The sequence below is a fragment of the Corylus avellana genome, chromosome 6, assembly GCF_965113065.1.
Source record: "Corylus avellana chromosome 6, dhCorAvel1.hap1.2, whole genome shotgun sequence".
Classification (NCBI taxonomy): domain Eukaryota; kingdom Viridiplantae; phylum Streptophyta; class Magnoliopsida; order Fagales; family Betulaceae; genus Corylus; species Corylus avellana.
In genome coordinates, this window is record NC_142495.1 from 12,953,102 (window position 1) to 13,097,280 (window position 144,179).

Sequence of the window (144,179 nt, forward strand, 5' to 3'; positions counted from 1 at the left end):
GATTTTTTTTTTTTTTTTTTTGCACAACTCTTTTGTGAATAAACAAATTTTTTTTTTTTTTGACAAGCGACATTTACTCAAACTAATAAGAAAATATATGGGTACTTAAAAAAATAAAAAAATAAAAAAAAATAAATAGGAGATATTAATGCCCGATAAGACTATGGGCTTGTTTATGTGTTTGAGGGGCCTAAAAGTGTGTTTAACACACAAAAAATTCGTTTGAAGAAAAAAAGTACCCGTTTAGTGAAAAAAAATTAAAAGCGATTTTAAGGGTCTAAAAAATTTAAAAATTAGGGCTTTAGGGCTGCCAAAAAATATTGGAAAACCGAGGAACCGGTTTTGAAACCGGTTGGAAAAAAGGGTAACCGGGTACCCCGGTTCTGGTTTTTGGCACCCAGTTCAGTTATATATATATATATATATATATATATATATATATATATATATATATATATATATATACACGGTGGCAGTAACTTTTTCACTTAATTCTTTGATACACCTCTATTTCAAACAAAACCCACCAAAAAATTTGTCAAAAACCCATACAAAACCCACAAGAAAAATTAAGCATAGAAATAAACATTACAAAAAAAAAAAAAAAAATCAAATTTTTTTTTTTTTTTTTTTTTTTTTTTTTTTATATGAATCCACTACAAAAAATTGCATTTTTCTTGACTATCCATTTTTGACGTCACTTTTAACAGTTTAGTGACGTGTCAGTATTGACCTGTGTCAAAGGTTGAAAATCGGAGTGTCAAAACTGGAAATTTTTTGACGTCCCAATGTACGTTTTACACGTCAGAAATTGGTGACATGGCAAACAGTGGCACGTCAAAAATTATTTTTGACGTGTACTTGTTACCACGCCACCAATTTCTGACGTGTCAAAACTGCCACGTCAAATACGACATTGACGTGGCAATATTGCCATGTCGCCTTTTTATTGATGTGGTAATATTGTCACGTCAATAAATTTTTGACGTGTCAAATAGTACCACATCAAAAAAGAAGGTGACGTTGCAATATCGCCACGTCAAGAAAGTTTTTGATGTTGCAATTTCGGCATGTCACTAAAGTTTTAAAAAAAATTTAAAAAAATAATAATAATTTTTTAAAATTTTTATTTTTATTTTTTTTTCTGGAATTTCTCAAAGCCGTGCTTGGTTGCCAAGAAAACATCTGAACTAAAACTAATAATTTTATTTTTTTTAATAATTTTCCACGGTTAAGGATGGAAAATTGCAACTAAAACTAATAAATTTGAATTCTACATGCTTTAAACTTAAATCAACAGAAAAAATGGAACTAAAAAATTGTCTTCTTTTACTTTGCGGCATTTTCTCGGAGATCAAACAGACCAAACATGAAAAATGCAAAAAATTGTCTTCTTTTACCAATTGTGAAATTGCAGTGCCAGAGAGAAGCAAGAAGCAGAAAATGCAAGCAGAAAATCAACTTGAAAAATCAAACCAAACCAACCAGAAAATTAGTCTCAGAAAAATTTCAAAAACACAAACCCATCAGCAAATAAAAAATCAAAATCCCAAACCCAGCCAAAAAAAAAAAAAAAAAAAAAAAGAAGCAGATCTTCTATTCTCTTTTTCTTCTTATCTTCTCATTTTCTTTTTCTTCTTCCATCTGAGAGAAGAGGGAGCTGGGGAAAATTTATAATTTCTGAATTTGAGAATTTATAATTTGGGGAAAATACACTTTTAACCCAAAATATTTAAAAAGTGATACTTTACCCCCCAAGCTTCCAAATTGTTACAATTCGACCATTCTAACTTTTTTTTTTTCCAAAATGCCCCCATCCTAAGTTAAAAAAAAATAAAATAAAAAATAAAATAAAAAAATAAAAAAACAAAAATTAAGGGGTGGCCAGTCTGGGGTGGCCAAAGCCACCCCCAAACCCAACTGGAGTGGCCGGCTACCTCTTAATTTTTTTTTTTTTTTTTTTTAAATTTAAATTTAAATTTTAATTAATTTATTTTATTTTATTTTTTATTACTTGGGATGGAGGCATTTTGGAAAAAAAAAAAAAAAAAAAAATCAGAATGATCGAATTGCAACAATTTGAAAGTTTAGAGGGGAGGGGGGGAGGGGGGTAAAGTGTCATTTTTTAAACATTGAGATTAAAAGTGCAAATTTGTGAATAGTTCAGGGGTAAAATATATTTTCCCCTTATAATTTTCTTAAAATTGTAGGGAGGTGGTAGGAGGTGTGAGGGGAGGCGTTGATATCCAAGGATCAGGTTGGTACAACTACAAATCATAAAGACTAAATAAGTATATTTTCTTTTATTTAAAATATGAAAATGAACATCAAGGATTAGCAAATAAATAAAATGAACGCTTTGAATTAGCCATAGATCTTGGTCATAAACAGTAACCTACTTATAATAATTAGGGAAATCAAGTAACCTTCTCCATGTGTTTTTTTGTTATTTTGACTTTAAGACTTGAGTTTTCAATTTGATATATTTAGAATCAGAGTAGGCTCATTCTAAATTCGAGACATCTTAAAGTTTTTAACAAATAGATAATAGAAATAGGTACAAAATTACTATTATGCCCGGTGAGGTGGCTCATGGTTGCCCCCAAACTCGGGGTGGGCTCGCATCCATCCCCTAGTTGAGGGGTTGGCTTACAACTATACCCATCGGAAATGAATCCTTTCTAGTTGAATTCAACTGGAGAGGAGCCGGTCCCTTCTAAATGAATGGCAGAATTATCAAAAAAATTATAAAATAACAATTCTACCCTTCTAAATGAAGGGACCGGCTTCTCTCCAGTTGAATTCAACTGAAGAGGATCCTTCTCCATACCCATCGACCTCTGTGCTGATTTTTTTTGTTTTAAATGTTTTATTAAAAACGATATAATTGTATTTTTCACATCTATTTATGTTACTTATTTGATAGATAACCTAACAGAACTTTCAAATTTAGAATGTAACTGTACTCAAGTCTTAAATCTATCAAATTAAAAATTGAGGTTTTAAATCCAAAATGGGGAAAAACACACATGATGGTGACCTAATTTCTCTAATCAAGATGATTGTTAACCTTTTGAAGAGGAAGGGTAGGGAAGAAGGCGATGCCACAATCATATATGATATATCCCACATGAAGCCACAAAAAAGTATGAATTGTCTACTCCTATTTGTTAAGTTACAGTTTTGGATGATTAAGGCAAGCTTAATCAGCCACCAATTGCGCTGAACTTCTAGATTCTCAGACCTATAAATTATAGATTAATGATTCAGGTTAGGGGTGTCAACTTGGTTCGATTTTCCGGTTTTTGGCTAAAACTGGGGACCGGAACCGGGGTACCTCGGTTCTTGGTTTTGGGAAACCGAAACCGGGGTCCCGGTTATCGGCCAGTTCTGGTTACCGGCCAGTTATCTGGACCGGGTTGATAATGCTGGTGCCAACGATTTCTTCCCTCTCCTTTTCTATTTCTTTCCCTCAAGAATTGCATCCCCTTCAAATCGTTCTAGAATACCCAGAAAATTAAACACCCATTTAATTACAACCCACTTTCCCAGCAACCAAACATAGAACACCACTAAAAATCGACCATGCACCCCAAAGATTTGCTTTTGATTCCTTCTTGGCACTTCTGACTGGAACACAAAGTCGCTCAAGTACTTGGAGGCTGCGAGGGGATCAGAGGCCATAATGAGGTTGGGATCCAGCAGGTACATTCTCGTGGCCAGCCATGGGTGGCGTGAGGAGAGAAAATGTGAGGCCACTGTGAGGAGGATTAAACCAAAGAGAAAGCTTCAAGAGAATTGGGGGAAAGAAAAAGCAATGTGAGGAAGAGAAGAGTAGCTGCGAAAATATCTGAGGAATAAGGACACGTGTAGACAAAGGCATGGTGAAGTGAGATAGCTGGCAAGCATTATCAAAGTGTTGCTTGACAGCTATATAATACAGCATCGTTTTGGGTTGAAATGTGGCTCATTTGGGTGGTGTTTTATATATAAAAAAATTAAAAAATATTATTATATACATATAAACCCAATTCCGATATTCTCGGTAAAAACTGAATACCAAAAACCGGGTACTGGAACCGGGGCACCCGGTTTTTTGTTTTTATCACCCGGTATTCCCGGTTCTGGTTCCGGTTCCCCAGTTTTTTTTGACAGCCCTAGTTCAGGTTATGACTATTCAACAAAGTTACTATAAATGAAGACAAAGAAATCCTAGAAAGTCATGTAGACTTTTATCGTATCCGTTAAATTACTACTTGTTTCAAATAGATTAGAAAGTAACAAATTTAATCATTTAATTTATATTTTAACACTCATTTTGACATGTAAGTTTAAACCCACTAGATTTAATATGTAAAATATTTAATTGAAATATAGAGATGAATAACAGAAATAAGGTTCAAACTCAGAACCTCTGTTTCTATTGGCTTCTCTGACAATTTTTTTTTTTTTTTCAAACTACCACTACAAAAAAATAAATTTTTGCTAACTTACATTTTCTAACATGTCAGGTGGTTTGACACGTCAAAAAATTTTCTTGACGGGTCGGTTTTGACGTGTCTTAGGCGTTAAGATTATAGATGTCAGAAATGGAAAATTTCTGTCGTATTAAATTTAACACGTCAGAATTTTTTGACGTGTGAAAATTGGCACGTTAGGAAAATTTTCTGACGTGTCACTTTCTGACACGTCAAAAATTTACTGACGTGTCAAATATTGACACGTTAGTAAATATATTTGACATGCCAGTAAATCCTGACATGTCATATTCAACACTTTTGGCACGTCAAAAAAAAATTTATTGACGTTCCAAAAAGGGTACTATTTGCCACGTCACAAAATTGCCTTTTTTTTGTAGTGTACAAATTTCAACGGAGTGACGTATCAGGAGAAAATGGCCTTCAAGTTCCTCAATTGTCTTGCCTCTATATAAGGTACTAGCTCTTTATATTTTGAAAACCAAGTGTTTAGTTATTTCCTTTCCTCCCCTCCATGGCTTCATTATCTGCAATGAAGAAGAAACCTTTTGTGGCTGCTATTTTGCTATTTCTTGGGCTGTTACGTAGCCTAGAACAAATAGGTTTCTCTCTCTGTCTCTGTCTATATATATAGATATATATACTACAAGAATTGTGAGAATATATATATATATATGGAAAAAGTACACTTTACTCCTCCAAAGTTTGAAGCGATTTTCAATTCGATCTCTAATGTTTCAATTTTTACAATACACCCCTCAAACTTTCAAATTTTTGCAAGTCGACGAATTTTATCCCAAAATTCCTATATTGCCCTTATTTTTTTATTTTATTTTTTATAAAAAAAAATTGGGGGTACAAAAATGGACAGATGGCCATAGCCACCCCGAATATATATATATTAGTTTTTTATAAAAAAAATAAAAAATTAGGGGCAATATTAGAATTTTGGGATAAAATTGATCGAATTGCAAAAATTTAAAAGTTTGGGAGGTGCATTGCAAAAATTGAAACATTGAAGGTTGAATTGAAAATCACTTCAAACTTTGGGGACTAAAGTGTAATTTTTCCCATATATATATATATATAGCTAGCCTCTCTTGGCTCAACAATGAAAATGGAGTATATTTCAATCATATTTTGATTTAGAAAGAAGTTGTAATATGTTATATTGCTTTCTTTGAATTACCCATTAAGTCTTTGCTCAATACGTCCCCAAGAGGTAGTTCAATCGGCTAGAACCATGCCTAATGAAGCAGAGGTCACTAGTTCGAATCCCCCTTCCCCTTCTTGCGCGGACATATCAAAAAAAAAAAAAAAAAAAATCTTTGCTCAATACAATGCATGCAGGTGCACAATCATTGGGTGTTTGCTATGGAGGAAATGGCAATGCGAACAATTTACCACCTGAGTCAGAAGCTGTGAGTCTCTGCAAAACATACGGCATTGGAAGGATGCGCATTTACTCTCCATACCCAGAAATTATCCAGGCTCTTAGAGACTCCAACTTAGAAATCATGGTTGGCGTCCCTAATGATTGCCTTCAAGCCCTTTTTGAGCATTCAGCTACAGCTGATTGGGTCCAGAGAATATAAAAGACTATTCTTCTAATGTAATGTTCAAATACATTTATGTTGGAAACGAAGTAAATCCAAGCAGCCCAACAGCCCAGTTTGTTCTTCCTGCCATGCAAAACATTTACAAAGCAATTGCAGATGCTGGTCTACAAAACCAAATCAAGGCCTCAACTGCTGTGGACACAAATTTGTTGGGTGTTTTTGATCCTCCATCAGCAGGTGATTTCAGTGAGAATGCAAGACAATTCATGGAACCAATCATTGGTTTCTTGGTTAGTAATGGAGCACCACTCCTTGCCAACATTTACCCTTATTTCAGAGTTAAATACAACAACCAATCAGTCCCTTATGCCTTATTTACTGCACCAGGGACTGTAGTACATGATGGTCAATTGGAGGACCAAAATCTGTTTGATGCCTTGATGGATGCTTTGTATTCTGCTCTTGAGAAAAAATGGAGGAAGTTTGGCAATTGTTGTGTCAGAGAGTGGCTGGCCATCTGGTGGTGGTGCTGTGGAAACTGTTGAGAATGCTGGCACCTATTATAGGAATTTGATTAATCATGTGAAGAAAGGAGGGACTCCAAAAAGGCCTGGAAATGCTATAGAAACTTATTTGTTTGGCTTGTTTGATGAGAACCTGAAGACTGAGGATATTGAGCAACATTTTGGCCTATTCTACCCTAATAAACAGCTCAAGTATAATATTAGTTTCACTTGAAAGTGATGCAATGTATTAGAAGCCTCTTGTATTTACTGTTTTAAATAAGAGTGGCTTTTGCAAATCTGCCCTAGCTGGCATTGTATTAAAGTCATATTCTTCTAATAAATAAAGTAACTTACTCAACTGATTGTGGTTGGATTGTAAACTGGAAATTCGATTGAGATGATGGAATTGTAAAAATTGGAAATGAATTGGAAGAAAATAGGACTCCACTTTGGGTAGGAGTTGACGACCTACAATTTGTTTGATGAAATTACTGACCGACTCCCCCTAGCTCTTTTCACTTGTTTTTATAGAAGATGATCACCTGATCCCTTATTCGACTAAGAGCTTGTTTGAAATTGCGTTAAAAAGTACTTTTAGTTCCTAAAAAACTGTGCTAAACAGAAGTTGGCATATTTGGTAAAAAAATTCAAAAGTACTTCTTTGAACTTTTTACTCGATTCCTTATTCGACTAAGAGCTTGTTTGTGATTATGTTTGAGAAAAAGAGTTTTTAAGTCAAAAATCGTTTTTTGGCAATTTTTTTTTTACTTTTTGAATATTTAAAAGCACTTTTAATTTTAATTTTTTTTTATCAAATAGATGCTTTACTTCAAACGGATTTTTTAAGAATTAAACGCACTTTTAGACCACTCAAACGCTCACCCAAACTAGCCCTAATATTCAACCAACCCAAATGATAATGACACTAACCAACACTTATCAAAACAAACTTAACAAAAGCAAGCAATACACATAACAACACCACATAAGAACGTAGCCAAGCACTAACACTGACCCTTATCCCTATCCTTCGATTCCTTTCGTAAACCAATGGCATTCTCCCGAACAATGTTTTTGGCCCTCCTCGGTGGTGGTGAAGTGAAAAATAAATGATTTTTTTTTTTTTTGAAGTTAGAAAAAAGGAAAAAAAAAAAAAAATTAGATGTTGAGGTGAAGGAAAATTGTGTTAAATCACTGCTTATATTAAAAGTTTAAACCGATAAAAAAAATGTTATCTTTAATAATTTAATTAATATATTTTAACACCCTTTTTACATGTGGAATAAGATAATACATGAACTATTATAATTGAAAATGAAAATAAAATTTGAACTCAGGATTTCACCTCTAGTTGGCGGACATTTAATTACTGTCATAAACTGAAAGATCAGTTTACTTCTTCCTGTCATAGTTAATTTGCAGTGTGGACTAGTTTAATAGTTAGGCCATAACTCTGACTTCCTTTTGAGTGTCTTTTTTTAGCCATTAAAATTTAAAACTGTTGAAATCTAGCCCATTTTGAGTGTGTTTGACAATGGCCAAACCAAACCCATTAACTATTCATCATATATATAATTAAACTCTTAACGTTCTTACTTTTTATATCACATCAATTACGTTTTACTACTATTCAAATAAAAAAAAATTACTATAAAATAAAAAATGTTCATTTTTTTATATCAAATATTCTTATTTTTTCTCACATCTATCACTTCTAACTATAGTAACATGCCATGCTTATGATTTTCTCAGAACTTTTGTTCTGTGATGTAAGAGCTTTATGTTTGTGATCCTTCATCAATTAATGAGACTGGAATGATTTTTCCTTAAAATAAATAAATAAATTAAAAAAAAAAGATAAAGTCCACTTAACCTTCTCAAACTACCATCCAAATGGCAATTTACCCTTCTAACTATCAATAGCGAGAATTTACCCCCAAAACTACCAAAACAATGACAATGTACCCTCAATTTAAACAAAATAACGAAATTATTATTACTAAAATAAAAACAAAAATACTAAAAATTTAATTTTTTTTCAAATTTTTAAGGATATTTTTGTCTTAATGAAAATTTTATAGAGGTAATTTCGTCATTTTACTAGCATTGGAGGGTATATTGTCATTGTTTTGATAGTTTGAGGAGTAAATTGTCTTAATTGATAGTTTTGGGGATAGATTGTCATTGAGGTGAGGGTTAAGTGGACTTTACCAAAAAAAAAAAAAAAAAAAAAACTACATTAACAGGCCATGGCTACAATAATAGGCCATTGCCAAACATAGCCTTTTAGATCGATCTGGATGGACAAAATGCAAACTATGCTTACTTTTGATCCACACGGAATTCCCACTACATTTATTTCTTTCTTTGCAACTGCTTCCATCATTGACTTCTGGACACTGCGTTATTTCATTTTCATTGTTCTTCTGCGATGAAAATGGCAATTTTATTTTATAGTCCAATTGATAGGATTCCACGTAGCACTTGTCATAAACATCAGCTGAACTCACATTATTTGGTCATGGAGATGGATAAGGAGAACCAACATGAAGATCATGAGTAGTAGTGGTGTTTGCCATGCGCCATGATGTGCAACGTGGCTTGGGTAATGGGTTAGTGTTAGTGTTATCTTATAATAGGAGTTAGTGGGAAGTTTACTTACTAGGAAGATTTGGTGTAGAGTTCTAATCTTGTTGTGGTTCAACTCCCACCCTAAGCGGAGTATTATCTTGTTTTGACTAGGACCCACTAAGGTATCAGAACGTATTATCTTATTTATGTGTTTGTATTGTGGTAGAACTCCAGCCATAAGTGAAGATTTGTAACGTGTATTATCAATATATTATATATTATATATTATATTAATTGTGTTTCTATTATCTATTTGGGACCTATCAATTTGTATCAGAGCATGGAATGTGAAAAGATGCAGAGCATGGAAGATTCTTTGAACGAGATCAAGAACTTACTGGCTGGAGTTAACCAATTCTCTGAGAAGAGCACCAACAACACAAAGGAAAAAAGATCAACAATATCTCATGGCTTGCCCATCGGAGACAAGTCACAGCAGGCAACACCCTCATTGAAGCACCTTAAGATGGATTTCCCATGTTATCAACATCTCACTGGAGGGCAGTTACAAATCGTCAACGTCAATTTCACACATTCCAGGTTCTCTTAAGGGGGGGCGAATGATAGGATTTTACGTAGGACTCGTCATACACATCAGCCGAACCCACATTATTTGGTCATGGAGATGGATAAGGAGAACCAACATGAAGATCATGGGTAGTAGTGGTGTTTGCCATGGGCCATGATGTGCAACGTGGCTTGGGTAATGGGGTTAGTGTTAGTGTTATCGTATAATAGGAGTTAGTGGGAAGTTTACTTACTAGGAGGATTTGGTGTAGAGTTCTAATTCTGTTGTGGTTCAACTCCCACCTTAAGTGGAGTATTATCTTGTTCTGACTGGGACCCACTAGGGTATCAGAACATATTATCTTATTTATGTGTTTGTATTGTGGTAGAACTACAGCCATAAGTGGAGATTTGTAATATGTATTATCAATATATTATATTAAATCTGTGAAACTCTAAGGCCCCCCTCTAGAGCGCCGCCGCCTCAGGGGAGGAGGGATGCCCGTTGCCTGTATCTCTCCTCCTCTCGACCTCTCCGCTTCGGGTGCTAGTATTTTACTTGATGTCTCTAGTCCCGATGCCCCCTCTCTTCCCCCTCCCCGTCTCTCCTTTCCCCCTCTGCTTTTTCTCTGTTTTTGCCTCTAGTCTTGCCGTTCCCCTGGCCGCTCTTTCCCCCACCATCTCCATCTGCAGCGCTCCCTGTTTGGGTTGAAACGGGTTGGGTGTTGGATCGGCTTGCCTTCACCCGATCCTCCGTCCTCCGCTTGGCTTCCCCCGATGCCTGACCACCTCCTTGCTTTCCGGTTCCGCTGTGCCCATCCCACCTTTTGCACGGGTTTCGTCGATTCGGCTGGGTTTGTTTTTCGTTTCTCCCTGATTGTGCTTCTTTGCTTTCATTCTTTGATTTTGTTTCTTTGCTTCCCGGTTTTGTTTTTAGGCTTGTTTCTATCTTTGGTGGTTTCTGTTCTGTTGTGATTGTGTTCCCTCTTGGTGGGTACTGCCATTGGGGGTTTTCACTCAAACTCTCTCCCTCCCTGTTTGTTTGTGTGTGCCGCCGATTTCCTTCGTACCCGCTTTGCTGCTCACTGCTCGCTGTCGGGTCTTTTCACGCAACCCTCTCGCGCCAAGCTTTTTGTGCCACCTTCCGCAGTGGTTTCTGGCCAGCTCGCGATCGGCCTCCTCCGGCTGCCGTGACTCGCTTTGTGTGTTTTTTCGTGTTTATTTCCCTACATTGTTGTTTTTTTGTTCTGTATTTCCTTTGAGTTTCCTTGTATTTTGTTTTCTTTGCTGTAATTTCTTTTCCTGGATTTGTTTTGTTGTTCCCTTTATTTCCCTGTATGGTTTTTTCTTTTTGCTTGTAATAAGGCTCTCCCCTCCTGTTTTGTTGCGCCCTATTGCTGCCCGTTATTACTGGTCCAAACCCTTGGGTTGTGGATGTGAACTTTATCCTGACATTTGGATAGAGGAGGATGAGTATCGGCTTGGGGGTTTTGCTCTCAAGGTCGAGGAATAAACGCTACCTATGCATTAGATAGTGTCTGTTTGATGCAGATCTGATTTTTAAAGCTGATGATTAGTCATAGGTTAGCGGATGCTTTGTTATAGTTAATTTGGTCTGTTGTTGATGATTGTATCTTTAGTTTCGGTTATGATTTACTTCAGAGCTTTTTGCTCTATTTGTAAGAGCTTTATGCTCACGACTTTTTATCAATGAATGAGTATGGTATACTTCAAATATATATATATATATATATATATATATTAATTGTGTTTTTGGGACCTATCACCAATATTGCATGTCCAAATTCTACGAATTTCAGAAAGCACTCAATCAGAAAACCAATGCTCTCCAATTCTTATTATCCCAGGAAACCTTGTACTTAAAAAATTGTACTCACAAGATCGAATGTTTATCTTCCTCTGTTTATTTGTTTCCTGCATTTCTTTCTTCCCAGATTGATGTGAGCATTTTTGTGGTTCTTAAGAAGATTTTAGCCAAATACAACCACATTTAAGTCTACGTACCATTTCTCATAAGCTTAAGCTTTCAGAACAATTCGTAATTTAATAATCCTAAGTTTAAATCTTGTCTTTGTAATTCACCTCCTATTTTAATTAAACATTTCCTGTGCTGGGCTTCGCTCATTGGTGGAGAGTATTAGAATATTAATTTCCATGAATAAGTTTATGCTTGAGGCTGCTCTTTAATGCTTAATCTATTTGCTGACTTGCAAGCAGTGGCGCTTCAAAGGCTAGGCAATTAAGGCGGCCACCTTAGGCCCCAAAAAATATAAGACTTCCTTAAGAAATAAAAACTCTTAAAAATGGTATTTAAAAAACCCCTTGAGAAATAAAAACCCCCTAATTAATTTTTAATTTTTTTATTAAGGATAATAACAACATTAATCACCTCATAAAGTCAAACTTTAATATAACTTAAATGTTTTTTTGCTACTTTTCTTTTCAAGACATACAAATAAAGAAAGATGAACAATAATTCATAGTGTAATTTAAATAAATAAAAAAAAGTATATTATAAAATAACACCCCACTTAAATTCGTCGCCTTAGTCCTTACGCCTTAAAATTCATCTGGACCAGCGTATATAAAGGTTTTGGAAGTCAGACAACAGTCATTTAATTTGAATAGGATCCAATTTATTGGCTGTAAGAATATTCTTCTAGTTGGACTTGACCAGAACAGAAACTTCCCTGTAAACTTATCAACCACGGCTGAAAGAGTAATGCAAATCTTTACGCCCATTTGATATATACATTTCACACCACTTAACAGGATGTATTTTAAGTATTTTTTTCTTTTTAAATTTATAAAGAAAATAGTTGATATGAAAAGGTACTTACTGGGGCTAACAATTTTTAACATAACTTACAAACACGACATGAAATTAAAAGGGTAGAGTTAATAAGTCTGACTCGTTTAATTAAATGAGTCAAGTTAGAATTTACCAATATAATCTTATATACATGCTTTGATACGATCTAAATCCGATACACGAATAGGAGTTATCATTCTTATGTCACACCAACAGTCAACAGACATAAAACGAGTGTAGAGAGTAATATTGCTCGGTCGAAAACTAAGCCGATAATATGTCTTCATTCCAATATATGTGTACGAGTACGTGAGCTTGACCTTGTCAAAATGGATATCTTAATTACAACAGGTGTCAGTTTTGGTGATTTTTTAAGAGAGTTCAAGTCAGAAGTCAGTCTTGTCAATTGACCATAATTCTGGACCGTTAATCAAGCTGAGACATTTATATCACATTGCTAGACTTCAAAGGCAGGGGAGGAGAATGGATGGATCACCTCCAAAATCCTGGACTAAGTTTTGGTGCATCTGAAATGCCAAACTTGTGAAGAAGAAAAGTATATAAGTGAATGTGGATGCAGACAAATATATATAGATGTAGCAGAGACTTTATGGTTTATGTTATACGTGTGTAATTAAGTTTCTTAAAATTTTGGTGTTTTTTTCCTGCAATAGATGGAGTGATTGACGGGACAACATTGTCTAGAACTCTACAATTCTAAGCACTCCCCCTCTATATAAATGGAGGGGTACTAAGTGGTAGGTGGTATAAATTAGAGTTGGTCTCTGATCATTTCCTTCAATTTTCATATCCATGGCTTTATTCAATGCAAATAATTGCAAAGCCTTTCTGGCTCCCATATTTCTATTTGGTTTCTTCATATTTGGCCTCGAATTAGCAGGTTTCTTTCTCTCTATAGTTCATTTCAATTAAATATTTCACGTGTTAGTAATTAGCAGCTCAATCATTCTTGTAAGCTTAAGTTTTTAGAATAAATAGTGATTTAAAGGTCTTATATATATTTTTTTGTAGTGTAATATATATATTATTTTCATTTTGAATAAATAGTTAGGACCTGCATGGGACAAAGTCACAAAAGAAGTGCTAGAGAGCCAACCAAATGAACCCAAAAAAAATCTCCAAACTGACATGGTAAGGGTTTTTTAATTAAAAAAAAAAAAAAATGCAATTCTCTCTCTATTGTCTGTCACGTCAATTTGAAAATTTTTTTTGATGCATATGTTTGGCTTCCTAGCACTTCTCAAGTCACAAAAGGGTTTAATGGTCCAAAACTTTAAACATTCTTTAAAAATCTATGATTTTTATAAAGTCATGAACCCCACAATTTTTTTTTCCCCTTCAAAAAGATATTTTTATAGTTTTTGCGGCATCAAGATTTCTGGTTCTGCCCCTCTAGGTGTAATGGTGTGATCTTGGCCTAATCAAATCTTGGCCTTATAATTAATTTGGATGCAGGTGCACAATCCGTTGGTGTATGCAATGGAAAAAATGGCAACGATCTACCATCTGATGGAGAAGTAATAGATTTATACAAAAGCAATGGCATCGGAAGGATGCGTATATATGAACCATATTCAACAACTCTCGACGCCCTTAGAGGATCAAACATAGAACTCATCATCGGCATCCTTAACAAGGATCTTCAGGGCCTCACTGACGCTGCAGCAGCAACAACATGGGTCCAGAACAACATAAGAAACTACTGGCCGGATGTCAAGTTCAAATACATTGCTGTCGGGAATGAAGTGCATCCTGGCGATGCTGAAGCCCAGTATGTTCTACCCGCCATACAAAACATTCATAACGCTATTGCAGCTGCCAGTTTACAGGACCAAATAAAGGTGTGGTACTTGAAATTATTTCATGAAAATTAATTTCAAATTTTCAACTTTCTCTCCATTTGTGTCTTACACTTTATCTCACATTAAAAATATAGAAGAATTTTTGTGCTTTATAACTTTTGGATAGACACATGCTAGTACTCAAGGACGGGGGAATGGGGAGCCTGTATAGGCCACCGCCCCCCACCCCAATTCACAAGGAATTTATATATATATATATATATCCCCCCAAAATAAGGAAAAAAAAAATTCTAAGTTAAAAAAAAGAAAGAAAGTAAAATAGGTCCAAATTGGGCCAAAGAGGACCAAATTTGGCCCTATTTTTAAATTATTTGGCCTTATCCAATAAAAGTTTTTGGCTCTATTCTTAATTTTTTTGGGCCATACCCATTAAGTTTTTTTATTTTTTATTTTTGGCCATTGCTTTCAAATGCCTACTTTTTTGGCCCTTATGGTAGTCTTCGGTTCATAAAAAACAACCAAAATATATTTTTTTAATAAAAAAATTGTAAAGAATCGAAAAAAAAAATAAAAAAATAAAATTGCCTGGCCTCCTCCTATAGAATTTCCTTGTTCCATCCATGGTCACAAGCTTATTATTTTCGTGTGCATTTTTTTCGCATACAACTACTATGCTAACATTCATATTTTTTGTTTGAATTTTACAAAAATAACCGTTGTTTCAACAATCATAAACTGCTATTTCAAAGGTTATAAACTGCTCTTATAGTTTTATAAAAGACTGGTTTCAGAAATTCTGAAATTCACACATCTTTATTTTCTAACAGGTGTCAACATCTATAGACACAACATTGTTGGGCAACTCCTATCCTCCATCGGCTGGCTCATTCAGCGACAGTGCAAATTCATACATAACAGCAATTGTCAACTTCCTTGTCAGCAATGGAGCACCCCTTCTAGTTAATGTGTATCCCTACTTCAGCTATACCGGCAACCCTTCACAGATCTCCCTTCCATATGCCTTATTTACTTCACCTGGTGTGGTGGTAAATGATGGCAATCTTGGATACCAGAATCTTTTTGATGCAATGGTGGATGCTCACTACTCTGCTCTTGAGAAAGCCGGTGCGCCAAACTTGCAAATCGTGGTGTCGGAGAGCGGCTGGCCATCCGAGGGCGGTGATGCGGCTAGCGCAGATAACGCAGGCACCTACTACAAGAATTTAATTAATCATGTGAAGGGCGGGACTCCGAAGAAGCAGGGACAAGCAATAGAAACTTATTTATTTGCCATGTTTGATGAAAACCTAAAAGGACCGGAGGAAATTGAGAAACATTTTGGTCTCTTCCGCCCTAACAAACAAAACAAGTACCAAATCACCAGCTTTGGTTAATTAGAGATGTGATAGACATGCATGCATGTATGTTGGTTTAAATAAGAGTGCCTTAGAGCCCATGTATCCATCAATATCCATGCACCTACAATATTATTCTTCTTCTAATAAACATGTGACATGACTGAAGGTATTTTTGTTTTTCTATCCTTTTGCTTGAAGTTGCTTGAAATAATTTGTTATTCATGTTTTTATTTTTTATTTTTTCTTAAAATAACTGTAAACGGATTTACAGACAAAGAAAAAGTAAGAACTCTTCTAAATTATAAAAGAGAAATAAATATGGCAGCCATAAACTTGTCTCAAAGTTTATTAACATTGAATAATTTAGAGGCCCTGCACAATTGATCATTAATGTTTGATTAAGTACTAATTGGCATTTATATCCAATATTCCTTACACTTCATATTTTAAATTATAATTGATAAATTTGACTTTTTTTTTTTCAAGAAAATCTGATCTCATTCAAAAGAACATCAGAGCCGCAGCTTTACATAACAAGAGTTAAACGCTCTAAATTGACTAAATCAAAAATACAATTAGGAGTTTCCTTAAGCCAAACCATGTTAGAAAAAAAATTTTGCTGCCTCCTTTGCTAGCCCGTGCGCCACCATATTTGATTCTCTCTTTACATGACACACCTCCCAGCTCCCTAAACCCTTTAAAACTACTTTGGCATCATCAATGACTTGCCCATAACTATAGCTCCTTGACTCCGTCTCTAAAAGGGCCCGAGCCACGTGTTGTGAGTCCCCTTCAAAAATCACTTGTCTCAAACCAGTGTTGCGACTGAATTCCACCACATGGAGAGCCGCTATTGCCTCAGCTGTAGTTGGGTCAAAAACTGCTTGTAGTATCTTACTAATTAAGAGCCTCAAAAACCCGTCCCTGATCGTCCCTGATGATCACCTCAATTCCAATCATCTTCTCTTTTGTGTTAATGGCCGCGTCCCAATTAGCTTTGTTGCTGTCATTGGGGGGATTTGACCAACATAGCTAAATGGACGAACTTTGTACTTCCCCATGGTTAACCCCTATCTGATTTGCTCTTAAGAATGGAGTTTGATAATCCTCTGCATCTTGAACTAACCTCTTCGGGTGTAAGAATTCTCCTCCATGTAGAGCATTATTTCGGCGCTTCCAAATTTTATGGGCAATGATCCCCGCCAACTCAAGGTCCTCTAGCTTGCATTTCCCCATTAAATATTCCATCACCTCCATAAAATTCTCTCCAGTACAGCAGCTCTTTTGAAAAATCTGCTTGCTTCCACCCCATACATCTTAGGTAGAAGGGCAATCCCACAAAATATGTCTTACTGTCTCCACTCTTCCTGTGCATATGAAGCAGTTCCCATCCTGAATAACATTCCTCCGCTTAAGATTATTCTCTTGTTGGGAGAATATTGCAACACACCTTCCACACAAACACTTCATATTTTATGGCACAATGTGGTGCATGTGAATATCGAACAATATCCATATATATACTTAAATTATATCTACAATTTAACTATAATTAGATTATATTTATTATTTAACTAATATATTTTAAATGAATCCATATCAATATCTTATATAATTAAGTTCATATATTACAAAGGAGAGAGTAACGATGTTGACTTATTTAAGTATATATATAATTCCTTAATTAGGAGATTCTAGTAGCCTTAGTTATATGGGACAAATTCATAGTATGAGATTGGTCGGCATGTCACATTGGGATTTTATTTAGTGCATTAATGTTATATAATTATTGATTTTATTCATTAGGGTGTATGATAGATAAGAATCCCCAGCCAAAAAACGCAAAAGAAAAAGATAGATGGATAAGAATCATTAACCAATTAATGATGGATATGGATAACTACTCATTCTTATTGGGTGAGACTCCAACCTATTTTGGGTGCCTTGCTTGCTCCAATTAAATTAATTGATTAAATTTATACTCTCATTCTTTTTTCTTTTTATTTTTCATTTTTTGGTGTAAAGTAACATAATTCTCCAACAACATACGTCAATTTAGTAAATTCAATTTATGGCAATAGCTAATATGGGTGAGGGGAGTTGGGGTAAATAGAGAGGATCCTATTATGGGCTGGGGGTTTAAGAAGTTCAGGAAGATTGTAAAATCATTTAATTTTCAAGGCAATAGCTAATAAATCTATGGACGTGCTACTTGTCATACCCCGTTCTACTAGGCAAGCATGGTAGTACCCATTTTTCCTACCACGCCAACCTTTGTTCTAAAAAGATCGAAGAAAATGATAATGAGCACTTTCACATTAGCCTAATAAATAAGAATATGATGAGATATGACAAAAAGATTTATCATAGATCTATTATGGTCATAATGATCTGCTTGATTTCAATGACATCACCTGCCATACAAAGTTATAACACAATTAAGGCCTTATATCATTGGGATTTTTAGCTTTAATCCATACTTGCCTCTCTCTAGAGGTAATGATGAAAATGACAAAAACACATTTAGATTTGATTCAAGGACCACCCCTGTATAAATAGAGTCTAAAGACTACATTTTTATTCCACAAGTATATCGCCATATTGATGTAGCAGTCCCAATGAATCATTGGATTAGTCCCTGTTAAAAAAATAAAAAAATAAAAATTTTGAACTCTTTTTTTTTTTTTTTTGAAATGAGTCATTCGTATAAAAATCAACCCGAAAAAATCCTTGCTCAACAAGTACAATATTCTGAATACACATGGGTATCCTCCATCCATATATATATGCTCAATTAAGATCAAAGAAAATATCACAAAATAAATATGAATTAAGCATAATGATTGGTTATGAATGTCAATTAGTAATCATGCATGAATTAATGATCGGACATTGTTAAATTATCAGTTATCCCAGAAGTTTAAGTTGATAGGAAGAAGTAAATTTAATCACTTAACCATTACTTTAACATTCCCCCTCATGTGTAGGCTCAAATTCCCTTTTAATAAATGAGACTCAACACATGAAATATTTAATTTAAATGGGAGGTGATTTGACGAAGTCAAGGTTCAATGCCATGACCTTTGACTTTGATACCATGTTAAATATTGTGTAGGGCCTCTATATATAGAGTCATCTGGCCTCTATATATAGACTTATCTACATTGCAAATTTACTCTCAATAGTTTTCCCTTTCCTCTTTTTCATGGCCTCAATCTTTGAGACAAGAAAGAAACCTTCTATGGTTGCCATATTGCTACTTCTAGGGCTATTGATATCCAGCCCAGGAGAATCAGGTATGCTTGAGGTTTGTTAAAATATTTGATTCAATTAAAAAATCCTATCTGGCCAGAGACCCACGATTTTGACCCGCCTCAAATTCCCTGTGACTCTCTTCAAACCCGTCATGACCTGCCTCAAAACCCATTTCAAATGCTCCAAAATTCGTTTATAATGCCTGAAAACTCGATTTTGGATTCAAAACTACGACCTAAAAGTGGAAGGTCAACCCTTTAGGAATTTTATCACCCTAAAGGCAAGAAAATGAGACTCACGGCACCGAAGAAGGTGACTCACGACGCCATGGATGGCTGGTCTGGCCAGCCGAGGGTCACCAGCGCCATTTTAGCAGACCCACGGCCACAAGTCTCTTTTCTTCTTTCTCTTCTTTCTCTTCTTTCTCTTCTTTCTTCTTTCTCCTTCTTTCTCTCTTTTCTTCCTCCTCTTTCCTTCATCCAGTGTATTGGGTTGTAGGTTAATTTTGTGAGGTTATTGTGCTTTAGCTTATGTGTCAGCTTATGAATGGATGCTATAAAGGAGGGCTTTTACGCCTTATCCATTAAAGTTTAACTCTCTCTCTCTCTCTCTCTCTCTCTCTATATATATATATATATATATATATATATATATACACACAAACATTCTTACTATAGTACTACTTTACATATGGCTTGAAGTACTATTTAATAAGTTGATGTTCAAAAACAATACTATAGCATGGTTGAAGTAATTTGAACATCTCATATAGAAAATGTGTTCTACTATTTGTGATGAAGTTCTGTGATTGAGGTTGTTTGTTATTTGGGTTTACTTTGATGCAGCTGCACGATCGGTGGGCGTATGTTATGGACAGATTGCCAATGATTTGCCACCTCGAGCTGAAGTTATAAATCTATATAAAGCAAATGGTATCGAGAGGATGAGAATTTATAATCCAAATTCAGAAACCCTTCAGGCCCTCAGAGGATCCAACATAGAACTTATTATTGGCGTTTATAATGATGATGCTGAAAACCTTGCCAACAACGCTGCCGCTGCAAATGATTGGGTCCAGACAAACATAAAGGCCTACTTGCCTGATGTCAAAATTCGATACATTACTGTCAGGAATGAAATAAAGCCTAATGATCCAATGGCCCCATATGTTCTACCAGCCATGCAGAACATTCGCGCTTCTCTTGCTTCCGAAGAAATTAAGGTTTCAACAGTAATGTTAAATCCCCACTTATCCTAAAATTTGAAGATTATTTTCTTGATCGATATTATAACAGGTGAATTGTGGAGTCAAGACTCGAAGTGATGACCTTATTTACTTTATATTCTAACAGGTAATAGACATGTCTTTGTTGGGAAGTTCATACCCTCCATCAACGGGCTCATTTAGTGACGTTGCTACTTCATACATAAATCCAATCGTTGCCTTCTTAGCCACAACTGGAGCACCACTTCTTGCCAATGTGTACCCATATTTTAGCTACATAAGTAACACACAAGCCATCAACCTTATAGATTTTAGATTTATGTTTTTAATTTTTGTGTTTAGATTTTAGATTAATTGCTGGAATTGTTTTTGTAAATGTTTGTAAATATTTCTGATTTTAGTTTTTGTGTATAGATTTTAGATTAACTTGTGTTTGTAATTTAGAAATTAATTGTTGGAATTTCCATTATTATAATTTTGTTTAGGTTATTTAACTTTAGACTATATTATATATCTTTAATATAAGTTAGATTATATTATATAACTTATAACTTTAGATTATATGTTATAATTTTGTTTAGGTATTTAATTTAGAAAAAAATACCTAGATTATTTTTTAAGATTTTACAAATTTAGCTCACCTAATTAGGGTTAACTTTACACAAGTTATAAAAGGTAATATTTGTAGGGGATGTAACAGTAGAAATTGAGGACGAAGATGTAGCTCATCCTGTAAGCGAACCCGTACGCCAGGCTTCACTACTGTCTTGTGGATCCCCACATCTTTCCCGTGGTTCAACATATTTGTATGTATATATAGATCACCTCTATGTGCACCACTATATTTATGTAATCATATAACTATAACTGAAAAACTAGACTATGAAAAGCACTTGTACATTTTTTAATGTGTCATGTTTGGTATGGTTACAATTTTTGAATTATATGTTATGTTTGGTATGGTTACTTGTTATGACATTGACATTGATAATGTAGATAAGTTAACGTTGTTGTTTAGCCGTTTATGAACCTGAAGTTGTTGTTACGAACAAAGATCTTATACTTTAAAGTTGCTCATCGCTTAGTGACTTAGATTTAAAAAGATGTTATCTCATGTTTACTCTCTTTATTTTTTATTTAAAGAAAAAACAGGTAGGCTTGTGATTTTATAATTTTATATGCACATATGTTGAGATTATCTTTTTTTTTTTTGATGGAATGTGAATTTTGTTATTTTAAAGCTTGATTCATTGTAATTTATCTTCTGTTTTTAAAGCTTGGTTTAACATATCTTATACATGTTGAGATTATTTTTTGTCTAATTGATTTGCTCCCTCCATGGAATCCAATCTGCAATCCAATGTGAATACATGTTTAATATTTACATTTACACAAATTTTATAGGAGATGTATTTGGTACATGCCATCGTTTACATGAGTTGTTTCTTGCCTCCCATGTGTGTATTCGAACTCTTAATAAATTATGTAATATTAAAGACATTTTTCATGTTAAATGTTCATTTATGTAAACTTGGAAGATTTAAATGTTCACTTCACTCAAAATTTTGAGTACATCTGTTAATCCTTTAGATGTGTCTTAATCTGACATTTCGTGTTAGTTTTGGTATTTTAGTGTTTTGCAGGTTGATAAGGAAAAATTGCGGCTTTAAGGTGAAAAATGCAGATTTTGAAAGAAGGTTGGAAAAATAGCCATTTGAGAAAGTAAGATTGAGCACAAACTCCTAAGCTCGAGCGTATATGCCCTCGATCACAGAAGTCTTACGCTCGAGCGCATATATGCCCACAAGCAATCCATCAGTCTGCAAGTGTTGCGCTGCAAGAGAAGTCAAGCATGCTCAAGTGCGATTGAGCACACCTAGTGGGCGATCGAGCGCACTCGTTCGACCTAGAAGTGCTAAAACCCTAAATTAGGGTGATAAATACCATATTTTTTCTAGGGATACGTACGGAGGCGCGCCAGAGGGCGCAGTTCTTTGTCATTTTCATATTTTCTTGGTTTTTGTAGCTTTGAACATGATGTAGACTACAATGCTAGGGAGTATATGCAGAAGACCCGAATGGATGATTGTGTGAAGACGCCCCGAAAGATGGTGACACGATCCCAAACTCGCACAGCAAAAGAGGTAGTCCCTGGAACTGCAATCGATCGCACCTTGACTGCGATCGAACGCAGTGCACCTGATATGGAGAAGGTAGTCCCTGGAATTGCAACCGATACCCCCTTGTGTTTGCGATCGAGCGCTTGATCGAGCATACAAGCCCCTGGAACTGCGACTGAGCCTACGAACAAGCGTACAAGTTCCTGGTAGTGCGATCGAGCGCACTATACCTGCAATCGAGCGCACTCGGGGAAGTCTATGTTATTTTTCCGCTGTTATTTGTTTTAAACTGACTTAGTTTACTTATTTTGCTAGGATTAGGGTTGTGGGAGCCCTAATTCCGTTCTTTACTAGTACTAGGGGTCTTGGGGCTATAAATATATGATTATAGCCGCTTGAAAAGAGAGTTTATGTGATCAGTTTTCTTTCCATAAGAATTACTCAGAGGAGTTTTCTTTGTATTTTTCCTTAAAACCTTAGATAGAGTCCATAGTTTTGAGTAATCACAACTTCACTCCACTCAACGCCAACATTTCCGAGGTCCTGATGGAAATCAAGAAGGATCCAGAATATCGAAGACTCCCGAGGCCCCATAGAATCAGAACTCAGATCGGTATTGCGAGTTCCATGAGGTCAACCAGCATTACACAGAGGGCTGAATCGCCTTGCGGCACCTCATTGAAAAGTTTATACAAAATGGTAAACTTGTGCGATTCTTGGGAGAACAACGGAGAGCAGCTCCACCTTGAGAAAACTTCGTCCGAGAAATACACTACCATCCTCCCAGGAATCAAAACAGTTGCAAGAACAGTACCGAAGCAGAAGCTCTAATCGCCAAAACCAGGACAAGTGTCCTCAGGAAGAGAGAGTAAGGCAAGCAAAGCACCGAGGAAGGCCAGCGCGCCCAACCCGTGAGCCCCAACATCAAGGTAACCTCCCGAAAATCTGCACCATAATTGGAGGATTCGCCGGGGGAGGAGAATCAGGGAGAGCGAGGAAGGCCTATGCCCGACAACTTGAAGGCTCTCACGAAGTCTATACTGTCGGGAGGCTCGTGAAGCAGTCCCGAAGAAGCGAGATGGTGACCGGATTCTCAGATGTGGACTACCTGGGTATCTCACACCCACTCATGGACGCTTTGGTTATCACCCTAACGGTGGCAAATCATAACGTCCATCGCATCCTGGTAGACAATGGGAGCTCGGCAAACATCCTATATTGGTCTGCATTCAAGAACTTAAATCTGGGACAGGAGAAAATTGTCCCAACCAACTGCCCCTTAATGGGATTCATGGGGGAACAAGTACAGCCAATCGGATCAATTGAGCTACTGGTCACAGCCGGGTTATATCCAAGGCAGGCAACTATAATGGTACGTTTCATGTTGGTCGACCGACCTTCTGCTTACAATGCAATTATCGGGACAATGGCTCTCAATGAACTAAGAGCCATCACATCAATCCCACACCTCAAGGTGAAATTCTTGACGGATCACGGAGTCGGGGAAACTAGGGGTGATCAATGGGCAGCCCAACAATGTTACAATATTTCTATAAAATAATGCCCAAAAATCCCAGCCACGGGGAACGCCAACAAGGAGGAAAGATAGCAATTAAAGGGCGGTGAACCAGTTGAAGATCTTAAGGAATTCCCGGTCTGCAAACCCAACAAAGTTATCAAAATTGAGTCCCAACTAAACCCAATCACCAAGAAAGAGCTCAAGTCCTTCCTCCACAGTAACTGAGATGTATTCGCCTGGAGTCATGATGACATGCTCGGAATAGCACCTTTAGTCATGGCGCACAAGCTAAATGCCGACCCTAATTTCAAACCAGTACAACAGAAGTGAAGGGATACTCGGCTGAAAAAAGTAGAGCTGCCACTGAAAAAGTCGAGAAATTACGTGAAGCCGAATTCATCAAGGAAGTCCAGTACACCACTTGGTTGGCGAATGTGGTGCTGGTAAAGAAGTCAAATGGGAAATTTTTATGTAAGCATCTATGACTTGTAACCTTGTAACTTTGGTTATGATTTTCTCAGAGGTTTTACTATGTAATGTAAGAGCATTTTTGCTTGTGATCCTTCTTTAATGAGACTGGAATGATTTACCTTTAAGAAAAAAAAAAAAAAAAAAAAAACTTTGTAATGTTAATTCTTCCATCCAAATTTCATTGTTAAATTTCTAATGAGGGAAATGAAATTTTCAAAATATCTTGTCCAAATTCAAGGTAGTTTTTTTTTTTTTTTTGTAATTTATAAATATTTTAATGGTTTTTTTGGGGATTTCACTTATTGATTTAATACTGAATTTTGACAAAATGATTAACATTTCAAATTAGTAAAAGATAATAACTCTAAATTGACATTTTTTTTTTAAAAAAAAAGATAAGGGTTAATAACTTTTTTGATACTTGGGTTTTAATGTTTTTATTTTTTTCCCCTAAGTTTTACAACCAAACAAATCTCGTACCTCACATATGGAAAAAGATGATCAATTATCATATCTCTTAAATCACCCAATCAAAATAAAATCTCTCATATCAAATCAAATGTCAAATCAATATTTATTCCTATAATATTCATATGATCTAATCAATTTCTCAAGAATAAATATCATTACTTAATATGAATAATATATCATCAAATAAATATTTCTAAAATAAGACTTTGAAAAATCTAGGACGCTACATCCTTTCTTTCTCTTCTCCCTCACTTTCTTCTCTTCTCTTCCTTACCAACACACATACACGCACATGAGAGAGAGCTCTAGAGATTGAGAGAGAGAGAGAGAGAGAACAAGATAGAGTGAGAGCTGCTGGCCGTGAAGGAAGAGAAGAAGAAAGAAAGAAAAGAGGAAGAAGAAGAAGAAGAAGGATTCTGGCCATAGGTAAAATCCTTACCATTTTCTTGTAAATTTCGTTATACTTGTGGGTTTAGAAACTAGAATGTGTGAGGATTTGTGAGATGTTGGGCTCGGTTCGAAAATTAGGGTTCGTATACAAAAATTATGGTTCGAATAAGCCCAAAATACAAAAAAAAAAAAAAAAAAAAAAAAAAAAAAATAGTCCGGATAACTGGGTACCAACCAGAACCGGCCGATTATTGTATAATTAGTTAACCTGGAACCAGTTTTCCAAAATTATTAACCGAGGTACACCAATTCCGGTTCCTGATTTAGGCCAATAACTGGGAATCGGGATCAGGTTGACACCTCTATTAATCAGTCTCCGAGCGGTGGGATTTTCTCCCCTATTATTCCTGCTTTTGTTTACTCAATATTTTTGCACTCTTAATTTCTTAATATAATTCCCTTTGGAATAACAAAGAATAAGTATCTGCAAATGAAATATCCTTTTATGGATGACAGTTTGAAAGATCTAGATATTGCCCAGGTTCAACCAACAAATCTCGGCCCAACAGTCTACGGAAAAAATGGGTTGTCTCTACTCCAGTCCAGGACTTGAAGTGTGAGAGGGAGATTGTTGGGGTTATCACACATTGGTTGTGGAAGGGGTTGGTGGTCAGTTTATAAGTGTGAGGGATATCATCACCTCTTCAGCTAGCTTTTAGGATTGAGAGAGGCCCAAGACCACCCAACATATAAGAACTCTCACTTATTCTTTTTTTCTTTTTCCCTCGCCTCTCTTGGAAGAGAGCTATTGAAATTTTTTATGTTGTAACCTTGCCCATAACATCAAAAGTCAAAACCCTTCGTATATATGTCTATTGTATTGCCACCCGAACATGTTGTTGTCAATGTGCAGCCAACAAAGAGAGAGGTACATGTTTCCAAGATTTTTTTTTTTTTCGATAGATATAAACCTAGAACTGAAATAAGGTCATGACTTTTCATAGGGGCGAGAAGAAAGGAAATAATATATATATATATATATATATATATATATATATATATATATATATATATATATATATATATATATATATATATATATAAAATAATAAAATAAAAAACCCAACCCCACCAGCAATTTCTCTTAAGGGTGTAGGTTGGAAATTTTTATGTTTCAAAACAGAGATTAAATACACCCATGATGTAATGGTAGTACACTTAAGAATTTTAGAAAACAGAGCATGCAAATGTAGAAGAAGACTTGCGGAGACTTTCAACATTTGCATTAATGAACAATATTACATGAGTTCAATATTTATATTGAAATCTTCCATTAAAAAATAGATTAACTAATTATCAACTAATGTACTAAGCAGAATAGCCAATTTAACAACTGAATAACAGGCTTAACAAGCACTTCCAGCTCATTTTCTTATTTCACACGTGATAAACACTTGTAAATCCAGCACATCTTTCTAACTGTTAAATTTTAACTATAATATCCCCCTTAAATAAGAAGCGTATATGTTGAGGAGATTCATCTTGGATGTGATAGCAGTAAAAGGCGCATAACCAAGTGGCTTAGTAAAAATGTCTGCGAATTGATGTTCAAACTTGATATATAATGTTCGAACAACACCCTTCTAAATCAATTCTTGAACCAAATGACAATCTATATCAATGTGTTTTGTGCGATCATGAAAGACTGGATTAGCAGCAATGTTAATGGCAGCCTGGGAATCACAAAATAATAAAGCAGTCTGTGAAAGGTTGACTTGTAAATCCTTGAGCAAAGAAGAGTGCCATATGATTTCACAACATGCTACTACCATTGCTCGATATTCAGCCTTTTTCGATGATCGAGATATGGTCTGTTGTTTCTTGGATTTCCAAGAAATTAACAAATCACCAAGAAACAAACAGAAACTTGTAACAGATTTCCTTGTGTCAGGGCAGCCAACCCAATCTACATCACAAAAAGCTTTCAACTTGAAATTAGAGGAAGCAAGGAAGAAAAGTCCTTAACTAGGAGCTGATTTGATGTAGCAAAGAAGTCTATGAGCTGCATCCAAGTGAGGTTGCGATGGCACAGTACATGATTTGTTGTGCATCACCTTTTCTTAAGTGATTGATTGATTTTTTTTTTTTTTTTTTTTTTGTGATTGCACAGTGTTGTGTCTTTGTATGCTTCTAGTTTTGTTTAACCTTCTGCATGCTTGTTTTTCTATTGATGACTTTGTTGAAATTTGGATAAATCTATGGTTATTCTCTTTCAAATATTTGGGATCTTTATCTTGTGTGTTTGAATGATTGTGCATCTTCCATACCTTAACATGTTGGGTTGTTTTGAGTTGCATTTATACATGCAAAGTATCTTGATAACATGTTAATTTGATTCTTGTTTCTCCCATTACATATTCCCGTAATATGTGAAATTGATGAAAATTGCCTTTTGATTGTGTGTTGAGATATTGCAATTGTTCAATCACATGTTGGGATTGTGAGTTTATGGCCTATTGATGAAATGTGCTTGAGATTTGCAAATGTCATGTTGGTTGTGGTCATTTTTTTTTTTCATGCATCTCAACCTTGTTTGGATGACATGAATTGGGCATTTGAATACTTTGTCTTCTTCCCCTTCACCCCCTCCCTTTCCCCACCTTATAATCTTCTTTCCTTGCATGGATACCTTATTTTTGGATCTGGATACTCTTATCTCCCAAACTGATGCCCTCTCATGGGAACACCCATCTTCTCAACTTGAGTTTCTCCCCTCTGACCTTCTTCTTTAGGAATGATTACCATTGGTAGGGTATCTTATATCACAAAAAACCCACAACCAATAAGTAAATGCTGCTCTCATCAAGTCATGGGAATTTGTTGTTCCCATCTCTTTTGCAGTTCTGGGCCCAAACAAATTTCTTCTCAAATTCACCAAACAGGAGCATATAGCCAAAATCTTCAAGCAAGTCACGTGGAATGTAAATGGTTCTCTGTTGGTCCTTCAAAAATGGTCTCCTACTGCCACAAAGGGAGAACTAACTCTAAAAAATTCTTCCATTTGAGTGCAAGTTCATGGCCTTCCTTTGATCAACATGACACTCAAAAATGCCATAGCCATTGGAAAAGGTCTTGGAAACTTCCTAAACATGGAAAATTTTGGAGAATCTAGAGCCACTTTTTGGAGTTATCTCAGGCTTTTCGTGGAGATTGATGTAAGCAAACCTCTTAAGCCAGGTTTTCCTTTTCATCGTGAAGGTGGAGAAGCCATTTGGATTTTCTTGAAGTATGAAAGACTGGGAGACTACTGTACAGAATGTGGTCTGTTAGGCCATAAGAAACAGAGATGCCATTCCCCACCTAAGATCATCACTACAGAAAAACATAATATTTCTCTTAAAGTCACGATATTCTCAAACCTGCTACCAAAACCCTCAAGTGTTTTAGAACTTACTGCAGGTGAGTCTTCTCAATCTTCCTCTTCTTCATCCCATTTACATGGTGGTGAGTTAACTCAGTCCCATGGTGTAAACATCAATCCCAAGATGCTTGTCCCATTTTCCCAAGTCCCCTTGTCTTGCGTGTAACCGGCCAACAATCCCACTCTTTTTCTTGAACCCCTCAAAAACCAGACACACCAACCTCTATTTCTCAAACTTCAGTCATCCTTGTTAGGACACCTCTCTGATAATACACCTCACTCCACCATAAATGCGACTAGCATTCTCTCACCTACTACCGCACAAGAAGACGCCTCCTTTCATACCCTCCCTTACCTCAATCAAACTTTCAATCACTGCACTCATTCATCCAACTCAAATTTAAATGTTAATTTTTCCAAATTCTGCCGGGCATCTTTCCTTCGGCCCCCATAAATCACTCTTTCGGGCCCATCTCTAAAATAGACTTTAACAGCCCAACTCAGCAACTTTCATCCCCATCTAACTGTTGATAATGGCTCAAATTGTCAACAAATGTGAAGATAATTGCTGGAAAATATTAATATTCAAGTTGGTGGGCTCAAGTCCTATTTATCTATAAGAAGATAATGTTAGTTTTAAAAGGAGTCCAAGAACAACTGAAATTGGATTTTTTGGAGAAAACGTGTGTGGATAAACATGTGAGCTGCAATGCTTATCTTTATCATGGAAAAGACTTTGTATTCATGATAGTTTCGTTTTCCCAGCGGCAATTGGATTAGAATTATTTCTCCTCTTTTTTTCGTGATTAAGGCTCTATAAAAGGACATGCAGTCCTTGGTTAAGTGGGGGATCCGGAAAATCCAAATTGGTGAGAGCACTATGTGGCATTTACAAAGTGTAGAGAGTTTTTCTTTACTAGGTATTTGAGAGGGACAGTTGAGTGGGGTGTACAAGGGGTTAAGGGCTTGGGTTTGAGATATTAAACTTGAGCGGTTCAGGCTTATACTATTGTACTCAATATTTCTCAATAGTAAAGAAGGAGACCGGATCATGCCCCGTTGACGTAGGCATATTGCCAAATCACATAAACTCTTTGTGTACGTGTGTGATTGGTGTGTGTTCTCGTGTGCTTTCTTTTCAAACTTGTCTTTCACATAAAGGACGGGTGGAAATTTGGTTGCCAATTAATTATCAATTTTCTCAACAATTGGTATCAGAGCTTGGTTGCGGATTTCTACTCATTAAGAAGAAATGCAGTCCTTGAAGTTTGGGATTGAAAGGTTCGATGGGAGAATGAACTTTGGCTTATGGCAAATACAAGTCAATGACATCCAATCTGGGCTACACAAAACGTTGAGAGGAGCACGTTTGGCAGATTGCTCCAAAAGCGCTAATAGTGTTTCTCTCGCTGCAGTGAGAGATGATTATGATGATGCTCTTTGAGAAGGGCTTGTACATCCTCTAGCATGACCGCTAAAAATGTCAAGATAATGGATGTGTTCTATTAGCGGGTCCATATTTGCATACGAGACATTGGTTTGGTTTTTTTGATGTCAGGTATGTGGTGGAAAAGGGTGTCGATGGCTGATGAACTTCCGGGGGAACCAAACATGGAAGTTGCACCATATTTTTCAGCAGGATTTTTTCGACATGTGCCAAAAATGAAAATTCTTGAAATGGTTTAATTCTAAGTGCATATGCTCTATATGGTGGAGCATGATAATTCTTGTAGAATTATTACTGTTGGTGTAGACAGTGTTTTGTACGACATCCCAAGGCGTGGGGATAGGCATCGGTCAAGATGCGGACCTGAGGTCTTAGGTGGAGGTTGCCAAATTTTTGCCAAGGTGGAGATTGTTGATAATGGCTCAAATTGTCAACAAGTGTGAACATAATTGCTGGAAAATATCAATATTCAAGTTGGTGGGCTTAAGTCCTATTTATCTATAAGAAGATAATGCTAGTCTCAAAAGGAGTCCAAGAACAACTGGAATTGAATTTTTTGGAGAAAACGTGTGCAGATAAACATGTGGGCTGCAATGCTTATCTTCATAATGGAAAAAACTTTGTATTCATGATGGTTTTGTTTTCCTAGCAGCAATTGGATTAGAATTGTTTCTCCCATTTTTTTCGTGATTAAGCCTCTATAAAAGGACATGCAGTCCTTGGTTAAGTGGGGGATCCGGAAAATCCAAATTGGTGAGAGCACTTTGTGGCATTTACAAAGTGTAGAGAGTTTTTCTTTACTAGGTATTTGAGAGGGACAGTTGAGTGGAGTGTACAAGGGGTTAAGGGCTTGGGTTTGAGATATTAAACTTGAGCGGTTCAGGCTTGTACTATTGTACTCAATATTTCTCAATAGTAAAGAAGGAGACCGGATCACACCCCGTGAACGTAGGCATATTACCGAACCACGTAAACTCTTTGTGTACATGTGTGATTGGTGTGTGTTCTCGTGTACTTTCTTTTCAAACTTGTCTTTTGCATAAAGGACTGGCAGAAAATTGGTTGCCAATTAATTATCAATTTTCCCAACACTAACAGCCCAGCTCTCACTTGGTCATCCAATCCCAGTTCTGGTGTACCAGCCTTTTCTTTTTATTCCATTCGTCCACCCAAAAAACCTTTCTCAAATAGTTCCCCTACTATATCCCTCTCAGAAGATGACCCCTCTTTCCCCTCAAAATCCCTCTCATCCAATAAAAGAAATTGTCAACATGAGAATCACACACCTTCCAAAAGAGGTCTTGGAGCCTCTCTCCAGATTATGGACTCTCTTCATCCTATGGAAGTAACCACTGAAGCAACATCTATTCAGAATCGTTTTAAACATCTTGCAAGAGCTATTTTCAAGGCTACCAAAAAAGGGAAAAAAGCTATAATTTCTACTCTAGATGAGGAGCAAAATGAAGTTGACTACTGTTATTCAGATAACCATTCAATTGAGGAGGCGGGCTTTGCCATGCCCCCACCAAACACATGAAAATCCTTTCATGGAATGTAGGGGGCTTACCCATCCTGCTGCTACAGGTGCTGATATGAAATTTGAATCCTGATGTGTTGTTCTTGTCTAAAACTAAATCTTCTCCCCCTCAAGTCTCCTTCATTTTTAACAGGCTTGGTTTTTTCTTGATGTCTCATGTGGCTTTTTCTGGCTCCAACAGTGGTCTTGTGTTAGTTTGGAGACCAGGCGTTGAGCTAGAATGTTTTGTTTTGAATAAAAATAACATCACCGCATGGTATTACTCGGATCCTCCTAACTCCCCTTGGATTCTCTATTGTGTGTATGGTCCTCCAGTTAGGAATGATATGTTTGCTTTATGGGATTCGTTTTCTGCTATTAGTGATAATTTTGCTTGCTCTTGGCTCTGTATTGGGGACTTTAATCATGTTTTAGATCAATATGAAAGAAAAAAAAAAAAAAAAAAAAAAAAGGTGGAAGACCTGTGGCAAGCTCTTCTAGTTGTCCCTTCAAAAATTTCATTGATTATTTTGGCATGATTGATTTGGGGTTTGCTGGTAACCCATTCACTTGGAGTAATAACATGCAAGGTTTTAACTCCATAAAGGAAAGACTGGACATAGGTTTGGCCTCCAATCAATAGGTTCATCTTCATCAATAATTTTCTTTGATCCACATCCCTACTTTCTCTTTGATCATAATCCCATTTTTCTCATCATAGCCAGCTCCTCTCTTTTCCTCCTAGACATTTTAGGTTTGAAGAATTTTGGACAAAGGACCCTTCATGTGGTCTTGTTATTGATGCTGCCTGGAAACTAGTTGTCTCTGGAAGTCTAGCTTTTTGATTGTTTCAAAAACTCAAACATACTCAAGCTGCTCTAAAAAGGTGGAATTCTCTCCATTTTGGTAACATTCAAATAAAGATCAAATCCACAATGGCTAGGATTGATCAGGTTCAATGTACTCCTCAAAGCTCTAACTCTTTTGTTTTGGAAGTTAAGCTAAATGGTGAGCTTGAAGATCTGCTTGTTAAGGAAGAGATTCTATGGTGTTCCAAATCAAGAGAAACTTGGTTGACCTGTAAAGACCTAAACACAAAATATATTCACACTTCTACTCTCATCAAAAGAAGGTCCAATGCAGTAGATTTTCTGAAGACTGAATCTGGAGCTTGGCTCTCGGATAGGCCAGCAATTGGAGGTAAATTTGTCTCTCATTTCTCAAATATTTTTTCCTCTTCATCTCCCCCCATAGAGGATGAGATGCTGGATTTGTTTACCCCTATAATCACTAAGGAGGAAAATTTTAGCTTATGCTCAATTCCATCTGAATCTGAAGTGACTCAAGCTCTCTTTAGTCTTGATTCAACCAAGGCTCCTGGTCTAGATGGTTTCACAGCCCCCTTCTACAAAAAATATTGGTCTTTAGTTAAAGATGATGTTTTAAACTATGTCTAGAATTTCTTTAAGAACAACAAGATTTTGAGGGAGTAGAACCACACGTTCATTGCTCTAGTTCCAGAGCAAAGTGATTCTCACACTGTCCATCATTTTCGGCCAATCAGTCTGTGCAATATTGTTGACAAGATCATTACAAAAATTTTGGCAAATAGGCTGAAGCTTCTTCTCCCCAAGATCATCTCTCCCTTTCAAACAACTTTTGTGCCTAATAGAAACATCCAAGATAACATCATCTTAGCTCATGAGCTCCTGCAATCCTTCAAAAACAAAAAGGGAAGGGTGGTTTTATGTCTCTTAAATTTGAAATGGAAAAGGCCTTTGATAATGTAACGCCTCGATATTTGATCTAGCAAATATCGAAGTCGTGACGCTACAACTTTAGAAATACAATCTTACAGCGGAGTATGTATATTTTTTCTTCTTTTTCTATGACCTAGGAATAACTTGCACAACACAATTGAGCTGACTAAAATACCCCGAGGTGATATATTATTTAACAAAATAGAAATTTGGTTTTTATTACAACATATGTACAGTAATATTTGTCAAGTTCACACACATCACCATACGTAATAAAAGTGATTAACATAAATGAGACTTGCTCTCTAGAGTAAGCATCAGTCCTACAGCAGATGGTCTATCAACCATCAAAACCAGTAAAGGGACCATCATCCTCACTTTCTATTCCAGCATCAAGGTCTATGTAAAGATGACGTTATCATGTTTAGATAGACAAACAAGTGAGTAATCTATTTTCCTAGAGATAGAGACTAGAAAGGCTGTTTTGAAAAAAAGTAAGATTTAGGACTAAAATATATATATATATATATAATGAATGAGTTGCGAATGCAGCATAATGACATATTAGTTTATGTTTTATAATAATCTTTCTTCAAACCTCTCGTCATGAGCTCTCAGCCCATTCACGTCCGTTATGTCCCTCACACTTTAGAGGTTTACCTGTTTGGTGCTCGCAACTACACTGCCCCAGCTTAGCTATATATTAGGCATGTTGGACAGTTATGTACCCCCATCCACTAAGATACCGACAATTCCTCGCGGCAATCAACCCAGCTTATTCTTAAGGTGGCTATCTTATCAGCCCATTTTATTAGACACATTATGCAGCAGTTGTATTGCAAAATTATATTAATAAGACCAAATAAGAATTCATATAACAATAAAACAAAGCTAATACTCAGTAAGTATATCCATACTTACTCTCCTTAGTGTAGAATTCTGCTCTACTTCTGCTTATAAATACATACATACAAACAATATATACATATTAGTTCATTATCAAATAATATCATTATTTAAAGACCTTCATCTTTTTATATTTATGTATTATCCGTCACTTCATCTTTACTCACTCATTTTATTATATTAATCTAAGATAGTCACTTATAAATAGCTTTATACCTGAATTTGTTCTTATTTTTGGTGACGAGACTAATGGCCAGTACCACTAAATACAAACCAGTATTATTATATAAATAATATATATATAAAGCATGACTCATACTTTGGAGGTGAGACCAATGGTCCATACCTACCAAAGTATGAATCAAAATTTAAATGACAATAAAAGAAATGACTGAATGTAAATACTGAATTCATATTTTGGGGATGAGACCAATGGTCCGTTACCACCAAAAATATGAACTAGAATTTAAGTGGCAATAAAATAAATAACTAAAATATAAATACTGTAAAGCAAATACTATATGTAATATATATATATAATATCTGATGTACAAATTTAATTGTACTCGCAAGCGCACGACTTATGTACAGTACCGCGTGTGCAAGTGCGAGGTCGAATCACAAGGAATTTTGTCGTGAAAACTAATTCTTATCTAAACTAATCCTATTTGAACCTAGTTCCGAAGTTTGTCGTGCATTTGAAATTGAAAACAAAAACTGAAACAAAATGAAATAATTAAAAGATAAAAAGGGCACTAAGGTTTTCAGAATCCACCTCACCAAATTAAAGCATACATTCTCATGTGTTTGTTTATACATCGGACAAACAATTAAAACCTATGCATGTTCTATTGTTCCTAATGAAAAATTCAATGACTCCATCTATTTTACAAATAACAATGCATATCCAATTTAGTTCAAAAGATCCAATGTATCCATGCTTTGCACAAATGACAATTGATATCCAAAGTAAATCAAAAGATGCACAGTATCCGTTGGATGAAACACAATGAATATCCAACTTTGGCACAATCAAACACAATTTTGTCACATAATTGAATTGAAACGAACATACATTACATTAAGGTCGGAATTGTACAAAGAAAACATGAAAACATAAAACTAATCAATGGTAAGGCTTCATCTTCAACCTTAGTAGAAGAATTAGCCTCTTATGACAAAAGGAATCATATAGAAACTAATTAACTTCATTAAAAATCAAATACTTATAAAAGAATTGGAGTTCAAAGTGACAAAATGCCCAGAAAACACGAAAACAACAAAGAACGGCGCCCTTGGCGCCTCCATCCGTTTACAATGGAAAGTAATGATATTTATAAGCTAATTTTAGGGTTTTAGCGCTGCCAGGTTGGCCGAGTGTGCTCGATCACACTCGTGCAATATGTCTCCTGCTGCGTAGGGCGCGAGTGCGCTCAATCGCACTAAACGTGCACTCAAGCGTACTTCCAGTCGGAATTAGCCTACTCTTATGAACATGACTTTGCAGATCTTTGAGTTAGCTTTCCAATGACACAAAGATTGCTTCAATCTAAGCTATACAACTCTAGATATGGTCTTTTTAGTGGGACTCATCGGGTGCGAATCATCGCTCGATCCCAATTTACTGCCAATGCTCCCTGAAGCGTCTTAAGCCCCATAATTAATGGAATGAGTTGCAAATTTCACCTTAAAGCCGCATTTTTCTCTTAACAACCTGTAAATCACTAGAACACCAAAACTAACCAAAACATTAGAACATACTAAAGTTAAAGGCTTAGCAAATGCAGATTAAGGGGTCCAAATATGTAATATTTGGTGCTCATCAAATATCTCCAAACTTACATTTTGCTAATCTCTTTGCAAAACAAAATGAAAGCAAAAAACATAAGTCCACTGTCAAGGGAGAGACGATTGCATTTTGCATATGCAACAAGCTTTTTAAACCTCTAGGCATCCCTAGTGGACGAGTGAAGTCTCGTGAGGGTTTAACAGAAATGATACCCACAAACATTTTTAGCACTATGTCATTGACAAACACAATTTCTACACAAACACATGGTTCTCACATCATGAGCAAGTTTAACAAAGTAAACACCACAATCAAATCATCAAGCCAACCACAAATCATTCAACTCAAAGGTGAAAATTTGAGACAACACAAGCTCCAATAGGTGCAAAGTGAGGCTAACACAAAGTTCAGAGACTTCAATTTTTCTCAAAGTTTGGTGTACCTCAAAATTCATAGGAATTCACACAGATGAAAACACCAAAGGCTTAGATCAAGACATGCATATATATATATATATATATATATATATATATATATATATATATATATATATATATATATATATATACACACACACACATATTCTTTGTATTATTATTATTTTTTTTTATTTTTTTGTGTAGGCTGTGCAATTTTCGGTTCCCTTAAGCTTTCTAATTGACCTATGTAACGAGTGTTGGGCAGTGACTCCCAAACCAAATGGTTTTAGGGCACTAGATGTAAAACATCCCTAAGGCTTAATTACTCAAGTAAAAAAGGCTACAAAGCCAAACTAGCCATACAATCAACCAAATTGAATTTCTCATCTTTTCACGCGAACACTCAATGCTTAGTGAGGAATGAGGTCCAGTTACTCAATGAAAAGCTCAAACTGATGATGACACATTTTTTTTTTTTTTTATATATATATTTTTTTCTATTCTCAAGCCAAGGTTTCATCAACACTTCATCCTACAAATCACAAGGCACACCCTAATCAATCCAAATCTCATACCTCACAGACTTTATGCTAGTGTGCTTGTGATAATCAACTTAGACATGTGAAGTCTCTCTAATCCACCAAATGAGTCAAAAGACTCAGATTTTTAATGACATGCAGTGTTTAAAAAGTTAAACACACTAATGACATGCAAACAATAGTTATGATGTAACTCATGCCCACTGAACAATATAGCACAATTTTTTTTTTTTTAACAAAACAAACAGATAAAATCATAAAAACAAACAAAAAGACACAAACAAACAAAAAGACAATGTGTTTTTCCACACCCCTAAACTTAAATGACACATTTTTCCCAATGTGAGAAGAGATACAATACCATGGGATGAGGAAACTCCAGTGTGAAAAGGCCAGGGTTTCCCCCAAACTTGAATACCAGAACACCTGTCAAATGTTACGGCAATATTTTCTCATAGAAACAAATATCAAAAGATTAATTGCTGATAGAAACAAAAAGAAAATGAAACAAAATAAAATAAAAATAAGAAAGAAAGAAAATGTGCATAAATTAAAATGGGGAAGAAATTTTATAGTGCTTTCCCCAATCATTTAGATGTTCGACCAATCCCTTCCACTCTTTCTTCTTAAGAATTTGATATCCCCCTGGAATGATGTTTCGCCATCTTATGTAGCCAACTTGTTTGCTCCAAAGGATCTTATTGGGAAGATGGTTCCTAGGTTTGCTCACTTGTTTTCAAAGATCCTTGAGAGTCTTGCCATAAAATGGCTCTTTAAGACATTGAATAAGTGGAGCTTGGGGTTCATTAAGTGTCTCAAGAGGGATTGTGATGAAGGAATAAGCTTCAGTATTCACTTCCTTGTCATTGGACAGACTTGGAGTTGGCAGGGGATCAATATGCTCAACTTGCTCATCTTTTTCTTTCTCCTCATGGTTACCCACAATGGAAGGCTCATCTGCTAATGAGGGTGAGTTAGGGAATGATACCTCAGTGGTTTTCCCATTCTCAGTTCGCATCTTGGGAGTGGAACCCAATAAAGCATCAGCTTGATCAAGTAACTTGTCATGGTCTAGGTCACATCCAAATTGAGCAAAGCACTTTCCCACTAGGTCATCCAGACTTTGGCTCATCAACAGTCTCCTCAACAATTTTCTCTCTCCCAATTGGAGTGGTGGCTTGGACCTGCTCATGATAAGGATTGCTAGAATCATCCTCATCAATCATGTAGTGCCTTTCAGCCATCAACTAACTTTGAAGCTCTTCTTCCTCTATTCTAGTGAGTTCAACAACTAAATGACCAAGTTGTCTGTCCAACTTTTCAACTGCTTGAGTGTTGGCCATGGCTGCATTCTTCACTTCATTTATGGCTTGGGAGTTGACCATGGTGGCATTTTTAAGCTCTTGTAAGGTTTAGCCATTAGACTGTATGAACGCTTTGAGGGTGTTTTCCAATGATAAATCTTGTGGAGGATAATTGCAAGGTGAAGGGGTAGAGGATTTGTTGTCGAACTGCGGATATTCAAGATGGTGCAATTCAACAAATTGGGGAGCATAATTTTCTGTAGCATTAGCTTGCCACGAGAAATTAAAATGGTTGCTCCAGTCTGGGTGTAGCAATTGAAGTTTGATTCAGACCCCGAACTGGAGAAGTTGATGTTAATTTGTTCATGTGGAACATTAGAAAATTGTCCCCATGATGGACAATTACCTGAACTATGATAAGGGTTAGAGCAATATGAACATGGTCCATGTGGGTGAAAATCGTGAGGATAGTTGGTAGGAGTGGGTGTCCTACAACTAGGGGTAGCATTAAAATTACCTAAAGGAAAATTCATGCTTATCCTCACGTGATAAGTGCCAAATATTGCATATTTGGATCCCTTTATTTACATTAGTTAATCCTTTAGCTATGTCGTTATTTAATATTTTGTGTTAGTTTTGTGTTTTTAGTATTTTGTAGGTCATTGAAGTAAAACTACAGCTTTAAAGGGAAAAATGCAAAGTTTTGAAGAAAGAATACTTTGAGAAGACCTAGATGATGTGGTTAAGTCTAACAAAATCCAAGAAAAAGGTTAAATCAGATTAAATTGGATAAAAGATCAGATTGGATAAGATTTCGGATCGAATTCAAATTCAGATTCTACACATGTCTCAAACGGCATTGGAAAGCTAACTCAAAATACTACAATTTGTTATGAAATAGGATTTTCCTAATTCTGACGGTTTCTATGCCAAAATCGCCCCGCAATTAAAGGACACAAATCTGGGCGAATTCTATTTCGATTTCAGACTTCTATTTTGACTGTGAGACAGAACTCCGAATTATCTAGGTTTACTTGGGCTTCTAGGACTTCCCTAAGCCTATAAATAGACTTCTTTGCATTCAAGAAAAGACACACAATCCAAGAGAGCAAAATTCTTTTGTTTAGTTTTTCTTTAGGTTTAGGTTTAGGTTTAGTTTAGATTTTATTTTTATGTGGAGCTAAATTTTCAACTAAGGTTAGGGATGAAGCCTCATCGATGAAGAACAACATCACTTTTATGTAAGTTTTTATTATTATGATTTTATTGGGTTTTATATTCCAATTGTTTTACTTCTAATCAATTGTATGGAGTGATTCTTGGATATCTCTTGTGATTCAAGGATACATGTGATGATTTGAGATAATTTCATATGATTGATTGCTTGGCTTTTAACTCATAAAAATTGGATATCCCTTGTGATTTGTTCTACAGATACATATGGTGTTTCAATTGAATTTGGATTCCTTTTGTGATTTGGTCAATGAATGGATACATGAGATGGTTTTGATTAATTCTTTGAAGCATAGTAAAACATATCTATGATTTAATTTGTGAGAACTTCGGATTAATATTGATGAACATAAAGTATGTTGTTATGATTTGGTGAGTGTGAATTTCCAAACCTTAGTACCTTTATCCTTAGATTTACTTATTTTATTTAGTTTATATTTATCCTTTAATTTTCAAAACTCAAAAATTAAAACCCTTTTGGAACTAGATTATGATTTAATTAGTTTAGATATAAATTGCTCCTTCAAAAATACAATTCTCTGTGGGATCGACCTCGCACTTGCAATCCATTAAATTACAATTGATTCATGCACTTGCGAGTTAAATAAATTTGCACAACATCACGCTTTAAACAAAACACACTTCCATATGAAACATTAACCAAAATTTTTTTTGTTTTGTTTTGTTTTTTTTTTTTTTTTTTTTTATGGTTAGATAACAAAAAAAAAAACATGGACAGAGAAAAATAAAAATAAACAAAAATTGCAAAAAGAAAATGAAACAAAAATCTACCTAAACTAGTAGAAAAATAAAATCAATTTAAACAAAAATCAATTTTCACAAAAACAAACAACTCCCCGGCAATGGCGCCAAAATTTGATGTACAAATTTAATTGTACTCGCAAGCGCACGAGTCGTGTGCAAGTGCGAGGTCGATCCACAAGGAATTGTGTCGTGAAAACTAATTCTTATCTAAACTAATCTTATTTTAATTTAGTTCCGAAGTTTGTCGTGCATTTGAAATTGAAAACAAAAATTGAAACAAAATAAAATAATTAAAAAGATAAAAAGGGCACTAAGGTTTTCAGATTCCACCTCACCAAATTAAAGCATACATTCTCATGTGTTTGTTCATACATCGGACAAACAATTAAAACCTATGCATGTTCTATTGTTCCTATTGAAAGATTCAATGAATCCATCCATTTTACAAATAACAATGCATATCCAATTTAGTTCAAAAGATCTAATGTATCTATGCTTTGCACAAAAGACAATGGATATCCAAAGTAAATCAACAGATGCACAGTATCCGTCGGATGAAACACAATGAATATCCAACTTCGGCACAATCAAACACAATTTTATCATATAATTGAATTGAAACGAACATACATTACATTAAGGTCGGAATTGTACAAACAAAACATGAAAACATAAAACTAATCAATGGTGAGGCTTCATCTTCAACCTTAGTTGAAGAATTAGCCTCTCATGACAAAACGAATCATATAGAAACTAATTAACTTCATTAAAAATCAAATACTTACAAAAGAATTGGAGTTCAAAGTGACAAAATGCCCAGAAAACACGAAAACGACAAAGAATAGCGCCCTTGGCGCACCTCCGTACGTTTACAATGGAAAAGAATGATATTTATAAGCTAATTTTAGAGTTTTAGTGCTGCTAGGTCGGCCGAGTGCGCTCGATTGCACTCGTACAACATGTCTCTTGCTGCGTAGGGCGCAAATGCGCTCAATCGCACTAAACGTGCACTTAAGCGCACTTCCAGTTGGAATTAGCCTACTCTTATCAAATATGACTTTTTAGATCTTTGAGTTAGCTTTCCAATGACATAAAGATCGCTTCAATCCGAGCTATACAACTCTAGATATGGCCTTTTTAGTGGGACTTTTTGGGTGCGAATCATCGCTCGATCCTAATTTGATACCAATGCTCTGAAGCGTCTTAAGCCCCAGAATTAATGGAATGAGTTACAAATTTCACCTTAAAGCCGCATTTTTCTCTTAACAACCTTCAAATCACTAGAACACCAAAACTAACCAAAACATCAGAATATACTAAAGCTAAAGGCTTACTAAATGCAGATTAAGGGGTCCAAATCGATTTGGTACTCATCAATATCATAAGCCCTTAATCGATTTTGTCCACTAACTCATTATTATTAATTCACTTGTATCAATTACTCTAGTTTACATCATAAGCTTATTAGGTCTTTAAATAATTAGATGAGAACAAATGATACAAACAATAAATCATGATATTTATACAAGAAACTCTTACCCGATAATCTTTTAGAAGTAGCACTCCACCAAATCTTCTCTAGGTAGCTAGTTTAGAAAAATAAGAACACTTGAACACTACAAAAAAGATCTTTAGGCCAAATGGTTTTTGGTTTAGAACTAAGAATAGAATGAAAGGAGGAGCAAACAATTTTACTTATTCTAAGATTGTAAGTGAAAAGCTCAAGTGAAAGTGACTTAGCTTAGGCTCTATTTATAAGAGAATGAATGGCTATGATTCATTTTCACACTTTTGATCCAAGGGTTGAGATGTATTTAACCAAAAGAATGAACCTAGTCCATATTTCATAATCTATACCAATTAGCATTTTCGTCCAAAATGGGGGCAGTATACCCTAATCCATTTTTTCGATGTCCAAACTTACTCCAATTGACATGAAATTTTGAGTGTAGATAGAGGACCCTCAGATGAACATTTTATATTTTTGGTTCAACTCCATCTGAGTTCGTTTGAGTCTATTTTTGGCATGTACAAAGTTTCCGATTCAATTTAGACTTTAACTACTTGCATTCCCACTTGGCCACTTGCCTTATTAAATTATTATTATCATGATATTTTCCATAACCCTTATTACTAGAAGACTTTAAGCTTTCAACAAAGGAGGCTAGGCTTGGTATCTTTCTTTAGCAGTTTTAATCTCATTAGACAGCATGAAAATTAAGACACTGTTTCTTAAGCTAAAAACTGAAACGCTTCAAATTAATTTCTGACTTCACTAAACACCAATATAAATAATTTATTTACTAAATTGGGTTTAATTATACCCATAAACATATTAGTGAAGCTAAATTTTAGAATTGAAGTGATATACAAAAGTGGTCAAAAATTAATGTAATATACCTTTAATACTAAATAGATATTTAATATCATTAATCCACATATCATTGTCTAATTTATTTATTATTCTTTTAATCTATTTAATATTATTTAAATAATAGTTTTAAAATCTAGGTCGTTACAGATAAAATGGAATGGGATTTTCTTCTGGCCATTATAGAAAAACTAGGTTTTCACTCTACTTGGATAAATTGGATTAGGACTTGCATCTCCTCTTCCTCTTTCCCCATTTTGATCAATGACAGTCCTTTTGGTTTGTTCTCACAAGAAAGAGGATTGAGGCAGGGAGACCCTCTATCCTCTTTCCTCATCATTTTAGGCTCAGAAGTTCTCTCTAGGCTTTTGTTCAGGGAAGAAAGGGTTGGTATCTTAAAAGGTTTGCAAATTGTTAGAAATTGTCCAGCTATTCATCATTTTCTCTTTGTGAATGATCTTTTGATCTTTGGGAAAGCTACCTTTTTTGAGGCTTGCTGTATTAAGTCTTACTTGGATAAATATTGCAAATGGTCTGGCCAATCCATCAATGCAAACAAATCTTCAATTTGTTTCAGCAGGAATACCAATCAAAGAACATCTGGCACCATCCACTGGTCCTCCCCTATGTGACTAATCCTTCAAGCTCCATCTATCTTGGTCTCCCCATCCTTTTGGAAGCTCAAAGAAAATGGCCTTTCAAGGTATCCTTGATAAGGTTAAAAAAAAGATTGAAGGATGGAGAGCAAAGACTCTTTCTTAGGCAGGGAGATTGGTTCTTATAAAGTCAGTAGCCGTTGCTTTGCCATCTTATGCAATGAGCTATTTTATTCTCCTTACAAAGCTCTGCAGCAGTTTAGACAAATCCTTCAAGAACTTCTGGTGGGGCTTTCCTCCAAACAAGACTAGCAATCTCACTCTCAAATCCTGGGATTCTATGTGTCTTCCAAAAGCCATGGGAGGCTTAGGCCTCAGAAAGATGAAAGATGTTAATCTGGTCATTATTGCAATTCTTGGATGGAAGATGCATACCAATTTTGACTGCATGTGGGTGTCCCAATTGCGAGGTAAGTATCTCAAATCTAGTTCTTTTGTCTCCCTCATTTCCAATTCTTCAGCCTCTTGGATTTAGAAAGGCATTCTTAAATCCCAAAGCCTTATTGCCCAAGGAGCATGCCATAAAATCCACTCTTCATCCCCATTGTCAATTTGGAATGCTACTTGGATTCCTTCACTTCCCTCTTTTATTCCCTCCTCAAAAAATTTCAGTCACCTCTCCCACTCCATGTTCTCTGTCCGTGATCTTTTTTCCTCAGATTCCTCTTGGAATCTTCCCCAACTGAACTCCCTTTTTGAGACCTCCAGTGTTAGGGAAATTCTGAAAATAAAAATTGGTCATTCCACTTCTTCTGATTTCCTTTGGACCCCTTCCTCGAATGGTCTTTTCTCTTCCAAATCAGCTTTTAATCTTTCAATAGCTCTAGGACAGTTTCAGCCATCTCTCCTTTAGAGCCAAAATCTTGGAAACTCTTATAGAAGTTGCAGCTTAATGATAGGCGAAATCTTTTTTTGTGGAAAATAGCTTGGGATATAGTCCCTTCAAAAGCTCGTCTAAACCTCAATATTCCTGCTTCTGACTTGCTTTGCCCTCTATGCAATTCAGATGTGGACACCCTACCTCACTTATTCTTTAGTTGCATTTTTGCTAGGGTTGCCTGGAGGTCATCTTTTTGGCCTCTTGTTTCTCAAAATTGGTCTAACCTTTCTTTATCTAGTTGGATCAAGGGCATCCTCTCCCCTCATCTCTCTTTTAGTATTCCCCCTGCTAATGCTCACATTTTCCAGATTTTTTCTAGTTTAGTAGGAATAAAGCTCATCACGATGGTATTATGTAATGCCTTGGAAATTAATTAATTGGTAATTAATTCCACCGTTCATCTCCTAGCCTTATCCCGCATGAAATAAGACTCAGGAATCTCTACTCCTCAAAAGAGAGGGTACAAAACAACGGAAACAAAAAGATTCTATAAACATTAATCATTACAATTAGAGCATCTACCAAGGATCATCAAAGTAGCTGAAATCACACTATACAAGTCATCATCTTTATAAGGGATTCATGCTATACCTTAATATGTAAACATGCATAAAAGCTCTAAGTCTACAACATAACGCGACGTACTAATTATCATGAGCACCCGCCTAAGCTTGCAATTAGTCTTCAAGCATTTTCGGGGTCGAATCCTCCTTAATAATTGGATGCTTCGCGGTGTCCTTCTGCTAAACTATCTATAATAGCAAAGTTGTACATATGGAGAAAAAATGGAAATAATACAAGGGTAAGTCCGACGACTTAGTGAGTAAAAATGCATATGATGTAGCCATCATTGAATGGTGAACTCAGTTGCACATGCAACATTATGAGATGACAATTTATCATGGATGTGATATAGATATAATATATGCTTATAATTATGAGTAATAGTAATAGTTCAATCATATGGTCTACCCGAAATATTACCCATTCTCAGCAGGGTTGGCGCTGTCTTGAGGGACCTATAATACAACACTGGTGCTCCAGATATTGTACACTATCGTCCATCCCATTAATGGCACGACCGAGTCCGACCTCGGGTGGCCCACACCACTAATGATGTCCGTCCTTTAGTGACCATCAATTAGGGAATGGTTATGCCTTGGTCACAAAACCATTGGATCCAAAGTTCCCCCAACACACACACGTTTGACTATAAAGTTAACCTGTATGGAAAGCCCATGGTTGTTATCCCGCACGTATCGGTGTACCATGTCATACGATGCAATTAATCTTATCAGTCTTTTTATATGCATAGTTTTACAAGCCTCATTGTTATTTTATTAATCAACACACGTTTTCACAAAAGAGAGTTCATAGTAGTTCAAAAATGTATTTCATGAGAGTTGCAAAATATGCATGTTTGATATATATAAAATAGACATGCAATGCGGGAAAAGTAACAACATGCATTCATGTGAGTTTGTACTCACCCGGGTCATAAGGCTCCTCCATAAAATTTCCTTGAGGCTCCATAACCTCGAATACTGAGAAAAGACCTATCATTAGTTCTAAATCCAACTAAAACGAACCTAAAACATCAAAACAGAGGCTATCGGAAGACTGGCCAAAGTGGCGTTCCCTGGAACACTTCTAACCATACGTCTGGGTTCGTGGCCATATGTCTGGTCTCATGGCCGTACATCTGCCCAGAAGGTTCAGGTAGAACCTCATTTCGTTCAACCATTCTCCTATCCTCCCAAACTGGTTCTAAAGCTAGCAAAAGGATTCCTAAGACCTTCTATCTCAAAACAATACCTCAATGCAAAAGGAAATATGCCCAACAAGAATTAAATGCTAACCCATGCTTAAACCAAAATTAAGGTATAACCTAGCTTGAAACTCAAAACACCAACTAAGCTAGTCTAATCAAGTGTTTAAAGAGCATAACGACATAGAAAGAAAAGTTAAATGTAGAGGGTTACCTCCTAGAAGCAACTTTCAAGAACCTCCTCTCCTTATTCACAAAAACTCACAAAACTCACAATAAACATACTCACACAGGTGTTTCTAGGAGCCTGGGGCAAACATGAGCGTGAAAGGGTGAGGGGTAAGGGGTATTTATAGGTGAAAAAAGGCAGAGGGCGCTACCAACTATTATGACAAGTAGTGGACGTCCGGTACTATTGGGGCGTACGTCCATGTACTATTTGCAGAGTACAATGTACTATTGTCAGCGTACGTCAAGTGGTCCCCTAGTATAAGTCCTCACTTACAGACAAAAGCGTACGTACGGTAGTCCCGGAGCATATGTCCGGTCTGAAATTCCAAAATTTCCAAAATGCCATTCCAGCTGTTCCTAGTGACTCAAAGTCCAAATTAACCCTCTAACTAAGCTACCTAAACTCAGTTAATTATTTGAGTTACTACATATTATCCTTGATATCATGAGATTAGCAAACTCTATCAAAAAGACAGCTCTAGAGCATTTTTCAGCTTGGAAGGCCGGGTTTCAGCCAGTTAAAGAGAAATGGTCTCCTCCTCCAAGAAGATCCTTTAAGATTAATTTTTGACATAGCTATCAAAGATAGCTTCTTAGCCCAATATGTTGTTTGCCGAGACTCCAATGGGTGCATCATCAAGGCTGTCTCACAAATTAATCCTTCATGTGATCCCAACTATGGAGAGGCTCTTGCAACATGCCTTGCTTCAACTTTTGCATCCTCTCTTCAGCTCCAGCATTTCATTTTTGAAGGGGACTCCCTTGTGGTCATCTTTGCTCTTCAACATCCTGCCATTGTTCATGATTGGAAGATTGCAAATGTCATTGCAGATTCCATCTCTCTCATCTTAGCCTCCTTCACTTGGGAGGCTTTGAAAATACACAGAAGTACCAACTTCTACGCTCACCATGTAGCGTATTGGGCCGTGACCAGAGTTTATTCTGGCTACATTCTCACTTACTTTCCTCCCCCATCTTCTCTCCCCATTTGTAGGGGTAAAGATCCACCTCCCCCTTAATTTCAGTTTTCTGGTTCCTTTCTTGTTGTAGTTTCTTGGTTTGTTTGGTTTTTAATGAAAGTCCCTTTTTTTTAAAAAAAAAAAAAAAAAAAAAAATCCATTTCACATTTTTATGAACTTATATAATTAAAACCAAAAAACAAATATTTAATATATACTATATTTTAACTTAAGAATTTATATATATATATATATATATATATAAAAACTACTTTTTAATGTCCCGTTTTTTAACGGGTTGATAGTGCATGATACTTCCCAATCCGCGCTCCAACGCAATGAAGGTTCTCACGCGCTCTTCGGAGGTTTAAGGAATTAGGGTTTTAGATTTTTCAGAAATCTTGCTTGCTTGGTGTTCTCATGAGTTGAACTGAAGAAATACACTGAGTGACTGACTGTCATGTACTCCTCCAAATTCCTCTCATTTCCCACAAACCCCAGACTCCAATTCTCACAAGCCCCTCACACCCTTCTCTTCACCCCAGTTTTCCTGCCCCAAAACCCTCCTCCTTCCCACAAAATCCCATTCAAGTCCCACTCTCTTCTCCATCCCAGACCCCTTCTTGCAGCCCCACCAAGCAACCACTCTAACCCTGCCTCTGCGTCTCCATCTCCACCCAACGACCAGTCATTGGAAACCCAAGAGGCCCAAGAGGCCGTTTCCGAGTTTCTTCAAGAGCTCGGCGTCTCGGCGGCAGATTCGGATTCGATTTCTTCGAACTCGCCGCGTTATTTGGCGATGTTGGTTGATGGGGTGAAGGATTTGGACGAGCTCTCGCTCTGGGATTCGTGGAAGAGTGAAGGGAAAGAGTTTGTTACTGAAGATGTTGGGTTCAAGAAAAAGGTCGTTTATATGGCCAAGGAGAAGGGTGATAATGGCAAGGTTGCCTTCTTGGAGAGTGTGGGGTTGAGTCTTTCTTCGGCCATGAATGTTGCGCGGTATCTGTCGGCGGAGTCGCTTCCGAGTCTCATTCATAAGGTGAGACTCGAGAGAAGTCCTAAATGGTTATTTTCTTGTTTAGCGTATAAGAATGGTTGTTAGGTTCTTTATGATTTTCTTTTTAATTGGTTCTAAATAGTGGGTGTGAGCCTATTTTTGGTTGCTGAGAAAGCTGGATGGAAAATAAACAGGGCTTGTGGTGCTTTGAGAGGAATGACTTGGGGAAATTTTTTTGAGTGAAAATGGAAACCGTGAGAGCTTTTGTGTAAAAATGGAAAGAGGGAGCCATATGAAGTGGTTATGATAACAGTGCCGTGGGCACTTGGATAGAACTCAAACAGCGGATAAACTTCTTTTTAGTTATTGGTTTGAATAACTTTTCATATCCTTCTTTGATATTGTTAGCTCTGCTGTAATACGCATAGGAGATTGCCCCAGGAAATTCTTTCTTGTAAGAAACAAGATACTCTTAGAAACTATGATTCATTAGATTGTATTATGAAATCTTTGCTCAATTGCTTGCTGCCACCTTCTGGTTATGGTTTGTTAGGTGGGAAGATTAGGTGTTTGGCTCTCAATGTTGATAGGCTTTTGAACATCTCATGATGTCATCCTTGTTTTCTGCATTGAGCTAGAATAGACACCAAAGATGTGGGGGAATTAACAGGCATTGAATGTCTGCGGCCTTCTGGGGTCAAACTTCAAGGGCCTTGAGACTGTTTTTATATTTATTTTGCAACTCAATAGGATTTGGTGTGGGATCTTTTTAGATTTAGGTAGTTGGTATCCTATGCTATCATTACTACGCATTCTTTATCAATTGATGGTCCTAAGTTATGTAATATACAAGCTGTTGCAAATATCTTTCTCTTATTCTCTATTTATGCCTAATTGTGGAGATTTTTATAAAATGATAAAGAGCAGATATATTGTATTGGTTTCCTTATCTTATAATTTTCTGAAACGACATTATTGTTTTAATCTGTCTGCCATGATTGTTGCTTATTTCTGCATTTCAATTATAGGTTTTGTGTATGAAGGAAATGTTATTTTCTGGCAGTAATGAAGGGAGGCTCGTTGGTAAAAATGCTCGCCGTATGATGGTGTACTTATCGATTCCTATTGATGAAGAAGTGCAACAAACCTTGTCCTTTTTCGAAAAGGTCTAGTGCTTCTCTTTTAAATTCAGCATTTGTATCATGTTGATCCATTCATTTGCATATATGCATGTTTAGATGATTTTATATGATTGTAAGGTAAATTTTCAATTTTATGTTGTAGATTGAAGCGAGGCGTGGAGGTCTAGACATGTTGGGTTCCAATGATGCCTCTTTTCGATATCTAATCGAATCATTTCCACGGCTTCTTTTGTTATCAGTAGAATACCGTATGAAACCTTTGGTGGAATTTCTTGAGAATATTGGAGTTCCCAGTGGATTCTTGATAAATCTGATTCTATTATTTCCACCAATTATTTTTTGCAAGATTGAGGTTATTAAACAAAGACTTCTGGCTTTCAAGGAGGTACTATGAATTTCACTTATGCTCTTTGTTATTTTATTTTATTCCCAAAAAACACAACGTGGGATGATTTTGAACATAAAGTTTGGCTCTATCCACTGCAGTATGCATTGATAAAGCTGTAAAATGCATGTGCTATTTTGTTGGTTCTAGGTCTCTTCTCCCAAAGATTTCTTTTTTCTTTTTTTTTTTTTTTTCCTATTATTATTTTATAAGATTTATTGCCCTAGAAACTCATTTAAAATGCATTTATAACTTATGCACTACAAAGATTTTCTAAAGTTTAATATGAGAATGGCATTGAGATCTTCTAGTCATAATTGGTTTACATACATTTTTACTCACTTGGTAGCGTTTCTTGTTATTTTGTTATCCTGTCTGCCTATATTCATGAATTGTATTATAGGTCACTGCAGATGGAGATGTTGGCAAATTGTTGCTAAAATATCCATGGATTCTATCTACTACCATTCAAGAGAACTACAAGGATATTCTTTCTTTCTTTAATTTGGAGAAGGTACAACTATCCTATCAAGTCATGCTTGCTCGCTCAGCCTAGTTTTTCTAAAGATCACGCCTCTTTCTCTTTTTAGTTTTTCCCCGATTTTCTTTTTCCTGGGCAAACAGTACAGTTTATATTTATAAACATGCAAATTATGCTTGCGTGTGTCTTAAAGATTCATGATTTGTGGTGACTTGTAATGCTAGTTTACTTTTTGTTACTTATGGGACCAACATAGCAGAGTCTGAGTTCTTTTTCCACCCAAGGATATTATTCAAGTGTAAAACTGAGGTTTGCATTTATTGATCGATCACCATTTTCTAATGTAGAAAAGAATAAAACAAACACAATCAAATAAGATGCCAAAATGAATTAGCATAGCAGGTGTTGATTTTAAACCTTTGGATTAGCAGTATATCGTCCAAGACTACGATTGCATATCCTTTAGAGTAGTGCATTTGTTGTAGGGGACTGGGAAAAATGCCCGATAATCTGACCTGCTCAGAAACTTATTGAAATTGGTTGGTTCAAGCGCTAGTCGTGTTTGGCTTGGTTAGGAAATATTAAAAAGCCAATAGGGACAAATTGGGGGTCAGGTTTGGGTGTTGGAAAATCGCCCATACCCGACCCGACCGAATATGGTTTATAAAAGTAATTTTGAACTTTTAGGGATTGCATTTACAGATGCTAGCTATGGCACCTGCTCCCCATTCAAACTCCCCCACTCTGCTTCCATTGTCAATGTGCTCCATGGTGACAGGAATTTCGCCCTGTACAATGTTGTATTGTTTAGCAAGTTTGAGACCACCAATGAGCTCCTCTGCCTCTCCCTTGTTGCCCACCACTCGATTTGGTGCCGGTGATTGTTGACAGCGATTCAGCCCAAACCAACCAACTGACCAACAATCATTGGTGTCTGTGCAGTTTGGCAGTCATGCTTTGGCCGGGCTCTTTGGGAAGTGATTTCCAATGCCCAACACCTGTCAGTTTGGCCATCAGAAATGGCCAGCAATTGACTCAAAAGGGTTGGTGCCCAGCCCTACTTTGTTGGACGCCTTCCAGCTATTACCTCTCCAGAGCTGTTAGTTACTTTCCCCACAGCCCCTTTTCCATTGGATTTAGGCTTGGTTCTTAGATAACCATATTGGTACCTGATTTACAGTTTAATGTTCGACTGTCTTGTCTGTTTTTGCTGGTATGCAGACACGTGTTTGTGTATGTCCTTTAATTTGTATCTTTTTGTTTTTCTCTTTTGGGTGGGTGGATTGGTAGAAGGGAAGGCAGGAATGCTTTATTGACTTGACAGAAATGCTGATTAGCTGCTTTGTAATGGAATATTGGTTAATTTATCATGCTTTATGCCAGGTTCCAATATTGAGTGTTCACCGTGCGATCAAGAGCTGGCCTTTTCTATTGGGTTGTTCAACTAGCAAGCTAAAGTTAATGGTGGTAGAGTTTGGCGAATTAGGTATTCAAAACAAAAGGCTGGGTCAGGTTATTGCTAAAAGTCCCCAGCTACTATTACGAAAACCTCAAGAAGTTCTCCAGGTAGGTGTTACTTGTTTTTATTCAATTTTATGGCATGTATTTAGTGTAATATACTTCATCTTTCCTTTTCATCCAAGGGTATTACCTTATGATCTTCCGTTTCACATGTTCTAGTTTTTATCAATAAGAGAAGAACAAGTTCTCATCCAATATTTAGTGGGTTAGATTAAAGAGGAATGAAAGATGTCCGAAATGGAGGGGGATCCGTATCTCCAAATGCCACTCAATCTGTGAAAGCAGTTGGCAGTCATATATCAGGATCTAGCTCCAGTGAGCCTATGTCAAGTACATTGAGTGACCTGAAATACAATATCCTTTTCTTGGCTGTTCGAGGATTGATTCACTTTTAAGCATGTTGCAAGTGCCTACTATTCATAGATTAGGCACACTAGCATTTTAGCCATTTTATGTAATTACCTTATTTGAGAGTCCTGCAACCTAAGGGCCTGTAACATTTTGATAAATTTCTCTACGTCCAACCTTTGCCATGTTCCCTTGGTGTATACAAGCTCTCCAAGTTATTCACTAGGGATGAAGGTAAAATCATGAGATTATTTGTTGATATCTACCACGAAGAATGAGTTTATGTCAAATGCAACTGATATGCTTTTGAAGTGCACATAATTTTGTCAATAAGAGTTTATTTAGTATTTTTCTATTTGTTATGTATAGGTCATTTCATTTTTGGAAGATCTGGGACTTGATAAAGAAAGTATTCGAAGGATAATTGGTCGCTGTCCTGAAATTTTTGCTACCAGCATTGAGAAAACTCTCAAGAAAAAACTTGAATTCCTCACTGATATTGGTGTTCCAAGATCTCACCTTCCTCGTGTAATAAAAAAATATCCAGAGCTTCTTGTGTCTGACGTTGACAGAACTCTACTTCCTAGGTAATGCTCTTTTGCTTAAATAAATATATTAGCCATTGCTACATTATTTCATACTTCTAAAGGGTTTTAAATTTTACCAGTCTTCGTTTTTTAAGGATCTCTCACATGCTATGCTGTTAATACAATTGCATGTTCAGGAACTGATAATAATACTGAGTTAAAGGGCACTGCAGCGTAGTTCTTATCACTAGTCTATGCTAAAGATAGGTTGCCTACAAGCCCTAGGCCCTCAAGTTATGCCATTTGAGAGAAAAATCTGTTCTTTTTCAGAATTTAACCTGATGTTGTGGTACCTTTACCAATTTTGGTATGCCATAAGTTGAGTTGCAAGATCCTCATTTTTTCTGTTTGATATGCTCATAATTTCGAAGGAAAAACACAAGAAGATGAATCACTTCAACAGCATCAAGATCTTATTTTATTGATTACAATGCATAAATCTGGGATTGGAATGACATGAGTTTACTATTTGTTGAAAAAGTAATATTACTTTTCATATTCATTTATCACACCCATTTAATATTGGCTGACATGTATTTTAATTGATTTTCCTTTTGTTTTTTTTTGTTTTTAAGTGATTAACATGAGAATCCATTTAAAAAATGCCACAACAACTAATGTGAAATGAATGCAATAAATGAGTGTGAAGAGTAGTATTACTTTTTGTCAAAAAAATTGCTAAAAAATGCAGCATTAATCTTGATTGTGAATCGGGTGCGGTCTGCAGGATGACATACTTGATGAGACTTGGGCTATCAGGAAAGGATATTGCATCAATGGTCCGCAGATTCTCTCCTCTTCTGGGATACAGCATTGACGAGGTATTGAGACCAAAGGTAGAATTTCTGGTGAACACAATGGAGAAGCCGATAACTGATGTGGTGGACTATCCAAGGTATTTCAGCTACTCATTGGAGAAGAAGATAAAACCAAGATTCTGGGTGCTCAAAGGAAGCAAAGTTGAGAGTAGCTTGAAGGATATGCTGGGCAAAAGTGATGAAGAATTTGCTGCCGAGTATATGAGTGTTAAAAGCATGTCTGTTTCCCCTCCCCCCCCTCCCCCAGCACATCAATGAGAGAAGAGTTGCCTGTATCATAATTGGGTATTTTGTAAATAGTACCTCAGATTTAAAATAGATTTTTTTTTTGGTCATAACTCGTTTTAAAATTATAGGATAGTTAGAAATGTATTTTAAGGTCAATGGTAAAAATAAAATGTTGTATTGTAAATTAAAATATTGATTAAATTTAATTCTTTTCTACAAGCTTAAGGTTTTGAAATTAGTGGTGGCTTAACATAGTATTAAGGCAAAGGTCTTGAGTTTGAATTGTCCTTTTCAATTCACGTCTCATTTTAATTAAATATTTTACGTATTAAGTATCACTTATTAAAGCCCTTCTAAGAGCATCTCCTACAAAATATTTCAGAAACTTGTTATTCTGATCCACTTTCCTAATCCCACCAAAATACTCGGCCAACTTTCTCACAAACCATTCTCGAACAGTTTCAAACCCATTGTTGTTCTGCTACAAAAAAAAATGGCTTTGAATTGGGGAGTTTTGAACAGAGAAAGAGAGAAAAGAGGGGGAAGGGTATTTGGGTGAGATAAGCTAGAGTGAGACATAAGTTGAATAAAAAAATATTGAAAAATAATATTTAATAAAAGTAGAGAGTAAAATACATAATTTGCTAAAGTTTGTATGGAAAAATAAGTAGGCAAAATAGAAACAAGTGAGTTTTTTTTTTTTTTTGAGTAATTAGCTATTGTCGCTGGAGATGTTCGTACAAATTCCACAAGAAAGTGATCTAATTCGTTGAAATTTTTTACATTAAAGTTGGTAAACAAGATAATCTCCATTACTACTACCAATTATAACCGAAGCGTGTGCTACAAACACACACACACATATATATATTCTCAAATTAGGGACGGAAAAATAGGAAATGAAATGGGAAAGGAAAAATAAGGAGCGGGCAACCCAAACAAGAGCCTTGATTCTTGAAACAACCAGAAATTAGTACAACAATTCTAAGAACTATTAAAAATTTGTCAAATAAATGACACAACCTATAAAAAGAACTGTGACCGCTACTAAAAGCGGTAATCAAAGGAAAAATTTTGTTCGCGGAACAACTAAAGAGCCAACAAAACAAAAGATGGAGCATGCGCTAAAAGAGTTGAGTCGAAGCTGCCGTATAAAAGCCGGATTCGGATCCTCTAGAATTCCTAGGGGACTTCTAGTTTCTGAAATTTCAGATTCAAGCCATTTATTTTCATTCAAGAGCCATTATCCTGCCACGTATCTCACTACTAATAAAATAATAAAATAATGATGATTATTAATATCATTAAAAATTTATTATTATTTTATTAGTAATGGGACACGTGACAGGATAATGACTCTTGGATGAAAATGGATGATCTGAATGTAAAATTTTAGAAACTAGAATTTCCCTAAGAATTCTAGGGGATCCACATCCCGGAATCCTGAAAAGGCAATAGATTTATATTATAGATCGATATGTGTGTTATAGAATCAATCTCTGTGCTCAAGTTTGGTAACAATAGAATAAAATTACAAGTAATTAAGGAAACCTCAGATCTAAGGAGATCTGGGGCAACATCTCTGGACGCCATGCACCCTCCTCGATCTAACACAAGTGAAAGTGAAGTGTTTCAGCCAACTCCTCACGCAAATAGAGCGGAGAACAAGAAGATCAAACTAAACACCAACCAACCATGATAATAGTTCGTAGGTTGCTTTGTGCTTTACATTTCCTTCCCTGTAGGTTGTCGGAGGAGCCCCCTTCTTCGTGTTGTAAACTTTCGTATACATATATGCATATATTTTCCTTTCTTTTGGATAATGCAGATACCTTATCCCAAAAAAGAAAAAAAAGAAAAAAAAAAAAAAAAACATCCTTTCAAAGTATCTGAATATATCTATTCCTGGCCTGTAACAACACAAACAATTTAAAGGCCACCCTTACATCTCTCGCACGCACAGCTTGTCAAATTCACCCAATTGCTTTCCTTGTTTTCCATTTGTTTACTACTATCCTTAATTATCTCCATTTCCCCTTTCTGCGCCGCTATATTCACAAGAAACAAACAAACAAACAAACACAGAAACAATTAATTAAGAAAAACAAAAAGAAAAAGAAAAGGTCATCATATATGCAGTCAAACGCTTGATTCCAACTCTTTTCTGATCACCGGAGAACCATCTCCACCGGGCTGCACAAATGCTGATGGGTGCGCGCTTGGCTAGGCTTACGCGCGCACCAAGCCCTCCACCATTCTTCGCCTACGTAGGAATATACATCATGCTATCGTGTACCGCCATGTCATCATCCTTTTCTGCATCGGACGCCGAGATCCTCACCAAGTTCAAAGCGTCGTTGGCGCATTCGAAAGCGCTCAAAAACTGGGATCCTGACGTAATCCCCTGCGAAGGAAACAGGGGAAATTGGGTGGGCGTAATTTGCTTAAACGGTAATGTTCGGGGTTTGCAGCTTGAAAACATGGGGCTGATGGGCACGATAGACGTGGATTGTCTCGTTACGCTAAGTTTCTTGAGGACGCTAAGCTTGATGAACAACACTTTTACCGGTCCGATTCCGGATGTGAAGAAACTAAGCGCGTTGAAGTCGCTTTATTTGTCGTATAACCATTTCTCCGGGGAGATTCCGGATGCTGCGTTTGAGGGTATGCGTTCGTTGAAGAAAGTTTTTTTGACGAATAATGAGTTTACGGGCAGAATTCCTTTGTCCCTTGCGTCGTTGCCAAGGCTTATGTTGTTGGGGCTTGATGGGAACAAGTTTGACGGCCTCATACCTGATTTTCATCAGAAGAATTTGAAGAAGTTTAATGTGTCTAACAATGATTTGAAGGGTCCAATCCCTGCCAGCTTAAGCAAGATGGATTCCAACTCTTTTTCAGGTAACAATCTAGCCGACTCTAGCCGATTCTAGATTCTAAAATTAACGAATTCGGGTAGTTCTTTGCATTGAATGGCTTACGGATGATAATTGAGATGATAATTGAGTATATATAATTTCGTCAGGTTCTTGTTCTCTATGTAGTACAAAAGCTTTGAGCTCAAAACTGCCTTTTACTTTTATGAAAAAGTGAAGAATAAGTCTTTTACAAATGAAATCCTTTTTGCTGCCTCGCTAGCTAACATGCTGCCTTTTTAATTAATAATAGGTGGCATTTTCCACACTATTTATGCAAGGAACGTCCTGAATTCTGTAATTTGCTTATAAATATCGGAGTTTCTTTCGAGCAATACACTTATTATTTTTTGACCAAAACAATAAGGAAGCTTGTTATAAATCACACCAACATTCAAACTCAGGACTTTTATTCGGCTAATACCCTGTTGAATTACTACTTATCCCAAAAGCTTAAATGAATAAGAAGAGATGAATTTACCCATTTAGTTAATATTTTAAGAAACCTCATTTGTTTTCTAATTTTTTTGTTTGTTTGTTTGTAAAATTCAGGCAACGAAGAACTATGCGGACCACCTCTGGAATTATGCGAGTCCCCCCCACCTGTTGTGCAAACGTCGACACCACCACCACCACCAAAGAGGAAGCCACCAGCATTAAGAACCGCAATCATTGCGATGGGTGTAGCGCTCGTTATAGCACTCATCGCTATACTTTTCTTCATATTCTACTTCTACTTCAAACGTCAATCATCGTCATTACAGCGAACCTCAACGCTGAACGAGTTTGTCGCTTCCCATCCGGAACAGGTGGCGCATATGTCGGCGGAAAACAGGGGGCATACGAGGAAGGCAGAGCATGGGAAGTTGTCGTTTGTTAGAGATGACAGGGAGAGGTTTGATTTGCAGGAGTTGCTTAGAGGGTCGGCGGAAATTTTAGGAAGTGCAACGTTTGGGTCTTCGTACAAGACAAGGGTGAATGGGCAATCCATTGTTGTGAAGAGGTACAAGTACATGAACAATGTGGAAAGGGAAGAGTTTCATGAGCACATGAGAAGGCTGGGGAGGTTGAGTCATCCCAACTTGCTGCCTCTTGTGGCTTATTATTATAGGAAAGAGGAGAAGCTGCTGATTTCTGACTTTGTTGAGAATGGTAGCTTAGCTAGCCTTCTTCATGGTAAGTAATTACGTACGTTTCTTCATGCTTTCCATCTTTTTCACTATACTATTATAACTGATCTCTTCCTACTTTCATTTGAGCAAACACATGAAATATTTAATAAAAATAAGAAATAAATGATAGAAACAAATGAAAGATCTCTCATATATATATATATATATATATATATATATATATATATATATTGGATGAATGAGTAACTTTTTAATGGCACTAATAAAACTCTTTACAACTTGCTTTAGAAACAGTTAAAGACACACGACACGATACTAAGAGTGTATTTGAGATTACGATTTCATAAACAAAAAGTGCGTTTTTAAATCAAATCAGATAAAATAAATTGTTTGGGATTGCCTTTTTAAAAAATTACAGTTTAAAAACGCAAAAAATATACGTTTTCAAATCGCAGGTAAAGAGGTACTTTTAAAAAAAACACAATTTTAAAGAATAAGCTGCAGTTTTAAATGTCAAACCATGATTTTGCCAAACGCTTAGCAACGTTTTTAAAAATCAAGTTTTCAAATCGCATATTTTTAAATCGTTATTTTTAAATCACAAACACAAATGGACCCTAATACCACAACTAAACTAGAATCTCCTTATCAATACCCCATATACAACAAATTTCATTTCTTGCTGTTGAAGGAAATTTTCCTTTAACCAACAGCTTAGCTCTTACATCCCATGCAGAGGTGTCGAATTTCATTCCTGTTTCTCCACAGATTATATATATATATATATATATATATATATATATATATATATATAGTTGAACCAAACACAATCTTACAAAGATTGGCCTGTAGGGTTTTCTTCCACCATTAGTGTAATCCCAAAGAGATTACATCATCCCAACCAGTTGGAGGATTCATCACACCACACTTCTGCAGAACATAAATCCACAGGAAAAGAATAAATCACTTTACTTTTGGTTTTCTCTAACAGCAATAATTCTTTATGTGTACTTTATTGTTGTTCAGGCAATCATAATGCAGACCACCCGGCACTTGATTGGCCAACCCGCTTAAGAATCATCAAAGGCGTAGCCAGGGCCATGGCATACCTGTATGAAGCAATCCCAAGCCTAATTACACCTCACGGCCATCTAAAATCTTCCAATGTGCTTCTAGACCAGTCTTTCCAGCCCTTATTGACAGATTATGCTCTTTCCCCTGTCATCAACCTAGACCTTGCTCAACCCAACATGATGGCTTACAAGTCACCCGAATTCGCGCAACATGGCCGCATAACAAAGAAGACCGACGTGTGGAGTTTAGGAATCCTAATATTGGAGATCTTGACAGGCAGGTTCCCAGAGAACTATCTCACTCTTGTTCATGACAATGACACCGACTTAGCGGGATGGGTGAACACGATGATTAAGGAAAAGAGGACGAGCGGAGTGTTTGATTTAGACATGGGGGGAGCCAAGAACATCAAAAGTGAACTGCTAAAGCTTCTCAAGATTGCATTGAGTTGTTGTGAGGAGGATGTGGGGAGAAGGTTGGATATCAGGGAGGTTGTTGAGAAGCTTGAACAGTTGAAAGAGGGAGTGAGCGATAAGGGAGAATTTTACACCTCAAGTGTTACGAATGATAGGGATGTGCATGCTTTCAGAGGTGTGTAAAGCAATTAGTCTGAAGAGCAGGAGAAGAAATATCAACTGGTTTCTTTTTTGGGAGGGGATCTCGGAGTTGGTTTGTAATGTAGGAATTGGAACATGACTTTCTTAGCATCTTTGTGTTAAGAAAGGGCATTTGTTTATACTTTATACACACAATGTCCCTCAATTCTGCCTTAATACCTCATCATAAATGTTATTAAGTAGACTGTTATACAACGGTTATAAAACTGAGATAACGTGATAGTCAAAATTAGCTATTAATTTTCTTCTTTATTATAAGTATTTATTAATTCAAAGACTAATTTTCACTACCATGTCATCCCATTATTTATAACAATTTTCTAAATAGCAATATTACTCATATGTCATATGCCCCCACTTTCACTGAATGTTAAAACTTTTAGGAAAAAAATACATTTTACTCCTAAGGAAGTTTCACCTTTTTTTCAAGCTTGCCTCATATTGCGTACATGCATTTTTCAGTGCAAACTTTCCAAAATTGCCCCCATTTAAAGGATTTGGAGTGATTTTGCCTATCCTCATTTGGCCCCTTGGAGGTACTAGCCAAACCACCCCATGGGTTGTGGGAGTGGCTCACCACCCCCAATTTGGCCAAATGGAGGTGGCTCTCCACCATCAATTCGGCTAGATGGAGGTGGCCAAGCCACCCTAAATGGCCCATGGGGTGGCTATAGCCATGGGGCAGTTACTTCTTTTCATTAATTTCCATAAGAGAAAATAGGAATTATTAACGGAGTGAATACATTGAAAATTTTAGAAACTTGGTTAGGGTACATTGTTAATTTTTAAACATTGGAGGTAAGATTGAAAAGAGATGAAACAATGGATGGGTAAAATGTTTTTTTCCCAAACTTTTTTATTCGGATGAAATTCAAATAAAAAGCTGTTCTAAAGCATTACTCCTACTATAATATTGTAATGGGTCCTTTTTGAGGTATCGTATATGTTGGTACAGTTTCCAGTACGGTGGATTCAAGGGGAATCGAGGCCAATCCTTTCTTTTCTGGTGCGCCTGTCACACCTGCAAAACTAGAGCACACGTTAAGAGGACGCACCGGGGGTGGTGGTTGGCGATTCCTCCTCCGATGCTTAAGTTAGTATTTTTTGTAGGCTCAGTGCATAGCTTAGAGTTGTCTCTCACTGTACCTCTGGAGTGAGGTCTTTTATAGTTGATCATGCGGAGGTGGCTATGATGACCGGGCGGAGGATCCGGGATTTGGGTGTAACGGCCGGCAGAGTTAATATTTGTGTCTCCTATCATTATGGTCAGTAAAAGGCCGTTACTTGCATTGATCGGATTCCGAGGATGGCGCGTAACTGTCATGGGCTTTTATAAGCATATCGTAACCATTCCGATGATCCCGCTATGTGTGAGTTGTCTTATCACAGCCGAGTTGTATTCCGTCTATATTGGATGCACCTGGACGTTAGGTGTGGGAGATTTGCTGTGGCAGAGCAATTGATCCCCAGTCGACTAAGAGTGCTACAAATGACACTGCGCTCTATCTGTTCCATGCTACGCCGCATTCATAGGACCCATTTGGATGTATCAGGCCTTCTTGGGATGTTGGGCCTTTAGCCCACGAGTTTAGGTGAAAGGTGTAGGTGTAACAGTTACCCCCCAAATTCCTTTTGCCGAGACTTTGGGAGGAGAGAATTCAAACTTTCAATCTTCTTATCGCTCTTTTTCTTTCTCGCGGACAGTCCGTTCAGGTTCCGTACTCTACTCGGCTCCTCTTGGCAGTTGCTTTTGGCGTTTTAACCATTTATGGAGCTTGACACTTATGCGCTCTAGATATTCAGCAATGTATCGTACTTATCTTATCTTCAAAAATTTTGTCGTCATTCATGTAAATGCTCTGTTGTTTTGTCCACGCGTCACCCTGGGCGCGGTCTGTGGGTGAGAGCGAGAATCGATAAAATGAGTGTCGCTCCATGAGTGATACTGGCGTGGCATTTCCCAAAAGTAAAGACGGCTCAAGTCTCTTCGATTCATGTGTGACTGCAAGCCCATGATGTCTCCGCATTAAATGCTTAGCGCCTTGCCCTAGGTTTCCCATCTTATAAAGATTTTCCATTGACTCTTATTGCTTAAACCTTTGAAATTATGCGTTCCGATCTCTCTTGCGATTATGTCTTTTCACAAGCTTCCAGTAGATGCTAGTAAAACTGCCGATGAGCAATCGCCGAAAGTCCCTTTGATTCGCTGTTCGGGCCGTTCTTCTGCCACAGTGCATCCGGTTGGCGAAGCGTCTTCTTCATCCTTGCAACTGGATTTCCCTCGTCGACTAAGATCCTACTTCTCGGTGGAGGATGAGAGGGTGCTTCATCACAATTACGACATTCCTTTGTCAGTTTCTCTGCACTTTCCAGATGACTCCATCGGAATGGTCGGCGGTCCTAGAGACGTATGTGTTCATGAATGTATGTTCATGGTAGGGGTTCGCCTGCCTTTTTCTCCCATAGTGAGAGAAATGTTGTCTTTCTTGGGAGTGGCCCCTGTGCAATTGATCCCAAATGGTTGGCGCTACTTTCTAGCTACACTTCTGTTGTGGCCTTCTGTATTCTCGGGGAAGACTCTATTGATCCCAGAGTTCCTGAAGATATACGGTCCCCATTTTTATCCCACTTCCAAAACAATGACTTTCATGGTTCGCAGGAAGAACCAATTCATCGAGCTTGGGAGTACATACTCCAACAATAGACATTGGGCGGAGCAATTCCTCTACCTATGTGGAGCTTGGGAGGCGTCAACGTCCGAGGTTCTACCTTTACAGCACTTCATGCCCCGAGAGTGGGTGTCTCCCGAGAGAGTTGTAAGGTTTTTTTTTTTTTTTTTTGCTTAAAGCGTTCTTACTTCGTTTTTCTTGGCAGGGAAGGAATGCCCTACATTGGATTAAGAGCAGCAAGGCCAGGTTGATTACATCCTGGAGTATTCTCAACTTCCTGAGAATGTGAACTAGATGCTTTTCAGTAATATTGTTACTGACTCCACTCTACGTGAATGCTTGGGGTATCAGATCCCAGAGGGTTAGATCAAATCCTCCTGGCGACAAAGTGGTTTCGAAGTCGCCTGCTTGGCCTCTAAGCAAAAGGAATTGGGCACATAAGAATGTTTCTTCCTCGGAAAAGCCAATTGCTACCGCGGCTCCTTCTTTGAGGCATTCGGACTCGCCTTCTAAGTCTTCACATCCCTAAACTCAGGGTTCGGTTCTACCAATTCCGGTTGCCAAGATGGATGTGTCGGTGTCTAAGAGGAAAGTTGACAAGGGCAAGGCACCCCTGGAACTGCTTTCGAAGAAAGGGCGCGTGGATAAGTCTAGGGAGCTTCTAGGCATGTTGTCTTTTGTTTGGTCTAATTCCGTACCAATAACTTTCAGTCCTCCTCGCGGCTTGGATGAGGCTTCAGAACCTGCTTTTGTAGAGGAGGTTGCTCCTGTCCACATAGTTCCTTTGGACGCTTGGCCTCGGGAGTTGGGAGAGCTAGTGGCCACTCGACGTGAGACCCGCGTTTTGTCTCCTCTCGAGGATAGGCTTGTAGACCCTTCGACTGAATCATCCAACCAGGCTCTCATGTATCGAGGACAACCACTTAGGGGGCATTCCGGGAGGAATTCACCAATAATAAGGTCCTTGGCCTCGGGTTTGGGTGGGAACCCTTTGTCAGTCGTTACCAGGTTGCTTCCAGTGGATTATACTCGAGGAGAGGGTTAACTTACTCCAGAAATGTTATAATAATACTACCCATAACACATGCACACATTCCTAATTAACACAACCCACCCATGTTTCTCTCCGCATCATTGGCAGTTAGTGGCCTAACATATTTGGATTGAGATATCTAATCATTTGTTGTCTAAATGACTAGTAATTTGAAAAATATATTGTAAAAGAATTTATATGAAAGTTCTCTATCTAAATAAATATTAATTTAAATACTCAAATAGATAGATTCCCCGGAGATCCTTATCCCTAATTAATAACTGCGAACCATTCTAATGTGAGAGGAGGAACATTATTGGCGGGATACTAAATTATTGTCCAAGCCAAATATCAGGCTTTTGTTGCTCTATAATTGGCATGTCGACAATTGTTGAGGCTTAATTTCTAGAGAGAGAGAGTTAGTTGTGGGCCGGGGGTGTAATTTTGTTTACGCTTGTTGTCTCTCTCTTTGTGAGGCTCTTATTTGAAAAGCCAAAATGGGGAAGCCAACAAAGTTTTTCTGACAGAAAATAGAGATAATTGGTTCAAAGGCATCTGAATATGTTGTTTATGGATTGATCATCATCATGGGTTGTCAAGTTTGACGAAGAAGAAAAAGTTTTTTTTCTTGATATTTCGAAACCGAAATGTTTGTTGTGATCAAAGGTTGCTAATAAGATTGTCGGAGAGCTAGCTGTTTGTCATCGACAAAGAAAATGTGGCTTCCAAAAGGAAATGGGGTGAAGGTTACAGGAGCAAATGGGTTGGTTGCTCTTGCTGTTGACAAGGAGAAAGGAAGCCAACATGCTGTCAAGTGGGCTGCTGACAATCTTCTAAGCAAGGGCCAAACTGTTATTCTAATCCATGTTGTTCACAGGGCCTCTAAATCTCCTTCATGTAATTCTCTCAATCTCTCTCTCTCTCTCTCTCTCACACACACACACACACATATTAGGTTTAGGAGGTACGTACATATATTAGGTTTATTATCATGCATGCTTAGACAGGTGCACTTGGATTGCAATAACTTGAAAAATCTTCTCAGAAAACGCCACAATGAATACAGCAACCAAGGATGAAGGAGTGAAAGGTATAAAATGATTTATTTTTCAATAACGTGAAGATACCAAATAAACAAAAAAAAAATGTAGTAGAATTCGCTAGTATTTGAAACCAAACGAAGTACTAGGCTTAAACTAGAGATACGTACGATAGATACCAGTGGGAACTCGTGAATGTAGGACTCTGTGCACTATGTTGTTGGGTACTTCTAACAAGCACAAAAAATGATAGACTATTTGCAGTCCATTCTTTCTACCATATATAGTTGAAGTATTCAATTCAAAAATAAGCCTATTAAAAAATAAAAAATAAATCCTACAACCCTTCTATTGAAATTTGGCAAAGTTCTTGTTGCTCTACAAACATTTTTCTGTACCGAGTGACGGCAGAAACTAATAGAACAAGTTAAAAATGTATCTTAAGTACATCCAACAAGAAGCTTTTGGTGTTAGTCTAGTAATATTCTATACCTCTTCTCTTGTATCATTGTTGTGGCGTCCTATATTGACTGAATGTGAGAAAGAGGATGTGCTTATATAGAGCATGTTCTCTCTAAATGGTATAGTGCCTTTTGAGGTAAACCAAATAACAAAATCATGCGGACTAGTTAAGGTACAAAGCAGACAATATCATATTACGTATTTAATTGGAGCGGAGTGTTACATATGGTATCAAAGCCGAAGCTCAGCCTAAGGTGGGGGGAACGTTCACAAGCTTATGAGGGTTGCCAGCGAGAACGCTAAGTCCCAAGAGGAGGTGATTATGACGTTCTAGATTGCCTGAGTGTGAGAAAGATGATGTACTTATAGAGAGAATGCTCTTTCAAAATAATTTAAGGCATTTTAATTTAGGGTAGACCCAATAACAAAACCATTCATACTACTTGGAACGGAGTGTCACAATTGTAGTTAATATGCTCATGAATGAAAGACTACAAAGCTCTAATTACTTTTATGCAGGCCATAAGGGAAGCCATGCCATCATATGCGACAGCAACAACGCAGCTGCCTCACCACATAGACAGCAGCTTGAGAAGCAATCTAAGGATCTGTTCCTTACCTTCCACTGCTACTGTACCCGAAAAGACGTACGTTCTGAGATTCCTCGTTGTTTGTCAGACAATAAATTAAATTAAATTATTAAATTAATCATTTCTTATTAATTTCTGCCCTTCTTGCCAGGAGGAAATGTCATTAATAAGAGTTTATCTTTTACTTTTTTTCCTTTTTTGTGAGTTTCTAACTCATTTACTTGTGAAAATGTTTGCATCAGATAAAATGCCTGGATGTGTTACTGGAAGACACAGATATAATAAAAGCATTAACAGAATATGTTTCGTATGCTGCGATAACGAACTTGGTTCTTGGTGCATCACGGCATGGATTTATTAGGTAATGGCCTCCCTTTAATATACAAGTATATTTGCATGCATTTCAGCACACAATTTGGTAGCCTTGTTTCTACTAGGTGTTTGCATTTGCCATATTTGAATCAACTAAGAAATCAGAAATACATATCACTAGAAAAAGACTATCCAATTGAGCTAGCTCATGATAAATGGATTCATAAAGATTATTGATCTCTAGGAACAAAACAACATAGTCAATGACTCATCCAGCATAAAAATACAATTGACTTTTTTTTTAGAGAAAAAATAAAGAAAAAAAAAATAGTGGGTTGCATCAAATGGCTCGATAATTGTAGAAGAAAAGAAAGTCTACGTGATTTTTTTTTTTTTTTTTTTTTTTTTTAAAAAAATAGAAATAGAAATAGAAATATTCAGGTTGCATTTATGGTAGAAGGTTAAGTAGAAATGGAAATAAAAATAATTTCATACTCACGAAATGTTAAATTTTCCTCCAATGCCCGACTTTCATTTATACTGAAAAACCTACATATTTTTTCCCAACTACCGTAAAATGCTTATAAGATCAAAATCACCTTCAAAGTTCATATAATTCACAAGGGTTTGTTGACTCACCATGCATGCATCCAAACTTTTTTTTTTTTTTTTTTTTTTTTTTTTTTTTTTCCTTTCAATCAAGTTAGCCTAAATTTCATTTTGCATGTTTATCTAATTCCTTGAAATCCTTATATGGCCTAAACATGCAAGCTCTTAAAAAAAATGTTCTCTTCTTCCCCTTTTTATTTTTTTTTTTTTGTTCTTATATGTTCCGTAATGCCAAACACCAAAAACTCCAAGCATGTGAACATAATTAATCTTCATGCAATATTTCAATATACCGAAAATGCTTAGCTATCCTCTTTTCTTTTCTTTTCTTTTGTTTTTTTTTTAAAAAAAAATTATGCATCTATGTTTTATTTTTAAACAAGCATGCTTGTTTCTAAGAATATTTTAGCATAAAATTTCTCTGTTAGTTTAAGTAAATTTAAAGATTCTTATCAAACTAACCAACTAATTAATTACAATACTTTGTTCAAATAATAATTAACTGGAGAAAACTTCTACGCAAGCCAATGAGCCATATATAACTATAATTTATAAGCAATCTTGCATTCATGAGAAAAAGGTTTTCTACTTGATTTTTCGCTATAGCTGAATATGCCCTTTCTTTTTTCTTTTTGTTTTTCCTTTCGAAATGGAAATCCTATTTTGTATTTCTAATTTTTAACTTCATTTACGTAAAATGATTTCAAACCCATGTGCATACTAAACTAAGCCCAAAAGTTTGAACTCCATTAATTTTTTTTTTTTGTCGATTAGCCTAAGCCCACTTTCTTGTCAAATCCAAACCCATTTCAATCCCACTTTCATGTCAAATCCAAGCACATTCCATCAAAATGAATCAAGCCCATTAAATCAACCAAAATGGATCATGAACTAAACTAATATTTACCAAAAAATAATAATAATAATTACAAGTAAACTAACAAATACACAAATCTAAAAACGTGATTTTCTTTAATATCAAACAAACTTTTCCTACGGAAATAAATTAAACAAATAGGAAATGAGGGAGATTGAAATTTACTATCAAACAACAACAAAAATGCTGGTCAAGCTTCCTACAACCTAATCAATTGTGCGGCCTCCATTTAAGAAAAAGTTGAAAATAACTTCAGTAATAGGCTAATGGTGTGTTTGGTATTGCAAAAAACGTGATTTTCTTTAATATCAAACAAACTTTTCCTACGGAAATAAGTTAAACAAATAGGAAATGAGGGAGATTGAAATTTACTATCAAACAACAACAAAAATGCTGGTCAAGCTTCCTACAACCTAATCAATTGTGCGGCCTCCATTCAAGAAAAAGTTGAAAATAACTTCAGTAATAGGCTAATGGTGTGTTTGGTATTGCAATTTAATAGACAAAAAGTGTGTTTTTAAATCAAATCGCAAAAAAAAAAAAAAAAAAATCCTTTGCATTTTTAAAAATTTACAATTTAAAAATGTAGAAAATCTGCATTTTCAAATCACATGCAAGGTAGTTCTTTTTTGAAAACGCACAATTTTAAAAGCTAAACTACGATTTTGTCAAATGCTTAATTGCGTTTTTAAAAATCACTATTTTAAAATCATATTTTTTGAAATCACAAACTCAAATGAACCCTAAGATGTATTATATATGCATTTACCAGAGTAATGCTAGCTTTGCTTAGTTTCAGCTGTTTTTTGTCACGCAGATTCAAGACATCAAATATTCCAAGTGGCGTGACAAAAGGTGTACCAGATTTCTGCACTGTATATGTAATCTCCAAAGGCAAGGTCTCTTCTGTTCGAAACGCTTGTCGTCCACCGCCCTACCTTTCCCCACTGCTCGAACATATTCAGAAACTATCAAACAAAAAAACCATCAATTCTTCTGATCCACGCACCAAACAGAGCATGAATATAAGAGGTTTGTTACATGTTCTTCTCATCTATAAACCCTTTTCAATTTAAGAATTGTTATACATGCGCCCAAGTGCTTATTTCATGATGTGACAATGAAAATCTGCTACGTACGTCATGCAGTGCGCACTTGAGAGTAGGCGATCAAAGTTGACCCAAATAATTCATCATGTATATGCAGGAAGTAGGACACCATTCAAGCCTCGTAACATAGAGGATGAATCAATGAGGTCGCCCTTTAGAAGAGGGGGAAGAGGTTTGAATGCAAAAGCCCATGCAGAGTTTTCAGAAGGAGAATCGGACATATCATTTGTGAGTTCTGGGAGGCCCAGCAATATTGAACCGATGTCTACTTTCCCCTACGATTATATAGATTCTGGGCGAACCTCTCGGCTTTCAACCAACTCAGATCAAACCAATGGATCAATCCATTTGGGAGCCAAGTTAACTGACCTCAATTTGATGCAGAATTACTCATCATTTTCAAACGAGAGCAGTGTTACATCAAGTTCATGGTCATCACAAAACTTGGTAAGCATTTCATTCAATACGTAAAATATTTAATTGAAATGGGAGCTGAATAACGAAGACAGGGTTCGAAGTTAAATCGCCACTTGTTCTAAAAGCTTAACTTGAGAATTGGGTTATCGAGATAATTGTTGAGGAATAATCTTACATTGCTTGTTAACAAGACCTTGGGCATCTTGATAAATAATGGGCAACCCTCTCCTATATAACTAGTTTTATGAAATGAGTTAGGTCTATGAATTTCTTTATGATATCAGAGCCTACCACAGGATTAATGGGGCCCACACCACTTACCCTATAACCAGGAATAGAAAAAATACTGGCATGCACGTGATGGAGGGCGTTGAGGAATAATCTCACATTGCTTATGCATAAGACCTTGGGCATGTTTATAAAGAATGAGCAACAATCTCCTAGAGAACCGATTTTATGAGATGAGTTAGGCCCACAAATTTCTTCAATAACTTCTACTTACATGTACCGAAACATGCAGGATGATGTGGAAGCTGAGATGAGGAGGATGAAGCTGGAGCTGAAGCAAACAATGGACATGTACAGTACAGCATGCAGAGAAGCATTAATGGCAAAACAGAAGGTAGTGAAAAGACAAATGTACTTTTGTGTATTCTTTCCATTGAAAGATAGTTTCTAATGTCATATTTTTGCCAAAAGGCAATGGAGCTGCATCATTGGAGAGTTGAAGAAGAGAGGAAGTTTGAAGAGGGAAGACTGGCAGAGGAAGCTGCCCTAGCAATAGCAGAGAAAGAGAAAGTCAGGTGCAAGGCAGCCATGGAATCAGCAGAAGCAGCGAAGAGGATTGCTGAGTTAGAATCACAAAGAAGAGCATATGCGGAAATCAAGTCCCTCAAAGAAGCAGAGCAAATAAGAAAGGTGTTGGATAGTTTAGCCCAGAGTGATGTCAAATACAGGAGATACAATCTCAAGGAGATTGAGAAGGCAACAGAATTCTTTGCTGAATCTCGCAAGATTGGTGAAGGAGGCTATGGCCCTGTATACAGGTGCTACCTTGATCATACACAAGTTGCAGTCAAGGTTTTAAGTCCAGAAGCTGCTCAAGGGAGATCACAATTTCAACAAGAGGTGAGGAACCCTAGAGTATATGTTTGCTCAACAGAAAAACCTATAAAAAAATGCATTAACAATACAAAATACTAAAATAAGTTTAAAATAACCAAGAATTCTTGATATAGCATGCCAAAAGGTTAGAAAATTAAAGTCACCCCTTCCTTTCCGCTTAAGTTTTTAGTACAACCGGTAATTTCACATGCTAACAAAGTCTTAAAGTTCAACCCCATAACTCCATATTTCAGTTAAATATTTTGTGTTGGGCCTCACTTATTGAGAGAAGTGAGAAGAAGTGTTGGAATATTAAATCCACTCATTCCTATCAACTTAAGCTTCTGAAATAAGTAGTGATTTAATGTCATTTTGTGGTTCCACCTCAGCATGACAAATGAAATACTTTTTAAATCATCCCTGATAATTCTACTGCAGATTGACATACTTAGCTGCATAAGACACCCAAATATGGTGCTCCTTCTAGGAGCATGTCCTGAGTATGGCATCCTAGTCTACGAATACATGGCTAATGGAAGCTTAGATGACCGTCTCTTTCGGAAAGGAAACACCCCAGTTCTCTCATGGCAACTCCGGTTCCGAATCGCCGCAGAAATCGCCACTGGCCTACTTTTTCTCCATCAAACGAAGCCAGAGCCGCTAGTACACCGTGACCTCAAGCCAGCAAACATTTTACTCGACCACAACTATGTCAGCAAGATCAGTGATGTCGGATTGGCAAGGCTTGTACCTGCGGTAGCTGAAAATGTAACACAATACCACATGACATCAACGGCTGGAACTTTTTGTTACATTGATCCAGAATACCAACAAACAGGAATGCTTGGAGTAAAATCTGATGTCTATTCCCTTGGAATTGTGCTTCTGCAATTGGTGACTGCTAAGCCACCAATGGGTTTGGCGCACCATGTTGGTCTGTTTATTGAGAAAGGAAAGCTCTCTCAGATGCTGGACCCTGCTGTACCCGATTGGCCTATTGAAGAAACATTGCGCTTTGCTAGGATAGGAGTTCAATGTGCACAGCTCAGAAGAAAAGACAGGCCAGATCTTTGCAAGGAAGTATTGCCAGAGCTCTGTGAACTAAGGGAAATAGCTGAAGAAAAGATGAACCGCTTTGTCTTAGGTTCTAGTGCTAGCCCCTCTCCTAATCACAGCCATGTTTCAACGCAACAGGTGAGTTTGAAATATACAAGGTATCATGAATATATGCACTCTAAATGACACATTGATGACATTCCACATTTCATTTGAATTTGAATAGAAATTCTTGAATATTGTTCCAAATCAAGAATGTTGTATATAGTATTACTCATATGAAGAATACCCATCTACTCCAAATTCTATAATGCCTAATATTAGCTGCTCATCTGCTGAAGTTATACACTTTGGCTTGGAAGAAAATATTGCCCTTCTCTCCTAGGAAGTGTATAATTAAGTTTCCAAAAACTTTCCTGCAGCAATTTGGCAGGCATGCAAAAGAGCACCATGAATGAATAAGCTAGAAGACCCCATGAAATTGGATAATGGAATCATCTTCTAAATGGTTTCCAATATCACCAAGCAACCATAGGAGAGAACCATTTAATTGTGGCATATATATGAAATTTGAAGCAAAATAGATTTACTAGCTTCTAAAAGTTATGAGCTTTGACAATTATGGAAAGTATGACATTGCTGAATTTTTTGCAGGATGTTATGAGTGATCAACTCCTTGAGAACTCGGGAAGCACAAAAAGCAGATCAAGCACTTCATCACTGAAGGAAGACAATCAGGTGTAGATTGATAAACACTTTGCACAAAGAGCATGCAGATTTGTTTTATTTAAATTGATTCACAGGGTCAATTGAGTAATGCTCGTAGGTCACTGTGAGTTCCTTAATTGTCACAAGAATCCTTTTTTAAGGCCCTTATGTTTCGACCTAAAATATTTTTTGGAAAATATTTTCCCTATTTTTAAAGGTTTTGCATGGCATAAAATATTGGTTAACTTGAAATGTTTTCAATTGACCAAGAAAATAATCTTCATAAGGCATAACATAGTTTATGCTTATCATCTGCATAAACCATTTTTTGCCGCTCTCCCACACCTCCGGATGGGCTATCGTGAAAGGGCCCGTTATGGAGCCTACTGACCTGAGCAAGTCTTAGTCTGCCTGAAAATCTGACCCGGCAAGTGGCCCCACAAGGACCCTCTCAAAATTACATTTCCAAATTGCAAGCAATATAGGTAAGCGATTGCACTCGATCTTAATCTCATCCCCAAAAGCCTTGTATTCTCACTCACTCTCTTTCTCTGTAGCTCATTTTCGCTATCTCTTTTTCATTCTTCAGCTCCTCATATTATATGAAAATATAAAGAAATGATTTTTTGTACAACCCACATACTAAAAAATGTTTTATGCCGAACAAACGGGGCCTAAATGTCAAATTGTGTTCCACAATGGTATGTGAAGTTGTTCAACATATCACTTGTACTAGGCACTTTTCTTTTTATCTATATATTTACATATAAATGAGAAAGTTCCGAAGGCTACTCCTAAGTTAGAATTTGAATCCCATCATGGTAGGTGTTAGAAAGTGAAATTTGCATACCATCCTGAAAATTTGTTTTTATATGAATATGATCAACAATGAATTGCTATAAATTAAAGTATGTGGTTTGCTTTTAACATTCACTCTCATAAAACTCCACATCAAAAGATAACCCAAATCTTGTACCACTTTTTCATTGAGGCTTAAAGACCAACAAATCAAACATGAAAAGAAGGCATTCTTCCAAAGTAATTTCATGTATTTGTTTCTCAAGATAAAAATGTAACCATTGAAAAAAGGAGGATCAAGACCTTTAATAGACTACAACCAAGATACTTATTCTGCATGTAGAAAGTACAACTGAACTAGAATGAGTAGTACTATTTCCTACTCATGGGAAAAATCGAAATTAAATCTTAAGTTTTCTCACAATTTCAATTTAATCTCTTGGCTTTAATTTCAACAATTAGCTTCTTAAGCTTTATTTGTATTTGAAATTGATGTTTTCATCAACATACATTCAAATAATTAATAGCTCATCTGCCACATGGACAACTTACCCTGTCACACGATGATGGCAGGTAGTTTAGAATGCCATGTTAAGCACCCAAAAAAAAGAAAAAAGAAAAAAAAGAGGATAAATATGGGAGTTGACAAGATGGTTGTAACACACAAGTACGAGCTCATACATATTTAATATCATGGCGCCAAAATTACCACCACCACATGTGTCCTCATCTTATAAAACTTTCTCTCTTTTTTTTTTCACTCCTTTTACTTCTCTTGAAACATCTCAAGCAATTGGAAACTTACCTTAATTAGAATGATATAAAATTTGAAAACTTTCTAAAATAGAACACTTGTACTCAAAGAGTTGAGTAACATAAAATAACTTTCTTGCTTTAAAACCCTTTAGGAAAAACATTTCATGAGAGTATATCAATTCATATAACATAGGCGAAATAACATATTTATACATTCGTAGTGCAATAAAAGCAATTGACAAAAAGGCATGTAATGAAATTACACTTAGAAAAAGTTAAGGATTCCTCATAACTTTTTCTGACATCTTCTGTACCAAACATCATTACACAGCCTAGGTCTAAAAGGAACTAATCAAACCATTACCTGCTGTTTGGTCCTTTTGGACCAGATCCAGATTTCGTTCTTAAATTTGTACTGCATTTACTTTTTGGGCCGTGTTGTTGGGGTGCCCACCCCTTTTGATGTTAATTAGTCAGTCCTGTAACCCGCTTCCCTTAATTGAATAGAAAAAAAAAAAAAAAAAACATTGGTTGGGCTATCTTGAAATATATATAACATATAAATTAATGCATCACGTGATGAAGAAAGACAACTGTTCATGCATCCGGCTGTTCAACAATATTGTCCAAGTCAAATGTGATTCTATGGGCATACAAAGAAAAATTTAAAACCGTTAAGCCTTCGATCTGTATGTTTCAGCTCTTCCATAAAATGACAAACATTTTCAAATCAATTTTGCAAAGATTAAACAAGACAACATCCTTAATGAAAATTTTAGGAAGGCTGAAGGAGTTGGAGAAAAATTGAGAACAAGAAATGTAGCACTTTAAAGAAGAGGACTTGCAAAAGAAAATGTGTAGGGAAATATATTTTGATGGGAGTGCTAACCTGTCGTGTAGTTTTGGTAGTGTATTGTGATCGTGGCTTGGGTGATGTTATACATTAGCCACATCCCCTAAAACCTATCTGGCCCGGTCTTTTATAGCATTTAGCGCATAGATAAAAACTAATCTCTTATGCTCCAAATGCTATTGGAGACCACGCTACACAAGTTTTGGGAGCATAGGAAGTGATGAATAAAATTACTCCTTCCTATGCTCATTTTTCTCAAAGTTGGATGCAACCGTGTCGATTTGTAAGTTCTAGGATCACCCTCCCACCATGAGAGTAATGCTATACGAAGGACATTTGTTTCCCAACACAAACTAATTTTTAGTTAAATATAAATTACACTTTTTAAAAAAATATATATATTATTAACATTCCTTCAAGAACAAGTAGAAAATTGTGTACCTTGTTAGCAAATTCAAAACCTAAACATGTTTCGGAAAAAACAAATTAACCTCTTTTCATTACTTAAATGCTGAAAACTCTTTCAATTACCAGTTAATTAAACAGATTATCAAATGTGGCACCTAAAACTAACACACTTTTCAAAACAAACTACAAAACACTTCTCAACTAATAAAACCCAAAACATTTATCAAGAAATAATTAACATTATATTTTTTCAAGCTTTCCTTTGTTTTTCTTTTAAAAAAAAAAAAGTAGGGGTTGCTCTACCGTTTGACTTTTCCTATTTAAACTTTTTTTTATTCAAAGAGGAGAAAGGGAAAAGGGGAGCTATTTGAAACTCCATTTCAATGTAAAATGTTGCGAAAATTTTTTTTTAGTGTTTGGCCCGTACAGGAAATCACAAAATTATATAGGAGTCCCCCAGCCACCCCCAGTGGGTTGAGCCACCCCCAGCCACCATGAGGGTGGCTTGTAGTCATTGGCCACCATTTGGGTTTTACGATTCATTTTTTCATTAACTATTTTGGTTTTGAATATATGCTATCCTAAATAACATGCAAATATGCTTAATGTTTTCTTATTAACAGCCAAATCCGACGAAAAGTCGCTCGTTAACAATCGAATCCGATCCTCTACAAAATATTAAGGATCCTTCGAACGGTTTGACGACATTGGATTTGCCGCAATACGACCCTTCTATATTAACTGAAGCGGTCAAGGTGAGATGGTGAAGGAGAATATAATAGCAAAGCTAATCCATTCCTTAAATAGGATTGAGGAATATACTTTAGAACTAAACATGATGTCCAAATTGATTTCTTAAGATTTTCAAAACAAGATGGAGACAATTGACAATCCATCCGAATAATTAAACAAACACAAAATGACAAATCCTCTGCCAGTATTCTCATATAACCAATAATGTATGACGTGTGTCTGTCCCTTATATTATTAAGATTGTTGTTCTTCCGGATAGTAATTATATGATTATGATTGCTTTTATGTTCTTCTAATTAGGCGGAAACTATCCCCAAGGAATAACTCAATCGGCAAGGGACCACGCCTTATTTATTTCCATTGAAACCTTAAAAACCAATGTCATCCATTAATTAAGCATGTAAACAGATAAAAAAAATTTAAATTACTCAATGAACAACAACATGTACAAACTAAAAAATTATCAACCAAAAATAGCGATAAGAAACTCTCTCTCTCATTATTATTTCTTGAGTTCAATGTAAAATTTACCAAAGAAAAGTAATCATTTGAATAAAAAATAATATATAAATTAGAAAAAAAAAATAAGGGACAAAAAAAAAATGGAAGAACATAAGCACCGGAAATAAAGATAAAAAAAAAAGGAAAAAAAATGAAAATACTAATTGAAAATAACTATTCTAGATAAAAAAAAATAATAAAAAAAAAAAAAAACTGTAGTATAATTTTTCATTGAGAAACAACGATTGGAAAATTGAAAAATAACTGTTCTAGAAAAAATATATATATAAAAAAAAAAAAAAAAAGAACTGTAGTATAATTTTTCATTGAGAAACAGCAAAGCAAATCTCTCTCTCTCTCTCTCTCTCTCTCTTGTCTTTTTTCTGAATTGATTGTGAAATTTACAAAGGAACATTGAGATATAAATAGAAAGTAAGAGAAGAAAAAAAAATTAGAAAAAGATATAAGGGACAAAAACAAAAATGGAAGAACATAAGCATCGAAAATAAAGATAAAAAAAAAACGAATAAAATGAAAATACTAATATAATTGAAAATAACGAAGTTCCAACCGATTTGACAAACACCCCCTGAATTTTCAAAACTCTCACTTAGGCCCTCTGAACTTTGATTTGCTCTCACTTTGGACCCTTCTGTTAGTTCTCAACGTTAAAGTCAAATAGTTTGACTTTTTATGCCCATTTTACCCTCACCCCAAAACTTTACCGTTTTGTGCCCTAAAACTACAACACCTACCAAGCCCAAAATGACGTCGTTTTAGGCATTATTATTATTATTATTATTATTATTTTCAATAAAAGCAAAATATAAAAAATAAAAAAATAAAAAAAAAAAACACGAAATCGGGGTGGCTCCAGCCACCCCCTGGCCGATCTGGGGAACCACCCCCATGGCCAAGGGGGTGGCCGAAAGGCCAAATAAAAAGGGGGGGGGGGATCGGGTGTTTTGGGGGTGGTCCGGGCTGGGGTGGTTTCGGCCAAACCACCCCCAGGCCGGCCAGGGGGTGGCTCCAGCCACCCTGATTTCGGTTTTTTTTTTAAAAAAAATATTTTGCTTTTCTTTTTCTTTTTCTTCTTCTTTTAATAATATGCTCAAAACGACGTCGTTTTGGTTGGGTGGTGATGTAGTTTTGAAGCCCAAAACAGTGTAGTTTTAGAGTCCAAAACAGCGTAGTTTTGGTTGAGGGTAAAATGGATATAAAAAGTCAAATTGTTTGACTTTAACGTTAAAACCTAACAGAAGGGTCCAAAGTGAAAGCAAACCAAAGTTCAGGGGGCCTAAGTGAGAGTTTTGGTAATTCAGGGGGTGCTTGTCAAATTGGCTGGAAGTTCAAGGGGGCTTACTAAAGTTTCCCACAACAAAAAAAAAAAAGGCGGAAACTCCTAAAATAAGCAAAAACATGTTTTTACCTCTAGCTGCGATGCTGCCGGCATTTGTCTTCAATGCACACGTTTCAAGCTCATTCATTGCACATTTATTAATTGATCTTAGAGTGACGATGGAGATGGAAGCCTCTTCCGAAATCAAAAGACAGTTTAAATACGCCATTGAGATCCTTACTTTTGTGCTTTGAATTTGTGTATTAACATATCCAAAACTCTGATGATTGAGCGCTAGCAACAGCTTTCCTTTGATTTTTTTTTTAAGTTTAGAGAACAAAACTACTTTTTACTTCTTATGAAAATATATTTTACAATAGCTTCCCTTACCTTTCCTTATACCATTAAAATATTATTTCTTTATAAAATATAAGTTCCCTACCTACCCTCACTTGTTTCACAAAATCCCAACAAAATCCTCAATTAAAAACAAAAAGATGAAAGAGAAGAGAGGAAAGAAAAATGTTTATATTAAAATAATATATAAGGAACCACTTTTTGTTTCCTACACATTAGGAAATACTGTAGCAACTATTGAAGGTTGGTTAAATGTAAAGAATCTGATGTGAGTTGGTTTTTATTGTTGTTTTGAAATTTTTCTTAAACATAAAGAAGGGAATAGTATATATGGCATTTGCTGCTAGTACTCTTAAGAAAGTTAACCTCGAGAATGACGCCCTATTCAAATTGTTATTAATCAAATGGAAACAAGAACCTATAAAAACCACTTAATTCTCTACTATTTTCACAGCCCAAGTTGAAGAAATTCTAGATTCCAGCCCATCTTCTTTAAAATTAGTGCCTAGCAAGCTAGTTTCAATCCTCAATTAAGGATATATATCATGGGTGTAATCACTTACACAGACGAGTACACCTCCCCTATCCCACCAGCTAGATTGTTCAAAGCCTTGGTCATTGATGCCCACATCCTGATCCCAAAACTCCTCCCTCGGGTTGTTAAGAACATTGAAATCATTCAAGGAGATGGAGGGGCTAGAAGCATCAGGCTGATCACTTTCGTCCAAGGTAAGCTTCATTATAAAATTTCACTTGTTAATTAGCACAAAAAAAAAAAAAAAAAAAAAAGGTTTTGAGAAAATTATCACTTAATGAAGCAATTACATGAAAGGGACATTTTAACATTAAAATGACCCCTGGTGGGATCGTTTTAACAAAACGACCCCAATACAAAATGCCCCTAAACCATAGTTTGTTGGTAGTATACGTAGTAAACATGATTGTTGTCCATGCAGGTAGCCAATTTAGTACTGTGAAGAACTGAATTGATGAGTTGAATGAAAAGACTTATTCCTACAAGTACACGGTGATCGAAGGTGATGCCTTGTCTGACAAGCTTGAACTGATTGTTCATGAGGTTCAATTTGAGGCAACAGCAGAAGGTGGGAGTAAAAATAAGATGACAACCGAGTACCACACAAAGGGGTGACAAAGTGATCAAGGAAGAGGAAATCAAGGCTGGCATGGAATAGGTGCTGGGTATGTACAAAGTTGTGGAAGGCTACCTCCTTCAACAACTTAATTAGCAGCATTTCTTCTGAATTAATGCTGAGTTTCAATCAGTCACTTTTTTTTTACTTCTTAATGTTGTGGCTTTTGCTTTTGTCTCTGTATAATTTTGTTGTACTCATGTACTGCTTCAAGCTATATATATATATATATATATATATATATATATATCTATATATATATATATATATAAAAAGCATTCCTACATAATGTGAATGATGAATTCCTTTTTATTTCTCATTGTCTAATTCAGTTTGTGTCCTCTCATGGGCGCCTTTTATACTCAGCCAATTTCTTAACGTCGTCCATCCACACAATCCATGCCAATATGATGATCTGGAAACAAATCCTACAAATCTTCATTAATTTTGCATTCATTGTGCTAAAACCCTTGCAACAAACTTAACACACACAAAACCAACTACGGGAAAGATAGTAAATGCCACAAGATTTCAAGACTAGAAAAAAGATTCTCAACTCAAATCTCTCTCTCCCTCTCCTTATGTAATGCCACCGAAATTTGATTACATTAATAATTAATTATGTGCACATTCCAATACTCATCTATACTGTAAATAAGTCTCCAGTGATCTATTTATTACCCACGAGATTCATTAATAGAACTAATCAACCTCAAAAGCTACAAGCGGAATTTTTCACATTAATTAACTAGAGCGCCAGGGGATTGACTTCAATAATTAAGAACCAAGAAAAAGGTATCGATTCTAAGGAGTTTGGGAGGCTAATCTTCAACTCTTGCCTCTTGAGGAATTCCAACATCACTTGGGTCACCTTACACGGCGCACATGATTTTGGGTACTTAATTAATCAAAATCTTGATTGGGTGAGAACTGCCGTCTAATCTCATGGAGTTTATGCGTTTGTTGGTATACTTCTTTGGGTACAAGGTGTTTGATATCAAACACATGATCAAGTTGTGTGAGGGGCGCTATGGCGGTTTGGAGGGGGTAGCCAACACTCTTGGGTTTGACCGTGTCGCCGGGAAGAGTCACCAAGTGGGTTCTGACAGTTTGCTCACCTTGCAAACAATAATCAAACTCAAGGATGTTTACTTCTTGGGAAAGTTTTTGATAGATTTTCGGTTGACCCTTTATGCTTTAGAAGTTGATCGATGTTGGGAGCTTGACTGCACCAAAAAATTGCAAACCAAAGATAATTTACGGCTTGCAATTTCTAACTGGGTGCAATCAATACTACCAAATATCTAGGTTTGTCTCAGTCAGTGATGGCCTGTTACAATATTCATCGTACTTTGAGGTTTCCTCTCTTAGACAATGTATAGGATTCTTCACAGCTATAGTAAATCTGTCTTCTTTTTCTTTTTCTTTTTTGAATTGGAATCAAACCGAACAATACCAAAGTAACAATTGAGAAGTTTTAGTATTGAGTGGGTGTCCTGTTGAATAATAAACTTAATTTTAACATTTAGTTGAGTCTTTTCATTTCATATTCTCATATGTTACTGAGTGAGTTGAAGAGGTTGCGTCTTTTAGTTTTTCAAGAGTTATTTTACATAGGAGTTACATGGAAGTTATATGAGAGGTAAATGAATGAAGTTATTGTGAAAAAATTAGAAGAGTCATTTGTATCTTATAAATACCCATGTAAGCAAGTTATTTCATTAAGTTGAATAAAGTTGAATATTTCTCTTCCTATTTTGTGTAATCTCTTAGTGAGTGTTATTTCCAATTTTTTCAACAAAGTGGTATCAGAGCCATAGTTTATTGATCCTAGGAAAATGGCCAATCCAACCTTCCCATTTCAATTCCCTCACCTGTCCAAAGACAATTTTGATAATTGGTGCATTCGCATGAAGGCGTTGCTTGGATCGCAAGATGCTTGGGAGATTGTAGAAAAAGGCTATGATGAGCCTAGTGAGGAAGCTTCTTTAAGTCCTAATCAAAGAGAGCATTTTCAAAGACTTCGAAAGAAGGATCAACAAGCTCTCACTCTTATTCATCAATGTTTAGATGAAGCTATATTCAAGAAGATGGCAAATGCAACAACCTCCAAGCAAGCATGGGAGATTCTTCTAAACTCCTATCAAGGAGTTTATAAAGTGAAGAAAGTTCGCCTTCAAACATTAAGAGGCGAATTTGAAGTTTTGCGAATGAAAGAATCCGAGTCGATTGCGGATTATTTTTCAAGGGTGTTGGCCATAGTAAATCAAATGAAGAGATATGGAGAAAAATTGGAAGATGTTCGAGTCATAGAGAAGATCCTCCGTTCCTTGCAACAAAAATTTGACTATATCGTTGTAGCTATTGAAGAGTCAAAAGATTTAGAAACCATGAGTATTGATCAACTTATGGGATCTCTTCAAGCCCATGAAGAAAGGCTCAAAAAGAAGAAAGAAGAGCCATTGGAGCAAGTTCTAGCTACAAAACTCTTTTTCAAAGAGAAGCAAGAATAGCAAGAAAGGAGTCAAAGAGGACAAGGACGCGGTCGTGGCCGTGGTAGAGGAAGAGGAAGAAGCCCACATAATTGGAACAATTACGAAGAAAGAGGTCAAGCATCAAGAGGACGAGGACGAGAAATAATTGGAAGCAATATGGAAGAAGGTATGATAAATCTCAAGTTAAATGTTATAATCGCCAAAAATATGGTCATTATGCATGGGAGTGTAGAAGTGATGCTAACAATGTTGAAGAGGAAGCCAATTATGTTGAAAACAAGGAAGCAGAGCCCACTTTGTTGCTTGCTTATAAAGGAGAAGAAAGAGGAGAGAAGAAGTTGTGGTATCTTGACAACGCGGCAAGCAACCATATATGCGGAGACAAAAATAAGTTTGTCGAGCTTGATGAATCGGTGAGCGGGAATGTTACTTTTGGAGACTTGTCAAAAGCTTTAATAAAAGGGAAAGGTACAATCTCAATTTGCTTGAAAAATGGAGGACAACAATTTATTACATATGTTTATTTTGTTCCACGTATGAAAAGTAATATTTTGAGCTTGGGACAACTCTTGGAAAAAGACTATGAAGTTCATATGAAAAATCGTAGTCTTTTACTAAGAGATGACAAGAAGAATTTTATAGCCAAAGTTCCCATGACAAGCAATAGAATGTTTTTATTAAATATTCAAACGGATGTGGCTAAATGTCTCAAGACTTGCTTGAAAGATTCATCTTAGCTTTGGCATTTGAGATTTGGGTATGAAAATTTTGGTGGTTTAAAATTGTTGGCACAAAAGAGAATGGTGAATGGCTTGCCTTCTATCAATCAACCAGATCAACTTTGCAAAGGATGTCTTGTTGGCAAACAATTCCGGAAAGGCTTTCCAAAAGAATCTACTACAAGAGCAAATGAGTCGCTTCAACTTGTTCATGCGGATGTATGTGGTCCAATTAAGCCATCTTCATTCGGTAAAAATCGTTACTTCCTTCTTTTCATTGATGATTTTAGTCGAAAGACTTGGGTATATTTTTTAAAGGAAAAATCTCAAGTGTTTGAGGTTTTCAAAAAATTCAAAGTCTTTGTGGAAAAACAAAGTGGTTACTATATTAAATCCTTGAGATCCGATAGAGGAGGCGAATTCACATCTAATGAATTTAAAGAATTTTGTGAAGAAAATGGAATTCATCATCCTTTAACGGTTCCGAGATCGCCACAACAAAATGGTGTTGTTGAAAGAAAGAATAGGACAATTCTCAATATGGCTCGAAGCATGTTAAAGACAAAAAGAATGCCTAAAGAGTTTTGGGCGAAAGCTGTTGATTGTGCGGTATATCTATCTAATCGTTGTCCTACAAGAAGCCTATGGAACAAAATACCACAAGAAGCATGGAGTGGAAGAAAGCCAAGTGTTTCTCATTTGCGAGTTTTTGGAAGCATTGGCTATACACACGTACCGGATCAAGAGAGGTCCAAGCTTGATGATAAAAGCAAAAGGTACATTTTCATTGGCTATGACTCAAGTTCTAAAGGCTACAAGCTTTACAATCCAAATTCCAGCAAAGTTGTAATTGGTAGAGATGTGGAGTTTGATGAAGAAGACTTTTGGGATTGGAGCATTCAAGAGAAAGAAAAATATGATTTCTTTCCTTTTCTTGGAGAAGAAGAGATCAAGAAATGAAGAGCCCACTACACCTTCTTCATCTCCAACAAATCTTAGTACACCGCCGTCGTCATCTTCAAGTGGAAGTTCTAGTGAAAAGCCACCACACATGAGAAGTCTTCAAGAACTCTATGAGGTAACAGAGAATTTAAATGAGGATCTAAATCTATTTTGTCATTTTGCAGATTGTGAGCCAATAGGTTTTGAAGAAGCGGTAAAAGATGAAAAATTGAGAAATGCCATGGATGAGGAAATCAAAGCAATTGAAAAGAACACATGGGAGTTGGCCAATATTCCAAAAGAACAAAAACTCATTGGAGTGAAATGGGTGGTCAAGGCAAAGAAGAATGAAGAAGGAGAAAGAGTGGATCCAACAATCTTCAAGAGTTTAGTTGGAAGTTTGAGATACTTGACAAGACCGGATATTCTCCTTAGAGTTGAGCTTATTAGTCGCTATATGGAGTCACCTATCTCATTTCAAGGTGGCTAAAAGAATTCTTTGTTATTTCAAGGAGGCTAAAAGAAATTAAGTTGGGTAAAGTCCACTTAACTCCCCTAAACTATCACCCTAATGACAATCTACCTCTCAAACTATCAATTGCAACAATTTACCCCCTCAACTACCAAAACAATGACAATGTACCTCCATTTTTAACAAAATAACGAAATTACCCTTACTAAAATAAAAACAAAAATACTAAATTTTTTTTTTTCAAAATTTTAAGTGTATTTTTGTCTTATTGAAAATTATATAGGGGTAATTTCGTCACTTTGCTAGCATTGGGGGATATATTGTTATTGTTTTGGTAGTTTTGGGAGTAAATTGTCGCAATTGATTGCTTGAGGTGTAGATTGTCATTGGGGTGGTAGTTTGAAGGGGTTAAATAGACTTTACCCAATTAAGTTTAAAAGGAAGTGTTGAATAATAAACTTAATTTTAACATTTAGTTGAGTCTTTTCATTTCATATTCTCATATGTTACTAAGTGCGTTGAAGAGATTGTGTCTTTTAGTATTTCAAGAGTTATTTTACATAGGAGTTACATAAGAGTTATATGAGATGTAAATGAATGAAGTTATTATGAAGAAGTTAGAAGGATCATTTGTATCCTATAAATACCCATGTAAGCAAGTTATTTCATCAAGTTGAATAAAGTTAAATATTCCTCTTTGTGTAATCTCTTAGTAAGTGTTATTTCCAATTTTTTCAACATGTCCTACATATTTATTATTGAAACATAGCAATGCTTTGGCAGTAATTTGAGCAGGATCATACTCTATACCGCCTAAACCCTAACAGGCGTTGAAATGCAACCAAACACTCATAGAGGTTCTACAACATCCATAAACAATCAAAAGATCTTTTAGCTGTCTAGGTTATACTCTTGATACAAAAATAATTAAGAGTTTACCTTAATTACCATCATGCTTTAAAATTATTAAATAAAATAGTGCGTGTGTATATGTTTAAAATATTGTTTGACAACACACGATGTTTTTGAATGCATCAGACGTTAGAAATACATAAAACTTGAAGTTTAGGCCTAGGAAAGAAATACTTCTCTGCTTGAGGGAGGGAAGGATGGAGGGAGCAAAAGAGGAAGAGAGGGAGGGAGATTATTAGTGGTTCCCAGACTTGTCTGAAACAGAGAGAAAGGATACCAAGGATCCAAGAGCGAGAGAAAGGGAAGAGGATGGATAGATGTAAATGGTTGGCTGTGGTTAACTGATGTTCCCAGGAGAGAGAATGAGTTGAGCATGTCATTTTCTTCAAAATTATAATATTTTTTTACTTTTTTATAATCCTCATCAAAATTCTTGATATGCTTAAATCTGTTTTCTCCAAAAACTCTTACCGTGTGGTATTATAGTAAAGGTTAAGTGTGTCCCCTATTTAGGATTTTTGTCATAATTTATTTGAGCAGATTTGAGGTGGTTAAAACATCATGTTATTTAATTCTTTTTGTTGAGTCAAATGCCGATGATAGCTATGCAGACATAATCAAGTTTAATGTGTCAGCTTTAGCGAACAACACTAGGATTAAGCCTCCGTTTACTTTGACGTAAAATGGTTTTCAGAAAATAATTTTCGCATTTTACAGTGTTTACTTCAACGTAAAATAGTGGTCAACGGAAAATTTTTTTTTTTGAGCGAAAATTCTTCTTTAATTTTCCGACTGTGAGCATCTTATTCTCAAATCGATGGATCTTGTCAAAACCCGTCCAGAACCTCGCCAAGACTTGACTAGGACTCGGGCAGGACCCACTCGAAACCTCGCTAGGACCTATCCGGGACCCGATCGGACTTGAATGGGACCCACTCAGACCTGCCCAGGACCTGCCCAACCGGGACCCGCCAGGGACTTGACCGGGACCCGTCCCGGACCTGACTGGGACTCGCCTGGTACTTGACCTGAACTGGACTGGAACCCTACCAGGACCTGCCCGGGGCTCACATGGGACTTGCCCAGGACCTTGACAGGACTCGCATGGACTTAACTGGGACTTGCCCGAGACTCGCCCGGGACCCCTTTGGGACCTACCCGGGAGCCACCCAGGACTTGACCGAGACCCACCAGGAACTTGACAGGAACCAGACCGGGACCCGCTTAGGACCCCACCGGGATCTACCCGGAACCCGTCCAGGACTTGACCAAGACTGACCAGGACCCGCTTGGGACTTGACCGGACCTGCTCGGGACCCACCTAGGACTTGATCGGGACCGACACGGGCAAGTCCCAAGCGGGTCCCGGGCAGGTCCGATCAAGTCTCGGGCGAGTCCCGATCAAGTCTTAATCAAGTCCTAGGCAGGTGCCGGCGGGATTTCGGGCAGGTCCCAGGCAAGTCTCGGTGGCATCCCGAGCAAGTCCCGGTCAAGTCCTAGGCGGGTCCCAGCAGGGTCTAAGGCGAGTCCCGATCAAGTCCTAAGTAAGTCTCGACAGGGTTCTATGCAGGTTCCAGTAAGGTCCCAAACAAGTTCTAGGCAGGGATCTTATTGGAAAAAATATATATAAAAGAAATTATTTTTCATGCATACAGTAAACGCCGTAAAATGACTTTCCTAAAAATATTTTTCGACAGAAACCATTTTAAACAAAACCTAGGTGTGAACTCACTCTCGATAATCTCTTTTAAAATGTGATTCATTGTGCCCAAAATAAAAAAGTAATCTAATTTTTTCATAACATGTCCATTTAATTGATTCAGACAGGTGGTTTTTTGTTGAAAAGTATGACAAGTATTCAACCGATCTTAACTCCATAATCTCACCTTACGATCCGTCCTTCAGAAAGCAAGAAATAAATGTTTTGTTGAAAATATTTTCAACAAAATTATTTTTTAGTAGAAAAAATATTTTAGAAAATATTTTTCGACGTTTGGGTTATACGAAAAATGATTGAATACAGAAAACAGTCGGGAATTTCTGACAAGCTCCAGCCAAACCAAAGAAACTTTTTTTGGTTTGACTACTATTTTTGGTGGTTGTTGAAGATCAAGTTTATACAATGCAGAAGTCTACGTCAAAGGCAACTCCAAAGTCTACACCGACTCCAACTCTAACATAGAAGTTAGATCTAATAACAGTTGTGGACCTTTAGAAGCCAAAATAAGGTGACACCCCTTAACGTTTTAGTTCAATTGAAGTTTACAAAAATCACAGGAAAAAAAAAAGGATGAAATTTCAACAATATATAAATTCATTCATAAGCCTTTGAACAATTTTACTAGGTTATTTTAGGCCCAATTAATCGGGCCTGCACCTCTAAAGACCATCACCAAAGGCTATAACCTATAAGCTAAGCTGAAATTTAAGGTAGGAGTGTTACATGGGCAAACACTCCCCTCTTTCCATCCAAAATTAAGAAAAAAGAAATACACAAATGACTATAAAACAATATAAACAACCAGCTAAAGTTTGCAGATTGAACCATTAATGCATATACAAGCAATACATACAAAGGATTACTTTTTACAGCATCCACTACAGAGCAGTTTGCGGCATGCCAGCTTCTTCACATTGTATTTTAATCAGACTTCAATGGTGTTATCCGGCAATCACTGTAATTGATTACTGGATATCATGCTCTCTCTGGGTCCTCGAGCATCAGAGACTTTGTTGATAATAACCGAAGCATACTGCGCAATTGTTGATTCTGGAGACTGTCGAAGCCGTCCGATCACCGGAAACAACTCCGATGAACTAAGGAACTGTCTGCAAGGAGGGTGTGAACACATCTTTGCCAACGAGAAAAGAGCTATTTTTAATGGTGACTCATTTACAGCATCTTTTCTAGTTGGGTTCAGGGCCACTACAGCACAGTCAGCTACTAACTTTAGTAAAGCCTGCAGAAGAAAACCCACTCGCATTATATTCAAAATTTCAGATATAGAACAAAAACAAAAATGCTTTGGTATGCCATACAGGGCGAATGTCTAATTGTTAGTTTATCATCTTTATGTTTTCTTCTAAAGAAAATATTACCAGATCTGCCGCATCAGTAAAGTTTCAGACCATGTAATAATTTACAATTTCAAGTTCTAGGAATTAAATTGAGTTTATTGACCCTATTTGAAACTTGCATGCATAATGTAACATATGAAGTGGCAATGCAGCGTGTCCACAAACCTGCATGGCTCCGTTAGTGACTATATCTTCACAAAGCTTGTTGGAGTTGCGAACAAGATTACTTAGTGCACCGGCGGCATTGGCTTTAGTCTTATCTTCCTCTGCTGATAGCAGCAATTTCGCCAGTTGAGGAATGGATCTCCTAAGCTCTTCATACAGTGTCTCACTATGGTAGGCAGCATTTCCAATCTTAAGATAAAGATACACTAGATTAGCCTTATATCTTTAAGGACACACGTTCATCATTTCGCTCATAAGAAGAAGATGAATGAATTATGCCAGAAACTTCTTCACAGGATAATGAAGAGGTTGTTATATTCTAGGGCAACTATGTTTGAAGTAAAGTGTCAGTAAATTGGATCAGAACTTACAGCAAAGCATGCAAATTTTCGCGTGCGTTTGTCTGGATCATCACAACGATCGATGAGGAGACCAATAATTTGATGCCTTGACTAGATGTTGAAAGAAAACACACAATTAATCTAGTGGCAAACGATACTTTCAAGTGTCAATAAAAAATAAATAAAAATTCTCTTATCAACAATCCAGAAAAAATAATAATAATAATAATAATAATAATTTCATCACATGTTGACAAAATTTAAGGACAAATATTTCATTGAGGTTTAGCATATTGAAAAGCATTATATAGTTCATTACTTACTAGTGAACTATAGAAGTAGGAACTATGCCGACACATGTTGCCTAGAGCACTGCAAGCCTTTGCCCGGACATTGGGATCTTCGTGGGTAAGAAAATCCTTCAATAACTCCAACACAGAAGCTTGATCGATGTACTCGTAGAATCCCTAGACACCACAAAATTCAAACTAATATAAGGAGGGTAAGTAAAATCCAATACTATTGACTAACGGTTTGTCCATTACACTTTTAGAGGAGCAACCAAAGCCAGAAGATTAGTTAATCATTTTAGTAGAAATGATTTGTAAAATAAAGTTATTCATAATGTGATTAATGAAGAAAAGGCTAAGACAATTTGGTATAAATTAGAAAGTGTCTATGACCAAAAAATTAACGAATAAGTTGTATGTAAAGAAGCAGTTATATGGAGGAAAATACAAATTTGCTTAAGCAATTGAACAAGTTTAACATATTGAATACACATTTGTTAAACTTTGGAGTAAAACTTAAACAAGAAGATAAAGCAAAACTTCTATTAGCATCACTTCCCCTTTGTATGATCACATGGTTATGACATTATTGTATAGGAAAGAAACTCTAGAATTCGAAAATGTGATTGGAGCTCTCTTGTCATATGTCGTGGTTAGCTTCTGTCAATTAAATGTTGAATATGTTTGCACATTAGGGGTTATGATACATAATTTTATTTATTTATTTATTATTGTTATTTTTTTATGTCAGGAAACCTCTCCAAGGCAGGGCTATTTAGACCCACTCTTGTAGAGTAAACCCCAGTCCCGTGCACCGCACCCTCAAAAATTTTCCTACAAGGAACTGGTTAAATCACTGGCTTTTCACAAGGGGATATGGCCCCAAGGGATTGTTTGCACCTATGAGGTGTTGAATATTGGACCTTGAAGGGAACAAACCCTCAAGACCAAAGCCTTCACCACTTGGACCAACCCCTTAAAGTTCTTATTAGAATCATTAAATAGTATATAGTGCGGGAAACTAGGCTTTTGATTCAAATAACTAAATTTTGATAGCACATTGGATGTTTTGGAATGCATGTCAGTTGATTTTGCTTTATATGATATGAAAGTGGTGATGAAAACCTTTGGGTTCAGAATGATTTTTATGTTAAAAATTTCAAGACAGGAAATTCTTGTTCGAACAAGATAATAATAAAATGTTTCGTTCGATGCTCGGTCGCAAAACATTCGAAAGAGGAAAGTCATAGAATGTGTCAGTGATAAGTCGCTAGTTGTCTGGACGAGACAATCACAAAAATGTCTTGATTTGAGATAGTGTTGAAATTATAAAAAATAAAAATAAAATAATAATAAAGGACTTTTTGGAGAAAGGAGGTTGTTTTGAAGTCTTGGTGAAATGTTAGGGTTTTCAAAGAATGAGAATTCTAACTAATGAGCATGATGTGTTGCCATTGGGCAAGTGATACAGTGTACACGTTAACAAATGTTTGAGCAAAACTAGTAAGTAAATCCTTTTACCGGCTGAAGTATTAAATGTGATTTTACGTGCATTGTAAGTAACGCAGTCTACCATCTAAAGTATTCAATAACTTTTTGCATGCATCCGTAACTAAACCTGTGGCAATATTGATAATTTATCATGAATTGTGGATGAGTTTGCTCTTTATAATACTTGCAACATAATTGAGAAAAGGTTTTTACTAAGGATTTAAAAAAAGTATACGAAGTATATTTTTAAAAGCGACTTTCGACAACTCTGCCAACTCATCACGCATTCTTCTTAACATACCAACTATCCGTCAGACTACATAATAAGTTGCAGTTAGGAAGGAATAAGCGAGTAGGAGTTTTAAGATGTGGAAAAAGGAGCAAGGACTAGTGTGTGCCAAGAAAATATCATGGGTGAATGAAAAAAAAAAAAAAAACAGTTAATGTGATAGAAAGCATGATACAACATTTCTTTAGAAGTATTCATGCTCCATAGGAGGGCAGAGATTCCCTCCATGGCACATTGTTGGGGCATGCACCGATCAGAAACTAACTTAAACAGTAAAACAGAAAACGTAAGTCAACACATCCATGCAGGCTAGGACATTTTGAAGGAAATAAAATCTGACCTTATCCATGCGGGCTAGATCAGAAAGTATCATCAAAGTATCCAGAGTAACTTCTCTCGGGCATGAGCTATCAAGCAGCTTTCTCATCTTATTTGGATCCCACAAGCCATTCTCAACAAGTTGAACTGCCAAAGGTCGATGACCAATCATTTTAGCGAGAAAGGCAACAGGCCTTCCCAAATCTTTTAACTCCACATGTTCCAAGCATCGAAGTATAAGAATTGATACTCTGACCTGAAAACTTCAGAAGAAGCTGAATGAGAAACATAGGTCTCTTTGTACCAGCATGGTCTTATGATCCATCATATTAATGAATTATTCATTCTTAAAGAATAATAGAAATATAAACCATGTCATTAGTGCCTATGTCCGATAGTTATGCACATCATCTTTTGACTGATAAAAAGTCATAATAAACATGAGTAGCACATCCAATGCACAGAGCATAGTTGAAAAATAATCCACCAGATAATCTCAAAAACTCATGTTCCAAAAGATAAAGAAAACACAAAACCCCTCCCTCCTCCCAGGCCACTGACCCCAAAATGAAGGGAAAGAAGATCTAACCTCCAGAAGGATTTTAATGTACTTTCCCATGTCTTCCTCAATTGTTTTCACCATGTCCCTGTCTTCGATGCATACTTTCCCACCTGGTGAAGCCATGTTGAGAAGGAACCCACTGTTTACAGAAGCAGTGGCAGATGGCAAGCCAGGACCATTCTGTACAGCAACAAAAGGAAATGCTAAGAGATCTACTACAGCATTTATAGTGTTTCTGATACCATCCTTCCCTCCACCAGGCCCACCCCAGGACTTTACAAGTTTGAGATGCACATCAGAAATCAAGTCAGAGACAAGCTTGATGTGTTCACTCCTAACCAAAATCTGACGAAAAGTTAAAGCTCCACCTGAAAGGCAGTGACATATTGATGAAACTGTCCATACAACCCCAATAGGGGATAGCCCAACTCGATCTTTTGTGCTGTCAGATCGTTGAGAAGCATTTGAATGGTTGTTGGCTAACAAATCAACAAGAAGCAGAGGGATGCCACTTGCACACAACTGTTGAACAGCTAATGGTCCTCCCCACTTGAGTCGGAACTCCAGCAAACCAACACATCCATCTCTAAGGCCATGCCAATAAGAGAGAACACCATTTGGGTAACTGGGATCTACTTCAGTTTCATTAACAGAATGAATCTTGAGATGATCACAAAGTGTGGCAGTTCGAGGAATCAAAGGCACTGCAATTTCAGAGACCGAAGATTCAACAGAAGCACCCACTTCAAGGGATAGAATGGATGCAAGAGCCAACATAGCTGACGCACTATGGGGTTGAAATGAAGTGTTCATTCTATCATCAGAAGAATGATGTGCAAGCACTGAAAGTCGAGAAAGCTGCTTCTTTGGGGAGGTTGTAAGCATAAATAGTGGAGAATTTCTTCCAGTTGACTTCAAACATTGAGCAACTGTTGCAAGGATGAGGCATGAATGAAGAACCAAGGAAGAAGGATTGGTTATTTTACACTTCAAGTTATTTGCTTCGCCTGTTTGTGGATCTTTATTTGTAGATGAAGCGCACAAAGATAATATAGAGAATATCTCTGAGACAATAGTGCGATCCCCTCCCCCACTGACAACCGTAGTTACAGGTAGGGAACTGGGAAGTCCACATAGAACAACTGGAACAAGTCCACTACGTAGGCAGCACCTAGACAAGAGCTGAAACAGGAACAGAAATTGTATTAGGTCTTAAGCTAAATGGGTCTACAATTATGAAACATGATGCAAACAAAAATATTTAGGCACTGGCAGGAAAAAAAAAAAAAAAAAAAACAGCTGCCTTTGGTTCTTTGAAATGATTAAAGGCCATATAACTGGCTGTTTTATTGGGTATGTTACGCGTACAGAAGAAAACTCAAATATTAGAGATGAAAGACAAAACACCTGAATGCCAGCAGACATTGCAGCCTCAAAACGTTGATGAAGGCAATAGTAAATAGCAACTTGTACTGCTTTTGATGTAACAAATGCTCTTGTCACCACATCAACAACTTTTGCTGATTCCGCACCAACCAATGAGCCCCGTTCATGGTCCCTTGTGCCAAGTCGAACTAATGAATGACTTCGCAAAGCATGTAATGGAAATAAAAGGGGACTTTCTTTAATTGAAAGCGTTTCCAGTGCATCTATCAGCGACCAAATAGCCCTACATGCTTCACAGGCAGCACGCAACATACTTGAAGATCCTGAAATGAGGCTCGAGCCTGAATTTGCTAAGCATAGACACAAATGATCCACCAAGCCAGATGTTTTAGCATGATCCAATATTCTTTTCAGTGTTTCATCAACAGCAGAAACTGCCTCAGGAACTGAACTCACATGAGATGCCTTAAGACCCTGAGCAATTCTGGATAACATGATTGTAATGCAAGCACTGGACTCATACAGAACTCTTCCACATGTATCTTCATTGCAACCAACAACCTATATGGTCAACAAGATGAGAAAGCTGGAAGCAAATTGTTGCTGGAGAACAGTATGTAACATAAAAAGAATATGACCTGTGAAAAAATCTCAGATAATGCAACCCAGTGCCTGAAATATGAACTTGCAATGCCACTTCCACAATAATCTAGCAGCATTTTGATCATTGAGAAACTCTGCAAAAGCAAGCAATCGTAGTTGCATCAGACAGTATATCGCAAAATAAAGAGGAGCTCACCATAGATAAAGGATTTTCATATAGTGAACTTATTCACCTCTCCATCATTTCAAAACTATGAGACGCATTATCCTCAAATTTTACATATATAACGATAAAAATCTGCAGCAATATCATGTTTGAACTTGGAGAGAGAGCCAATAAAATATATTTAAGTAAATCGTAAATGATAATACATTTGGGAAAAGGAGCAAGCATTCTCCGTGAAATATTCAGAATATTTTGCATCAGACTGGTAATATTGCCACGTTCATGAATATTAGACTGCAGATGAAATATATTATGAATGAAAAGCCAGAAATTTCTAAATTAAATATAGCATGGACAAACCTTTGCTATTAAATCATTAAATTCAGAGGATTTCAAGCTGACAACAATGCCAGTGAAAACTAGAAGTTCACGTATTATTTCATCAGGTAGCCCACTAGAATGGATGGCACCAGCTGCAACTAGGTTTGACAGAATTCTGAGCGACTGATTTGAACTAATAACATCTTGATCCCTGCATGTTTTTGACAAGCCTTCAAATCTTACAAGTAAATGTACATGAATAAAAAATACACTAACCAACTAACATAGTACTTTAAGATATTCTTGACACAATGCAATGAGGTGAAATATTGTCGGTTATATGATGGAGTAGCATTATAGCAAAAAGATATATCCAATTTTTTGCAGAATTTTTGCTAACTTGGTCCTTGGTACATGCAACATAATGATAGTGCATCTTGAAACAGCTGCAAAACCAAGTCCAACCAAGATACACTTCTACTTTCCAGAATCATTCTGCCTCTTGCTTTTAAGGTCTCCAAACATCCTTTTCTACGCAAGTAAGCAATACCACCTTTCACATCTGTGTACATGACAATACATAATCCAACTGCCAGTAAATGGTTTCAAAGCAAGTTTAGATGCCCATCATTCATAAGATTTTTTTTCTGTAAGATTATACCATTGCTTTGATATTAGAGCATTAAATGCAAATATCATAAGAATCTTGTATTCAGTTTATTTAATGCTCACCGGGGTTGCGCTATTCAGCTAAAATGCTCGCAATATTGTAGTTATGTTGCTCGAGTTATAGTTGGGTCTTTTGGGGCCTACTTGTGAGCTTGACGCTCTATACCCATTTGTATTATGTTGTGCCCTTCTGGGTTTTTGATATATACACTTTTACTTATCAAAAAAAAATACATATTGTAGTTATGTGTATCATTGAAAATTCTATTGCAACGAAAAGGCACTTCAATATCTCACATTATTATCTAAAATGTCCACGGTAGGCTTTGGGTTAGGATTATAGGAATTGCCCTCGGTTACAGGGATGTGCGGAAGTTTGAAATACGTCTTAAAGGTGTCTGATTCTTTTATAACATCCACCAATATAGGAATACTCCTTTTCTCATCTGATTGCTGTATTCATTAATAGTCCTCCAAATTCTTACTTTTTTTTGGTCTTTTTCATACATGGCTAATGGAAACTTCCCACCAATGGCTGATATGTTCAGTCATCTCCCTCCCCCTTTGTGGGGGTCCAGACCACAGAAAAGGGAGGAGAAAAGAGGCCCTTGCAAAGCGCCACAATTAGTGATCAGTACTACTAACATAGGAGGATGCAGTTCCCTCAGGACTACCAATAGTCTTGGTTGTTGCTTTCACCCACAACACTGTTCACTGCTTAGTACATAGATTGTTCTCTCGTTTCCAAACCATCTTATGGGGACCATGGTATGAAAGTGAAGAACAGAAGATGTAACATTCGAAATAAATAAAGCTAAAGAATTAGATGTTTGGAAATTATGTGTCTTGGTGAAATTAGATTTGATACGGTGAGGGCCGTAGCTATTAGATCAAAAGGAAATAAAATATAAGTTAAAACTTAAAAAAGAATTTAAAAAACTGTGTAATCTCAGTTGATTGAGAATGGGTCTTGATTGACCGCGCAGGAAAATGAACGATTGTGATTTGAGTTTTGGGTACTCTAGATTGACCAACATTGGGTCATGTTCAACCGAAAGAGGATCACCACGTGTCATGGACGGCGCACCAAAGATGAGATCGAACGGCTGAGATTTTGAAATAAAGGGAGCTCAATTGACTGAGTATAAGACTCGTTCAACCAAGATGGCATCTCCACGTGTCAGTCTCTACGTGAGTGGTTTAGGGTTTAATAAGCTGAAGTTAGGATTCAGTGTTGTAAACTGTTGTTGTGGAAGTTTAAAGTTGTTAGAATTGAAAAATGAAAGATTTTACGGTTGTAATTGTAGCGCCCCAGATTTAAAAGTCTTATTTTAAAGATATTTATTTGATGATATTAGGTAATGATATTTATTCTAGAGAAATTTATTAGATCTTATGAATATTATTGGAATGAATATTGATTTGAGGTTATTATATCATGATGTTGATTTTATATGAGAGATTATATCTTGATTATTTTATTGGGTGATTTATGAGATATGATGATAATTTGGAGTATGATTGTGATAATTGATGATTGATTTAATGTGTTTTGAGTGATATTCGTTGGATTCAAGTTATTAATGGAAGTTTGGATTTTATTAGATTTGTTTTTAATAAATTGGAGTGAAATCCAACCCACTTCCTATTTCTTTCTCTCTTTTAACCTTCCTCCTCTCACACACATACAACTCCCTACCCACTTTCAATATTTTAATCTTTCTTTTCCTTTATAACCACATAGAGAGATTGAGATAATCAGAGAAGGAGATTGAGGGAGAGAAGGCAAGAAAGAGAGTTTGGGCGAGAGAGAGAGAGAGAGTCAATGTTTGGGAAATTTATGGGTAATGATCAATTGCAGCAAAATGAGTTTCAACAAGTAATTACCTTTGATGATTCATTCCTGTAACCCACTGTAAGTATTCTTACTTACTGAGAGTGATATTAATATTCAATAATATAGATCTTTGTTGTTTTATAAAATGTCTGGCCTTTGATATAAATGCTTGAACAATGATTTATATTATCGGGAATCAATTGACTCACTATTTTATAGTTTTTGTAGTGCTTGCAGGAATGGAAAGTCAAGGTAATTATGCTGTTGTGATTAGAGATTCAAATTTGAGATGTACAGAGATTTCAAGTTGGTAAAGTTTGTCTAGAGTTTGTCTTATTCGGCATAGTTTTGGGTATGCCGAACTTAAGGAAAAATGTTGCTAAGAACATAAAGGTATTAGTAGTGTTGAAGCACATTCCTATCCGGTTACTAGTAGTTTAGGTTTATCTACACTCTAGAGATAATTACCCAATGTATTCCGGTTACTAGTAGTTTAGGTCTATCTAAACTCTAGAGATAGTTATCCAATGGATAATATGATAGGAGTTAGGAGTTCTATCTAATCTCTAGAATAGTTATCCAATGTATTATAGGATAGGAAGTAGGAGTTCTATGTAATCTCTACATCTTGTAAATCTATATATATATAGCAATGAACACCGTGAATAAATATTACGGTGATTACAAATTCAATCATAGGTTTGTGTGTTCTTATATGGTATCAGAGCCCCTTATAGACTAATGTCTTTTGCTAATGTCTTCCACATCGTCATCTTCTAAATCAACATGCTCAACCAATCTCACCCCAAACCAGCCAGCCAACAACAACCCAACCGTGGTCTTCACAATTCTAAATATGAATTATTCACTTCATATTCGACTGGCCAAAGACAACTTCATGTCATGGCGTACTCAGATCTTGGCCTATCTTAAAGGTCAGGATGCCTATTGCTTTGTGGATGGATCATCTCTTCCTCCACCTAAGATGATTTCCAACATGAGCATAGAAGAAGGTGCTCCAGACACCGTTCTCAACCTTGAGTTCCTCACATGGGCTCAGAGGGATCAGATGATCCTTAGTATACTTATCTCCACCCTCTCGGACTCCTATGTAGTACACGTCGTGGGGTGTGCAACGGCCTATGATTTATGGACAACTTTAGTCTCCATGTTTGCTTCTCAATCACGTGCTAGGGTGATGCAAATCCACTTTCAATTAGCCACTGCCAAGAAAGGTAACTCCACCATCACAGAATATTTTCAGAAAATTAAGGCCATAAGTGACACATTGGCTGCTGCTGGACAGCCACTCAACGATTTTGAAAGCCGTCTCATTCCTACTTGCTGGCCTGGGCCCCAATTATCATACCTTTGTGACCTCAGTCACCGCACGGGTTGATCCCATCTCCCTTGAAGATGTCTATGGCCATCTATTGGCACATGAAACTCGGCTGGAACAAGAACTCTCATCCATTGATGCCTCACAACCAGCAGTTCACTTTACTGTTCATGGCTCTTCCAATCATGGCCGTGGGTTCCGTGGACGTGGATCCTATTTTGGAGGCCGTGGTGGCTCTCGAGGTCGTGGTAACTTCTCTCCAAGCCGTGCTCGGGGATCCTTCTTCTCCAACAACAGCAATGCTGCACCACGCCACATCTGTCAGATATGTGGTAAACAAGGGCACATAGCTCCTAGGTGTTATTCCATATTTGATCAGAATTTCCAGCATGTTTCTCCACCATGCATTGGATAAATATTCTAGAGATTAGATAGAACTCCTAACTCCTATCATATTATCCATTGGATAACTATCTCTAGAGTTTAGGTCTGAATACATTGGATAATTATCTCTAGAGTTTAGATAAACCTAAACTACTAGTAACCGGAAAGAAATGTGCTTCAACAAGTAGAAAGTAAAATGAAAAGACCAATCTTTCAAAGAACATTTTATGAGAAAGAAAAGAGTAGTAAAAGTGTTTAAGCACAAAAGTTGGCCCAAAGCAGCCCTAGGTTGAGCAGGGTAGTATACTTGACAACCCTAGGTTAAGCGACGTGGTACGCTCAACAGCCCTAGGTTGAGCAAGGTGGCATACTCAACAACCCTAAGTTGTGTGGGGTGATACGCTTGACAACCCTAAATTGACAATGGTGGTATGCTCAACATGCCCTAGGTTGAACAGGGTGGTACGCCTGATGCCCTTAGGTTGAATGGGGGAGCTCATTCAACATTCTAGGTCGAACAAGATAGTGAGTTCGACACAAGCCACGAGAAAGACTGGTAAAAAAATGAGAAAAGTGATGTAATAGAACCCAGATAAAAAGGAAAGGTTACAGTAATTTAGAGTGTGTATATACTGTTTTTGAGCATGTTTTGACTTCATTATGTTTCTTATTATTATTTGCCAACAAATGAATTGATCATTATCTATACGTACATGTTTGTGTTTTTATGTTTATTGAAATATGTAGTGTTGAAATTAGCATTGAGTTTCAGTTTTGGGATTTCAACTGAATAGAAAGTCTCTCGTTTTGATTTTTGAGAAAAAAGGATCTCTAACGTTTCTGCGAAAGCATATTGTTGCATTGAATTGTATGAAACCTATGTATTTATCTTTAAAGAAAAGTTTTACATTGATTTTTGGGAGAAATAGGTTGTACCTAAATGACTGATAAACAAAGAGAGAAATTTTAATAAAGCAAAAAGGGACTTATGTCACACACACAGTATTGATTGGGTGTTTTTAGTTACTAAGCTGTAGACTCATAGTTTTACCCATAAAATTGTTTACTTTTACAACCATACCTGCTTAGGACGCGGAAGAAGCGAAGGACTTCAATCCATAGGATTTCAGTAGAGACTGATGATTTTGAGGCCTAGGCGAGACTTTTGTGGAGCTTGGATCAGGTTTGAGTTTAATTGGCCATGGCGGCTTTTGGTTATGTACAAAGTTTCTATGCGATAATAAATAGTGTGATGTAAAATAGTAAACTGAATATGTTATACATCATTTGTGTATAACTTGTGCTTATGTTCCAATTAGTGCTCCAGTATTATCTTTACAAGTTTATAGTTTAATTTGGTTTAATATATATATAGTACTTCTGATACGCTCTTAATAAGAAAATAGTCCTAGTGCCACTTGGATTATGTAGGATATTGCATTTATCCATGTGGGTGTTACATAATAAGTTACGCAACCATCAAAACTAAGGAGAAAAAAACAAAAAGAATGATTGACATGATGTCAATATATTTAATAAAAATACTACTATATGCAATTACAACAAGCTCTTATAAAATTTATATGCTACACCAAAATGCATTACCTTAGTACGCAATGCAGAACAAACAAGGATAACATATTTATTGTCTAATGATGATAAATGTTTTGAAGTAAGACAAAAGAAATGCCTCACATCGAAAGTTCAGCATGGGGCTTGAAATAACTTGAAAAAAGACTAAGCAAGAAGTTTTTTCAAACCTAATATTTCATGCAAATAAATTAGCATTGGACATACAAAAAGTAAATAAATGCTAGGGATCCAATTTACCTGCAAGGATCTCAAGTAAATAAATGCTACGGATGCACGTCATCCAATTTACCTGCAAGGATTTTGAGATCCTGTAGACCATCTTTTCAATGGTAGCAAAACATTTGCTAATGCCTCATTATCTTGACCAATTATCTGAGCACCCTTGACTGTGCGGGAGTTGTTTTCCAATGTGTTCAATGTTTGGCAACCTGAAGAAAATTCATAACTAAAGAAGCTGACTAAATTATACAATTGCAATATAGGACAATTATAGGGAACACTTGTGTGTTGAGTTTTGCCTAGCATATAGTTTATGCTTGCTTAGTTAGGGTTCGAAATTAAGAGTTTTGCTTTGTATCATGTTAAATTATTAATTATCTTAAAACTAAACTAATAAGATGATGAATTTAATTATTTAAATCAATATTTGAAAAAAAATCAAATTTAAACTGAAAGTTTTCATGCTATTTCAATGTAGTCTTTAGGTTTTCAATTATGACAATTCATTTGCCAGTTTCGTGTAACAAAGGAATATACTTATGGAGATATTTCACTTAGTTTTGCAACTAGCAGCCATCGCAAGGCCATCAAAAGTTCGGCCGGCCATCGCAAGGTTGCTGAAAGTTCATGGTGGATGCTACAAGGCCGCCAAAAGTTCATGGCTGCCACCGCATGGTTGCTCGAAGTTCATGGCGACCACCATAGGACTATCTAAAAGTTCATGGCATGCAAGCCGCTAGACGTTTATGATAATTGTTCTAAATAGTATGCTAGTGGTCGGGGACACATTTGAAAATATGTTTGGATAAATGATATTTGATAAGAGTTTTTAGCATTTGAGAAGCACACAAAGTTTTTGAAAAGGTTACTAAACAAACCCTGAGTTTCTAATTTTGATAGTTAAGGATCTAAGTCTTGACTATGTGACAAATAGGTCCTTCCGTTGAGTTTCAACAGTTTAAAGGCCTACTAACATCTTAACATAAGAGCAACAAAATCGTGCCATGTGCATTAAAAGTCATGTCATTGTGCCACGTATGCTCGTAAATTAAAAAATACAATAAAAGAAAAGTTGAAAAAATAAAGTGGCTCCACCCTTGCAGTCACCTCCACCATCACCCTCTGTTGGGGTGGAGGGAACTAGAGCCACCCCTCCACCCTCGCAAAAGGGGGGGCAACCACAACATAACAATGGGAGTAGCTTTTTGCGGCCACCCCCAATGCTGGAAGTGGCTAGAATGGCCTACCCCACAACGAAGTGGGGGTGACTTATACGGCCCACCCCAAGGCAAGAAGTGGTTAGAGTGGCCCCTCTCTCAATAAAAGGGATGACTCGCACAACCACCCCTCAGCAATGACGAATGGGGATGGCTACACGAGCCACCCGCATTGCTAGGGGGTGGCTCACATGACCAATTCTAGCAGTGGGGGTGGCTCACACGGCCACCCCTAATAGTGGGGGTCAAGCCACCTCATCCACACTTGTAGAGGGGTAGCCCTTCACCCCCCACAAGGGAGGTGGAGGTTGGAGCCATCCTTTCTTCTTTTTTTCAACTTTTCTTTTATTATTTTCTTTTTTCCTTTTTGGTTTTTTTTTTATTTCCAGGCATAAGTGGCATGATAACATGGATTGTTAATACATATGGCACAATTTCATTAGTCTTACGCGGAGGAGATGCTAATTGGTACTTTACCGCTAAAAGCTTAACAAAAAAATTGACAAAAGAACTTTACTTGTCACATGATCAAAACTCAAATCCTTTCTTTCCAAAATTGGAAACTCATGTCCAGGGTCAAAACTTAGGGCGTGGAGGGAATGGGACTATTTCCCTTTTTTCTGGAACTTTTACTTTTTCAGAGTCTAATTGAAATTTAAGAGTTCCAGTAGAAAAGTTGATGGAATAGTACTGAAATGAGAAATTTGAAAATCAAAGAAAACCTACCAAGTTAATTGCAAAAATAGAAACTTATATAGTGATTTATAATCGGGCAAAAACCAAGGGACTACTTTTGAATTTTCCGCTTTTTGGGGTGAGCAAGAAAGGAATAGGAGGGTATAAACATCAAATCATATCTTGGTATTTTCAATAGGTACAGGTTAAAACTAGATCCAACCTAGTAATATTACTAACTTAGCATATGAAATAAGCTAATAAAGACATTATGAGCATATGGAAGTTTGAATACAATATGAGCAATTAAAAAAAATTGACCAAGGAGTTAAAAAAATTTGATCTATAATACCATATTAACCAAAAAGGGGCCTCGGATAAAAAAGAATTTAAATTGTCCACCTAGCACATTTATGACATACAGATGATGGAGAAACTTGATAGCTTGTGCTAGCAGAGAACCATACCCTATTCCTTCAAGCATACAACTGAATTTCTGTCCTAGAACAATCATACAACAAATAAACACAAATAATCTTGTTTACCTGACTGTTTAAAATCATTAGGACATGCAAACCCGGAGAACTCCTCACATGGTGAAGTATTGCCTGTAGCTGACTTTGGAATATTTAATTGAGCATTACTCTGAACGCTTGGACCATTATTGCTCTCAAAAGCAGCTAGCGAGTTGCTTTTACCTATGATGCAGTAATAATTAATGCTGAAGTGTACAAAAATGAAAAAAACAATTAAATATCCTAAATATGGAGGAGGCCTCACCCCCAGGACTGGAAACAATCAAACTTGGTGATTTTTGAATGGTGTTCCCTTCACCCCTCCATGCTGCATCACATCCTCTGGCTGCAGCAGTCACAGCACGCATTTCCTGGAAAAGGATCACCAGATACTAAAAATTTCTAGAAATCCATGGCTAAGAACATAAGATTAAAATTCTAAAATGATACAACCTAAAAAATAAAAGGAACCAAAAGAAGTCTTTGCCAGATTATAATAACACCAGTTTTGTACCTCTTGTCTAGATTCTGATATTTAAAAATGTAAGAGTGATATATCATTACCCTAGCCTCCATTTCGTCTGAAGTTTCTTTAACAAATGGGTGTTCAAGAAGAGCAGGCCAAGTTAGTCGATTTTGTGGTACCTGTCTCTCAGAAAGTGCAAGAACATTTATAATTTTGATGTCACTACAAATTAAAGTTCAATTAGTAATCAAAATAATTCATGCGATTCAACAATAAAACAACCTTATTAAGCAAACCCCTCAAAAAGCTTTTGAAATTTTGACTCATGCTGTCAGGATATTTAACTGGATCCTGGAATGTAGCATTTAATATTAGCTTGTAGCTTTATAAAGTATAATAAGCTTAAACAAACAAAACTCATATGATGTTTGAGCCAATGTACCTTAACAATATGCCTGATGAGTGCATATACAGAATTTGTATAAAATGGAGGTTGGCCAACAAATAACTCGTACCTGTTGTGTCCATTAAAAAGTGGTCAAATTCAAGATGAACATCAAAGAGAAAGGAATGAATACTGAAGCAGGTTATGGTGACATTTGAGATTAAGAAAACAAGTATACGGATTTTTTTACCAGAAGAGTTAATTTGTTCTTTTCTAGTGTTTAATTTTCTTGAACAAATAAGTTAACAGGGGATGTTTACGTGAGATCCACAATCAAGAAGAAATTCCTCAAAAGAAAACGAAATAACAATTTACTGCCACGGAATGAAAGTTTAAGAATGCATTTAAAAGGAAGACTTCAACAGCTGCTAGACTTTAGATAACCATTCCGGCTTGTGGATCACAAGACTGCACTACTATGGACATTGCAATGACATCTATGTTGAAGTGATCAACAGCTGCTTTTTACAGCATTTGAAAGGTCCACTAAGAACTTGTAAGGGTAGAGTAACCCAAATTTAGCATTTTACATTCATCATAACTATTTATTGAATAAAGAGAATCCTAGAGACAGGGCAATTAACCTCTGCAAGCCTTCCTCTTTCAGTTCTATTCATTACTCAAAATATTCTGTTATGAACAAATTGTGACATCGTGAGAGGGAAAAATAGGCTCTTTTTTTGGTTTTTGGCAGGCAAAGAAGAAAGTAGTTCCATTGGTAGCAAACATCAGTCTAGGCATTAAGGTCATCACTTATGTAGCCACAAACCAAAGCTCATGCCCAATGGTAATTGATCAACTGGTTGAATGGAAACATTTGAGTATGTTCTGAAGATTGGAGAAAAATATGAACATCTAAGAAACCAGCATTTGACATAAAATGTAAAAAGTAGTTCCGATTCTAGCATATATATTTTACAGAGAAATATGTAAAGAAAAAAAAAACTAGCGTGTCTTGCAAAATCACCCATCCAATAAATCAACATAACAATTTGCATTGAAAAATGTAATTTGAAACCACCACAAATGTTGACAAGAAACTCATTTGGTAGCCTTATACCATATCATATGTGCTTACTTGAGCCCAAAAGCTCAGGTGCAATTGAATGTTTCCTTTTGGTCAATAAGACACAAAATGAGGGAGCCTCACGTGCACTTTTTACAGCCCAGGTGGTTCTAGAACATAAAAATCATGACAGAAGATAATCTAAACTGCCCACTAACTATGTCACAATCAAACTCCACAAATTAACTGCATGAGACTAAAGAGTAGAGTAAAATAAAGCATAGAATGCAAAGCAATAGATTAAAGTAGCAAAGTTCTTAAACTAAGTTACAGATCAAATGACAGAGAATCAAAGGCACTTGCATCATGGTATCAACTTAGTAATAAACAAATTCAAAGTATTCAAGGAGATTTTACATACAATATAACTCCAAGGGACCATAAATCAGCCGTGTGGTTGTAAGGTTGCTCCCTTACCAATTCCGGAGCCATATACAGTGGAGTACCTGAGTAACAGATAAAAGTTGTAGCTAATGAAAAGAGAGTAACATAATTCCTCAAGGATGTCCCAAGCCAATTCAGTAACAGTAAACAAACAATTAAGATAACAAAAACTCAATAAAAAAATTGGACAAACCTTTTATGGATCGTAAAACAACAGTATTTGTGGACATTGCACGTGCAAACCCAAAATCACAAAGCTGTGACAATAACAGGATTTTACATGTTATGTACTACAAGGAATACAGGAAATACACATTTAATATAGAGCAGGACACAATATGACATGTGAAAATAACAACTATATTACTGTAAGAAATATTATAACTGAAAAATCAGAAATCAAAACCATCAGAACTTATCTTGGTGAAAGAAAGTAAATCTAATTAGTGTCAAGAGATTCAAGAGATAAAACCAATGAAATATACCTAAAAATTGGATCTAGCAATCCCACACGATGCATGGGAAAAAGAAACAAATAAGTACATAGGCAATCAGTCCAAAATTCTTTTATTTTATTAGTAAGTTACACATGCATCCTGGGAGTTTTCGATGGTGTTTGGTAATGCTTTTTTAGGTATTTTTTGTGTTTTGGTTGAAAAAGTGTTTTGATGTAACATAAAGGTTAAAGGCAAAAGTAGTTTTGAATTTTTGTTGTGAGTGTTTTGTGAGGAAAGTTGTTTGTTAATGTTTTGCCTTTTTTGGGTAAAAAGAAAAAAGGAAAAAGAGAAGGGGTTAGCAAATAAGCCCTCTATTGCACCGAAATATTAGTACAAATACAGTTCAGGTTAATACTAATGATAAACCAAGAAAAAACTAGAGAAAATCATTGTAGTGGGGCCAAGAAAAAGACCAAAACAATGTCTACAACTGAGTAATGGAGCTACTAAAACAAAGAACTTACAGGCCCAACAGTAATATATTCAATCCAAAGTACTAAGGTTCTGTTATTTTTTAAAAAAAAAAAAAAAAAGAACCACATTTGAAAATTTTGACAGATTTTGAACTTTCAAACTATTAAGTTAACACGTTTAATAAGTAGATATGCTTAAGCATGCACTGAGATTATCTCACTACTCAACCTTAACCACGGACCCAGCACCAATTAGAATGTTTTGTGGCTTCATGTCACGATGGATGATACGGTTTGAATGCAAGTAGTGCAGTGCTCTCACCTGTAAATGCAACAGAATACCATATTGAACATAATAGCAAACCAGAAGACTGGAAAAGCAAACAATCAATTAAGCCAGCTGCAATAATCATGGGGATCAAAGTACCAATTGCTTTGCAATTGCTTGAACTTGTTCTTCTGGAAGGCACTTGTCATCCTCAAGAATCTCAAACAGTTCACCCTGCAAGAAAAGTCATCAACAGTTCATGAATCCGAACATCTTCCACAATGAATAATGTCTTTAAATGCTTCTAAGATCATACAATGGGTTGGTTATGTGTTTTTGAGAGATCAAGAAGGATATAATTACTTGTGCAAATTCTGTGACAACACAAAACTCTTGTGCGCTTTCAAATGAGTCGAGCATTTCAATTATATTTTCATGCTTCAACTTTCTTAAAATCTGCAAAATGAGGGTAGATCAAATATCTAATCAGCTGAAAAAAAATAAATAAACAAGGTAAAATTGAGTAATATATAATTGAAAATTTAAAATAATGCTAGACTACCACATCGTTAATTATGGAAAAGCTAGTATGGATCACTGTGCCCTGCACCCTACCCCAAAATTCTCTCCCACATGTTTCTCTTCCACCTTTTACACAATACACACTTTCTTTGTCTACACGTCTATTGTTTTATTAACAAAAACAAAAACAAAAAGTACTTGAATAATAAAAATAAAAGAAAGCTTACAGGGGTGTTATCTGTGCCGAAAATATCCACCAGTGAGATGGATTAAAGCATATCATCATGTGACAAAGGTTGGTTGTTTTTTTCAGAATCAAGGCATGCAATCTAAACAAAGTTTATATAAGAATCCTAAAATATGGAGCTAAAATGCCTTCCACCTGCTTTTAACAATTAGGAAAAGGCTAAAAGAAAAGAATATTGAAAGCCAAACAAGACTCCACCATGCTTGGCTTGCAGATCAGCATGTTCAATAAGAGTCTCAGAGTTAATGAATTTTAGCAGCACATACTAGGCAAGTTAGACAGAGAAATCAGAGCAGACACCATATTCAATCACAAAGCAACAAAGTCCAAAGCGCAGCCCGAGGCAAGATTCACAAGAAGCTAGATAATCCCAAATCCCAACTTAAATAACGAATGCACGAAAATATAAGCCCTTCACTGCACAAACAATTCCTGAATTCATGGCTCTATTACCTCAATTTCTTGCCTTAGATTCTGAATGTCCTTTTCACTTTTCCCATGCTTCATAATGAACTTCATTGCAACAGTCTGATACCAGTAACAAAAACAATTAAGACACAAAATTTCAATAATTTCAGCGAAGATGCTATTGATTTTGAAGAAATACCTGTCCCGTGTACTTCCGCCTCCCCTTGTATACCTTCCCAAATGAACCTTCCCCAACAAGCTCGATCACGTGGTAGTTTTCGATGCCCATTTTTCAAATCTACAAGAACTTAGCGGCATGAGATTTGAGTGACAATCATTTGATAAATTCAAAGGCAAGCTACTACTTTCTCTTCGAATATATATAGCAACAAACACGATTGCACAAGCATTACAACCCGATTTTAAAAATTAAAAAATTAAAAAAATAAATAATAAATAAATAAATAAAATGAAAAATAAAAAGCTTAAGATTAAGCGTACAAACAATAATGGAATATTAAGATCGGAAGGAAAAATACCTGATCCGAAGCGTAGGTTTTCGATATTTGGGAGTCGACGATAGAAGGATAAGACTGAGCTCTCTCGCTCTTGCGTAAGAAGTGTTTGGCGAGAGAGAAAAGTTAAGGGAATCGAGATCTTAGAAAATGTGGAGTTTATACTCAGAGAGGGGGAGAGATTTGAAAAGTGAAGTCTGACCCTGTGGTTTTATTCCCGCCCATTTCATTTCAAGCTGCAAGTTGGGTTGATTTTAGCATGCATTTTAGTGCAGAGACTAGTCAGATCAATGACCCTCCGTTTGTTTGCTCAATAATGATCGGACGGCTGACAGGCATCATTATTCTGTACAAAATTCTATAACTCTCACTATTTTTATTTTTTTTTTTGTGTCATTCTAAAATTGAGATGACTTTTAAAATGAAAGCATTCTATCCATTTAGAGAGGTAAAATTGTTCAAAAAATTAAAATGATAATTTTACTCTGCTAAAAAACACTAATGAGATACTCTTCATTTAATTTAAAATGAAAAGTTTCCTTCATGGTTTAAAATGTGGCGATGTCCCCCATTAAGTTTCTAAAATTGTCAATGTAACCTATCCCTCAACAATTTTCGTCTTTTTTGTACCCTAGTTTTATTTTATTTTATTTTTTTTAGGGAAAATAAGGGCATTTTAAACTTTTCATCTCCTACAAATTCATGTGTGGCACATGTGAGCCTTTTGTTTTTTTATTCTGTTAGAGAAAACAAAATTATTGACCAATGAGTTATATTAATAATTTCAAAAACTTAGTGAGAAACATTAGTAATTTTTAAACATTGGAAGCTTCTACGTGGTTGTTGATGACAGTTTTCAGAGGTAGTGACTTAGCAATCCGAGAGATGATTAATCTGCAAAATAGGACACGTATGTAATACCCCGACTTTTTAAATTGTTTTAAAAAGAGTTTTAAACCCTTACTCAATAAATAGCCTTCTAAATCAACCCTAAACAAAAAACTCTTAGTCATCTCAACATAACCCAACCTACCATTGCTGACTGTACATACGCTCAAGAAACCGGACGTACGCTTTTGTCTTTAGTAGAGGACGTATGCATGGGGACCACCGGACGTATGCATGGGGACCACTGGACGTATGCTCTTGTCTTTAGTAGAGGATATACACGTGGGGACCACCGGACGTATGCTCTTGTCTCTAGTACCGGACGTATGCTCTTGTCTCTAGTACCGGACGTACGCCAGGGGACCACACCGGACGTGCGATGCTTTTTGGAAAACCCCCGGATAATACCCAGAACGTACAATGAACCCTTTTACCCAATGTGTAATAGTCATACTAGCCATACAATCAACCACATTGAATTTCACATCTTTTTACATAAACACTCAATACTTAATGAGGCAAGAGGTCCGATTACTCAATGAGAAACTCAAACTAATTTGATTTTTTTTTTTTTTTTTATCTATTTTCAAGCCAAGGTTTCATCAACAATTCATCCTACAAATCTCAAGATATACCCTAATCAATTCAAATCTCATACCTTACAAATTTTATGCTAATGTGCTTGTGATGTTCAACTCAGACATGTGAAGTCTGTCTAATCCAACAAATGAGTCAAAAGACTCAGATATTTAATGACATGCTGTGTTCAAGATGTTACACAAACCAATGACATGCAACAGTTAAAGTGTAACCCATGCTCCATCAACAACATAGCAATTTTTTTTATAAAAAAAAAAAACAAAAATAACAAGAAAAAGACAGAAATGTCTTCCCTACCCACAACTAAAATGACACATTGTCCCCAATGTGGCTAGAAATACAATACCAAAATGGGTGGCACATGTCGGGCGTAATATGCGAGAACGTCCCCCAAACTTGAATAGTAGACACTCGTCCTGAAAAACACAACACAACAAAACAAACAAACAAAATCAAATGACAAGGAATAATAAAAAAAAATGATGGTTGTCTCTTACAAGCACTAAGTTTACAGTCTTCAGCTAACCTCTCCACAACACATGTCAATCAATCTGGATCACTAGGATCCTCTAACAATGTTGTCTCAATCTCCAGTCTTTCCAAGAATGGTTTCAGTCTTTGTCCATTACCTTGAAAGTGTTGCCATTCTTTGGATCCTCAATCTCAATGGCCCCATGAGTAAAAATTGACTGAATAATGAATGGGCATGTCCATCGAGATTTCAGCTTGGCTAGGAAGAGATGCATACATGAATTGTTGAGAAGGACTTTCTGACCAGGTTCAAAAGATTGTCTCAAAATGCTATGGTCATGAGCCTTCTTCATTCATGCCTTGTATAACCTTGCACAATCATATGCATCATTCCTCAGCTCTTCTAACTCATTGAGTTGGAGCTTCCTCTATGAGCCAGCCTTCGTAAGATGGAAGTTTAGCTGCTTGATGGCCTAGTATGCTCTATGGTCCAACTCCACCGGAAGGTGACATGCTTTGCCGTACACAAGATGATATGGAGACATGCCAATCGGGGTCTTGAATGTTGTACAGTAAGCCCACAGCGCATCATTCAATCGCAAAGATCAATCTTTTCTTGAGGGATTCACAGTCTTCTCCAAAATATGTTTGATCTCTCGATTTGAAATTTAGATTTGTCCACTCGTCTGTGGGTGATATGGGGTGGCAACCTTGTGTGTGATGAAATACTTCTTCATCAACTACTCAAAAATCCTGTTGTAGAAATGCTTGCCTCCATCACTAATGATAGCTCGAGGAGTACCAAACGAGCAAAGATAGTGTCCTTCAAAAACTGGACTACAACTCTATGGTCATTGGTCTTGAATGCAACAGACTCCACCCATTTGGACACATAGTCCACAACAACGAGGATATAGAGGTAGCCAAAGGAGTTTAGGAAAGGTCCCATGAAGTCAATGCCCCACTCATCAAAAATCTCAACAATCAAAATGGGGTTGAGGGGCATCATATTCCGTCTCGAAATACTCCCTAGCTTCTAGCAACGCTCACAAGAGGTACAGTAAATGAGAGTCTCGGAATAGGGTAGATCAATAAAATCCACACTGCAAAATCTTTGTAGCAGTCTTCCGAGCACTGAAGTGGCCTCCACAAGCATGATCATGACAAAAGGAGATGACATTGGATTGGTCATACTCAGGTATACACCTCCTAATGATCTGATCAAGACAATACTTGAAAAGATAAGGATCGTCCCAGAAAAAGTACTTCACCATGGAAAGGCATTTGGCCAGTGACATGATAGTTTACTATATCAGTAAACCATGGTGCAGGATTGTGAGCAATATGCATCAATTGCTGATCAGGAAAGGTCTAAGAAATGGGAATGGCGTCCTCAGTGAAATCCATTATCAATCTAGACAAATGATCCGCCACCACATTTTCGGAACCCTTCTTATCCCGAATCTCTATGTCGAACTCCTGACGTAACAAGATCCACTGGATAAGATGAGATTTAACATATTTTTTGGAGAAAAGATACTTCAACACCGCATGATCCGAGTAGATAATGACTTTAGATCTTAACAAGTAGGATCTGAACTTGTCTAAAGCAAAAACAACTACAAGCAACTCCTTTTCAATAATGGAGTAGTTGAGTTGTGCATCGTTTAAGGTCATGCTCGCGTAGAAGATGACATGGGGGAGTTTATCAACACACTGCCCCAAAACAGCTCCGACTGCATAATCAAAAGTGTCGCACATGATCTCAAAATGTACACTCTAGTTGGGTGGCTGAATAATGAGTGTGGACGTCAAAATTTTCTTCAGATCCCCAAATGCTTTCTTGCAATCCTCATAAGATACAAATGGGGTTTCCTTCACCAATAACTTACACAAGGGCCTAGCGATCTTGCTGAAATCTTGGGTGAATCGCCTGTAGAATCTTGCATGGCCCAGAAAAGAACGTATCTCCTTCACTGTACATGGGGGTGGAAGGTTGGAAATCAAATCTACCTTCACTTTGTCAACCTCAATCCCCCGATGAGAGATGTCGTGCCCTAGTACAATACCTTGCTTAACCATAAAATGACATTTCTCCCAATTAAGCACAAGGTTCTTTTCTTTGCATCGCACTAAGACAAGAGTGAGGTGGTGCAGACACTCCTCGAAAGATGAACAAACACTTCTCAAAAGATGAACCAAAGACAAAGAAGTCGTCCATGAAAATCTCTAGGAAACATTCTACAATATCAGAGAATATGTTGATCATGCACCGCTGAAAAGTAGTAGGTGCATTGCATAACCTAAAGGGCATGCGACGGTAGGCGAACATCCCAAAGGGACAGGTGAATGCCATCTTCTCTTGATCTTTAGGGTCCAAAGGGACCTGGTTATATCCAGAATAACCATCCAAAAAACAATAATACTCGTGCCCAGCTAAGCACTCTACCATTTGATCAATGAATGGGAGTAGGAAATGGTCTTTCTTGGGGGTGGCATTCAACTTGCGGTAGTCTATACATACTCTCCATCCTGATTGAATACAAGTTGGGTGATAAGTGCTAGAATATTCATATTTTCAGCCCTTAACTTGCATGTTTTAATCCTTTAGTTTTGGTTAATTAGGCCATTTTACTTCCTTTTTGTATTTTCTTTGTTTTATAGGCTTTTGGAAGAAAATAAAGCGTTTCTGGAAAAATTCCAAGCTTAAAGGGCAAATTGGGAAGATCTAGAAGATATGGTTAAGCTTAACCAATCATGGTTAAAGTTTAATCAAATAAAGGAAAGGATTAATTCGGAATTTCTCAATTTGAAGTCAAATCGGATTGGATGCAAAATTGGATTCTGAATATGTCTCGGTATTTTGGCCATAACTTTCAGCTCAGATATCCGATTGAGGTGATTCAAGCGGCATTGGAAAGATAACTCAAACTTATACAATTCATTGTGAAATAGAATTTTCCCAATTCGGAGCGTCGCAAGGCCAAAATCATGCCGCAAGATAGGACCGCAATTCTGGGCGAATCCTATTCCGATTTGGGCTTAGGTTTTCTTTAACCTAATTGGGCTTGGACTTAAATCTCCGAAATTCCTAGGATTACTAGGGCTTCTAGGACTCTCCTAAGCCCTATAAATAGACCTCTAAGCCTCACAATTGTGGGGGATCAGACGAAGACGCGCCGGAGGCGCCGTTCTTAGTCGCTTTCCGTGTTTTCTGGGTTTTTGTAGCTTGGAACTCGAATTATTTTGTAAGTTTTTAATTTTAATGAAGTAATTTAGTTTCTTTATGATTTCTTTTGTCATGAGAGGCTAATTCTTCAACTAAGGTTGAAGATGAAGCCTCACCATTGATTAGTTTTATATTTTTATGTTTCGTTCGTACAAATCCGTCGTTTAATGTAATGTATGTTCGTTTCAGTTCAATTGTGTGACAAAATTGTGATTGATTGTTGTTTATAAATCGTAAAAATGTTGGATATTCGTTGTGTTTCATCCAACGGATACATCGAATGATTTGATTGAGATTTATATCCATTGTGATTTACGGATACAATGGATGATTTGATCTCAATTGGATATTCGTTGTGATTTGTAATAGAGATGGATTCATCGAATGATTCAATTGGTTTATAAAAAAACAATAGAACATATATAGGGTTTAATTGTTTGTCGGATGCATGAATGAAAACATAAGAATGTATGCTTTGATTTGGTGAGGTGAATTCTAAAACCTTAGTCGTTTATCTTTTGATTATTTTTATTTTATTTAGTTTATGTTAGCTTATTTTCAAAATCAAAATCATTCGGAACTAGGTTAAGATATAATTGATTTAGATAGAAATTAAATTTCACAAACACAATTCCCTGTGGATCGACCTCGCACTTGCACACACACTATATTGCACACGACTCGTGCGCTTGCGAGTACAATTAAATTTGTACATCAAATTTTGGCGCCGTTGCCGGGGATTTGTTTGTTTGTGAAAATTGATTTTTGTTTAAATTAATTTTATTTTTCTACTAGTTATTTTCTTTTTACAGTTTGTTGCCTTTTATTTATTTATTTATTTTTTTTTATTTGTTTCTGTTTATAGTTACTAATAAAAATAAAAAAATTAAAAAAAATAAAAAAAAAGAGAAAAAGTTGTTTGTTTTTGTTGTTTCTGTTGCAGCTCTGCCGAAGGAACTAGTCCCTGCCAAAGCACTTGATCGCACATCACCTACACTCGAGCACATTCGAGCCTAACGCAGCAAGCATCCCGCGTGCCTGCGCTCGACACTTCCGCAGGTGCGCGTGAGCGCACACCCCACGCCCATGTACGCTCGATCGCACATCACTTGCGCTCGAGTGCACCTTTGCAGACTACACCAAAACGGGCCAGCACCTTGAATTTTGCCAAACTTATGTTTGGTCCGTTTTGTGAGTTTTTGTTTTGATTTTTTGTTTTTAATTTTTGGTATTTTTGTTTATTTTATTATTTTTTTTTAAAAAAAAAAAAAAAAAAAGACCAAAAAAAAAAAAAAATCCAAAAAAAAAAAAATTTTGGTTAATGTTTCATGTGGAAGTGTGCTTTGTTTAAAGAGTGAGGATAAGCATGAATTTTCCTTTAGGTAATTTTAATGCTACCCTTAGTTGTAGGACACCCGCTTTTTCCAATTATTCTCATCATTTTCACCCACATGGACCATGTTCATACTGCTCTAACCCTTATCATAGTTCAGGTAATTGTCCATCTTGGGGACAATTTTTCAATTTTTCACATGAGCAGATGAACACCAATTTCTCCAGTTTGGGGTCTGAATCAAATTTCAATTGCTACACCCTTGATTGGAGCAACCATTCTAATTTCTCGTGGCAAGCTAATGCTACGGGAAATTATGCTCCCCAATTTGATGAACTGCACCATCCTGAATATCCGCAGTTCGACAACCAATCCTCTACTCCTTCACCCTGCAATTATCCTCCACAAGATTTATCATTGGAAAACACCCTCAAAGAGTTCATACAGTCTAATGGCCAAACCTTGCAAGAGCTTAAAAATGCCACCATAGTCAACTCCCAAGCCATAAATGAAGTGAAGAATGCAGCCATGGCCAACACTCAAGCAATTGAAAAGTTGGAAGGACAGCTTGGTTATTTAGTTGCTGAACTCACTAGAATAGAGGAAGAAGAGCTTCAAAGTCAGTTGATGGCTGAAAGGCACTACATGATTGATGAGGATGATTCTAGCCATCCTTATCATGAGCATGTCAAAGCCACCACCCCAATTAGGAGAGAAAAAATTGTTGAGGAGACTGTTGATGAGACAAGTCTAGAGGACCCATTGGGAAAGTGCTTTGCTCAATTTGGATGTGACCTAGACCTTGACAAGTTACTTGAGCAAGCTGATGCCTTATTGGACTCCACTCCTAATATGCGAATTGAAAATGGGGAAACCACTGAGATATCATTCCCTAACTCACCCTCATTAGCAGCTGAGCCTTTCATTGTGGGTAACCATGAGGAGAAAGAAAAAGAGGAGCAGGTTGATCACATTGAGCCCCCATCAACTCCAAATCTGTCCAATGACAAGGGAGTGAGTACTGAAGCTCACTCCTTCATCAAAATCCCTCTTGAGACAATTCATGAACCCCAACCTTCAATTCTTCAATGTCTCAAAGAGCCGTCTCATGCTGAAATTCTCAAAGATCTATGCACACAAGGTCACAAATCTAGGAACCATGTTCCTAAGAAGATCTTTCGAAACAAGCAACTAGGCTACCTGAGACGGCAAAACATCCTTCCAGAGGGATATCAAATTCTTAAGAAGAAAGGATGGAAGGGATTGGTTGGACACCCAAATGATCGAGGAAAGTGTGGTATTCTTTCTTTCTTTTTATTTTCAGCACTTTATTTTGATTTCTTTTCCTTTTTGTCATTTCATTTTGTGTCATTTTCTTTTTATTTCTATCAGCAATTAATCTTTTGATATTTGTTTCTATGAGAAAATATTGCTGCTAGATTTTGACAGGTGTTTTGGTGTTCAAGTCTGGGGGACGCCCTGGCCTTTGTACACTCGAGTTTCCGCATCCTACGGTATTGTGTCTCTTGCTACATTGGGGACAATGTGTCATTTAAGTTTGGGGGTGTGGACAAACACATTGTCTTTTTGTTTGTTTGTGTCTTTTTGTTTGTTTTTATCTGTTTGTTTTGTTTAAAAAAAAAAAAAAAAAAATTGTGCTATGTTATTGATTAAGCAAGGATAAAACCTATTCTATGGTTTGCATGTCATTGGTCTGTTTAGCATTTTGAACACAGCATGTCAGTAGGAATCTGAGTCTTTTGACTCATTGTTGGATTAGAGAGATTTCACATGTTCGAGTTTATCACCACGAGCACACTAGCACAGAATCGGTGAAGTATAAGATTTGACTTGATTAGGGTATATTTTGAGATAGGTAGGATGAAGTGTGATGAAACCATGGCTTGAAAAAAAAAATCAAATCAGTTGGAGCTTCTCATTGAGTAACCGGACCTCATGCCTCACAAAGCATTGAGTGTTCGCGTAAAAAGATGAGAAACCTAACTTGGTTGGTTGTATGGCTAGTTTGGCTTCGTAGCCTAGTTGACTTGAGTAATTAAGCCCTTAGGGATGTTTCTACATCCAGTGCCCTAAAACCATTTGGTTTGGGAGTCTCTGGCCCAACACTCGTTACATGGGTCAATTAGAAAGCTTAAGGAAGCTAAGCATTGCACAGCCTATACAAAAAAAAAAAAAAAAAAAAAAAAAAAAATTTAAGCCTTGGTTGTTTCATCTGAGCAAATTCCTATCACATCTAAAGTACACCCAAGTTTGAGAATAAATTGAAGCCTCCGGATTTTATGTTAGTCTCACATTGCACTTATTGGAACATGTGTTGTCTCAAATTTCCATCTTTGAGTTGAATGATTTGTGCTTATCTTGATGATGTGATTGTGGTGTTCATTATGATAAACCGACTCATGATGTTAAAAACCATGTGTTTGTGTGGAAGTCCTTGTTTATGAAATAACATAGTACATAAATGTTTGTGGGTATCATTCCTGTTAAACCCTCACGAGACTTCACTCGTCCTCTAGGGATGCCTAGAGGTTTAAAAGGCTTGTTGCATACGCTAAATGCAATCGTACATCCCACGAAAGATGGATTTATCTTTTGTTTTCTGTTTTTCCATTCTTGTTTTTAGTTTTGTATTGCTAAGGGACTAGCAATATGTAAGTTTGGGGGTGTGATAAGTGCTAGAATATTCATATTTTCAGCCCTTAACTTGCATGTTTTAATCCTTTAGTTTTGGTTAATTAGGCCATTTTACTTCCTTTTTGTATTTTCTTTGTTTTATAGGCTTTTGGAAGAAAATAAAGCGTTTCTGGAAAAATTCCAAGCTTAAAGGGCAAATTGGGAAGATCTAGAAGATATGGTTAAGCTTAACCAATCATGGTTAAAGTTTAATCAAATAAAGGAAAGGATTAATTCGGAATTTCTCAATTTGAAGTCAAATCGGATTGGATGCAAAATTGGATTCTGAATATGTCTCGGTATTTTGGCCATAACTTTCAGCTCAGATATCCGATTGAGGTGATTCAAGCGGCATTGGAAAGATAACTCAAACTTATACAATTCATTGTGAAATAGCATTTTCCCAATTCGGAGCGTCGCAAGGCAAAAATCACGCCGCAAGATAGGACCGCAATTCTGGGCGAATCCTATTCCGATTTGGGCTTAGGTTTTCTTTAACCTAATTGGGCTTGGACTTAAATCTCCGAAATTCCTAGGATTACTAGGGCTTCTAGGACTCTCCTAAGCCCTATAAATAGACCTCTAAGCCTCACAATTGTGGGGGATCAGACGAAGACGCGCCGGAGGCGTCGTTCTTAGTCGCTTTCCGTGTTTTCTGGGTTTTTGTAGCTTGGAACTCGAATTATTTTGTAAGTTTTTAATTTTAATGAAGTAATTTAGTTTCTTTATGATTTCTTTTGTCATGAGAGGCTAATTCTTCAACTAAGGTTAAAGATGAAGCCTCACCATTGATTAGTTTTATATTTTTATGTTTCGTTCGTACAAATCCGTCGTTTAATGTAATGTATGTTCGTTTCAGTTCAATTGTGTGACAAAATTGTGATTGATTGTTGTTTATAAATCGTAAAAATGTTGGATATTCGTTGTGTTTCATCCAACGGATACATCGAATGATTTGATTGAGATTTATATCCATTGTGATTTACGGATACAATGGATGATTTGATCTCAATTGGATATTCGTTGTGATTTGTAATAGAGATGGATTCATCGAATGATTCAATTGGTTTATAAAAAAACAATAGAACATATATAGGGTTTAATTGTTTGTCGGATGCATGAATGAAAACATAAGAATGTATGCTTTGATTTGGTGAGGTGAATTCTAAAACCTTAGTCGTTTATCTTTTGATTATTTTTATTTTATTTAGTTTATGTTAGCTTATTTTCAAAATCAAAATCATTCGGAACTAGGTTAAGATATAATTGATTTAGATAGAAATTAAATTTCACAAACACAATTCCCTGTGGATCGACCTCGCACTTGCACACACACTATATTGCACACGACTCGTGCGCTTGCGAGTACAATTAAATTTGTACATCATTGGGACCAACTCATTATCCTTGTTCTTTACTACCATCAACCCAGCTCGCTTAGGCATAACATGAATAAGGCTCACCCATTTTTTATCGGAAATCGGGTATATAATACCTGCATCCAACAGCTTTATCACTTCAGCTCTCACGACTTCCTGCATAGCCGGGTTCAGCCTCCCTTGTGGCTTCCTCGATGGCTTGGCATTCTCCTCGAGATGTATCTTGTGCATCACCATCGAGGGATTGGTTCCTTTAATATCATCTATGGTTCAGCCGATAGCTTCCTTGTGCTTTCTGAAAACATCCAACGACTTCTCTTCTTGAGCACTTATCAAATCTAAAGCTATGATTACATGCAAAGATTTGGCTGGGCCGAGGAACTTATACTTGAGAGTGTCCAGTAAAGGCTTAAGTTCCAACTTGGGAGACTCTAGCACTACTGTCTCCCCATTCTCAATACTTATCATGGGAGCAGTCTCCAAAATCGCATCTGCCTGCTCAAATAACTTGTCCAAGTCCAAATCATCTCCAAACTGAGCAAGGCATGCTTCCAAGGGGTCCTCTATGCTTGATTCATCAACAGTCTCCTCAATAATCTTCTCAATCAAGCATACACTTCTAACCTTATCATATTCCAATGGTTGCTTGCTGATATCAAAGATATTCAGCTCCACTGTCATGTTTCCAAATGAGATCTTCATCACCCTCGTCCTACAATTAATTAGGGCATTAGCCGTAGCTAAGAATGGTCACCCTAGAATCATCACTATTTGAATCCCAACATTCTAAACCAGCCCCATGTCTAGCACAATGAAATCCACAAGGAAATAAAACTTATCAACCTTAATCAACACGTCATCAATTATTCCCCTTGGAATTTTCACTGACCTGTCAGCCAATTGGAGTGTCATAGATGTGGGTTTCAATTCCCCTAACCCAAATTGCAAGTAGACTAAATAAGGCAGGAGATTCACACTCACTCCAAGATCCAATAACGCCCTTTCAATCCGGTTGACTCTTATCATGCAAGAAATGGTAGGACACCTAGGGTCCTTATACTTGATGGGCAGCTTGCACTAAAGGATTGAGCAAACCTGCTCGGTCAAAAATGCCTTCCTTGGGACATTCGTCCTCCTCTTGACAGTGATCAAGTCCTTCAAGAACTTGGCATATGATGTCACTTGCTGGATGGCGTCCAAAAATGAGATATCGATTTGTACTTGCTTGAACACCTCCAGAATGTCCTCAAATTTTCCTCCTTTTTTAGGCGCTTGCAATCTTTCTAGGTAGGGAGCTTTAGGCACAAAAGTCCTTGGGGAATCCTCAACTGTGGGTATGGCTCTAGAAGGCTCAGCATCTCTACATTCATTTTTGCCACTATCTTGCCTTCGCGGCACAATATGTTCTCTCTTCTGGTAGAACCACTTGATTGTCCACTTGTCTCCCTGACCTCAGTGTGACAATCGCTTGCATCTATTCCTGCTCATGCGCAGGATTTGAAGAATTTCCAACTACAAACTGTCCCTTAGGGTTGGGCACAAGTTGACTAGGGAACTTTCCCTTTTCTCTTTCACCTAAATGATTGGCTATCTGTCCGATATGACTCCATCTTAGCAATTGCTTGGGTGTTCACCATAGTAGCATTCTTCACTTCACTTATAAATTGGCTTATTAGCTGCATGAAGGCCTTGAGAGTGTCTTCCAAGGTAGACTGTGAAGAAGATGCTGGCACTTGATTGGGTGCTTGGTATGCAGGGGGTGGCGTTGGATGAGCCAAGCGACCATGATTTTGAACCGGTGGAAGAAATCCGAGAGGGTATTGATTTTGGGCATGATGAGGGGCCCCTCCTTGATTTATGGGTTGGTTTTGCTTCCATGAAAAATTAGGGTGGTTCCACCACTCTAGATTGTAGGTCTCCGAGTGTGGTCCACTTGCTTGCTTACAGTAATCATTGAAAGCATTCACTTGTTCCATTGGACACTCGGCAAAAGCAGGTAGAGATGGACAATTCTGTGCTAAGTGCATAGGACTAGCACAAATGGAACAACTATCAACATTGAATGTGTTGGCAGCATTGATGGACTGGCTCACAGCGAGAGCATCGACCTTCATGGTGAGAGCATCTATCTTCATCCTTAAATCTGTGTCTTCTTTCAATTCATAGATGCCTCTGTTCTTTAGGATATGGGCAGATTTGTCCTGACAACTTGAAAAATCCCACTGCTGCGAGTTATCGGACAACTTATCCAATGCTTTGTATGCTTCATCCCTCATTAAGCTTAAAAATGCCCCCCCCCCCCCCCCCCCCCCATTCATTGACTCGATCATATTACAGGTTGGATTGAGTCAATCCTTGATAGAACTAAATGAGTCTCCATTTCTTATATCCATGTGGAGGGCATTTTATCAGTAACTCTTTGAACCGCTTCCAACTCTCAGAAAACTTCTCATCCTCCTCCTCAGTGAAAGAACTGATTTCCTTTTGGAAATCATTAACTCTGGACATCTGGAAAAACTTATTGTAGAGAACTTATTCAACAATATGTCCCATGATGTGATAGATTCAGCCATGTTAGAATCTAACCATGCCTTGGCTCTATCATGAAGAGAGAAAGGAAACAATCTCAAATGAACAGACTCTTCAAAAAAGTTCTGAAACTTGAATGTGGCACAGATATCCTTGAATTTCCTCACATAACTATAAGGGTTTTCCATCTCTAAACTGTGGAATGACGGTAAGAGTTGGATAACATGAGGCTGAAGGTCAAAATGTGTGGCATTATTTGGGGGCAAAACTATACACAAAGGAGAGTTTGTTGCAACTGGTGCGAACAAATCCCTTAGAGATCTAGTGAGGTCCACATTCTCTGGTATAGGTTGGTCTCCCATTTCAACAGTCTCTAACTCAGCGGGTGTTCTACGACTTCTCCTAAGAGTTCTTTCTAATTCGGGATCTAAAAATGTCAACTCTAGGTTCAAGGATCTCCGACCAAGCATACACCAAACAAAAAATGCTAAAATAAACTAACTAACAAAAACAAAATATTCACAAAAATAAGAAAAGTAAAAACAGAAAATAAAATAATCACAAAATGGACCGAAAAGAATTTGAAAAAAAACTTTTCTACTTAGCTGCTGGTGGTCTACTAAGCTGTCTCCAGAGCTGCGCTTAAGCACAAGTGAGAAGCAATCCAGCATAGGCGCGCGCTGGTCAGTTAGGAGTGCTGTTGTTGCGTTGGTGCACTCGAGCAACAATGGTGTTCGCTCGAGTGTGCATGTGCAGTGCAATGGAGTGCAGGTGCGGAATGATCGAGCGCAGGTGCAGCTCGCTTGCTTCCCTTGTGCTCGAGCGTGCTGAAGTGCGCTCAAGCGTATTGCGTCTGGTTCATTTGGCAGAGACTGCAATAGAAGTAAAAACACTTTTTTTTTTTTTTTTAATTGTTAGATAATAAAGCAGAAACAAATAAAAATAAAAATAAAATAAAATTGTAACAAAGAAAATAAAACAAAATTCTAACTAAACTAGTAGAAAAATACAATCAATTAAGACAAAAATCAATTTTCACAAACAAAAAAATTTCCCCGGCAATGAAGCCAAAAACTTATTGTGAGTTTTAAAATGATACTCGCAAGTGCACAAGTTGTGTGCAATATAGTTTATGCAAGTGCGAGGTCGAGTCCACAGGGAATTGTGTTGTGAAATTTAATCTCTATCTAAACCAATCCTATTTTAACCTAAATAAAACTGATTAAAAATAAATGATAAAAAGCACTAAGGTTTCAAAATTCAATTCGCCAAATCAAAACAACATACACTCGTATATGCTTATACAATCGACAAACAATAAAGCCCTCTATGTTGTTCTATGTTTCACAAAAATATATATTAAAACATTGAATGAATCCACCTCTTTTACAAATCACAACGAATACCCAATTGAAATCAAATCATCCAATGTATCCGTTTAATTAACAAATCGCAGTGGATATCCAATTTCAATCGAATGATTCGATGTATCCGTCAGATAAAACACATCGAATATCCAACATTTAACACATAACAATCACAACATTCAATTAAAAGAGATTAATCAACTAATTGAATTGAAATAAAATAACACTTTTATTCAAGCTCGGAATTGTACGAACGAAATAACGAGAATATAATTGTTTATCAATGACGAGGCTTCATCTTCAACCTTAGTTGAGGGTTTTAGCCTCTCATGATTACAAGAAACAAAATGAAATGAATTGAAAACATAAAAATTAATAAAATTACAAGAGGAAACGAATTCAGAGCTTTAAAACAAGAAAAAGTTGAAATTCTAGACTGAACGACACCTCCAACGTGTCTTTTACAAAAGAAAAGAATGCTATATATACTAAAAAACCTAGGGCTTTGGCGCTGCTAGGTTAGCTTGAGTGCGCTCGATCGTACTCGGGAATTCTTCAGGGCTTCTGCGGCACAGTGCATGGGTGTTGCTTGCTTGAGTGTATGCGGGAGTGCGCTTGAGCATTTCCTTGCTGGGCTCGAGTGCAGATGGGCTCAAGCGTGGTGCTGTGTGCTCGATCCCAACTTCCAAAATCTCACTTGTTCCCACTTCTTTGCAATTTTCACATTCAAACCGCAGTTTTCTCTTAACAACCTGCAAAACGCTAAGACACCAAAACTAACAAAAACCTTAGAAAGTAACAAAGTTAACGGTTTAGCAAATGCATATTAAGGGGGTTCAAATATGCAATATTTGACACTCATTAGTCACAAATGTACATATGGAGAATAAATGGAAAGAATACAAGGGTAAGTTCGACAAATTAGTGAGTATAAATGCACATGACATAGCTGTCATTAAATGGTGAACTCAGTTATTTATAAAACACATGCAACATTATAAGGTGATAGTTTATCAATAATGCAATATAGATATAATATATGCTGTAATATGAGAATCATGTCGTAGTTCAATAGAATGGTCTACCTGAGAAATTACTCATTCTTAGCAGGGTTGGCGTTGTCCTAAGGGACCTGTAATATAATGTCAGTGCCCTAACCATTGTACGCTACCGTCCACCATTAACAGCCAGGCTGAGTCCAACCACGGGTGGCCCATGCTACTAGTGATGTACATCCTGCAATGACCGACCATTTAGGAATGGCTGCACCGGTCACAAAAACCACTAGATCCAAGGCCCACACACACACACACATATTTGACCATAAAAGTTAACCTATATAGGAAGCCCATGGCCGTTATCCCGCACGTACCGATGTACCATGTCATACAATACAATTAATCTTATTTGTCTTTTACATGCATGCTTTTACAAGTATCATCATTATCTTGTTAATCAACATATGTTTTCACAAAAGAGAGTGCACAATAGTCCAAAATATAATTCATGAGAGTTGTAAATATGCATGTTTGACATATATAAAATAATCGTGCAATGCGGGAAAAGTAACAACAAGCATTCGTGTGAGTTTGTACTCACCTGGGTCGTAAGGCTCCTCCATAAAATCCCTTTGAGGCTCTATAACCTCGAATACTAAGAAAATACCTATCATTAGTTCTAAGTCAAATTAAAACAAACCTAGAACATGAAAACAGAGGCTATTGGACGATTGGCCAAAGTGGCGTTCCTTGGAACGCTTTGGGTTGTACGTTTGGGCTCATGGCCGACATCCGCCTAGAAGGTTCAGGTAGAACCGCATTTGTTCCAAATGTCCTCCTATCCTCCCAAACTAGTTCTAAAGCTACTCAAATGATTTCTAGGACCTCCTATCTCAAAATAATGTCTCCATTCATATGAAAGTATGTTCAACAAAGATGAAACGCTAAACCAACTTAAACCAAGATTAAGGGCAACAACATAACTAGAAGCTCTACCAACTAAGCTAACTATGAAAAACACTTAAACAACATAACAACTAAGTAAATGTTAAGTGCTAAAATATTCATATTTTAGCCCTTAACTTATATTTGTTAATTCCTTAATTTTGATTAATTTATGTCATTTTAGTTCTTTTATGTGCTTTCTTTGTTTTTGTAGGCTTTTGGAAGAAAATGAAGCAATTTTGGAAGTTTTGGGCTTAAAGAGCTATTTTGGGAAAAGCTGGAGGCTCTGGTAATGCGATCGATCGCAATGGAGCTGCGATCAAGCGCACTATAGGAGAGGACCAAGACGAGCTCAAGGCATGCACTCGTGCGCACAAGAAAGCAGCCTCGATCACACCTGCGACCAAGCACCCAGAACAGATGATCGATTGCAGTCCTATGATCGATCACACACGGGCTGTGATCGAGCGCACCCGTGCGTGAGGAGCAAACTAGCCACCAGCCTTTTTATGGAAAGTGTTGATTTAGGGTTTTGAAGTTTTGTGCGAACTAGGGCTCAAACCCTACATTTTTTAGGGTTTCTAGAATATTCCTAAGGCCTATAAATAGACCCTTAACCATTTAGGATAGACACACAATTTCCAAGGAGAAGAATTGGAGCTCTTCAAGTTCATGTTTCGGGTTTATTCTTTTCTTTTCTATTTTATTTTATGAAGATGTTTAACATCAAACTTATGTGTAGCTAATTTACTTAGTAGGACTAGATTGAAACCCTAATTACGTTTATTTAATATTTTAATATTGGCGCCTTTGTGATGATCATGTTGTGATATTTAACTTGATTAATTTCTGTTTTCATGAATTCTTCATATGTGTTTGCCTGATCAACATATACATGTGGTATGAACTAGTTACTTACATCAATTTGGATGACCGAGTCCTGGTTTAATAAAAGTAACAAAAGAAATCTACACTGGGTTCTTGGGTTAATCAACATTTAAAACCGGGAATATACACCCATGCCCTAGGTTCCATGTGTTTGTCGATTTCCGTAGATTAATGTTTTCTTAAAGAACAACTTAGTATATACCCATGCTAAATCCTTTAAGAAAGAAAAGAGTTATAGTATACACCCATACCTAACTCGTTGCTTAGGAAAATCTATAGCTTAAGGAGTATACACCCATGCCCTTATGTTGACAAACATTAGATATGCATAACATGATGAAAGCATTGGCATATTTTTTATATTATATAAGCATGATTAGTGGTAGATATCAAAGCCTTACCTTTTTATTATTATCAACTCAAAATTCAATCTTTGTTTTGTTTTACTTACGGAATTTATTTTAAGCAAAATTTAGCAATCCTCGTGGGAATGATCTCGTACTTACACCATATACTACAATATTGATCTTGTGCACTGTGAGTAAAACGTACAATTATTTGCCTATTAATTTAGGTAGATATTTGCACAATAGTAAGGAACAAGTTAAGCGTAGAAGATTACCTCCTTGAAGTAAAACCTCCAAGAAACTTCCCTTTTTCCTCTAAGAACTCTCACAACTCACAAAATCACTCAAGGTGGGCTTCTAAAGGGCAATAGGGGCAGCATGAGTCTTAAGGGTCGAGTGGGGAGAGGTATTTATAGGGTACGAAAGACTGTGAGCACTGCAGGAGGTGTCCTGTAAAGTATAGTACGTACGGTACTATAGGGGCATATGTCCGCATACTATTTACTTAGCAGACCAAAGGCTGTATCATATTTATGGGCATTAACCAGTGGTCAACCAAAAGTTAGCGTACATCCTGGTGGTCCCTCATGCATATTGATAAGTGCTAAAATATTCGTATTTTCAGCCCTTAACTTGCATGTTTTAATCATTTGGTTTTAGTTAATTAGGTCATTTTAATTCATTTTTGTGTTTTTCATACTTTTATAGGCTTTTGGAAGAAAATGAAGTAAAACTAGGTGATTTGGGCTCAAAGAGAGAAGATGGAGAAAATTGGAGCTCCCTGACACTGCGATCAATCGCAGGGTACCTGCGATCGAGCACAGTACCCGAGAGGACACAGCACAAAGCAGGCCAGGAGCGATCGAGCGCATGCGAATAGAAGGATCGATCGCAGACCTGCGATCGAGCGCACACGGGCTGCGATCGATTGTACCCTTGCGCAGGAGACACATCAAGTGGCGGCCAAAGTGTCACTCTTTCCATATTAGGGTTTTCCAACTCCCAATTGTAATAGGTCTCAAAACCCTATGAAATTCCTAGGTATACTACTTTGTCTAGGACTTCTAAAACCTATAAATAGACCCTTAAGCCTCTAGAATTGAGATGCTTTGTAAGGAGAAGAAGAGGAGCTCTTGAAGTTCAAGTCTCGGGTTTATTCTTTTTTTTTCTTTTCTTTTCTTTTATGAAGATGTTTCACATCAACTCTATGTGTAGGTAATTTACTTAGTAGGGCTAGATTGAAGCACTAGTTATGTTTAATTAATATTTCAATATTGGCGCCTTTGTGATGATCTTGTTGTGCTATTTAACTTGATTAATACCTGCTTGCATGAATTCCTCATATGTGTGTGCCTGATCAACATATGCATGTGGTATGGACTAGTTAGTTAGATCAATTTGGATGACTGAATCCTGGGTTTAACTTAAGTAACAAAAGAATCCACACCGCGATTCTTGGGTTAATCAACATGGGGAACTGGGAGTATACACCCATGCCCTAGGCTTCGTGTGTTTGTCGATTTCCATAGAACATATGTTTTTCTAAAGAACAACTTAGTATATACCATGCTATATCCTTTAGGAAAGAAAAGAGTTAGAGTATACACCCATGCCTAACTCGTTGCTTAGGGAAATCTATAGCTTAAGGAGTATACACCCTTACCCTTAGGTTGATAAACATTAGATATGCATAACATGATCAAAACATTGGCATACTGTTATATTAGTTGCATATAATTTGTTGTGGATATCAAAGCCCTACCTTTTTATCATTATCAACTCATTCAATCTTTGTTTTACTTAAGGAATTTATTTTTAAACGGAAATTCAGCAATCCTAGTGGGAATAATCATGTACTTGCACCATATACTACTATGTTGACCTTGTGCACTTGCAGGTAAAACGTACAATTATTTACCTATTAATTTAGGTAGATATTTGCACAACAAGTTTTTGGCGCCGTTACCAGGGATTGCGGCGAATTTTGTTTAAAATTATTTTCTTTTAGCTTTGTTATTTGAATTTTCAATTTTTAATTTAGTTGTTAGCAAAAATCAAAATTATTTTTCGTTATCCCTAATTTTTTTGTTTTCTGTTTCAGGTTGCGGATTGGCATTCTGTGATTGCGATCAATCGTCAGTCAAACCTGCGATCGAGCGCAGTTCCAGGGAGCATCCGGACCAGCAATACTGCAGCTGCCTAACTGAAGAAGCAATTCAGTTAATGCAAGGTCGTCGATCTCAAGCCTCAACCGTTCTACCACTCTATCTTGAAATTGAGCGGACAATTCGACAACGACCTAGAGACGAAGAAGAAGAAGAAGAAATTGAGATGGAAGATTTGCAAGAGAATCCAATTAGGCCAAGACCATTAGAGACAAATCCACCACGGGTGAGGAGGCCAATGAAGCAGGCATATGTTCCAGCAAACCTCTATCAACCCTCTTACATAGCATATCAATCGGAGGTGGATGGCAGCTATTATATCTCTCCCCAAATCCTCAATGCATTGACTCACTTCAGAGGAACAGCTACTGAGGATCCCAACTTGCATCTTAAGGAATTCTTTGACTTATGCAAGTTGCAGCATGTCCAAGGCCTAACTCTAGAGAGACTCAGGTTAGTCCTCTTTCCTTTTTCCTTGAAAGATAATGCTAAACTGTGGTACAATTCCTTGCCTACAGATTCTATCCATACTTGGGAAGAATTGACCACCAAGTTTCTGAAGAGGTTTTTCCCAGCCCAGAAGACAAAACAACTTAAAAGGGAACTTCAAATGTTCCAACAATGAGACAGAGATTTGTTCTTTGAGGTCTGGGATCACTTCAATTCGTTGCTTCTAAAGTGCCCACATCACAACATCCCTCAAGATGATCAGGTACAAATTTTCTATGAAGGTTTAGATGATACTAACAAAGGGATGGTTGATACAGCTTGTGGAGGTATGCTGATGGAGAAGAGCAGTAAGGAAGCCACAGGGATCTTTGAGAGGTTGAGTGAACACACTCAACAATTTCCATCCAACAGGAGGCATGGTGTAAGGAGCAAGGGCACGAATGAAGAAAAGAACGAAATGCAAAATCAGATGGCTACTATGCAGAAGGCATTCCTTATGCTTGCAAACTCCATGACTACTCAGAGCATCTCTCCCAATCAGCCAGCCACCCAAGTCCAGGTATGTGCCATATGTTCTCAAGTAAGTCATACTACTGAAACTTGCCCTTTATATTCATCTGCAGATCAAGAGCAAGCGCACTATGTGGGACAAAGCAACTACCCTTACAAGAGCAATTCATACTCCAACACATACAAGCCAGGATGGCAAAACCACCCTGATTTATCATGGAGTAACAATCAAGGACAAAAAGGTTCCCAACAAGCAAGCCAGCCAACTCATGAGTCAAAACTAAACCAACTGGAGAATATGATACACACTCTGGTGGCTTCTCAACAGCAGTTCATGACTTCACAACAGCAATTCAACACAAAGACTAATCAAGCCATTCAAAGATTGGAAGTGCAGGTGGATAAGGCCAAAATAGATATCATCTCCAAACTTCCCCCACCTCTGACAGTCAAGGGGGTGAGGAGTTTTCTTAGACATGCCGGATTCTATAGAAGGTTCATCAAGGATTTCTCCAAGATCTCTAGACCCCTCTGTGCATTGCTGGGGAAGGAGGCCAAGTTTGAATGGACTAAAGAATGCATGACTGCCTTCACCGCACTGAAAAAGCTGCTCACTTCTGCACCAATAATGCGAGCACCTGATTGGAGTCTACCCTTTGAGCTCATGTGTGATGCCAGTGACTTTGCCGTGGGAGCTGTCTTGGGTCAAAGAATCAAGAAGATACCTCATGCCATTTACTATGCTTCTAGAACATTGAATGATGCCCATCTAAATTATTCTACTACTGAGAAATAATTATTAGCTGTTATATTTGCTTTGGAGAAGTTCAAGTCATACCTAATTGGCTCTAAGGTTGTTGTATTCATTGATCATGCTGCATTGAGATATTTGTTTACCAAGAAAGATGCCAAACCTAGATTGATCAGATGGGTATTATTACTACAAGAGTTTGACCTTGAGATTAGAGACAAAAAGGGCAGTGAGAATGTGGTGGCAGATCACTTATCCAGATTACTCCACGAGGAGGAAGGGGATGAGCTCCCACTGAATGAACATTTTTCAGATGAGCAGTTGTTTGCAGTTGATATCCAACTCCTATGGTATGCAAATATAGTGAATTATATCACTGCCAAGGTGTTTCCTCCAGATATGTCTAGCCAAGAAAGGAAGAGGTTAATATCTATGTCTAGACAATACCATTGGGATGACCCCTATTTGTTCAAATTCTGCCCTGATCAAATCGTTAGAAGGTGTGTCCCAGAAGATGTGCACTTGAGTATTTTGCAGCACTGTCACCAGTTTGCTTGTGGTGGACACTTTGGGGCCAAGAGAACAGCGCTTAAGGTATTACAATCTGGTTTTTATTGGCCTAATATGTTTAAAGACGCTTTCTTGTTTTACAGCTCTTGTGATAAATGTCAAATGATAGGTAACATCTCATCCAGAAATCAAATGCCACTGCAAAATATTAAAGTTGTAGAACTCTTTGATGTTTGGGGTATTGACTTCATGGGACTATTTCCTAACTCATTCGGTTATTCATATATTCTTGTGGGTATGGATTATGTGTCTAAATGGGTCGAGGCTGTCCCCTCAAGGACTAATGATCACAAAGTGGTTGTGAAGTTTTTGTAGGAAAACATCTTTGCTAGATTAGGAACACCTAGGGCAATCATTAGTGATGGGGGGAAGCCACTTCAACAACTATGATTTTACTTCTGTGATGAAGAAGTATGGCATCACTCATAAGGTTGGCACTGCATACCATCTCCAAACTAGTGGCCAAGTGGAGATCAGCAACAGAGAAATCAACGGCATCCTTGAAAGGACAGTGAACCCCAATAGGAAGGATTGGTCACTGCGCTTAGATGATGCACTATGGGCTTATAGGACTGCTTACAAGACACCTATCGGTATGTCTCCATATCGTTTGGTTTTTGGGAAGGCATGTCATCTACCAGTGGAATTGGAACACAGAGCATATTGGGCCATCAAGAAGTTTAACTTTGATATGAAGCAAGCTGGTGATAAGAGGAAACTCCAACTAAATGAACTGGAGGAACTGAGGCATGATGCATATGAGAATGCCAAGCTCTACAAGGACAGAACCAAAGCATACCATGACAAACAACTGGTCAGGAAGGAATTTCAAGTAGGACAAAAGGTTTTGATCTATAACTCAAGATTGAAACTCTTTCCTGGAAAGCTTAAGTCAAGATGGTCTGGGCCCTGCATTGTTACACAAGTATGCATTCATGGAGCCTTGGAAGTTCACGACCCCTAGACCAACCAGTCATTCAAAGTCAATGGACACAGAGTCAAGCCATATCTTGAAGTTAAATTAGTACCAAGAGATGAAGATTTGGCACTCCAATCCATCCAAAATGGAGCATCTACTTCTGGACAACACTGAGAGGGGACCACCGCCTGGCTGAAGACGTGAAACTTAGCGCTCATAGGAGGCACCCCATAACATATCCTTTTGTTTTGTTTGACTTATATTTTGTTTTATATTTCTTTGCATGTATTTTGGTGTTTTTAGTGTTTTTAGTAATTTGTCATGTTTTCCATTCTGTTACTGTGATTGATCGTACCCAGCGTTCGATCGAGCGCAGGTCTCCATTTGTGGGGTTAATGCACTCTGTTAATGCAATCGAACACACCATGTGTGCGATCGAGCGCACTTGGGCAACACCCATAGTTATCTTTTTATTTCGCTTTTTTCAATTTTTATTTAGTTTTAGTTCCTTTTTACTTGTTTGTGTGTTTTGTATTTTGTAGGGACAAGTGTGCTTCACTTCATGTTTGGGGGTGTGCTATGAGCCATGCTTTCCAAGATCATATTGACCAGCTCCTGGGTACACTATTTCCTTTACTTACACACATTGGGGACAATGTGTCAATTAAGTTTGGGGGTATGGGCACACATGTTCACACACACTTTGTCCCAATTTCATACTGTCAGTTTCTTTGAAAAAGAAAAATAAAATTGCATGTTCATTTTTATCCTAAAATTTTAGGTTGATCTAAAAGAATTGTGATTTGAATTCATCAGTGAGCTGAAAATTTTGAACACATGATCTGATGAGTGAATCTGTTAGTTTGGTTACTCGTTTAGGACTGTTGAAAAATCACATGTTTGATCTGAGCACTCAAGCACATTCACACATAATCTGTGAGGAATGACGTGAGGTCTGATATGTGTGTTTTTGCATCTTGGATGAAGTTGGATGACTTATCATCCCATGACTTTGCCACCATATGTTGAACCAAATAGGGAGTTGACTGCTGAAATTATTATCAAAAGAAAGATACCAGGAATGACTATTATTATTGTTTTGATAAAGAAGTACTTTTGACCATGCTTCAATGTAATCATAGTAACTGTATTGAACTTGGTGGCCCTGCAGGACTTTGAGATTAGTTGGGTGACCCCATTCTTTTGCTGAAATGATCTTTGTGATATACATTTTATCAAAGATTATTCTTTTTTGTTCTGTATCATATTTGTCTGGGACAGAGTCTTTGGTAATTGATGCTGTTTGGAGTAAAATGTCTCTATAGAAATTGATGGATTTAGATGGGTGAAATTCCATTTAGGAGGAAAATAATTCTTTACAAGATCCAAAGGATTCTTGAGATGACGCTGGTCATGTTCTACAAAAAACAGGTTTTCTATATAGGTTTTTGGGACAAACTTAGATCTATTGGTATAGGTAATGGGCTGGTTGGTATAGAATTTTTGCTGCTGTATAAGTTTTGAAGAGTTCTGTTGGGTAGAGATAACGGTTGCTGTAGGACATTCTACCAATTGGTAAGGGTCGGGATGACTTGGGGATGCTAAAGTGGATGAGAAAGTAGGTGTTGAGGAACCAAGAACCTGAAACTTGTTTAACATGTTAATGGGTGAACATGTGTCATAAGGGTTTACATTTCCTGGGCTCAAGACTATATGGTGACTTGGTTGTGACTTGATGGAAGGTGTTTTATTTTTGTTTTTATTGGATTGTGGCTTTTCAGCCATCTTTTCCCTGCAAAAATTCACGAGTGAGGAAATTAGGTATAGAATTTTGATCTCCTTTGATGTATTCAATATCAAAATCAAAGATGCTTAAAATTGATTGCCCATATCTAATGTTGAAGGCGTCTGTTTCTACAATTTTGAAAGCTTTTACGTCAGGAATGCCAAGACAGGGCAAAGTCTTGACATATTTTTTGACTTCTTGGACAATTGAAGTATGAAGATCTGTCCAAGGTGGAGGGTTGCTTTTAAGATGATCATACGATGGTTTACAATGTTTTCTAAGGTTTTGATAAAATTCAGCAACATAATTTAAAGATCCTAGGAACCTCTGAAGCTGATTTTTATCAAGGATGGTATCAGGAAATTTGTCTGCAAATTGAATGGCCCTGTCAATGGGTTTAACCATTCCTTGACTGATGTTGAATCCTAGAAATCTGATTTTTGCTTGAAACAAATTGATTTTTGTAGCTGAAACAACTAAACCACTAACTTTGATGATACTGAGAAACGAATGAAGATGTTTCCAGTGTTCATCAATTGACTTTGAAAATATGAGGACATCATCTATATAAACAATTGAGAAATGTGCTATAGGGTCAAAGATTTCATTCATGATGTTTTGAAATTCACTTGGGGCATTTTTTAACCCAAAGGGCATGACAGTCCATTCATAGTGGCCAAATGGTGTAACAAATGTTGTTTTATATCTATCTTGTTCATGGATTTGGATTTGCTAAAATCCACTCTTCATATCAAATTTTGAAAAAACATTAGCTTGACTTATTCTGTTTATCAGGTCCTTTTTGTTTGGAATTGGATATCTTATCCACTATAAGACTTTATTAAGAGGTTTGTAGTTTATTACTAATCTTGGAGCTCCTCTTTCTAATTCTGCATTTTTCTGTACGTAAAAGGCTGAACAAGACCAAGGGGACTTGCTTTTCTAATTATTCCCTTGTTAAGCAATTCTTTAATTTCAATTTTACAAAGTTCCATTAAATCTTGATTCATTTGGATGGGTCCAGCTTTAGTAGGAATATTTCTTTCCCTGAAATCTTTTACATAAGGGAGTTTTACAATATGCTTTTTCCTATGCCAAAAGGCATTGGGGAGATCAGAACAAACTTCATTTTGTATTTTCTCTTTCAATTTTTCAATTTTCTGTAAAAGGATGTTACTTGATAGTTGTTGTTCAATTCTTTTATTTTTAATTTCTTCTTTTAGGGAGTTGAAATGCTTGCTCTTATTCTGTAAAATGTTAATTGTTTTAAAAATTGAAACTTCTTTTAACATATTGAGATCTTTAGTATGGGGTCTTTTGAAGAATTTAAATTTTACTTTCTCTCCTAAGACTTTTGTGGTAATTCCTTTGTGACCTGTAGTAAAAGGATATAAAAGACGTAAAAAGGGATTTCCTAATATGACCTTTGAATCAGGCATGTTTTTTATTAAGACAAATGAAGTTTTGAAACAAACATGATATTGACAGACGTGTGCTTTAGGTAACTTGTAATCTATCTGCATTTCACTGTCATTGGCTGATGATAAATGTTCTGTATTTTTTGAATAATATTTAGTAGGTATCATTCCTTCCTGAATACAATTTAAATCTGCACCTGAATCTACCAAAGCTATAACTTCAAATTCGAATTCACCATTAATAATTATTGTTACTCTAGAGTGCCATTTTTGGAAAAGGATTCTATCAATTATGTTTAAGTATTTTTCATCTATAGTGTCTTTGAAGATTAAACTTTTGGTTGAAGGTTTTGTAGATTTTTCGTTGTCTGATTCTTGTTCACTCTCAGATTGACTCTATTCAGAAAATTTGTTATTTATCCTTAAAATCATTACTTCTCGTTCCAATTCTTTGTTTTTGGCTTTTAAATCTTTTATTTCTATTTTGATTTGATTGACTTCATGCTGTAAGTCTTGGAGGGTTACTTCCCTTTGTTTTGATTTAAATCTGTTGAGGATTTTATCAATACTAATTTGTGGTTCTGTAATTTTTGTTGGTCCAGTTTTGGCTTCATTTTTTATTAAATTACTCTTGAATCTTTTAAGGTATTTGGCTTTAGTTTCTGGGTTTTCTATTCCTTCTATTAAATCAATTAGCATTTCTTCATGTTTAGTTAGTACATTTATCTTAAGTTTTGTTTTACAACATGAATCTTTCCAACCTAGTTCTATGTTTGAATTACTAGAATTTTGATTGGATTCATAATCAGTTGAGGTGTTAAGAATTTCATCTTCATTGTCACTAGAATCTGAATTTTTGAGTTCTAAGATTTTATACAAATTTTCTTTTTCTTTGTTGGAGATTTTTAATTGATTGATTTTATCTTTTACTTTGCACTCATTTTTGTAATGGCCTATTTTTTCACATTTGAAGCATTTTACTTTCTTTTTGTCATATTTTGTGTTTTTTGGTTTTTTGTAATATTTTCTTGCTATTTTATTTTTCTTGTAATATTGATTTGGTTCAAAGTTTTTGTTGTTTCTATAACCTTTTTTGTAGGGCTTTCTAGTTTCTGCGTATTTATCCTTATGTTTTCTTCTAGAGGGTGGTATAGGAGGTAAGCCATATTGTTCACAAAAATTTCTCATTTCATATTTTGCTTCTCTTTTTTCTTTGTTCAAGTTTTTATTTATCTTCATATCTATACACATTTTTAATCCTATTTTGCTTATAGTACTTATGATGTCTCCGTAGGTGAGTTTATCATATTCTATAATTCCAATTGTATTACTTAATTCTTCTAGGGTTTTATCGGCAAATAGATTGGTTAAACCATTGATAAATTTTTCTTTCCAGAAGGCATTTTTACAATCATCTCTTAACATTACTCTTGACATAAAAACATCTTTATACCATTTAAAATCACTTAAGGTTGAACACCTAAGGTTACTTAGTTGGTCATGAATTCTGGATGTAACATTACTAGGGATTCCTGTAAAATGTTTCATTATGGTGTAAATTAAAACATTAATTTCATCGGAGATTCCTCTGTTATGTGCTTCATCATAAATTGGGATTCCTTCTTCATCTTTTTGAACTGCATATTTTATTTCACTACGATTTGCTTCAGTTCGGTATTTTTTCCACTAAGCTTTTAATGCTCCCATAAATCCTGATGTTAAAATGTCTACACTTTCTGCATTAGTTTTTTCTGAATTTGTAAGGTAATTATTAGTAACCATTGACATGTGCTGTAGTTTATTTAAAATTTCTTGTTCAGACAAATCATCAATATTCCATTCATAAATTTTGTCAGTAGAGACTGAGAATTGGTTAAAAACATTTCGTTCTTCATATTGAATGTCTGGTAGTGTAGGTCTAGAGTACCAAGTGAGGGCATTAGGCGTTGGTCTAATCATTCTATTAACTTGGAATTCACTAAATTGTTGTTCAATTTGTTATATTTCTTGATCTGTAGTTTGTTCAGATTCTGAACTTTGTGTTTCACTTGTTATTTCATATGTGATTATTTGTTTGTCTTTTCTAATGACTTAGACCGTTTTAGAGGGCGAGGTTTCACTTTTGACGTTTTCAAGTTGTTTTAGTGCGTCATTTTTGACATTTTCAAGTTGTTTTAGCATATTATTGACCTTTTCAAGATAGGTTTCGTCTTTATCCTTTAAGTATAACATTTTGGGTTGTGAAATTTTTAAGAGGGGTTGTTCGTAATGGGGCTTTTTCTTTTCAGTTTAAGTTTTAGTTGGGGGTGTAATTCAGTTTTCTATTCGGTCTAATTGTTTTCCTATGGTTATGAGGCTTTGGTTTGTGTAATTGTTTTGTTCCATTAGCTTTATTATTTCGTCATCTTTGGAAGTTTTAAAAGGGGAGGTTAAAATTTTTGATCCTTTAAAGTTTACAAAGATCGGTTCTTTTGGAGGGTGACTTGCTTCTATTATTGTTTTATCTTCTTTTTCCCACTGGGTTAACATATTTAATTTTTTATTTTCATAAATTTTTATAAAGTCAAAGAATTTTATATGTAACTTATGTTCATTCATAAAATTTTCCCATTCTGCAAAGATTTTTATTTTTTGTTCTTTCGTATATTTTAACTTATTTATTTATTTATTTATTTTTTCTGTATTCTTGGTAGAATTATAGTTTTTTATTAAGGGTTGGAGGTCTAAAGTAAATGGTTTACTTATAGTCATTAATTGTGGGTGTAAAGGAGGTTCTTCTATAACTGTTTGTGTTGGGGAATTTGGTCCTTCTTCTTCAAAATTTTCTTGATTAGCTGTATAACATGGGGAGCTTATTACAGATTCTACTTTTATACCTTTTAACTTTAAATTTTTATCTCTTCTTAAAGGCTCAATATTAACGTAGGAAGAGGCAGAATTTCTACGGCTTGTATCTTGTGGATTTCTATGGCTTGTTGGTGTATCTTGGAAAGCTGTTTCTTTTATCATGAAGGGTGGTTTGCTGAGCCTTGGTCTATCAAAACTTAACCTATATATATATATACACACATATACATTCCCATTGTCATTTACCCTAATTTATAATACTCATAAACACTTACAATGTCATATTAGAACCTAAACCCCATAGGTATCAATTTCCATGGAATCCCATAAAACCTAGGATTAATTAACACTTTAAATGTAATTAACTCATTTAAATAGCATTTCTAGTGTTCACATACCAAAAGCCCCAAATTAATTCAACTATATAAAATTAGGGTTTATGTTCATACTTTACCAGTAGGTAAAATTAGAGTTTCAACCCATTAATTAAATAACCTGAAACTTGAATAATGCATAGCAATCCACTACACACAAAAACCCCAAGCTAATTTTAGGAATTAGGCTTCTAATTCAAATTCCCCAATTTTCGGACCTAATTAAAATTCTCCAAATCATTATGATTTCAAGCTTGATATTCAATGGGTAGAACAAACCCTTAAAGAGAAACTAGAGATTCAACCATATAACAAAATCCCAAAAAATCCCTTTCAAGACCCGTAACTTTCGGACCCAAACAAAGCCCCACAAATCCACACAATTTCTAGCTTCTAATCCCATGGGTAACATGAAAATCATAAGAGAAAGCTTGAATGTTTACCTCACTAACCCCATGGCCGGAATCCCCTTGTGTTTTATCACCTTCTTCCTTTTCTTCTTCTTCTTGGCAGCAGCTCTCTCTCTCTTCCTCGTTCTCTCTCATCACGGTCTGCATCTCTTCCTCTCTCAATCTCATAATCTCTCTCTCTCGGCCATGTGTGTGTGTGCGTGAAGAGAAAGGAGAGAAGAGACGAAGGGAGAAGAGAGGGGGGAGAAGAGCACGTGAGTTTTGGGAGAAGGGAGAAGATAATGTTATCTTCTTCCATCCAACCACGGCCCGACACGTGGCACTAGTTAGATCTCCTTTTTATTTTAAAGTCCAATCTTTTATAAATTGCTATATTACCCCACCTCATATTAATTTTTTTTTTTTTTTTTTTGTTCTCTTTAATTCCCCACACTACATTTATTTATTCTAACCACAACTTATCATAACCATTAATCATTTACCATACTACAACTTATTATTACACTTTATTATTCTTATACCATTAACCTATTTTATTTATTAATCGATTGTCACACTAACATTATTATTAGTTAAACTCTTTTATCACTTAAAACTTATATTACATAAGTATATCATCATTAAATAATATTGTTATTATATTATTATCACACAAATATTAGTATTATTAATCAATCTCATATATATCTCAATTATGATAAAGTCATTATTATTATTATATTTATTATTCTAAATTATTCCATGTATTATTTATTCTAGTAATTAATTCAAATTACTATGAGGTTACTAGTAATAAACTTAATTATTTTCTCGGGTCTTACATGGAGGCTCTTTAAGCTCAAGTTTCGGGTTTATTCACTTAGGACCCCCAAACTTCACTTAGGACCCCCAAACTTCCACCCGTTTTGAAATACCCCCCCTGAACTTCAAAGTCTCTCAATTTAGTCCCCTGAACTTTCAATTGCTATCAATTTGGACCCTTGTAACATTAAACTACGTCGTTTTGGATGTTTTATACCCATTTTACCCTTCCCCAAAACTACGTCGTTTTGTGTCCTAAAATTACAACACCTACCCAGCCCAAAACGACGTCGTTTTATGCATTAATTTTTTTTATTTTTTATTTTTTAAAAAAGAAAAGCAAAATAAATAAATTAAAAAAAAAAAAAAAAAAAAAAAAAAAAAGAAATCGGGGGTGGCTTCAGCCACCCCCTTGGCCAAAATGGGGTGGCCGGACCACCCCATTTTTGGCCAAGGGGGTGGCTGGAGCCACCCCCTGGCCGATCTGGGGGTGGTTCGACCACCCCCATGGCCAAGGGGGTGGTTCGGCCACCCCCGTGGCCCAAAAAAAAAAAAAAAAAAAAGGGGATCGGGGTGCTTTGGGGGTGGCCGGACCACCCCCAAGGGGCTGGGGTGGTTTCAGCCACCCCATACCGGCCGTATGGGGTGGCCGAAACCACCCCCAGCCCCTTGGGGGTGGTCCGGCCACCCCCACGATCTCCCCCCCCCCCCCCCCCCCCGCGTTTTTTTTTTCGGCCTTTTGGGGGTGGCCGGACCACCCCCATGGCCAAGGGGGTGCTCCGGCCACCCCCAGACCAGCCAGGGGTGGCTGAGCGACCCCCTTGGCCAAAAATGGGGTGGTCCGGCCACCCCATTTTGGCCAAGGGGGTGGCTGAAGCCACCCCCGATTTCTTTTTTTTTTTTTTTTTTTTTTTAAAAAAAAAAATTATTATTTTTAATTTATTTTATTTATTATTATTTTTTTAATATTAATGACCAAAACGACGTCGTTTTGGGTTGGGTGGTGATGTAGTTCTGAAGCTCAAAACGGTGTAGTTTTGGAGTAAAAACGACGTAGTTTTGTTTAAGTCCAAAACGGCGTAGTTTTAGTCGAGGGTAAAATGGGTATAAAAAGTTAAAAGGGTCCAAATTGATAGCAATTGAAAGTTCAGGGGACTAAATTGAGAGACTTTGAAGTTCAGGGGGGGTATTTCAAAACGGGTGGAAGTTTGGGGGTCCTAAGTGAAGTTTCCCCATTTTATTTTATGAAGGTGCTTAACATCAAACTCATGTGTAACTAAACTCCTTAGTAGGGCTAGATTGAAGCCCTAATTATGTTTATTTAATATTTCAATATTGGCACCTTTGTGATAATCATATTGTGATGCTTAACTTGATTAATTCATGTTTTATTGAATTCCTCATATGTGTGTGATTGGCCATTATATGCATGTGGTATGGATTAGTTATTTAAGTCAATTTAGATGATCGACTCTTGAGCTTAATAAAGTAACAAAAGAACCTCACCATGGGTTCTTGGCTTAATCAACATGGGGAATCAGGAGTAGACACCCATGGCCTAGGCCTCATGTATTTGTCGATTTCCATAGATTTATGCTTTCTTAAAGAACAACTTAATAGACACCCATGCCTAATTCATTGCTTAGGAAAATCAATAGCTTAAGGAGTAGACATCCATGCCCTTAGGTTGGCAAACATCAAGTATTCATAATATGATTGGATCGTTGGCATATTGTTATATTATCTAAGTATGATTAGTAGTGGATATCAAAGCCCTACCTTTTATCATTATTGAATCAAAATCAACCTTTTATCTTGTTTTGTTTACTGAATTTAATTTTAATCAAAATTTACCAATCCCCATGGGAATGATCTCGTACTTCCACCCTATGCTACTGTTTTGACCTTGTGCACTTGCAAGTTTAAACGTACATTTATTTGCCTTTTAATTTATGTAGATATTTGCACAACACCCCTTCACTTCTCCGACACCATCCTTTGTCGGGAACTTCATCTTCAAATGATAAGTTGAAGTTGCAGCCTTCAACTTGTTCAATGATGGCCTTCCCATAATTGTGTTGTTGGCCGATGGTCGGTCAATCACCAGGAAATTCACCATTGTTGTGCCTGCTTGGAGGCTGTTCCTGTGGTGACAGGTAGAGAAATTAGCCCTCATGGTTCGACTTTCTCCCTTGTGAATCCCAGCAATGGCGACCCAAATGGTTTGATCATTTCCCGATCCAAGCTCATCTGCTTAAAAACTGGCCAATATAAGATATCATCCGAGCTTCTGTTGTCAATTAGTATCCGATGGATAGCATGGTTAGCTACCATCATTGTTACTACTAGTGCATCATTGTGGGGCATCGAAACTCCCACTTCATCCTCCTTAGAGAATGATAGAAACATTAGATCCTTCTTTAGGATTTTTGAGGGCCTATCAAGAAGAAGAATCTCCTTTACATTCGCCTTCCTCGCATGAGCCTTCCTGTCAGAGTTGGATTCTCCTCCACCAGCTAATCCTCCCGAGATTGTGTGGATCTCAGTGATTATGTACTAGTTCTGAGGATTTGGGTGGTCATCCTGACCTCTCCTCGGCTCATCACGGCCACGCCTCTGCTAATTCCTTCCATGCCTCAGACCTTCATTGCGTGCTTCTATCTGTAGAGGTTGGTCTTGCTAATGGTTTTTGTCCCTCTATCTTTCTTCAGCTAAGAATCTCACCAATCTCCCATTCTTGATGAAATTCTCAATTTCGAACCGTAGTGAAATGGAATCCGTGGTTATGTGGTCGTGATCATGGTGGTATTCACAAAACATTTGGTTATTACGCTTTTGGGGTGGAGCCCTCATTTTTGTCTGCCACCTGAAATTGGGATCTCTCTTGATCTCTATGAATACCTCAGTAACACTTGTATTCAGTGGAGTCAATTTATGTTCCGGTCGATGGAACGAGGTTTCTACCTTCTTTGTTGGTTTCTTTGGGCTTTTGTTGCCAATTTTCCAAAACTCTTTCTTCTTTTTCGAGGATCCAGCTACTGCCTTGCTGCTGCTGGCTTCACCTTGCCCCTTTGACTTCAATAGAGCATTATAGTTTCTTCTTGATTCATGAACTCCTTAGCTTTGCCCATGAATTGGCGAAGAGTTGTTAATGTAGGTCTCCGAGCTAACTCAGCCATTGGGGGTCCCTCGGTTCTTATTCCATTTAGCATGGTACCCAACACCATTTCTTCCTTCAAGTTTTCCTCACTCAACTTCTCCCAGTTGAACCTAATCATATAATCTTTCAAGGATTTAGTTTTTCCTTGAGTTAGGGACAACAAGTAGGGGAGAGACTTCATCTTCTTCGGACCGCCATGAACTAAGTCAAGAACTGGCGTCTGAGAAACTCAAAATTATCTATAGATTTGGGAAGAAGTTTCAGAACCATTCTCAGGCACTTCCCTTTAAAATCAAAGGGAAAGCTCGATATGCAATCTCATCGAGAGTGCCATGAAGGACGAGATGAGCTCGAAAATTCTCAATATGGTCTGTTGGATCGCCTTCACCATCATACCTATCGATGTGTTGGACCTTGAACTTCTTAGACAAAGGGAATCTCATCACCCGATTAGTGAATGTTAAATTTGTATTCTGCATCAAATCATTCACAATTGACCGGTTTTGTCCTCCTCCGTGAGCAATTTGCCGAGACATCTCTTCGTATTTGAGCTTCAGGTCCCTCACCTTATCATCGACTTTAGGTGTCTCCTTCTCCTTGTCCTTTAGGTGTACAGAACCGCCTTGCACAGTTTCTTCATGATCTTGAGCAGAGCTCTCTTGATCATTTTCTCCACACTTCACCTTGCGTCTCTCTTCACGTTCCCGATCCTTCCTCAGTGGGAGTTGGGAGATCAGATCCTCATTCTTCTTCTGAAGGGTTTGCATATCTTTCGACATGCGCTTCATGTGCTCTTCCAATGAGGCTATCCGACCATTTGGATCGACGGAGGTTCCAGGCTACCCATCTTGAAGGTTTTGGTCGGGACTATCATGTTTTCGATGATCCCTTGAACGTGTAGTCACCATTTTAGATTTTGCTTATAGGAATTGAAATAGTTGTATTCCCATAGACAGTGCCAAACTGTTGATGATAGTTTTCCGAGGTAATGGCTTAACAATCCGAGAGATGATTAATCTGCAAAATAGGACATGTAGGATAAGAGCTTGCAAGGGTGTGCCGGCAGGGGAAAGCTGCCTAAGTCAGTTGATGATTTGAGAGAAGGAAAGCAAGTGAGCAAAATAGCTTGATAGTGATTAACCAAATACCTGGTTGGAGCTTCTCTTTTATAGGCATCGAATGGTGGTTATCATCTCAGAATTCTCAGCCCCATGTTCTCGAGGATCCACTGTGTGTAATGTTGGAGAGGTGGATCATGGGGTTGTGGGGTACTCTTGATCGTGGGATCATGGAGCCTATTGGTGGCTCGGCCACGTTTGTGCATAACGTGGGTGGTGCCCTTAGCTCGGGCATGCTCAAATGTGGCTCAATTTGGCACTATAAGAGTAGTTCTCCCTTTAGATTAGCTTTTCCTTTATTTTTTCATAGTTATGTGTAACTAAATTCTCAACTAAGGTTGAGGATGAAGCCTCACCAATGAAGAGCAATAATGTTTTCATGTAAGTTAATATTATCCGATTTTATTGAGTTTTAATATTTAAATTGTTCTATTTCAATTCAATTATTGAGATAATTCTTGGATATCTATTGTGATTTACAGATACATGTGATGATTTGAAATAGTTTCATTTAATTGGTTGTTTAGAGTTTCTTTTTCAAAAAAAAAAAGGATATTCATTGTGTTTCGTTCTACAGATAATTTGGTTTTAATTTGGATATATTTTGTGATTTGTGCAAAGAACGGATTTATTGAATGATTTAATTAATTTTTGAAGCATAGTAGAACATAAATAAGAGTTTTATTGTGAGAACTTCGGATATATATTGATGAATATGAGAATATGTTGTTATGATTTGGTGGGTGTGGATTCCAAAACTTTAGTGCTTTTTTAGTTTATTAATTTTATCTTATTTAGTTTATGTTTTATTTTTCAAAACCAAAAATCAAATCTTTTTTGGAACTAGGTTAAGATTTAATTAGTTTAGATATAATTGTTCTCCAGAAACACAATTTCCAGTGGGATCAAGCTCGCACTTGCAACTAGGGGTGTTAAGTAAGCGAAGCCCTCGCGAGCTCGCTCAGGCTCGACCTCATATAAGCTTGGTTCGTGCTCGACTCAATTATTAAATGAGGCATTTCGTGAACACAAATACTAGCTCGAATATTAAATGAAGCAAGGTCTGCTCGAATTGGTAGTTGTTCACATAGTTGCTCATATTAATATTAAAAGTTGATGATTTTTTTTTTTTTTTTTTTTTTTCTAATAGCATCTTTCTATTATAAAATGATGCATATCCTCTTTCTTTGAAACCAAGTGCCTTGCTGTATTGACTTGGGCTCCATACTCGGTTGGCCAGGCTAAGCAAATGCTCAAATGCAAGCTGGCTTCTTGAGCCGTTTAAGAGTACTTGAAGTTTAAATTTATAATAATAAAAAATTAAAATTAAATTAAATATAAGAGTCAGCTCACGACTTATTATGAGCTTGAGCACGAGCTCAATTTTTTTGGCTAGTCCTTGAGCTCAGCTCGAGCTCGAGTTAAATTTAAACGAGCCAAGCCCAAACAAGGGAAGCTCACTGAGGCTTGGCTCGTTTAATTACAATCGTTTATTGCAAATGGTTCGTGCACTTACAAGTAATTAAAATTTTCATAACAAGTTTTTGGTGCCGTTGCTGGGGAATTGATTGATTTTTGAAAACAATTTATGTCTAAATTGGTTTTATCTTTCTACTAGTTATAGCTAATTTTTTTAAAAAAATTTTGCAATTTGTTTATTTATTTATTCCTGTCACTAATAAAAAAAAAAAGATTTTCTTTTTTGTTTGTTTTTGGCCTGTTTTGCAACTTCAGCCGATCATCGTCCGCACACTAACTCGAGTGCGATCGAGCGCAATTACAGCACGCTCGAGCTCACTCGCGCACAAGGCAACACCTGGTTCATTTGCGCGCACCTGCGCACGACCAGCACCCACAGTAGCTCGAGCACCAGCGCTGCAGGCAGCAACACTAAAGGATTGGCACGCCTGTGCTCGATCCCACCTAGCTTGCGCTCAAGCGCACCAATGCAAATGGCAACCCCAATAGACTAGCAGCCGCTGAAAATTTTGCCAAATTTATTTTTGGTCCTTTTTGTGAGTTTTTAAGTTTTAGTTTTTAATTTGGGGGGTTGTTGTTTATGCTTTTGTGTTAGTATCAATTTTTGATTTTGTTTATTTTATATATATAAAAAAACAAAAGAAAAGAAAAGAATGGTTAATGTTTTATGTGGGATATTTGCATGCTAAGGAGTGAGAGTGATCATGTATCCTTTTGATAAGTTTTCTTTAGATGAGTTTAATAAAAATTGGGCACAACATGTTTCAACTCATGCGAGGGCACATTTTCCAAATCCTTTTGATAAAAACCCACATGTACCATGTTCATACTGCTCCAATCCTTATCATCATGTTAGGAATTGTCCATTCGTTGGACAATTTTTTGATTTTTCATATGAGCAAGTGAACACCAATTTCTCCAGCCTGGGGTTTAAAGCAAATTCCAATTTTTACAACCCGGAATGGAACAACCATTCTGATCTCTCATGGCAAACTTAGGCTATGGGAAATTATGCTCCCCAATTTGATGAACTGCAATATCTTGAATATCTGCAGTTCGATAACCAAGTTTCCCATCCTTCATTTTGCAATTATCCTCCACAAGAATTATCATTGGAAGACACATTCAACGCGTGTATACGGTCAAATAACCAAATCATACAAGAGCTGAAGAATTCGACTATGGAGATGAAAGGTCTCACCATGGCCAACACTCAAGCTATCGCAGAGTTGGAAGAACAGATTCGTCCGTCAACAATTTAGTTTGAGA

General features: G+C 36.7%; 6 protein-coding genes and 2 pseudogenes across 7 annotated transcripts; 7 read left to right on the forward strand and 1 right to left on the reverse strand.

Annotated features, from left to right (window-relative positions):
- Positions 1–4,992: 4,992 nt before the first annotated feature.
- Positions 4,993–6,775, forward strand: LOC132187899 (glucan endo-1,3-beta-glucosidase-like; annotated as a pseudogene).
- Positions 6,776–13,269: 6,494 nt separating this feature from the next.
- LOC132187504 (glucan endo-1,3-beta-glucosidase) lies at positions 13,270–15,876 on the forward strand. Its single transcript, XM_059601836.2, has 3 exons — positions 13,270–13,415; positions 13,991–14,376; positions 15,165–15,876. Exons 1-3 carry the CDS (start codon positions 13,328–13,330, stop codon positions 15,729–15,731), a joined length of 1,041 nt encoding a protein of 346 aa, XP_059457819.2. The 5' UTR covers positions 13,270–13,327; the 3' UTR covers positions 15,732–15,876.
- A 31,546-nt stretch (positions 15,877–47,422) lies between these two features.
- Positions 47,423–53,775, forward strand: LOC132188685 (Mitochondrial transcription termination factor family protein). Of its 2 annotated transcripts, XM_059603210.2 has the most exons (7): positions 47,423–48,149; positions 49,136–49,273; positions 49,392–49,634; positions 50,038–50,148; positions 51,499–51,681; positions 52,354–52,571; positions 53,299–53,775. In XM_059603210.2, the coding sequence occupies exons 1-7, from the start codon at positions 47,571–47,573 to the stop codon at positions 53,645–53,647; spliced, it is 1,821 nt and encodes a 606-aa protein (XP_059459193.2). In that variant the 5' UTR covers positions 47,423–47,570; the 3' UTR covers positions 53,648–53,775. The 2 variants fall into 2 exon arrangements, with proteins under 2 accessions (XP_059459193.2, XP_059459194.2); XM_059603211.2 differs by lacking the exon at positions 50,038–50,148.
- A 2,043-nt stretch (positions 53,776–55,818) lies between these two features.
- LOC132188500 (pollen receptor-like kinase 4) lies at positions 55,819–59,439 on the forward strand. The gene is made up of 3 exons (XM_059602976.2): positions 55,819–56,515; positions 57,082–57,705; positions 58,689–59,439. The coding sequence occupies exons 1-3, from the start codon at positions 55,819–55,821 to the stop codon at positions 59,333–59,335; spliced, it is 1,968 nt and encodes a 655-aa protein (XP_059458959.1). The 3' UTR covers positions 59,336–59,439.
- Positions 59,440–63,771: 4,332 nt separating this feature from the next.
- Positions 63,772–71,375, forward strand: LOC132187900 (U-box domain-containing protein 35). Its single transcript, XM_088517567.1, has 9 exons — positions 63,772–63,952; positions 65,077–65,204; positions 65,390–65,508; positions 67,763–67,977; positions 68,152–68,501; positions 68,992–69,093; positions 69,171–69,599; positions 70,014–70,769; positions 71,286–71,375. Exons 1-9 carry the CDS (start codon positions 63,772–63,774, stop codon positions 71,373–71,375), a joined length of 2,370 nt encoding a protein of 789 aa, XP_088373693.1.
- A 6,274-nt stretch (positions 71,376–77,649) lies between these two features.
- Positions 77,650–78,351, forward strand: LOC132187901 (major strawberry allergen Fra a 1-2 pseudogene; annotated as a pseudogene).
- Positions 78,352–80,093: 1,742 nt separating this feature from the next.
- LOC132187902 (uncharacterized) lies at positions 80,094–80,768 on the forward strand. The gene has a single exon (XM_088517568.1). It carries the CDS (start codon positions 80,094–80,096, stop codon positions 80,766–80,768), a length of 675 nt encoding a protein of 224 aa, XP_088373694.1.
- A 5,320-nt stretch (positions 80,769–86,088) lies between these two features.
- On the reverse strand, positions 86,089–106,695 carry FU (kinase family with ARM repeat domain-containing protein). Its single transcript, XM_059602170.2, has 23 exons — positions 106,509–106,695; positions 106,169–106,267; positions 106,015–106,089; positions 105,156–105,248; positions 104,952–105,026; positions 104,754–104,846; positions 103,808–103,871; positions 103,592–103,676; positions 102,162–102,234; positions 102,002–102,070; positions 101,818–101,898; positions 101,519–101,624; positions 101,284–101,436; positions 98,917–99,055; positions 92,845–93,016; positions 92,354–92,452; positions 91,737–92,276; positions 90,357–91,511; positions 89,790–90,023; positions 87,703–87,846; positions 87,410–87,490; positions 87,039–87,227; positions 86,089–86,755 (listed from the first exon to the last, which is right to left on the reverse strand). The coding sequence occupies exons 2-23, from the start codon at positions 106,256–106,258 to the stop codon at positions 86,468–86,470; spliced, it is 4,098 nt and encodes a 1,365-aa protein (XP_059458153.2). The 5' UTR covers positions 106,259–106,267; positions 106,509–106,695; the 3' UTR covers positions 86,089–86,467.
- Positions 106,696–144,179: the final 37,484 nt, after the last annotated feature.

Bases quoted from the DNA above. Each gene is read 5' to 3' on its own strand.
- LOC132187504 (XM_059601836.2), top strand. From the start codon at position 13,328: ATGGCTTTATTCAATGCAAATAATTGCAAAGCCTTTCTGGCTCCCATA. The intron at 13,416-13,990 runs GTTTCTTTCTCT...ATTTGGATGCAG, and splicing joins ATTTGGCCTCGAATTAGCAG to GTGCACAATCCGTTGGTGTA. The intron at 14,377-15,164 runs GTGTGGTACTTG...ATTTTCTAACAG, and splicing joins GTTTACAGGACCAAATAAAG to GTGTCAACATCTATAGACAC.
- LOC132188685 (XM_059603210.2), top strand. From the start codon at position 47,571: ATGTACTCCTCCAAATTCCTCTCATTTCCCACAAACCCCAGACTCCAA. The intron at 50,149-51,498 runs GTACAACTATCC...GCTTTATGCCAG, and splicing joins CTTTCTTTAATTTGGAGAAG to GTTCCAATATTGAGTGTTCA. The intron at 52,572-53,298 runs GTAATGCTCTTT...TGCGGTCTGCAG, and splicing joins GACAGAACTCTACTTCCTAG to GATGACATACTTGATGAGAC.
- LOC132188500 (XM_059602976.2), top strand. From the start codon at position 55,819: ATGCTGATGGGTGCGCGCTTGGCTAGGCTTACGCGCGCACCAAGCCCT. The intron at 56,516-57,081 runs GTAACAATCTAG...TGTAAAATTCAG, and splicing joins GGATTCCAACTCTTTTTCAG to GCAACGAAGAACTATGCGGA. The intron at 57,706-58,688 runs GTAAGTAATTAC...ATTGTTGTTCAG, and splicing joins CTTAGCTAGCCTTCTTCATG to GCAATCATAATGCAGACCAC.
- LOC132187900 (XM_088517567.1), top strand. From the start codon at position 63,772: ATGTGGCTTCCAAAAGGAAATGGGGTGAAGGTTACAGGAGCAAATGGG. The intron at 65,205-65,389 runs GTACGTTCTGAG...TGTTTGCATCAG, and splicing joins GCTACTGTACCCGAAAAGAC to ATAAAATGCCTGGATGTGTT. The intron at 69,094-69,170 runs GTAGTGAAAAGA...TTTTGCCAAAAG, and splicing joins CATTAATGGCAAAACAGAAG to GCAATGGAGCTGCATCATTG.
- LOC132187902 (XM_088517568.1), top strand. From the start codon at position 80,094: ATGGCCAATCCAACCTTCCCATTTCAATTCCCTCACCTGTCCAAAGAC.
- FU (XM_059602170.2), bottom strand. From the start codon at position 106,258: ATGGGCATCGAAAACTACCACGTGATCGAGCTTGTTGGGGAAGGTTCA. The intron at 103,872-104,753 runs GTTGAGTAGTGA...TTATTGTCACAG, and splicing joins GTGCTGGGTCCGTGGTTAAG to CTTTGTGATTTTGGGTTTGC. The intron at 101,625-101,817 runs GTAATGATATAT...ATCCTTTTCCAG, and splicing joins CAGACGAAATGGAGGCTAGG to GAAATGCGTGCTGTGACTGC.